General features: G+C 41.3%; 2 protein-coding genes across 3 annotated transcripts; both read right to left on the reverse strand.

Annotated features, from left to right (window-relative positions):
* Positions 1–14,586: 14,586 nt before the first annotated feature.
* On the reverse strand, positions 14,587–94,302 carry TRIM33 (tripartite motif containing 33). Of its 2 annotated transcripts, none has more exons than XM_066623615.1 (20): positions 93,810–94,302; positions 57,842–57,960; positions 57,566–57,713; positions 52,648–52,780; positions 49,889–50,005; positions 48,665–48,779; positions 44,406–44,552; positions 41,914–42,031; positions 35,826–36,070; positions 35,400–35,561; positions 34,602–34,802; positions 32,890–33,022; positions 30,229–30,292; positions 26,023–26,182; positions 23,564–23,910; positions 22,749–22,872; positions 20,774–20,848; positions 20,258–20,410; positions 17,743–17,793; positions 14,587–17,661 (listed from the first exon to the last, which is right to left on the reverse strand). In XM_066623615.1, the coding sequence occupies exons 1-20, from the start codon at positions 94,300–94,302 to the stop codon at positions 17,449–17,451; spliced, it is 3,318 nt and encodes a 1,105-aa protein (XP_066479712.1). In that variant the 3' UTR covers positions 14,587–17,448. The 2 variants fall into 2 exon arrangements, with proteins under 2 accessions (XP_066479712.1, XP_066479711.1); XM_066623614.1 differs by having other exon boundaries at positions 35,391–35,561.
* Positions 94,303–106,311: 12,009 nt separating this feature from the next.
* Positions 106,312–115,368, reverse strand: BCAS2 (BCAS2 pre-mRNA processing factor). Its single transcript, XM_066624991.1, has 7 exons — positions 115,252–115,368; positions 115,085–115,177; positions 114,123–114,193; positions 111,986–112,147; positions 109,798–109,848; positions 108,741–108,821; positions 106,312–107,694 (listed from the first exon to the last, which is right to left on the reverse strand). The coding sequence occupies exons 1-7, from the start codon at positions 115,342–115,344 to the stop codon at positions 107,568–107,570; spliced, it is 678 nt and encodes a 225-aa protein (XP_066481088.1). The 5' UTR covers positions 115,345–115,368; the 3' UTR covers positions 106,312–107,567.
* Positions 115,369–116,670: the final 1,302 nt, after the last annotated feature.

Below are 116,670 nucleotides of genomic sequence, written 5' to 3' on the forward strand. Positions count from 1 at the left end.
TTGTCCAACATGATATAATGCCATTCCACCAGAGAAGCCTCTCTTAAAATCTCCAGGATTGCTTAAGTAACTACCCGGAGTTTGATGCTGATTCCTGGAGACTCCAGGCCAGTTCTGGAGGGCCAGCAGCCCTGTTACAAACAGACACAGTTCCTTCAACACGTAGCCTAGAAGCTTCCTTAGATGAACAGGGATGGTAAGTGAACTTACTTAGTGGTAAGGTACTACCGACATGCACAGCAAATCAAAAAAGGACAGGGTTCTGCCCCAAGGAGCTAACAACCTGAAATTCAACAGTGCACAGTTGTTATGTATTGTGTGAGATCATTCTTTGCTATATGGAGACTGTTGTGGTGAAAAGTTAATTCACTCATTCATTGTGTAAGATCACTCTTTGCTATATATAGGGAGACTGTTGTGGCAAAGAAATGGTTAATTCACTTAAATGTCAGGATTTTGCCATGGGGGAAAATGCAGTTCATATGCTATCAGGATCCAGGCTGAATTGCTCTCAGCATCAGCACATCCAAATTCCACACAGCAGTTACCATCTACCACAAGTATATAGCGCATGGATCATTAGCACCAAATGACAACTCCCCTCCTCATTCATGCATGTGTCACTACTACATGAGACTGTGAGCCCAAGCCTAGGCATGTCTACCCAGAAGTAAGTCCAATTATAGTCAATGGGGCTTATTTCCAGGTAGGTAAGGACAGGATTGCAGCCTATGACCCTCAAATGTCAGAATAGTCTTGTGGCTGGGGAGCAGCAGGCTATCTACTTCCCCATGCCCCAGCAATGTCCTGCTATTGCAAGAATGCTGCACATCATTTTATATTCACTCCTTTGTAGGTCAGTGGTTCCTCTTTCCACCACACACCTTCACTATTAATAAAACAAGAAAACACACATTCTCTCCCTCTCCCCTCCACCCATTCCATGGGGATGAGATTTAGTGCTGTTGTCTCTTTTAAAGAGCATCTTGCCAAAGAAGTGTACTAAAGTTAGTGTCTCAATTTCCTTGATGGTACATAAAAGCCCTGAGAGCAGCCAAAAATCACAAGCCTCGTCGTTAAAATGCCAAGAACCTCATTTTTCCTTTCTTCCATTATTTTTAGATCTCGAGGGTTGCAGGCAAATTATTCAACAAAGTGCGCATCCCCAGCTGGTGTCATGCACAGATGGATTTTCCAGAGATTTCTCAGCAAAGAAGTTGAGATTTGCAGTGCCACTTCCACTTGGGTCTGTCCTGAAAATTCCGCATGGATGACCCACCTTGATGTTTTGCAAGCATACAGCTCAGTGGAAATTCTTTCTGAAACTCCCCTGCGAAAACAAGTATTACATCAGACAAAGCCTTCTAGAAAAGAAACAGAAAACCCTTAGAGTTTGTTTTTTTAAAATTGTGACTTTTTAAAAAGGAGTACGCTAGCAGTTCTTGAATATTTGAGCTTGCCAATACTGCAATTATCCTCCAACATGGCTGATTTGCAGTCAAAAGAAAGAGGATCAGTCATGAGTATGGGAAACATGAGTCCATCCATTGTTGGCAGCCTCCTCCTCCACAACATACCCACCATCCAAATATTAGTATAATTACAATCTTGCGTTTGCAGTTGGCTGTATTCTTACTCCCTCCTGACTATAATAAAACTCCGCCTCTGATCTGACCTGAATGTGGAGCAGATTTACATGCTTGCAGAGAGTTTCCACACCCAGAAAATTTACAGGGGCACTATGCATATGAAAATTCATTCATAGGAAAAATTCTGTTTCTTTGGAAACAGAAACCTGTGGCACATAAGACTTCAGTATTTGTGTTCATTTTATATGTTGCTTTTCCTCCACCAGTGAACTCAGTTTAGCTCTTCCAGAGGTTTGAGGAAAAAGAGCAAAGGACACATTTGGTCCTGACTGACTGAGGTAGCACTGCAAAAAGTTGAAGATTTGCCTGATCATCTATCCCTAAAGGAGCACAGCATTCCTATGAAGTGTTTTAAGGAGCAATATACATTTCATTTAGTACGTTATTGGCCCATGCAACCTTAGACTTTTGTATTCTGTATAGCACCATGGTGTGGGGAAATCACAGTCCTGTGATCAGGAAGCTTGTAAGGGATGGGGGGGGGGGTGAGATTTAATCCCTGATCCCCATCACAGACACAATCCAAATTGCTGCTCCTCACAGTTGCTTCTAGGAAAACAAAAATGAAGCATTAACGATGACAGGCTTAGCATAACATAGTTGGGGCTCAACATAGTTGGGCCTGAAAAGTAGACCCTTTCTGAGGGAAGCACACCACCTGTGGGCACAAAGCTCCAGTGAGAGAAGCCTGCAGCAGAGTGGGCCTGAAGTATTTCCTTTTTTCAGCATAGAGGTTTAATGTTGCAGCCATAAGAACATAAGAACAGCCCCACTGGATCAGGCCATAGGCCCATCTAGTCCAGCTTCCTGTATCTCACAGCGGCCCACCAAATGCCCCAGGGAGCACACCAGATAACAAGAGACCTCATTCTGGTGCCCTCCCTTGCATCTGGCATTCTGACATAGCCCATTTCTAAAATCAGGAGGTTGCACATACACATCATGGCTTGTACCCCGTAATGGATTTTTCCTCCAGAAATCTGTCCAATCCCCTTTTAAAGGCATCCAGGCCAGTCGCCATCACCACATCCTGTGGCAAGGAGTTCCATAGACCAATCACACTCTGAGTAAAGAAATATTTTTTTTTGTCTGTTCTAACTCTCCCAGCACTCAATTTTAGTGCTATGCTGGTCTGATAGTGAAAAGGATGGCTGCAGAGGCATTGGACATAATGGGAGTTCCTGGCCTTCTTGCTTCCTTTAACAACCTTTAATCCAAGACTCATTTACCCAGAAGAATCTTATATTCATTTATGTTTGGCCATGTCTGCAGAATGAACAAGCCAGCTGCTACAAGAGTAACCTCTCTACTGGAGGGTTCAATGGACAGCACCAAAGAAAATGTGGCTCAAACACACTGAGGACGATCTAAGGAACCAGCAATTAACCATCAACAAGGTGGGAAATATCACCCAAGAATTGCAGAGTGGAAGCGTGTCATGAATGACACACGGATCCTACAGCAGTACCTGTAGCAGTAATAATAATAATAATAATAATAATAATAATAATAATAATAATAATAATAAAAACTTTATTTTTATCCCGCCCTTCTCCCTAACGGGATCCAGGGCGGCTAACAACATATTTAAAAAAACAGATTTTAAAAACATTAATACAAGCAGATAAAAACATTTAAAAACACACTACAGAGGCCATAAAAACAGTAGTCAGATTAAAAGAGTAAAAGAGCAGATCACCGAGGAATCAAGCCTGTAAAACTAAAAGATGTATAAAAAAGTTAAGAAGGCCAGAAATCAGAAGGCTTGTTTAAACAACAGTGTTTTCAGGCCTCGCCGAAAACTCTCAAGAGAGGGAGCCATTCTCAAGTCAAGGGGAGGGGAGTTCCATAATGTTGGTGCCACTACCGAGAAGGCCCTATTTCTTGCAGCCGCCCCCCGGACCTCCTTGGGTGGCGGCACTTGCAAAAAGGCCTTCTCTGATGACCTGAGAGGACGAGCTGGATTGTACGGGAGTAGGCGGTCTCTAAGATATCCTGGCCCAGAGCAGTATAGGGCTTTAAAGGTCAAAACCAGCACCTTGAATTGGGCCCGGAAACGAATGGGCAGCCAATGGGAGAAGCGGGCTGACAGAGTCAAACCGCCTGGCTCCGGTGACCACACGGGCTGCCACATTCTGTACTAATTGTAGTTTCCGAACCGTCTTCAGGGGCAGCCCCACATAGAGCGCGTTACAGTAATCTAACCTCGATGTCACCGTGGCATGGATCACCGTGGCCAGGTCTGCACGATCCAAGTACGGTCGCAGCTGGCGCACCAGCCGAAGCTGAGCAAAGGCCCCCCTAGCCACAGCCGCCACCTGGGAATACAGGAGCAGCTGCGAGTCCAGGAGGACCCCCAAGCTGCGAACCTGCTCCTTCAGAGGGAGTGCAACCCCATTGGTTAAGAGGACATTGGTTAAGTACATTGGTTAAGAGGACAAGCTGCTCCCCAAGCACCAGCTAAGAACTAAAGAAGAAGCAGACCCAGAAGAATGTTCCGATGGTGTTACCTAGAACACACATTTTCAACCATTTTCTTGAAATTATAGACATCAATAAATTACAACATGCTCTCCGGACAATGTTTTCCTAAAAATCAGGTCAAGGTATCAAATCTCTGACTTGACCTTTGTTTGCAACAGGATGCAATTTCATGCTTGTTATGAACTTTCAGAAGGAGGAGTAATGATGGAAGTTTCACAACGGAATGTGCTGGGAACATTCATCTTCCCAGGGGGCAGGAGGTCTGGTCTAGAGGGCTGAGCCTCCGTTTGCCTGAAGATAACATCCACAGGTCGCCAGTTCGAGGCCACTGGCACAGTGCGACCTTGAAGCAGCTGACAAGCTGAGCCGAGTTATTCCATCTGCTCTGAGCGTGGGAGGATGGAGGCCAGAATGTGCGACCAGATCAGAACGAAACATCTGAATTGTTGTAGCTCTCGAAAGATAGAGCCTTATTTCAATTGTAAAAATCCCTATGGGGATTTAAATTAGCCTGCCTATGTAAACCACCTTGAATAAAGTCTGAGGAGAAATCTGAGGACCTAGAAAGGCGGTATATAAATACCTGTATTATTATTATTATTATTATTATTATTATTATTATTATTATTATTATTATTATTATCTTCTCTTGGTATCTGTATGACCTCTGTCTGTATTTGTATTTCAGCTATATTTCTTGAAAGTTTATTGTGTGCCAGGAAGGGGCATCTCAGTGACCACCTGGATTCCAGTCAACAATGAGTCACACATTAACACACCAAATCAAGGACCTCTGAAACTCTCGCCAGTGTTCTCATAAAAGGATTAAGGCATCATGAGATGCCTACCCCCCAAAGCTTCGTAGGCAGCATCCCAAATAAATGTTGGGTCATTTCAACCTATAACACTGGCACCCATGGAGTCCACAACTGGCCTGCGTGGGCTATTGGTGTCACCCCTTCTGCAGCTCCCTAGGTCTGCTTGAGATCTGCATGCCCTGAAAGGAAGAAGTGTCCAGGCCAAAGGGAGCCCATAACACTGGCTCCCACAGAGTCCAGCACTGGCCTTAGAGCTTCATTGTAGTATTGTATTTTGTGACTGTTTTGTAAGCTGCCTTAGACACTTGACTTGGAAAAGGGTGGTATAAATTCTTTAAATAAATATTGGTAAAAGGTTATTTTTATACATTGACATCCATCTCTTGGAATAAAACTGCATAATTTTGGTAAACTTTTTTTGAAAAGCAGTATATAAATACTTATGATGATGAGGAGGAAGCCCTCTCAGTTTCTTATGGGTTATTTTCTGATGAACGCTGATTTGTACCCTATCTGATGCCTTCTGAGCAGAGCAGTTTGTTGCACCTTTGCAGTTCTTTGCTGTCCTGCTGAAGCAGGCCTTTGGAACTGCAACAGAAGGCATCTATCTCCGGACCAGATCAGATGGAAAGCTCTTCAACCTCTCCAGACTGAGGGCAAAGTCCAAAGTCTAGCAGAAATGTCTTCGTGACTTCCTCTTTGCCGACAATGCAGCTGTCACTACCACTCTGCCAAAGATCTCCAGCAGCTCATGGATCGTTTTAGCAAGGCCTGCAAGATTTTGGACTGACGATCAGCCTAAAGAAAACACAGGTCATGGTTCAGGATGTGGACTCACCTCCCTGCATTACAATCTCTGCGCATGAACTGGAGGTTGTCCATGACTTTGCATTGACCTTGGCTCAACGATCTCCGACACTCTTTTTCTCGATACTGAGCTAAACAAACGCAACAGTAAAGCAGCTACCATGTTTTCCAGACTCACAAAGAGAGTCTGGTCCAACAAGAAGCTGACAGAACATACCAAGATCCAGGTCTACAGAGCTTGCGTCCTGAGTACACTTCTGTACTGCAGCGAGACATGGACTCTCCGCTCACAACAGGAGAGGAAACTGAACGCTTTCCACATGCGCTGTCTCCGGCGCATTCTCGGCATCACCTGGCAGGACAAAGTTCCACACAACACAGTCCTGGAACGTGCTGGAATCCCTAGCATGTATGCACTGCTGAAACAGAGACGCCTGCGTTGGCTCGGTCATGTCGTGAGAATGGATGATAGCCGGATCCCAAAGGATCTCCTCTATGGAGAACTCGTGCAAGGAAAGCGCCCTACAGGTAGACCACAGCTGTGATACAAGGACATCCGAAAGAGGGATCTGAAGGCCTTAGGGATGGACCTCAACAAGTGGGAAACTCTGGCCTCTGAGCGGCCCGCTTGGAGGCAGGCTGTGCAGCATGGCCTTTCCCAGTTTGAAGAGACACTTTGCCAACAGTCTGAGGCTAAGAGGCAAAGAAGGAAGGCCCATAGCCAGGGAGACAGACCAGGGACAGACTGCACTTGCTCCTGGTGTGGAAAGGATTGTCACTCCCGGATTGGCCTTTTCAGTCACACTAGACGCTGTTCCAGAACTACCTTTCAGAGCGCGATACCATAGTCTTTCGAGACTGAAGGTTGCCAATATTCTATATAATATATTCTGCAGTATCTTTCTTAAGGAAGAAACAGAACTGATCATCCTGTGTCCTCCTTGCGGGAACTATTTATTAAGTCCATATGTAAGCTCTCTCGGTAACAATGGAACCTGCTTAGTAGTGGACATGTATATTGGGCTCTAAGACCACTGAGACCTCCTTACCCAGTGCCAGTGTACTGCCCCAACCCCACAGATATCCAGTGGGAACAAATTACCCAGTGTTGTTATTGGTCTCCCAGAAGTTTTGTTCTTTCACTTCTTTGAAGTGCAGCCTCAGGAATTTGTTCACAGATGCACTACTGATGAAAGAGGGCTCTTAATGCATTACACTTTTTTGGCAATCAAAATCCTCTTTGCCCCTTAGGTTAAGGAAAACAGTTTGGGATTCATTTCTATCACAGCAACTCCCAAGCAAGGAAAGGGTAAAACAGCTCCTTCCCCAGCACTACTGTGAGCACACACACCCCACACCACCAATAGCTGCATTCCAGAAAAACACTGACACCAATCACAAGTCTACCACAAGATGTGCAGCTGGGTCCTTATTAACAGCAGACCACATTCCAGATCCTATACATGAACTTGCTGAAGAGATGACAGGTAGCAAGTTGGAGGAGCTCAAAAGGTAAAATATCTTCTAAATTTTACAGAGGTAAAAAAAGTGAGAAATGCTGGTTTTAAGTGACATGACAGAGCAGCAGTGTTTCCTATTTATATATAAAGGCAGGGAATAGCATGCAATATTTAACATCAGATAAATACAAAACACCTCCCCCCACCCCAAACATTCCACTACCATGGATGAGTGGGGAAGAAAACTGCAATATCAAAACGGTGGGCTACAAGCCAGTCGCCATAGGGTTCTTATATCTGATATATTGTCATCTGGTCTTGGAAACCTGTACAGACTCATTTCTCAATTTAAAAACACAAAACTGGAAATTTCATCCTAAACTGACTGTTGTTTCCTCTCAGGTAGACTCTGGATGTTATAGGGACAAGAATGTCTGGAGCACCCTCTGCTGGTATCTTGGAACAAGTTCACCTCTATCACACACTCCTGTTGAATTGCCAAGGAGAAAGTGCCAACCCTACAGGGACTCTGAAGGAAGTGAGCCTTAGTATTAGTAAACACTTCTCTCTTTGAACTAGAGAAGTGTCATATGAAGTGCCCTTAAGTTGCCAAACCTCACTTGCTCCAGATTGCACCTCTACAAAACACAGGATCTCTCTTATTTTGGAACAGAAGAGATGCTCCAGTGCAACCCAATGAGAAAAAAGAACACGACTTCTAAGACAAACTGTAGAATTGCCAAGAGTCCTTCCACTTCAGGTAAAATATTTTACTAAAAATACAATCGGTTGAATTCAATGAGACTTACCTCCAGGTGTGTGTTCGATTTCAGCCTGAGGGCTTCTTAATTGACTGGAAAATGAGGCTTTGAGATCAAACCACAAGTCACCAGAGTTCAACCGTTTTAAAAAATAGGATTATCTGAACTGATTGGAATTTCACTTATAATAATGAACTTTTTCCCCCCCCCATTTCCAGGTCACAAGGTTAGTTCCAGGGTATTCCAAGCCCTCAGACAGCTTGGTTTGGGGCTTTTTCTGGGCAAAATGTGGGTGAGCTCTGTCTCCCTCCAGTTTACATCAGATAATACAAGAACACACCCCCCCCCCCCATGTTCCACTGCCCTAGGTGAGTGGGGAATTTAAGATGCAGTCACTCCCACTTGTGGTGGATTCAAAGAAGACAAGGAAAAATTGGAAGTGTAATCTGAGCTAAACATTTGTCAGGATGGGCTAAAGTAAGCAAGCCATAAAAATGGGAGTGGGGAAGAATGGAAGTGGGCAGGGACGACCTTAGGAGCTGCAGGGCTTAGTCAAAAACATTTTTTGTGGGACCCCAGGTTAACAGACAAAGTCTGTAGAATCTTAGAGATATAAATAAAATTTACTATATACTTTATATCTCTATGATAGAATGGAAAGCAATCAAAATGTGCTCTTTAAAAGTGCATGTGAGTTAATGGACCAAATGGATCTAAGCACATATTAATATAAAATTGCGTACAAGTAAGCCTACAAGAAAAAGTGTATAGATTACCTTTGAAAAGTAAATAGTTACAAAACAACTTGTTTTAGTGATTGTGAAATGATTTAGTAAGAACATTTTTTTGTGTACAAAAAAAATCAAAATGTAGATTACCCTAGCGCAGGGCCCAGCTGGGAACAATTGGACCCATTGGCTTAAAGTCAGCCCTGGAGGTAGGAAACAGTCCTTTAATGCTGATGCATCTAGTTCTATCATTGGCTGCAATTCTGCTCATGAGCAAAATGTGAAACAGTTTCTACACTGGCAGTCAAAAAGCAGGTTATTGTCTGAATGCAGAAGTTGAAGATTTAGAACCACTTCTATTTAAAAAATAATAAAAAACCTAATAAATTAGGACAATAGATCCCCAGCTTTCCAGGACACTAAGTGGAAACAACACATCCGGGTGGTGAAAGCTCACAAGCCTAGTCACAAAAGGTAACCAGCTGAACACCACAGCAGGGGAAGGAGCAGATGGGCTGGCAGTAGCAAGAGCAGATGGGCTGGCAAGGCTAAGTTTGCCGTTCATTTGCAAAAAGAAAGCATTGCACTTGCTGCTCAAGTGGCTCACAGCACCAACCATTTGGCCCAGAGCCTACACTTCAGTGGCAAGTAATTCAGCATGGAGGTCATGTTGCAACAATGGATTTTCCATAGCTCTCTATGGATAAGTCACTGCAATATTTCTCCAATAGTTGCACTCTTCACAGATGATACTTGAAAACCCATTTACTGGGAACATGCCAACAGGACAGTCAAGGTTCCAAACGGAAGGATTTCCTGTAGAGATTGAGGCCATGTAGCACTACAGCAAAGAGAACGACTTCGGAAATCAAACTTTTTGCATGTCATTCAGCAACACTGTTCCATTTCTCACAGGCTTCCAGTCTTCTAATCCATCTGGCTTTGCTGAACATTTTATGTAGTCAGGAACTGCCTATTCAGTTCCTGCCTATTCAGGCTCTGTGCTGCCCCAGAAGGCTTCCATGCCAACCCACCTGGCTTCCATCAGATGCAAATAGGAAATGTGGATAGAGAGCAGTTATGCTATGGAACACTAACATTAGGTTCAGAATAGAGAGGACAACTTTGATTTAGAATAGTCCAAAATAAGTGTTCTTGTTTAACTATATTTGTGTGGTGCTTCTTTGATCTCATTCTAGTACACAAAGTTCTGCAGTTCATAAAAGCTTATGCTGAAACAAATTTGTTAAGTCTTTTAAAGTACCACAGAATTCTGTTGCTTTTGTTGCCTCAGGCTTACATGGCCACTACTCAGGGAATTTTCAGCACAGGTTGAAAGTGGTGCCTAAGTATTTCTCTTTTGCACAGAATCTTCAAGATACTTCACACTATCTATTTTTATTTATTTTTCACATTTTTATACTAACCTTCCTTCACGGAGCTCAGAGTGGTGAACATTGTTCCTTCTTTTCTTTTCTCCTCACAACAACCCTGTGAGGCAGGTTAGGCTGAGAGACAGTGAGTGATCCCAGGTCACCCAGGAAATTTAATGGCTGAGTGGAGATTTGAACCTGGACCTTCCAGGTCCAAGTTCACCACCAGAACCACTTCACCATCTTAGCTCCGTATTAGATCCATCCATACTGCAATTTTGAAAAGTTTGGATAAGTATTAAATCACCTGCATTCAATATCTATACCAAACATGGTTCAAAATACTCCTACTTGTGCTAGCGACACCTGCACCAGTAAAAACTGGGAGATTTGCATAAGACAAATCAATCTTGTCAATCAACCATGTGTCACTTCAACCATCAATGGTAAGTTAAATAGGCAATGTCTGCAGTTTAAAGCATTGAGATGGTCAACTGAAAGTGTTTTAAAGACTACATGTTGTATCCCAAGCACTGCATGCAGAAGAAAAACAGCATATTGTGCTTGCGTGCAACTGCACACAGATTTAGGGCCCAATCCTATCCAACTTTTCAGTGCTGATGTAGCCACAATGCAGCCCCAAGGTAAGGGAATAAATGCTCTATTACGTTGAGGCTGCCTCTGTGACGGCCCCGCCCCCCAGAAAATGCAGCACACATCCCATTGGAATGGCTACAATGACATTGGGATGTTGGATAGGATTGGACCATAAGAGATATTGAGCAACAGTAAACATTACATTCTCATCACTGACAAGTTGTGCAACCTGTTTTAATAGCAAAGCCTAACTTTGGATTTCTGTATGCATCAACTTTGTGCAATCAGTTTCATGCATGCAAGCCCCCTTACACAAGTGGAAGGATAACAGATACAACCCTATGTTCTGGGGAATCTCAGAAGCTTATCAGGGATTCTTAATGAGAAAGATCAGAAATAGCAAGCCAATTTGGTTTGACTTGGCAGTTGCTTATATCCAGGGAATTGACAGCATAGTTCCTTTTGCACAAGGCTTTTGCCATTGCAGGCCCTTTGCTCCTGCCAAAAAGTTTCTCCAAAAGGACCCTTGGACCTTTATATAATATGCAAGAGGCTATGGCTAGAGAGGAAAGTTGATGGAAACTCTCCCTCCCTCTCCCCCAGGAAAATAAAAGATACTTCCACAAGTCAGTTTGTCTCAACATACAACTGAGAGGACTGTTGTATATACAGGCCCAACCTTCTATACACTGATTTTTTATACACAGATTTGACTCAATACTAATGGCCCCTGCAAATGAGAAGGAATGTGCTGATCCCTGGAGAAGGGGAAAAATGCATCCCTTTAAAATCACAATTCAAAAAACTACTTTTCTTACTGTTTTTTTTACTGTAGCTGCCTTGGGTGCCCTTCGGGGAGAAAGGCAGATTACAAATCAAATAAATAAATATAATAAATGTTGTAGAGAGACAGTCATGCAAGCAATCATTCCATTCTTCAACTGAGCCAGGCAAACATTTGGGCTGGAAAGGTGGTCCTTTACATTTCTAATTGCTGACTGCCTCTCTACAACAGTAAGAAAAGCTGATTTTAAACCACAATAGTAAAGGGACACATTTTTTTAATTTTTTTAAACTGCTTTTATTTAACATATTTTATGGTATCAGCAGGGAGTCCCAGAATCAAACCCCTGAGGATGTTGAGGCATGACCTTATTCTATTAGGACTAACAGAGGGGCAAGAAACCTGGAAGTGGGTCTTTAAATCTATTTTTCCACTGCTTTTTTATCCACTAGGGGTTCTGGAAGAGAACCCCAGTGGATAATGAGGGACAACCTTATGTTGTAAGTCTAGGATGTACTATTTGTTCATTGGGGTGGGGGAATGATGATGTCTGAAACCTGACCAGAGCCACACATAGACTAAGTGTGAATCCTGAAAGAATCCTTTGCAATCTACTGAGGCTCTATGGCAAAATAAATTATGTAAAAAGTTTCAAAACCAATGTTTCACATTACTAGGTCTCAGAAATTCAGAAAGGTTTTGAATCTGTTAGAATCAGTTCAAATTCATGCTGCTGAACTAGAAATTGTTTATTCTTAAAAGATTTAGAATATCCCCACCCTCCAGTTCATTACTGATATGAAATATAAAAATCATCAAGTGATATTCCAACAGTCATGCATCTTTCTAGGAAACCTGTTTACAAAAATAAAAAAAATACTCAATTTGAAAGAGTCTTCCTTTTCTAATTTAATAGAAATAACCAAAACAAAGTGGTTTCCAAACAATGCTTTTTAAAACTGTTCTAGTACAACTGCTACACCACATTCCAGAGCATTTAACAGGAAATATTTACAGGTTGCTAAATGTATTAAATAATCATGTAAAGGGGAAAAAATGCCTTTATTACACACCAGCCGAAAAGCACAGGAACTGAACAATTAGAAACGTTAACGTTAAAAAAATTAAATATTATTCAGAGAATACAATACCACAGAAACAGCACTTTTTTGAAGAATCAGTAAAGTTAACTATGTGCAAAAAGTACCAGCTTTAATAACCAGGAAAAAAAATTAAGAATGCTGGGAATTGAACCCTCTGACCTGTATGTTGACATATAAAATTAAAACAGGCTTTCAATTGCACAAATCTTTATAGACCTGTTATATACATATTTAATGGCATTATGAACTGAAGCAATGCCTACATCAGCAGGCCTTTTGACATACATGCATCACCTTCCATTGTGAAATTTATGCTCACGCTAAGGGGGAAATGCTGAAACAAAAATGACATCTATAAAATTCTCTGCATTTCTTTGTACAGAGTCAGGAACCATGTTAAGAAAGCAGTAGCTCCTTGGCTTCAAAAAGCCCTCGAACAGAAAGAGGCAAATTGTATTTTGTTGCTGTATAAATTAAGAACCAAATCAATGGCAATTTTTCAAAACTATTTTGATTCCTATGTTTTCAAAAGAAGAGGAATAAAGAAGGCAAACACAAACAGCTATGATGGATAGAGTCACTGCATGGGCAACTTTGAAAAAGAAAAGTAATGGCCATATCTGATGTCAAAATCTTTATGCATTTGTCTGAAATACATCTATGTAAATTGTGGCATATAAAGTTTTTTTAAAAGTACCTCCATTATTTACTCAAATACCTACTTTTTAAAAAAATATGTTAACTTTGCTCAGTTTTGAAAATAAAATGCCACATTATAACTGCACACTTTATTATTTTATTTAAAAGCTAGACTTGGGTGATACACATACAAACTTTCCTATAAAACCACTACCCAAAGGAAAAGATTCCTGCCATGCTAAGGGGCAACAAGACAAAGCAGTTTTATTGCTTTTTCCAGGAAAAAAAAGGAAAAAGGAGAAAAAAAGCCTACATCTAGTACATTACACACGCAACTTCAACATACTGTTGCCAGTATCTGCACTCAAAATAGGACTGGCTGATCAACTAAGTTATACAACTGAATGGCAAACTGAGGTGGTCTGTTAAAAAAAAAATGCGTTGGTTGCAGTGGCTTGCAGGAATGTTTATAAAACATTCCACTTATCTATCCAGTGCTGAGTATGCTGACAGTCAATGCCACACCAAATAGTATTAATGGAAATATTTTCACATGAAAAAAAGAAGGCTATCTACATTTAACAGCATCTCTACTTCAAACACTAGAGGAAATCATTCTTTTTTTGGATAGTAAATCAGTCTTAATAATATGTGGTAGGACACTTAATTCCAGGGCACAGTTAAGTAAGACCTGAACATACTTAGCTGGTTAAACTAACACTAATCACTAGTAATTACATGGCAGGGTACCTGCTGAGGTAATTGAAGTCCACAGTCAGCACGCTGTACACTTGTCGTCCTTCCTGTTTCAAAGCAAACTGCCTTTTTCTTCTTTGGATTAACTTAAAGTTTCAGAACATATACAACCAAGAAAAGAGATTTGAATCTTTTTTTTTTTTAACAAGAACATTTAAAATCAGAGCTTAGGAGTCAAATTAAGTGACAAGAGTATCTCGGGACTACATTACACATTAGTTTCAATGTAATTATTCAGCACAAGTAAATCCATATCATATGCAAGGGAAACTCCATTACCCGCTATAGTCTTGATTTCTAGTACAAGGTGTGTTTGCAAGCCCAATATAGTGCAATTATTGCACAAACATCCAGGAAGTGCCAAATGAAGGCTGCTTGTGGCTCTATGTTAATACACAAAATGTGTGAAGCTGCCATAGAGCAAGTTATAGAAGGTGGCAAAAAAAGTCACTTTGGCCGAACATCATTCCTCAACTCTGGGAAAGTGTTTAAAAATCTAAAGAGAGCAAAAAAGCATACTCATCTAATTAATACACCTTCAGGGATGAGCCTGGCAAATGTGCAGAATTTTCCAATTATCTACTATATTTCAAGTACCAAATAGAAAGAGCAGCAGAAAAAATTAACTTGTTTGAGAAGGCTATTTATTGTTTTGTACAAAATAAAAATGTCCTTACAATCTGAGAACACTACAAGGCTGTATAACAAACCATGGCCACATCGGATTGTAGCTTGCGGAGGGGAGTCCTGTAGATTTTGTGGTTTAGTAAAATTCCTCAGAAGAAGAAATCTTCTACTTTTATATGTTGCAAGGAAAGTTGGAATTACCCTAACAGAACCGAGAGGATAACTTAAAACTAATGTTGACAAGGTTGCAGCATTTGGGCAATATGGAAAATCAGCTTGTAAATATTGTTAAGTTACAGAACACAGAATTTCTAGATGAAAAGAAAATTAGAAAATACTCACAAATTTGAGTATCATAAAACTTAATTTTGTGTAACACTAGAAAATATGATATACAATCATGTCATCAACTCTTACCCAATAAAGTTATAACACATTTTGTCCTACCCTTCTCTACAGACACTCGGTGGTTTAAAAAAAAAAATTGCAAGTATGCACATAAAAAAATTTGTAGGGCCAAGTGACAAAGTCAATACATTAAAACAGGGAAAGTTTAGTTTCATGCATACCCTCCCTTCTCAAGTACTGAAATGGAAGTAACATTCAAACTGGAGTGTACCAGATTTATTGGTTCAAGAGTTTGCCTTTGACTCCATTACCCAATTCCTAGATTCAAGGTGATGGTTTTAAGAATCAGGCAATCCCACCAACAAAACATGACACATCCCAACTTGAATGTTGCCTTATATGAACAGAAAGGGTGGTAAGGACAAACATTACTTGCTTCCATTGTCACTATGAAGATTGTCAGAGAAAGAAATATCTAATCAGGTCAATAAAATAGGGCAACCTTCCACTATATTCAAACAGAGCCAATTTAGAATTAGTTTCATTTGATTAGAGCCATTAGATATTTGATTTTCTCTGTAAACCGCTTTGTGAACTTTTTGTTGAAAAGCGGTATATAAATACTGTTGTTGTTGTTGTTGTTGTTCATTTGCTACACAAAAACCTTTTGAGGACACTTCGTAAATCCCAGAATTCTGCCAGATCCTTCTGCTTCAAATGCGATATTAAAAATGAATTGAGCCATAAACGTTAACAACTTTTCACATCACATAAATAATTACATACGATCTGCACCTTATGTTTGTCTGCATAAGAGAAACAGACTGACTTTTGTTTTAAAATTCTCTAGAGCATAATAAAGTCTATACATTGTGCCATAAAAGCTATTCATCTAGTGTATAATCAATTACATTGTCTTCATATGCTGTAAGTTATTGGCCATGATGAATTATGCTCAATGTGAAGATAAAAAGTTTAATTTGCCACCCAAAATCCAATCTCACAGCCAAATTTACATTTTGGTCACTTCAGTGTGATCTGCACGTTTCAAACTGACATTACAAAAAATATTCTGTACAAGGGCTTGAAATTATATTCCCTGGTGCTGTTCAATTCCCTTGTGCTGTTGAGGCCAAGCATGAGGAACTTTACCTATTCAAAGCTGAATTACAATGAAGGATACTTCTGCCCTCAATGCTGTCACTAAGGCAGAATCTTAGAGTTTACTTTCATGCACATTAGCTCAGTGGGGGCTGGCCTGTACCCAGCAGTCACCTGTCTTATACTCTGGTCCATGCAAGAGTTCTTTTTTAAGGATGGACAAATAGCTCAGTCACAACAGGCTCTTTTTTCCTTAAACATGTCATTTAAGCTGCTTCTGAAGAAACTTTTGAGTAGCTCTAACAAAATAATGTAGAGCCTCAAACTATGAACACAGTATTAGAAATAGACAACATATTACAAATCTGTTCTTGATTAGGAACATTAGTAAGAATACGTATTAGCTTAAAAACAGTCCAGCAAATGTTGCTGTCTGGAAGGATGTACAGTATCACTATTTACAAATAAGACAGAGTGATTACAGAAAATTTTACACATTTGGTAGTTGACAAAGTTATTGTTTGCTGATAGTGGTCTATCAGAAACTGGTAGTAGGGAAGACTGGATAGTCACCAGTTACTAACTTCATAGTCTAATTCTGAAAGTACTAAAAATTGTATAACCAGTATTGCAAACAACATCCTGCCTCTCAAGGGGGGAAAAAAAAGAATACATTGCAAGAGAAAATTCACTTAAGTGTTCTGTGTACAGGACTGCCACTTCACACCATCAATCCTACCCAAAAGTATTAATTGCAACCAGGCTTAATGCAGTATGTATGAAGAAGTCGCACTGCTGCATTCTCCAATTCAAAATGGTTTAATGATCAAGTTATGACACTTCTATACAAGGTCAGTAAAGAAAGCAGAACCTAGTTATTTGACCCAACACAGAATAAGGTACTCCCAATACCGCTTAAATGATACAGTGACTAAGAGCAATCCAATTCACACCGAGGGTTGCATGAAGAAGATCTTGAGAAGGTTTCTTATAGTTTTGAGACTGCAGCCCAGCAGGAAAGCAACACATGACTGCCTTGGTCCAGTCCTGCAGAAATGGCTACTAAGTTGTGATAAGAGTTCACTTTTTGTACAAATGTCATCACATAGAACCTGCTTTCTTCATCAACATTCATCCAACACCCTTGCATCTGAGAAACAAAGGAATATTCTCAAGAAAAAGGAAGATGGAGATCCAAACACTAACAAAAAAAACCCCTCCAGAACAGAAACTGAAAGCTTTCCCCCCCTTTTTCGACAAGAATGTTTCTGTACAAATGTATTTGCAATCTAATACTGTCTGAACACTATCAGCTTCATCAAGATGGCCAGTGAAGGCATGATAATATTCCAGGAACACTTAAATATGTTTTTTCTTCCTTTTTTACAAGAGTTTAGGTCCGTTTTTTTCAGGTTACTTTATATGCACTGGTCTCTCATCCGATTTTAGACGTTTTCTACGTGGCTGTATAAAATCTTCATCGGAGTCATCTGTTATTTCAGCATCATCCTCTTCTTGCTCAAATTCAGGTAAAGGTTGGAAGGTCCTGTCTGGGTAGATCTCTGTAAGTTTATCTTCAAAGTACAATGCAACTGCCTTCCCTGCCTGTGCTACTTCTGAATCAGCCTGCAAAGTAAAAAGATAGTAATAGTCACTCATTGGTAATGCACATCCCTTCAGCAAGTGTGCATGGTCTGAAACGCTTACCTTCAAATTAATCTCTTGTGTTTCTGCATAAACTTGAACAACTTTCATCATCTAAAAAGGATACCAGAGTCAAAAAAAAAGGAAATTATAATCCCTTCTAAAATTACGAGCTTGCACAGGATTGGATGACTAAAGTCAGCAATACCAATTTACTTCTAAAGTTCAGTGATGTAGAGGTGAATCTATAAGGCCATGTTACGGAATTTGCAGTATGCAAACCATAAGCAAATATAAAATTGTTGCAGAAGTGGATCCCAAACACAGAATCCCAATAGCCTCAAAGCCAACTTAGAGCCCAATCCTATGCATGTCTACTCAGAAGTCAGTCCTATTATAGTCAATGGGGTTTACTCCCAGATAAGTGTGAATAGGACTGCAACCTTATTCAGACCATTGAAGTGAGCACAAGTTGTCACAGGTGCTTGGAAATGACTTATATATCAGTGATACCATGTACATTTCTATTAAAGGAAGAATTAACCTGCTGCTGTTGTTGGGTCTTCTTCCAGTTGAATAGCCTCAATGTAACATGTTATTCAAGTATACAGAAAATGGATCTGATTATGACACAAATTGTTTCCAGATACAATAAGAGTCAGGTTTGCTGCAATTCCTACCCTTGCCACAGCTGCATCCATCCATTTGTAACAGTAGAAGGGGCCTTCCTTACACTGTGAATGTTTTATGTATTCCTTAAAATCAATATGTTTTTAAAAATAATGTTTTAAAAACACTTCATCTGTTAAGCTCAGTTACAAAGATCATTCCAACTGTTTTCATAAAGTCTTTTCAAAGTCCCACACTTTCATTAAAATGTGATGACTCAGACCTTTTGACTGTAAACTTTTATATCTTAATAGGAAGAAAAGATTTACTATGTAGCTATTAACATGCAACTATTCAAAAAATCTCTGAAGTGTGGTATTTGAATGCACCTTAAGAAACATTAAATGTTACAATGAAAGGCACTATCAAAATTTGTCTCCTCCCCTTCACAGCCACCAACAGGACAAGACATTAGATCAGTTTATTTGGTTTTTCAACATATATTTCTATTAGTCTTAGACACTATTTTACATTTAAGAAGACTTGGGACCATGTATGTCCATGTCCTTTTCTATCTTAAGAAAAGTTAAGGTCATAAGTTGGATGTTCCACTGGGTGTTCACATCCATATTTTTGTAAGATGCAAGTATGACAGTGGGGATTTAAAGCACATAGAATATTTTAGAGGTGTTAACAGACTCACGCTGACCATTCATGTAATAATACCTTTTGGTACAGAACTTGCTGGATAGTCACAATCACAGATGCTTAGGTTTATCTTAAAAGTTCTCTGTTATCTGAACATGAAAAATAATGGCTTTCAAGCCTTGTAACAAGGAAACTCATTTGGAGCTAAAAACTCAGCACAGCTTCCTTGTAGAGTGAAGAGTTAAGTGTTGTCAAGTTATTTAGCTACCATATTGTTTAAGGTACCTAGGAGAGGTTAGTAGCTCTGCTGGATCAGACTGACAGTCCTCCAGCATTCTGTTTCTAACAGTGGTCTATCAGATGCCCCTAGAAAGCCACAAGCATGCCATGCAAGCAGTAGCCTTCACCCATTGTACATCCCCAGAATCTGATATACTGCCTCAAGCATAGAGGTTTCATTTAGTATCATGGCAATAGTGAATGATTTAGATCTGCCCTCCACAAATGTATAACCCTTTCAAAAAGTTGATTTAAGATTGATTTGCTCTGCATTAATACTTTAGAACAGTTTGTAGATCATAAAATGAAATAAGAAGGCTGTGGGTTAAAGTGGATGAAAAATGTACTTAAAATTAGAATTAACATGATAAGGATTGTTAATTAATGGCTTCCGATATATTTTTTACACTGCTTTTAATGGTTACTTTCATGCACCATGGCATTGATCTCAGGAAGGAACTTGCCTAGGCCAGTTTTATCATTTGTGGCTTCTCTGATCAGGCAACAACATGCCTATATGAAGAAGTTTATTCCACAAAATTCCAAGTAAGCTTCATTTCCCAAATACTATATCAATTGAAGACAATGTCCAAAAATATAACCTTTCCCAGGCAGCCACAGTCTGGGTTAATCCAAAGTCCCTAACATGACATGTTTAACTGAAGGCAAAGAAGCATAATTATTAGATTTGTCACTGCTGCCTGTAGACAATATATGAATGTGGACCAGAACCTACACATGTACATTTTTACACAGGTTAAATACTATTCACGTGATCTGTTCACCAAAAAAAGGCTGGACTAGGCCCTAGTCACACTAAAGGTTCTATACTCAGTGGGGGAGAATAAATAAATTCGAGGTTGAGTTCGGTGTCCCAACATGAATGAGTACAGCATACACATTGGAATTTTCTATAAACAGACCAAGTCTATGTCTATCACACACACAACACTTAGGAACCACTGTGACTAGTTATTTGTGTAGAGCAGAAAAAATCTCTAATATTGACCAAAATAATTCTGCAGGTTGGAAGTTAACATACTTCATTAAACCTTTCACAGTTCTTGAAGATTAGCCGAACATCTGCCACAAAATCCTCAGGTGTCTGGTAGTGCTGGGAATGTTTCTTCTGTAGTTTCTTCTTTACTGTAGATAGATCCATTGGTTTCTTTATTATTTTATAGTAGTTTGGTATCTGAGAATAAAGGTACACTGGGATCATTCAAGAGCAGAATGAAAGAGCATATTCATCCAAGTCTCATCTAAGCTATTTTTCAAGAAGTCAAAACACATTTTATCTTCAGAATTCAAGATAAAACAAAGAAGGCAATATTTTCTGCTTAACAAACTGTAAACTCTCCAGTTCAGTCAGCTATCTTTAGTCAAAGTATTCTCTGAGCAGATGAACTACTCAGAAGTCTGCCCAGAAAAATAATATTCACGTTGGTTTTAGGCCAAGCCATTACAGCAACCATTGCTGGCAACTCACTCACTCCAAATTCAGGCCCACTGAATAAGTTTTATCACCTCCAAGGTGATATGAATCAAAATCACTCACCGAGGCTGGGACTGGCTCCTGGAATTCAATGCTCAGTTCATGACAATACAGGTAAAGCAGGAGGCGCTCACATTTCTTGCAGAGAAAAAAAAAATCCAGTGAATTTTTCATTAGATGCCATTTCTTAGAATACAGTTACGGGCCACTACCATAACATACACTTTGGCTCTCAACTGACAGGTTGCATGCTGCAAGTATGGGGCCAGACTGGACTATACATTACTCTCTCTTCAGCCCAAGGTGTGTAAAGGACTGCAAGCATGGCTACAGTTCCTGCCCACCACTGTGGTACTTGCACTGAAATATAATGCACATATATCGTCCACAAACAGACCAACAGTGCAGCCAGTTCTCAGATTTTCTTTCCCCAAGAAGTCAAACATTTCTGGCCTACTCTCTGACCCCACATGGATACAAGAGGCCAAAGCACTGAGTTGACAGGTGTGTTTATACTACTCTGTATCAGAGTTCAGATTAGAGGAACAGCAAGCAGTTTTATCCAGCCCTTCCACAAAATAAAATATGATTCTCAAAGTTTAGCTCAGACTGATATACATAAATCTTTTACTCTGCAGTACTCCCACCAGCTTCAGCAAGACAATTTACAAATTGTTGTTGCTAATGGTTCAGAGAACTATGCAACTAATTTCTTGTGCCTAACTTGTGCTTCTTGAAAAGCAACCCTACATACCATAAGGCAAACGTTTGGAAATAAAATGGAGTTTTAACAGTAGTTTCTGGGACAGCATGGTTATTCAAAAATAAAAAAATTTAAAAACCTCCAGTGGGCTACAGTAAGACTGGGAGCGAATTTGGATGCCAGACTTGGATAGTTACTTCTAGCAAGTAGCACTGCTCAGTGTAGGATGCTGCTTCTCCTCTATGAAGGGAAATGCTTGACCTATACACAAGGATTCCCTCTTATTCATTTAAATTTATATCCTGGTCTTTCTCATGGGCTTGAAGCAACTTATAGTATTTCTTTTCTAAATATCAATAGTCCTGTCCCCAAGTGGCTTATAATCTTAGAATAAGCAACAATATAGGGAAATAAGGGAGACCAAGTGAACTGGAAATGACACTGTAAACATAAAATCTATTTAAAAAGAAGAGTGCAGTACAAAATGTGGTAGTGTCTCTTGAGTTCTACCCTAGGACATAAGTAGATGCTTCCAAGTCCTGGAATGCTCCTCTACATCCTCCATCTCCAGTAACACCAACTGCCAATGGCAACTGTTGAAAATGGTGCTGCAGAGCAGACTGGGTGGGAACCAGAGCTCAGTCATCAAAATATGAATATAAACCAAGCCATAAGCATTTGGTGGCTGATGTCCAAGACCAGTTCAAAAGCAAACTCGCCCACACTCCCCAAGGCGCAATGTCATACTTTCAGACTTTACAAGTAATCAGGATGTCTTGGAATATGTGTATCAAATTTCAGTGGCCTCATGGGGTAAGTATTCTAACAATTCTATCATCCCTGTTAATAGTTCAGTTAGGCTCAAGCATCTCATAACTGCATACATGAATTGTATATTAAATATTTTACAGATAATTTAAGAGAATTTCCAAATGTCTCATATACCATGGACCCCATTAAAGCCATAAAAATTAAGATCAACAGCCATTAAAAAATAGTTCAATCTCCAAGAATAATTTTCTTTCCAGGCTCTTGCTGGTACGATTGATTTATACACTTGCTACAGCCACTGGATGCAGGATTAGCTGCAGGTGGGTGGAGCAGAGAAGGAACAGTAGATACAAAAAAGGAAGAGCCTTTTGTTTTAAACAGAGTGCTTCTTAATATCAAATTTTGCGGGCTCAGCATCCATGGATGCTCAAATCTGTGGATGCTGACGCTGTAGATGAGGATCCGCTGTATACTGTTATCCATCTAAAAGGTTAAATTTACAACACTGAGCAAACAGAAGAACACAATATGTTTAATTGTATACATACATTACAGAAAACATACCCTTTGGTCCACGGGACTCAAACCTTGTGCAGTTTTCCCCTTCTTACTATGCTGCAAATTGTCACAATCATATTCTACTTCAGGTTTGCTAAGGTCACGGCAAAATGTACATATCCACTCTCCACTGAAAGAAAATAAGACACTTAATCCAGAAACAGTACAGATTTTGCAAGTTTTCCAATTTTTTGAAACATTTTTTCCCCGCCCTAATAAGTTGTCATGGAATAGGGATGAAACACTAACTCTCAGAGTTGGAGTTCACAGAAGTGGGCATGGGAATTTAAGCCCATAGGGACTACAGGGCTGGCTACGTAAAAAATGAATGTGTTGTAGAATAAGAACTGGAACAAGATTCTTCCATGGTGGTTCTGAATGACTATAAGCGCTAGAAAATCTTTTAACACTAAAATTATTTCACATATATGGTTTTGTTGTTTACCATGACATAATTCCATAATTGTACCCAATTCAGCCTCCTGAAAACTGTAGTTTTATTCCCTAGACCAGCGGTTCCCAATCTGTGTTCTGACACCCTGTATCTTATGTCAGAAGGATCAAATCTGACAAGAAGCACATCAGAGAGAACAAAATATTTTAGCTTCTTCCTGTACATTACATAATTTGATACCAGGATCCTGTTCAGCTATCCCACAGAAAGATGCAATTGCTGGCCATCAAGAGAACAAGCAATAACTGTTATACTACTAGTTCAATGCAATTGTCTGTGGGCTGATAAGTTGATTGATGCGGATACATCCTCTCATTGTGGATCCCACCCCCTCCCCCTAGTGTAAAACACTGCTACATTTTTATACCTTGGAAAGCTGAGGAGGGTGGGTACGTGACATGTGAGGTGGAAAACTTTTGGGCACTTTTCACAACATAACAGGTCTCCTCCATTTTGGCACACAGCACACCAGTCTTCATTGGGATCCTCATCCTTGTTGTTGCCTTCTCCTCCAGTCCTAGCTGACCGGTGCATAAGGCTACGCACTGGTGATTTGCCATTTACAAGACCATGTCCAGACTGTTTACAGCTATCACTTAAATCTGCTGGTTCAGTTTTAACATGGTTTTCAATGTTTCCCAGTGCTTCCAACTCGCTTTCCAGATGCAGGTTTGTGGAAAGAGGTGGTGTCAAGCTGCTCTCAGGACTGCTGAGCTGTAATAAAAGTTACAAGATGAATATTTATGTACAAGAAAACAGAACACGTAGCAATCAATAAAAGGGGCAGGTCCACAGAACCTAATCAGTATTTTTTAAAAAACCCAAAATCTAAAATTAATAAAATTCCCCACATGCTTCCATTTAAAAAAGTAGTAAATGTGACCTGTTCATTGCCCCTACCCCCAGTGTTTTGAGGAGAAACTGGTTCTACTCCCATGACAGCTTCCAAGGGGGCAGTTCTTTGGAGAGGAAGCCAGGCTTTTGTTAAGTGTAGCCTATTCCAAAGCAAGAGGGATGTAGATGGAGAGAGGTTTATTCTGCACAGCCATTGAGAAAGTGCCCAACATGGACAGTAAATATGCTGCAAACACAAGTATTACACAAAACATACAAAATAATTCAAAATAATTAACCCCTGCTAATTGGGTAAGAGGCACTTTTTCAAGTGAGTGCTCCTTTTTTTAGCAGGGGGAGAGTAACTGGCCCACCTTACCCCAGCACTGTCTGTTCTAGTGGCTGTCTGCTGGTATTCATTTGCATCTTTTTAGATTGTGAGCCCTTTTGGGACAGGGAGCCATTTAGTTATTTGATTTTTCTCTGTAAACCACTTTGTGAACTTTTAGTTGAAAAGCGGCATATAAATACTGTTGTTAATAATAATAATAATAATAATTCAAAGCGTACAATAATTCAAAAGCGTACATTTGCTTCATTTTGTATTCTACCCTGTTGCCCCTCCTCAAAGTACTCTTTGTAACTTCCTCTAAAACTAAGGCACAAGAGTCCTGGTTTTGACAACAGAAGCAATAATAATAATAATAATAATAATAATAATAATAATAATAATAATAATAATAATACAGGTATTTATATACCACCTTTCTTGGTCTTTATTCAAGACTTTATTCAAGGCGATTTACATAGGCAGGCTATTTAAATCCCCGTAGGGATTTTTACAACTGAAAGAAGGTTCTATCTTTCAAGAACCACAACATTCAGATGTTTCTTTCTGATCTGGTTTCACATTCTGGCCTCCAACCTCCCACACTCAGAGCAGATGGAATAACTCGGTTCAGCTTGTCAGCTGCTTCAAGGTCGCACGGTGCCGGTGGCCTCGAACTGGCGACTTTGTGGATTTTATCTTCAGGCAAATGGAGGCTCTACCCTCTAGACCAAGTACAGGTCCAATTCTGCTTCCGGCAGCCACACAGCCTGTCCCACAATGGCTTTTGCAGATGAACCCTGGAATTTTGTTCTTTTTGCTTCTGTTCACCTTAGCTGGCACCCACTTCTCATCCTCTCCCAACTCCTCTGATTCAGAGGACAGGTCTTCTGCAGTCTTCTTGCATGCAAACATGGCAGTTTGGCTGTGGGATATTGGTGGAATGTATTTAAAAGGGGACTGGGGATATGTGCAAGTTCTGCCAAACATTTTGGATCTTCTGACCACTGGCAGCTTGTAGGTTCCTCAATTGCTTTATGCTAACTTTAAGCTCTTCATGGAGCGCTTCATTTTTCTCCATGACCTCCTTCATTTTTATCAACTCCTCATTCTGAAACCTGAGTTGCTACCCCCATTCTGAAAGGGAAGCCAGCAGTTTCTTCTCTGTCTCGTCTTTCTGCTGCAACTGCCTGCACCACTGGAGAACCTCAGCCTGATGCTGATGCTCCAAACTTTACTTTGCAGGTTGTCTTTCTTGTTCCACCTCCATCTCAGCACAACCAGCTTCCCCACCCTCCTCCTCAGAGATGACCAGCTGGGATGATCCATCTCTTTGCTGCTGCTTTGCCACTCTGCACGCGCTTGGCTGCTGCCTCTGTTGCTCATCCATGCGCCAGTTAAGAGCAACTCCCCCTTCCATTCCTCATTCTGATTCCATACCATTTCTCTCCCTTCTTCTTCCACCCAACTTTCCTTCAGAACACTACTGGTTTGTTTTTTTAATTATGACACAGTCAAATTGCCTCTTCATTCCCTAGTCCTTTGCTCCCTACATCTTTAGCCCCCCTCCCAGTGACCCTGATTTTTTCTAGGGCAAAGAACTCAACAAGATTAGGGGAGGGGATTTGCTTTGCAGCCAACATACAAGGCCACAAAAGTCTTACCATGCAGGCACTCCTCCTGCCATCCTCTGTTTTTTCTTGCTTCACTGGTCCTGAAAAACTGCACACCTCTTCTTCTGTGCCAGGCTCCTGCTTAACTTTCACATGGTCAGGCTTGAAACTAATATTGTTCTTCTCAACAGTTCTTCCCGATGAGCCACAGCTGGAAGTCATACAAGTTAAATACACGTTTTAACTTCAGCTCAACATATTTTGATATTAGAATGTGAAAACTCAAACTGTACACCTTACTCCTAGAGTGAATTTACAACTCCAGAGGCATATTCCTTGTAAAAACATGTTAGTGGCGCTGCAACTGCACTCTTAGGATGTTATTATCAGCACACTGTTAGATGCATTGCTGCATCTAGATCTCTAATCAGTACCTAATCAGCACTCTCAGCTAATCATTTCTGAATTTTTGAAGGATAAAATTCATGTTTTCAGAGGTCTAAATTTCTAACAACTGAAGGCAAAAGCATGTGTCTGGCAGAAAAAGGGGCAGAACAAAGTCCTTTGCAAGCAAGTTTGCTTTATATATTCCTATAAGTTCAAAGCTGACCAGATTCACAGCTGGGAAGGCTATTGCTAAGAAACAGCATGAAAAGTATCAGATTTGGTTTTTCAGAATTAACAATATTTTGCACTAAAATTACTTGTACAATATTCTCCACTCGTATCACAACTTTGCAATTTTGTAACATATAGTTACTCCAATGTTCTTCTTTACAACAGCAGGACAGCATTCCACTATCATAAAAGACCCAGTAATGGCGCATAGCGACTGGTGCTATGCGATATGGTGTTGGTAAGCTGGCATGGGGGAATGCTTCACAGGTGAGGATTGGTGAGCAAGCCAAAGGAAGTGGATCTTGGCAGCAAACGCTCACACTAGACACCACCCACCCCACCTCCTTATTCTCCTCAAACTTATAGCACCTACAGAGCTGGCACAGGCCCAAGGAAACTCATAGGCCATCTGGGACCCACCTGGAGGTAAGAGAACAAACATCAGCTTACCTCAAGGAGGCTGCCTGACTACACCCCACCACAGGATGCAGTGCACATCTCGATGGCACTGCTGCATCAACACCAAAGTTGGAACATTAGTGGTGCACCCTGAGGTGACCAGGTTGAAACAAATGGGTTGTGAATTTATATCTTTAACACACCATTCTAGAAGAGTGTCCAATTTTGACACATAGCAAAATGCACCTACACTAAGAACATAAGAAAATTAGTAGCAAACTTCAGTAGAAATGACTTTCACAGTATTTTCCGTTGTGCCCTGACTGGGAATTATTGAACTATACAGCACTATTAGACAAAGCCTTATAACAGCTTCTCCCTGTCTGAGTCACAGTGCAATCTAATGAGTTTGCAATATCAATTTGCCAGTATAAATACCAATCATGATTCTTTATCTCTCCATCCCCTCTTTCTCACTATACTAAATACCTAATGGTTTGGAAAGTCTTGGTACACTGCTATTATATAATTAATAATAATAATAATAATAATAATAATAATATACAGTATTTATATACCGCCTTTCTTGGTCTTTATTCAAGACTTTATTCAAGGCGGTTTACACAGGCAGGCTTATTAAATCCACGCAGGGATTTTTACAAATTGAAAGAAGGTTCTCTCTTTCAAGAACCACCACATTCAAGCTGTTACACTCCGATCTGGTTTAACATTCTGGCCTCCATCCTCCCACGCTCCGAGCAGATGGAACAGCTCAGCTGCAGCTTGCCAGCTGCTTCAAGGTCGCACGGTGCCGGTGGCCTCGAACTGGCGACCTTGTGGATGTTAATCTTCAGGCAAATGGAGGCTCTACCCATTTGTTAATAAAATTAACTACTTCACTCCCAGATACATTTCAATTTGTTTTATAAATGTAGATTCATCACTGCTACCCTTGATAGGTTTCTTTGGTAGCAGTGTACAAGATGGTAGACATTTTCCAACTCACTCTTTTGGCTACCCAATCTCTATCCCCTCAATTTCTCAAAGATGAACCAAAGTCAAGGAAGTGATTGTGACCTCTCAGTGCTCCATACCAAATTTCAGGACACAAATGGAGTTGATTTTTAATAAACAATGTAAATTTTCAGTTTAAATTTAAATTTTATTTTAAGATTAAATTTTATGACTAATAGAAAGTTCTTGACTTATGATAGTATAGTATACTGCTGTTTTTACAGCCTATACATTCATACAACACGTATAAAAATGCAAACAGATCAAAGCATGGTGCCTCACTCTTACAGAATTGGAGGGTCTGACAACAAATGAATCAATCTTGCTACTGAAAAGGGTCTCATTTTGCCCTTCTTCAAAGCTACAGAATGGAAGACCACTGATACACAGTTAATGAATTTCTGCCTGATGTAGTACTGCTGCAGCAAGTGCTCAGATATTCACTGTGGAAACAAGTCATCTGTCTAGGATACACAAATGACTGGGCAGGAATTCAACATGTAAACCTTAGCTTCCAATGACTAGTCACACAAATTCCATTTAAATGTAACTTGGCTTACAATTGAAGATACTATTTAATATTCAGGAATTACATGAGGGCTAGTACTTTTGTAAGGAGTAATTATTCAGTGCATTTCCTTTTTCAAAAAAATATGGAAATTCTAAAATAAAAATTCATTTAATCAAAAACAGACAAATTAAAACTATGTTTTATTTATTGTTATTTTAAGACTATTAGTCATCCTGGGTAGCTTTGTTTGGATGAAATAGATAAAGAACATAAGGTGGTAAGACCAGCCCTGCCAGATCAAACCAAAGATTCCTCTAGCTCAGCACTCGGCTTCCCAGTGACCAGCCAGATGGTTCTCAGAAGTTCATAAGCGGGGTATGAAAGCATTTGACTTCCCCTGCTTGCTGACCCCTGGCAACTGGTACGATGGAAGCCTTCTGAAGGCTTCATTTAATTATTGCCAATCTTAGCAGAACAAGCACACTATTCCAATGATGCACAAACAACACTGTTGGTTAACTTTTGGTACAACATGCTCCAAGATGGGTCTCTAGAGCCTTGCATGAGACCAACTATCAGAATTAAATACAATTGGTTCTCTGAATCTGTGGGGGATCAGTTCCTGGACCTTCTGATGTACCAAAATCTGTGGACGGGACTCCCAGGACCTTTGGATGCAACCAGAAGTGCTATGAGGTGTGGGGAGGCCACACAGATACCGAGGACCAACTATATTTAATTTTGACAGTCCGTGTAACGCAAACAAAATACACTCTCTCAATAGTCGGTCAGAATTGGGAGAACAAGGAGTGGAGAGATTGCATACAGCCTCCCCACACAACACAGAAGACCTCTCAGATGCAACCTCTGCTTGCATCCAGGAGATCTTCTAAGGCCACCCATCCTGGGCTTACAATCTGCAGTGAATCAAAACCACAGACTGCAAAGCCATGAATGATGAGGACCAACTGTATTCAGAATTTCTAGGGATTTCAACTTTTAAAGTTCACAAAATATTTCACAAAATAATTCAGTAGCAAAATAATGAAAAGTTGGTTCCCAGTCATAAAAAAAACTCCCAATCTGAGAAAAGGACGCAAGGTTAGCAAACAGCTATAGTAAAAGATGTTATGCTGGGATTAACAGGGACATTTTCTCTCCCCCAGATGCCTACAAGAAAACCTCTCCCACAGCACTAATTCTGGCTTCAGTGCTGCCTTCAACTTTTAGAGCAGAGGACTGTAACAGACCAAAGAAAAGTATAGTTGCATAGAGTCTAATGCATAAGTGAGCCCAATAAGAGACTGCAGAAAGCCCTTACACTGCTTACATAGTACATAGATTAAAGTATATTCCTTGATTAGTTTCATGCATTTTGATGGATGAATAAGTTTGTAAGGGAACAATATTTTAAACTTATTTTGAACATGTGTGAGATGAGGAGTAAATGCACCCACATCTCCCCACCACCCCGGCATGCTAACTTATGCACAATCACATGAGAACATCCAAACTTTGCTTAAGTGCACCACAACTGCTAACTGCTATGCAGGGATGGGGAGATGTGTGCACCTTGCTCCTTATCGCATGTTCAAGTAACTGATCGGGTGAGAATCACCCAAACTGACTTTTTTTAACTGGAGTGTCTCCTAGAATGTGCACTCTGGTCAATTCAACAAGGCCTCAGCAGTTGGTTCTGAATGCATGCAACTCACCTGCCTCTACTGCCTGTGCTGGAAGTACTGGGTGGCCTCACAGGGGTGTGAGAATTCGATAAACCTAAGGATGGACGAATAAGTGTTTACACCAACAGCATCACAGGCAAACAACTGCACATCTACAGCTATACAGATATCTTATTTCCATATTTATCATATGGTTAAGAATATTTATATATTGCTTTCCAACAAAAAGTAGTTTGCCAAGCAGTTATATTAGAATAGGAAATACCACTGGTTCTAGTCCAATTCACATCTTCTTATAGCAATTAAAAGCCAAGTACCAAGCTCTGGGCAGCAGAAATTTTTCATAAAGTTCAATCATGCTAGGAGTCACTGCAACCATGGATTATTAACTAAGAGCCCAATCCTGAGCTCAGCGCTCCGGCTTCCCACCAGAGCGCACTGCTGCAAACGTGCCATAAGGCATGTCTGCGAAGCTTACCACTGGGTCAGCACCCGTGCTAGCCCAGCGCTGGCTGGCACTGGGCTAGCGCCCACTCTCCGCTGCTCAGCGGTCTCATGGACCACCGAACTGCAGTACTGAAAGCAGGGGGGAGGGGGCGGGGGGAGGCATTCCACGATGGGGGGAGGCATGGGGAGGGCAGAGAGAGGCCTGGCGGAAGGTGTGACAGGGAGGCGGGTGGGGAGAGAGGGCAGGCGGGAGGCGAGCCGGGGAGTGAGTGGGGAGGCAGGAGGTGGGTCCGGTGGAACTCAGCTCCACCTGATTCTGTCCCTTTGTGTAGGGCTCTGCGCCCTACATGAACGCCTTTACTTTATCGCTGACCTTTTGGTTGGCAGTAAAGTGAGTAGCCCCATTGTGGGGCTGCTTCCCTTACCCAGGGGAAGGGGGTGAAAGTCCCCTTCTCTTGAGGCACCGCCTGCGGCAGGCTGAGGCACAGAGGATGCGGCGGCAACCATTCTCGGCACCGCTGCAACTGCGCGCCCTGGGCAGCTCAGGATTGACCGCAAGTCAGTGGACTGACATACATGGACTTTTAACACATAACACATTTAAAAGGAACCTACATTAATTTGCTGATTATGAAAATAATTCGATAAACAGTTGGAGATGTGCAGCAAGTGGTTTTATAGATAACTAGTAATATCTTCTGAAGGGACTACAAAATACTAGATAGTAGCATTTAATGTTATTTTAGCAATTTCACTGTCTAAATCATTGGTTCCCAACCCATGGTCCAGGGACCACAGGCGGTTCGTGAGACCCCTGAAAGGTGGTCCGCGAGGTCTCAGGGAAAGCAATTGCTTTTGATCACTTTCACCATCTCTCTGAATGAACAGTCTCCAGTGGACCACCAGAGAGGGCGGAGAACGGACCGCCTGTAGCTGGCAGCAAAAGTAGCAAACCACAAATCTTTACAAATAATAAATAATAAATCTCCAATAAATCTTTTGTAATTACATGCAGCCCATGTTATCTGCAGGTTCAGCACCTGTGTATTTGTTCATCTGCGGGTCCCCGAACCTATGGTGCAGGTCAACCTGGAGCCTCTGGAGGTGAGGGGAGCTGTTCTGCTCTTGCCTCTGGAGGTTCTTCTGAAGCACACAGAAGCCGTGGACATCCACCTGCGGCCTCTGAGGGCTTCAGAAGAGCCTCTGAACTGACCAGAGCTCAGCTCCAGTCGGGTTCAGGAGGGGGCCAAAAACCGCATGTTTGTATTTCCTGTGATTTTCCTTATCTGTGGGGGTTCCAGGAATGGAACCCCCATTGATAATTAGGGCTGCCTATATTATAAATTTAAATGTATTTTTTGAGTGTGGGGTTGCACGTGGTCCACGACAATTCCCGTTTTTTTCCTAAAGAAAAATGGTCCGCAGTCTCCTAAAGGCTGGGAACCACTGGTCTAAAAGTATAGGGAAAGACCCACAAACTTTCAATTAATTCCCCTTCTTGTTCTCCACTGTATTTTGCACTTCCTCCCCAAACTCCACAACAATGACATCAATAGTCAAGTTATTGATGCATGTTTTATCATTTATTATCTCAGTTGAATTTTGCAGTAAGCTTCAAGCCATTTTGACAAAAAATATTGCACAGTTGCAGGATTTTAAGAGGACAGAATAAGAGTTGTTGAACAGGCACCAAAAGAGAAAGTTCCATACCAGCCACAACAACTGTACCCTTTCTTAGCTACCATAGGCTTAGAGACATTCATCATGTGATAACAGGTACTGATATGTACCTAAAACCAGGATGCTGCTTGCCTCAAGAGCCATAATAATGTTGTTTTCACACTAAACACTGCTGGCTTCCTCTTTCCAACTTCGGCTAGGCAGGAGTCTCATCATAGCACAGACTGATTGACTCTCTATGGAGCCCTGGGCTACAACACTGTACTTTTCTACTTTATAGGTTATTACATGAAGGAGGATGTGTATTTATGCACAAAAAAAATTTACTCATTAAATTGAGCAATCAATGACCATATAACAAGCACACACAGAAAGGCTCACCAACATTTTGGTAGTTTAGAGATACCTGGATGAAATTTAAAATGAAGACAAAAAAACCTGACAAAGTATCCTGAAAATGTCCTTTTCCTTAAAGTCTCAAAGTACATGAAAGTTCAGTAATACAGAGTTGCTGGTTTTTTTAATGGAAATTTTTACAGTATTTACTACCTCTTCCCAGCTTACCTGATGAGCCTGGAGATAGGGCTGAGGGTCCAGGGGAGGGATTCATGCTGCTTATTGGTTGAGGGGGTAGATGGCTGCCTGCGATATATCTACTTAGTAAGTTATCTAAATTACTGGAACCAGCATCTTCAAGCTGAAATAAAGGTAGACAGTCATAAAAAGATTGTGCCAAGTCGATACGCAGTCTGCTAGAAGCGACATCCACTAAAATTGAGTGTTGGGCGGGTTAGGACAGACAAAAGAAAATATTTCTTTACTCAGCGCGTGGTCAGTCTGTGGAACTCCTTGCCACAGGATGTGGTGCTGGCGTCTAGCCTAGACGCCTTTAAAAGGGGATTGGACGAGTTTCTGGAGGAAAAATCCATTATGGGGTACAAGCCATGATGTGTATGCGCAACCTCCTGATTTTAGGAATGGGTTAAGTCAGAATGCCAGATGTAGGGGAGAGCACCAGGACGAGGTCTCTTGTTATCTGGTGTGCTCCCTGGGGCATTTGGTGGGCCGCTGTGAGATACAGGAAGCTGGACTAGATGGGCCTATGGCCTGATCCAGTGGGGCTGTTCTTATGTTCTTATGACATCCTAAGATTCATCTCTTTTTTCATTGTCAGATAAAGAGTCAAAAGGACAGAATCATATGGGGAAAACAAACAGCTGAATATTCAATTTCTCCATACTTAAATTTGATATATTCCTGCCTGTGTATATATCCTAGTATAGTGACCTAGTATAGTGCACAGCTATGAATAGACATAAAATTTTAGCACAGAATACTGTAGCTCTTGCAAAATTTTAAGAGTCAGATTTCTTCATTGTAAATACTGAGATAAATTTCAGAGAGAAGACTATATTCAGCACAACTTCCAGTCATTGTCTATAGTCCTTATTGTTCTTCATCCACTTGATTATACTGATCTACGTTCCATCTGTATCTGTCTTCCAAAGTACAGAAAATAGAAAGGAACCATTTACTTCCAATTAGTGGAAACCTCAGTGGCCTGAAGTTTGCCACAAAAAGAATGAAAGATATCTGCCAATTTCCCATGCTGATCAGGGTTGTGGACAAGAGAGGTTTAGACTACCTAATCAGGATTTAACCAAGCAAAATCATTTTTTGAAATATCACCTTACAGTTGCCCCTATTTTCAAAAGTGTCAAAAAAAACCACGAAGTTGAAAAAAGTTGTCAAGCATTTTACTCTTGGAAGAAAATTCACACACAGGTTAGAAAACTGGAACACTAATAATGTTCTATAAAACTGTTAATGACGAAGTGAATAAAAACCAGATTCTCAATCAGAATACTGAAACTAAATAGTGTAAAATGGAGCAAAACTTTTATATATGAAATATTTAGTGCAAGTAAAAGATTTTTCTCTTTTTCAAGAAGACAGTATAGATTTTACTTAATTTTGTCACTTTAATTTGACTTCCTCCACTGAGTATTATAAATGAGGTGCTCTCATTTTAAATATCACTATCATAAACAAGCTAGTTAAGCTAACATATAGGGATTTACTGTTTGAGTTTCACTCTGTGAGAAAAACTGAATCCAGGTCTTTCTAGCCAAAATCCGTTTAACCACTATTTTTTTGAGGATTTGCTTTCTACTTAAAACCAATACATGCCTTTTCAATGCATTTTTAAAGTGTTATCACAACCTAAGATCTAGAAAAATGAATATAGTGGGCAGCTTTTACCTCAGTTTACTAACCTGTATAGGAGGGATATCTGGCAAGGAAGGTAGATTCTCTGGATTTGTTACCGAAGGAATAAGTTCTATTGCTGCTACAGATGGGCTTGTTGGACCACGGTTAGCATTGGCCATTGTGGCTGTTGTTGGACTTGTTGGATTGATAGTATTATTGTGCACTGAAACTACTGGGAAGGGACCTGCATGGCCTGGGTTTGAATGCTGTCAGGAGAGAGGACATGGGAGGGAGGGAAAAAAAAGTAGAACTGATCATTATGATAGGTGACCAAGGATAAACCTACAGAACAGTAGACTTCCAAAGTTTGTTCCTTTCACAGAACACTCTCTCTTTTGGGATTTCCCATAGCTGCTAATCCTATACACTTTTAGCACTCAACACACACATTTTGCACTTTATTTGCTATGTGGTTGGAAGAAGTCAATAGGCCCAAAGTAATTCTCACAATAAATAAAACTTTCCTGTTTTCACTCTAACTGCTTTAGAGTGGCAAAATGTCTTACAATCCTTAATCACAACACAAAATAAATTATTCTCACATCAGCATGACAGACAATTGGTCAGTCATCCTGCAAATTAGTTAAAAAACCCAAAGTTTATCATTTCAAGAGTATTTCATTAGATGTTCCATGAGCTGGAAAACTCTAGATAGATCCATATATTGTTGTTTCTTGCAGAGCCAATAACATGGATGTAGATATAAGCATTAATCTTTTCAAAAGTGTCATATACTGATATAAAGAGAGACAAGTGTGTGTCTAAATGAGAAGTGGGAAACAAAATGTGCACACAGCATATACTTGTCTTTGTAAGTGTGGCTGCATCATGGAGTACTGTGGCCCGTTGTGGCGTGGTATCCCTGGGAGACGAGCAGCATTCTGAGCCATTCGCATCTGGTGAGCTTGGAAAGCACCGCAATTCATACCCCTCTGCATGGTCTGCATACTTATCAACCTTGGAGGCTACAAAACATTATGTATTTTAAAACTCTTGTTCTTAAGATGGGGGGAAAAGAGAAAAAAACCCGGAGTATCCCCTTCCCAAGCAAAGTGCCACTAGTTCCCTTTAACATGATAGTACAATAGCGATTTTGAGTTTTATTTAAAATAAAGGTAGGATATCTTGCATTTCAAGGTAATATTGTTCAGCACTATTCAGCTTCTATGTCAAAGGTCCATCTTAATCTCTATGATGAGTTAAAAACTTAAGTCCATCTGAAAACTTGCCTGTTGCTGTAGCATTTGGGGGCCTGCCTGGCGAGGGATCTGCCCTGCAGGCTGCCCCATCCTCATCTGCTGTAACTGCTGGTGTTTTTGTGCGTACACCTGCTGTTGCATATGCTGGAGTCGAAGTTGTGCAAGATTAATTTGCCCTGGAGGTTTGCTGATGTGGTTTGTTCCCGGGGGAACTTGTCCTACTACTACATTTGGAGTGTAACCTTGGGTTGGTTTATTTTCAATAACAAGATTACCTAAATAACAGGAGAAAGTGTTAGTTAACTACAAAGTCTTCCTTTTAGTTCCCTGGATTCACAAAATTCTAAAGGCATGAAATCCTGAAGGCAAACAGTTTATAACAAAAACACTTTTAATCAACATTTTAAGCAATTTATTTAAAAAAGCTTATTGGCTTTAAACAAAAGATATTGATTCTGATATACCCAAATGTCTCATCTAAATTCATCTCATAAAATGAATATTACCAAAAACAGTAATTTAGGAATTAACTATTAATAAAAATGTAATTTTCTTCTTAGTGTAATTTAACTTCATAGTGTAATTTTAGTATGAATATTAAGACTCGTTTCTTCTATCTCTTGTGTACAATACATGAATTATTTCAAAAGTTTATAAAGGAGAGCCCAATTTAACACTGAAGAATATTTTCCATCTCTCAAACATATTTATAACCATTGTCTTTGGTAATTTTCCAGTATCTGACATTTCCTTCTTTCCTTCCTTACAAGTTTATACCCCGCTTTATCTCCCTCCTGGACATTCAAAGCGGCACTCTTGTATTCTCTTGCAAGAATATACAATTCTTACAATCATTTAACACAATCATATTAACACACATTCTGTTTTTGCTAATATCCTTTGATATACAAAGAGTACAGACACTGAAAACGTAAGGAATAAAAGTAAACATTATGATCATTTAAAGTAACCCTTATTATTTCTATTACCCATTTCAGTATTACTTTGTCTCTGTATAATCAATAAAAAATGAATGAAGTCACCTTTGTCCCTATCAGAGCATCTGTTTTCCTTTAAAAAAAGATTATCTAACCAAACTGTGGGTCAGGACCCACTCGATGGGTCATGAGCCAATTTCAGGTGTGTCCCCATTCATTTCAATATTTTATTTCTGATGCTACCATGGTATGTGACTGCATTTGGGGAAATGTTACAGACTTGTTACTTTTAACAAGTTACTATGTATGTTCATGACATCACTTCCAGTGGGTCCTGACAGAATCTCATTCTAAAAAGTGGGTCCTGGTGCTAAATATGTGAGAACCACTGATTTAAGGGTGATACACCATTATGTCATTATTTCAAAACTGTTTTTATATGACTGACTACATAGCGTTTCAAAGGCACAGGATGAGTTTCGTTATTCGTGAGGGGTCCATTCCCAGTACTGACGTGAATGGCAAAAATCACATTAAAGCAAATCCATTTAAAAAACAATGTCCCTTTGCTAGGCAGTTTAATAACAGCCTTGCCGACTTTTGTGATGTAAGACAGAGTCATTAGGCAGACAATCCATCCATCAGTCTCTCTCCAGGGGCTTAGAAAGGCTTCACTCTGAGGTAGTGAAACCTCCCTTCACCCAGAGCTCAGCACTGAGAAAGAAAGCAAAGTGATTATCTTTCTTTCATATGCTCAGGGGGAGGGGAGGAGTTGCCTGCCTTGGAGTGAAGCTGTTCTAAGTGCCAGGAGAGAAAGAATGACTGATGGATTGTCAGTCAACAGCCCTCTCCTGCACTAATGAGGCTATTGTTAAATAACTTTTTTCCTTTAATTTAAAGGGCCCTTGCCATTGTGCTGCGATAAAACCACAGGTGAAAAATCCATGGATAATTAGGTTATACCTGTATTCCCAAATTTATGACATCTCTTCCCTTAGACATACTTTCCATTCTAGCACTAATGAAAGCCAAGAGTAAATTCTACCCAGTGCCACAACATAGTTCAAAAATGGATAACAAACGTCTACACATTCTTGCACTTTTTCTTAAGAAATTGCCCTGGATCATTTTCTAAAAACAGTGCTGAGTTATTTCCAAGTGCTACCATGCAATTTGTTTTTTCTGTATCTAGAAATTTCATTAGAGCAAGGATTGGAGTAATTTTACCTACTGGGCACTAGATTCAAAATACTATATGAGACACTACTAAGTATGCAAGAGTGTCTTCATGGCCTTATTTGAAATTCAGGGGACCTTTCTAGCTTTCCAGGTCAAATAGCATTGATTAATGCTGGGGAAGGAACAAGTAGAGGGAGTCCTAGTGCACACATGGAAGCACTTCCACATGCCTTGGAGCTCTTTGGATTTTGAACGGTCTTTGATTTGGATTTGTAGAAATTCAGAACCAGAAATTTCTACTCTAAAAGAATTGCACTTCTACCACCAAAGGCAAACATCTTAAAATTTAAAGAAAGCTGCCTGTATATATTTCTCATGCTGGGTTTGTGCACAAACACCAGTTGGGTTACACAATATGTTATTACAAACACAGTTTTCAATTAAACAATTGTTAATGGGTCCAGAAATAAGTTTTACATACAGATGTCACAGCATCTAGTGCTGGTACCTTTTTCCCCCAGATAATTTCTGGTACTTCAAGACTACGTGTGAATTCTGTCTTCCTCCAAAGCTTGTGGAATAGTTAATTATCCAAAGCTGATGAATGTGCATCTGCCCTCTCCATTTTGAAACAAGAGGAATACTTTTCCTTGTACCCAGTTTATAAGCAGTTTATAATAGTTTCCCATTTGTCTTGTCCTTCAGACAGCCTTCTAAATATTATCAGCATTTAGTCACAATTTCTTGAAGCTATTACTGCAGATCTGAGTACAGTGGTACCTCGCATAATGAATGCCCCGCACAGCGAAAAACTCGCAGAACGAAAGTGTTTTGCGAAGTTTGGTAACTCGCACAACGAATTTTTATGACCCGTGCTTCGCAAGACGAATTTTTTGTTTGTTTGTTTTGGTTTGACTTAAGGGGCGGATCTTCATGTCAGTTTATGATCCCGTTCACCCTAGTAAGGGCCGGATCTTCATGTCAGTTTATGATCCCGTTCACCCTAGTAAGGGGCAGATCTTCATGTCAGTTTATGATCCCGTTCACCCTAGTAAGGGGCGGATCTTCATGTCAGTTTATGATCCCGTCCACCCTAGTAAGAGGAGGATCTTTATGTAAGTAAGTCCCATTGTGCTTGCTCCCAGGAAAGTTTGCACAGGATTACAGCCTTCAAACTCCCCACTCAGCATCCCCCCCATCGCTCATTCACCCTCTCACTGCCCCATTTCCTTCACGTTTCCCCCCATGATCACGGCAAAAGCAAGCAATTGAGTGCAGCTGCTCTGTCCTCCCCAGCTTAGAGCAAAATCCTGTGCATGTCTCCTCAGAAGTAAGTCCCATTGTGCTTACTCCCAGGAAAGTGTGCACAGGATTACAGCCTTCAAGCTCCCCACTCAGCATCCCCCCCCCCGTTTTTGAAATCCTCTGTACAGTATGTATGCCTTTAAAGAGCACTTAATAAACACTTTGTAAACCAAATTTGACTTTGTTCTGACTTTTCTTGCCCATAGGAACGCATTAATTAAATTTCAATGCATTCCTATGGGAAAACATGCTTCGCAAAACGAAAAACTTGCATAACGAAAGGACTCGTGGAATGGATTAATTTCATTATGCGAGGCACCACTGTACTGATATAAACTGTCTAGTTTGACTTTTTCATACAAACCAAGCTTTTGGTTTTCTTGCATCACATGATCTAGACCAGTGTCCAAAGTTTTTGGCAAGAGGGTCACATCATCTCTCTGACACTGTGTCAGGGGCCGAGGAAAAAAAGAATTAATTTACTTTTCAAATTTGAATAAACTTACATAAATGAATATATTTAAGATGAAGGTATATATGAATTAATGAAGGTCTTACAATAGCTCAAGGCCTATAAAAGGTACAAAGCAAGGCTGGCCTTTCCTTTGCTGCCGCTACTGCATCACAGACGTGAAACAGCAAGCAGTGGAGGGAGCCCTCATCCCACAGGTCACATGAGAGGTCAAACAGTTGCCCTCACACTGAAAGTAGTTGTGTCGGGCCAAGTGCGGGCTCCAGCAAGTCTCCGGAGGACCAGAGGCTCATTGGAGACTGGGGGCTCCCTGAGGGCCGCATTGGGAGTCCTCAAGGTCTGCAAGTGGCCCCAGGGTCGGAGTTTGGGCATCCCTGATCTAGACTACGGTAATTTTAAGATATGGGTTGAGTCTCCTTAGGGTTCCCAGAACTCACATGGATGGCAAAAATCACATTAAAGCAAATTCATTTTTAAAAAAATAACCCTTTGCTAGGCAATTTAAAAACATCCTTGCTGACCTTTGTGCTGCAAGACAGAATAATTAGGCAGACAATCCATGAATCATTCTCTTTCCAGCCACTTAGAACAGCTTCACTCCAAGCTAGTGACCTCTCCCTTCACCAAAGTGATTACAGGTCCAGCCTATTTACACACTGATTTTTTATACAAGGATTTGACTCAACACGAATGGCCCCTGCAAATGAGAAGGAATGTGCTGATCCCTGGAGTAGGGGGAAACGCACTCCCTTTAAATCAGTTTAAGAAACTGAACAGTCCTTTAACAATAGCCTCCTTAATGAGAGAGAGGGGGCAGCTGGCTGACAATCCATCAATCCTTCTCTCTCCTATGGACCCCTCCCTTCCCCCTGAAAGAAAGGTGATCATTTTACACTGGTGAAGGGAGGGGCTGAGTGAAGCTTTCTAAGCTCTTAACATGAAATTCAGTATTTAGATAGATGGAATACCCTCTTACCTAAGTTGACTACATTCTTTGCCCGGTCTTCTTAATGACTCTTAGAGTCAAAAGGGTTTCAAAATTGCTTTGCTATAGTGCAATTTTTTGCCATCCATGTGAGTGCTTGGAACAGATCCCATGCGAATAATTAGTCTCAACCTGTATTTTTCTTTCAGGTACTCAGGGGAAAGTGGGGGGGGGGTGTCACTTGCCCTGGAGTGAAGCTTTTCTAAGTGCCTGGAGAGAGAATGATTCATGGATTGTCAGCTGGCTGCCCTCTTGCATTAATGAGACTATTGTTAGAATTTTTTCCTTTAATTTAAAGGATCATTCTCATCAAGTTGAGATAAAACTGCAGGTAAAAAAATCCATGGATAATTAGGTTATAACCTGTATAGTCTCTCACAAAGGTGTAGGCAATTTGTTTCGTGAGAATATGTATTCAAAAAGGACCAGCTTCAGCCCCTTGTGCCCTCAGAAACATTGCCCTAGATCAGGGATGTCACATGGCCCAAGGAAGCTCTTTATCCAGCCCATGACATAATTGGGCTCTCCCAGAGCTGCCCTTTCCACTTCTGCAGAGGCTGTGGAAGAAGAAGGGAGAAGTGGCTCTAAGAAGGCAAGGAATGCTATGGGAGAAGGGATAGACCAAGAGTGGTGATAGAGGGAGATATTGCTGAGGTGTTGGGAAAGCCCAATTATTATGCAGCATCACTTCATACCCTTTCAGCAGCATCACTTCTGCTGAAGCTTCACTTTGCAGAGCACCTCCCTGCTGCTGAGCTGTGAAGTGATGCCTCAGCAGAAATGGTGCTGCTAAATGAGCAGCCTGAATGGTAATTGGACTGTATCTTGAAAATATTATCAAGATTTGCATATTGTTTCTTCTGTCATTTACAGCTAATGAATTCCTAATTGAGATCCAAGTGCTTATTTCCGGCCATCATCTGCTTAATGACATCACTTCTGGCTCACAGCAAGCGCCATAAATGCTAGATACGAAACGAGTTTAACACCCCTGCTCTAGGTGTTTTCTTAACTTTCAGTCAGGTTTTAAAAGGATTTCAGGTGCTGACACGAGAGGCGGGACAACAGCAATTCCCCCCTCCTATACAAAGGGAGGTAACTTCATGTTTCTATTTAAACCACTTGATCAAATTTAGTGGCAGTCTACAGAAAATACTTTCTTCCATTTCCTGCCACTTATTCTATAAAGAACTTTTCAACATGAAATTCAGTATTTAGATAGATGGAATACCCTCTTACCTAAGTTGACTACGTTCTTTGCCCAGAATGTGGGATCACAATGGAAGCGTATTGCTCCATTAGCAGCTGGAACAGGATCACATCGTGCTTTTAAAATATGTCGCAGCTGGAATGTGATCTGTGAGAAGACAGACACTCTCAGATTAAGCGTGACATTGTGCAAAAAATCAACAAGAAGTTGATGGAGTAAATGAAAACTATCTGTCACTGACTGGTTTTGGACTAAGCCACTAACTTTCATCCTAATTTAAGTCACGACGACACTTAGAATTTCATGGGGAATAGTGAAATACAAATATGAATTCACAACAGAATTAAGGCACAGATTATTAGAGGAAATTTCTTCTAAAATATGAGAAATGGCTTCTAGAACAAAAAAACACAGAACTCCATAAGTTTATTGAAAACAAGCTTAACAATTAACTTGTGAGTTTTATATGAACAGTGAATATGCAAAATGCATCAGTACCAGTTTCAGTTATTAAAAATGCAAATCTCCCAAGCCTCTTGAGAGTTTCCAAATAGTGTGAATGTGAAACTCTGGAATGTTCTTGGAGAATTTCATTTTGACTAGTCAGAATGAGAATCTCCAAAATATTCTGAGCTTTCCGTTCTGACTGATTAGAACACAAATTTCTAAAGATGCTTGTGAGTTTCTGTCTTTTACTAGCTGGAATGTATAGAGACAGATTCTGGATTTTAGCAGTAATATATATACACCAACTGTACCTAACGTTCAAATGTCTATACTCAAAACACAATTAGAATTAACTATTCCATATCAACAGAAAGCAAACCATGTCATTGAAAAATTAGAATCTCTATGCTCATGTCAAATTTTAATTTGCTTAAATGATTGGGAAATAATTCAAGGCTCAAAATTACTGAAGTGAGGAAAAGGCACTCCGAGCAAGGTAGCTTATTCATTGCTTGTCATCCTGAATGACAACCCATATCAAATGAACCATATACATCATGATACATGAGCTATATCAAAATGCAAACATCCAACATGTGAAAATTCTCTACAAACAATCCTTTTATGTGTGAAGAGGCAGTGATTCCTTTGCATACCAGACAGCCATTTAACAAGAAACCTGTTTATTTTGAGAATGCTTAAAATATGAGATCCTTTCTTCAGGGGTGGCTCAAGGTCTTTGGGCTCTTGAGATAAGAACCAAGTCCTGCTGTTAGCACCTCCTTCCTATTCCGCATCCCTTGCAAAGCCTGCAACAGTTGAAGTGAAGCCCTAGAGCAGTGGTTCCCAACCTGGGGGTCACAAGCTGATTCTCAGATCACAAGGGGGGTTGCAGAAACCCCATTTAATACTGTAGATGCATTTGCACAATATTTAAAAAGTTGCATTTTTGCAACATTTTCAGGGAACCTCCAAACTGAGAAATATGCTTTTGAAAAAAATTCAGAATTTGTGTGTGGCAGATTTTCCAAAACCTAGTTTTGAAATTAGAATTTATCACTGTCCTAATATTAACTAGAATTTGACAGCACATGTTTGACTTGTGCTTTAACTAGCAAAACACCTACCCATATTACAATTTATATGGCTATTTTTCTCCTACAGTCAAAAGAAGTCATGACATACTGAATGTTCTCCCTTATTAAATAAAGCACATTTAATGTTGTTTCATACAACCAAAGTTTCAGTTTTGATTTCACTCGCAAACTACCATATGAAAGAACTTTTGTTTTGATTTTATGCCGATCAACTTGAATTTGGATTAAGTGTTGTATTCAGTTTATGCCCTACCTTTCTTTAAAGCCAAGAAACCTTAAAAAGCATATATAAATATATAAAGAAACAAAGGATAACCCACTTAAAATGATTAACTACAACTTTGAAAATTCTCACTCTGAATGGCAGTATTATCCATTCACGATACCAATTTTATTAAAGATGCACTTTTAGAAATGGAAATTTTCAGCAAGAAAAATATAGCAGTAGACAAATTTTTGCAGTGCAAAGTTGTTTACTTCTTAAACCTGGTAATGAGCAAGGTGAGCATCAACAAGACCCTATGTTTCAGTGAGTGGCATGTGATAAATTGTAAATAAACCCACTATCATAAACAAATCCATGAACTGTATAAAGAGGCCAACAGCATTCACATCTCCTAGCCAAGGAGATGTGCATCTCCTGATGCACAATCAAAAACAACCAGGACTAACGTCAACACCTTTACAGGTATGATCACAGTCCAAATCCCATAGCCACTGCTAGAAAGACTCAAAATAACATTACAACATTTACTGTACAAAAATACGTGTGTTATATCCTGATTTTGGCAATGTATCAGGACTATCTGATTTGTAAAAACAAAATTTCAAATTCTATAGTAACTTTATAGTAACAAGTTAAGAACAACAATTGCGTTAAATAAATGCGATTCCCATGGTACAGAATTTGCAAACTAAGAGTAACACAGCTGCATTTATTAAATCCATGCTGCATTAAAATTTGAAGCTTTTCTTACCAGTCGTTTGCTATAAAGCAAAGCAGTGCTGCTACCACTTGCAATGGCCCAATTAGTAAAGTTCATCACATGTTTCACCTGTCGAGATAGACCACTGATGTCATTCTGCTGTTGTATTAACTTCATTTGTCTCTCCTTTGTCACAGTCTGAATAGAAATAGGGCACAAATAATGAAGTAAAAAAAATCCAGAAAAAGAATAAGATATCTACTTATATGTAGGTATTTTGATAGAATCAGACACATTAGAAATGTAGTCTTAACACCACAGACTTTTATTGTAGAATAACCTCAAGTGAACCACACTTTTTACCTTTATGGAAAGAGAAGACATCTGAAATAGTAATTTGATGTATGGAGACTATTATAACTGGGAGACTATTATAACTAGTGCACAAAACTAGTGTTAGGGGTAATTGTAACTATATGACTAAGGTTTGTAATTGTAATCAAATGAAAAGTTGATGATTAGTTATAGTTTTCTCATCTTCCTTTCATGATGTAAGTCAGTATACATAAGGTTCCTAAGTGGTTTCCCATTCAGACACTGACCACAACCAGACTAGCTTAGTTTCAGCAGGAGCACTGGCATTCAAACCATACAATTCTTAATGTTCTTCCTCAGCACTACAATTCAACTAAAAGAGGATCCAAGAGTTACTTATGTCAGTTCAATGGCTTGCAGGCACTAGATTTTTCCTATGAAGGGCAAATACCTCTACCATCATGCCACCTCACAATCTGGTTCTGAAGTTCTCTTGGATTCATTTGCGATGTGGCATGGAAAACTGCTTGAAAAAAAGCCAACAACAAGCTCTAAGCCCTCTAGATACACAGTTCTGGTCTCTTTGATCCCTACCAAAAGGCCAACAGCAATTTATGGAAGACTAATCTCAGCTCTTAAAGTCAACAAGACTTTGTTCAAGATGAGCAAGTCTTGAACAAAGTCTTGTTGACTTTAAGAGCTGAGATTAGTCTTCCATGAATTGCTGTTGGCCTTTTGGTAGGGATCAAAGAGACCAGAACTGTGTATCTAGAGGGCTTAGAGCTTGTTGTTGGCTTTTTTTCAAGCAGTTTTCCATGCCACATCGCAAATGAATCATAAGAACATAAAAACAGCCCCACTGGATCAGGCCATAGGCCCATCTAGTCCAGCTTCCTGTATCTCCAAGATCCAAGATACTGGATACAAAGATACTTGAACAAAGAAAGACACCAATTTTTAAATATCCAATAGCCACAGTAGATTATGTTCTGTTGCTTAGAAATTTGAGATTTGCTCCTCATGTGCCCCACTTTGAATTGTTAAACATTTTCTAAATACAATTATTTATTTCATAACACCCCTATTTTGTTTAAGTTGATATACATTTTTCCATCTAAGAAATGCTCAAAGTAGTTCAAAACAAAAATCAAGAAAAAGTGTTGCAACTGCTTCATAATACATGCTGTTACTGACTGCATGCTACAGTACTTCACAGAAGTGCTTATCTGAGACAAGTCACAAAGGTAGCCCTTTTTCCCATTTCCAACACAGGTTTGTATCCTAACAATGGCAGGTCATCTTCTCCAACACAGACAGCCCACGAAGCCCGAATCACCAGCCCAGAAAGACAGAGGGGAAAGGGAAAGCAGCCCGCATGAACACTACTTAGTATACAGCCCAGAATCTGGAGATAATCCTTCAAGATAATCCCCAACAATGAACAATATGGAAATCTCGATTTCATGAAGTTATCATTTAGTCAACCTACCTAATAGCACAGGTTATACCATGGAATATAAATTATTTCCTCAGTAGCATTCATTAGAGTCTGCTACACTTAAGACACTGGAATTTTTCAAACTCTATAGAAGGAACAATTTTAAGATAAAGCTCAAAATTCCATGGGGGGAGGGAAGTAGAAAAAATATTCTACTACATTTTGATAGAAATATCCATTGCTAAAAATGAATTGTTACATTAAATTAATTAGTAACAATGACTTATCAGTCAAACTGTGCAAAGTTTTTTTTTCCTTAAGTAACTATTTCTGGAAAGTGTCTCTGTGTAAATAAATTAGAAAGCACAATTCTCTAAGCATGTTGAAATTCAGGTGGGGCCCTTAAACAGCAGTCCAGCACCAGTGGATTTGATTCAGCCTGGGTGCCAGACCCATGCTGGAGACCTTACCTGAGCACCCAGATAAGAATGAAATTGCCTTCTGGTTGCATCCAAGAGGATTTCTGAGACCCAGGGAGGCCACACACAGCTTCTCTGAGCCTCAGAATATCTCCAGGCATGACTGTAAAACACTTCCACTCACGTCCAGAGGTCCTCCAATGGACCCCCATCTGCAAATTCCATTACCTGCAAGGGCCCAGGAATGATCCCCCTGACATAGATACCAAGGTCCAACTGCATGTGTGTTAACATTCAGCCCCTTTATTTACATTTTAAAGAACAATCTAAGGCAAAGGTTCCCAAACTTTCTAAGTCCATGACAGGCCTACAGTTTCATCACTACGTTTCCTTTAGAAGTTTAAAATAATCTGTAGTATTCTGTGAGTTTGCTACAGCACCCCAGGGCATCACAGTCTACACTTGCGAAACACAGATCTAAGGGAAGGACAAGCCACTGAGTTAATGTGTCTTAAAATATTTTCAATTATATAAAGTATATCTTTGATTTGCTTGATATAATATTTATATCACATTAAATGTGTTTGACTGAATTCATTTCCCCCTAATTAAAAGTGTCAGTTTAACTACCATTGGCTTTCAGAAAAACAGGAGCAAAAACACTGTAATTATTTAGCTTTTTATTAAATTCAAGTCAAACATATATTCGAAAGCAGGTCCCTATCTATTTAGGGCACTGGAAAGTTTTCCAGTTTCAGATTTATTCAGAAAAAAGCATTGCACATGACCGGGAACTCAGTAGCAATACTGGGACTTTTTCTTCCAGGTGGGCGTGCCTAGCCACTTGCCTATTAAACCTTTCTAAAACTGGTGAATATGATCTTGTTTCAATATTCTTTGAATGCAGACTTTTTCTTCCCATGTTGTAGATCCCTCTCTAGTCAATGGCTTTTGCACTACTTAAATCTTATTTAGTGATGATTTTTAATTTTGTATCTGTATTGTTTTATGCTGTCTGTTTAGTTTGGAAGATGTCAGTTAGAAAAGCAGCCTATAATTTTAGTGTAAAACAAAACTCAGAAAGAAGCATTACATTTGTGTCATGGAAGACCAAAAGTGATGTACATTTTTAATCACTTTAAAGCCCACCATAGACTAATTAATTTGCACCGGCAAGAACTTTTTCAAGTCTAGTTGCCATCTATGCACTTAGCATTCCAGAATATGCTTAAATTAAGCCAAGTATGGAAAATAATGTGGCTTTTCTTTCATGAGGAAAACTTTGTTAATGGACTTAACAATATGTGAAGCAGACAATCTGCCTTTAATAATATTAGAGCAGCAGTTTTCAATCACTGTGCCATGGCACATTGGTGTGCCATGAATGGTCTGCAGGTGTGCCACAGGAGGGTCATATATTAGTAGTGCCATTGAGGACTGTCAGTCCCCGGCCAACAGTGCAGTGTACCTTGTCAAATGTCAAAAAATGGATGATGTGCCTTAACAATTTTAGTGCCTTCCCAGTGTGCCATGAGATGAAAAAGGTTCAAAACTGCTGCATTAGAGACTCTGAACAAAAACATCTGTGAGATATTTCAAATGAAACATTTACATTCAACAGAGACTAAATAAGGAAACCTGCATGCTTGGGTGTATAATAAAATGGTTTCTGAGGCATGTGCTTCCTCTAACCATGAATATTTCAATCCATATGAACAAATTCTGGGTAGGAACAAGCACGGTCAGACCTGCCTGAAGGTCCATCCCAACTGATTCCTGAAGGACATCCATTGCAGCCCCTACTATCTAGAGCCTCTCCAGTAGGCCCCGCAATCATGCCAGGCAATAGTGGGGAGCAGTAGAACATCATTCCCCTTCAGTGTGAGGCATCATTGTGTTTTCTAAATGTCCCATCCCCAAAACAAAATGGCAGTACATCCGCCTAGCTGCTCCGATTAATGGCTAGGGGACAATGGCTAGGGGACAATAACAGTACTAAGGGTTCCCACAGACCAGGCACCACCACTAATACCGAATAGGGGGAGCAATGATTGGGCCACATGGATGGGTTACAAAGCAATTCAGCCATATACATGCAAAGATCACAATGCCAAACACTTTGATGCATTTAACTGTACCTCAAGCTGCTGTAAGAGAGATTTCCCCTTTTTATTGATTTCATTAATGAGTGTAAAAATTGCCACTTTAATTTCCTGTTCCACTCGTTTGTTAGTGTCGTTTACTTCTTTTATCCTGAAAGAAAGAAATATTAAAATGTTATTGCTTAACATCTCTAAAATGATTCTCCTCCCACTCAAATAAAAATGCACATTAGACAATGAAGCTCGTCTTCAATTCAGAGCACTTGTTGCACTCATTCTTGAAAGAAAATCTTTACAACTTCCTTTTAAGATACAGTCCAACAACTTGAAGGTCTTAAAACTGATTTTCCATTTCTTGTGTGTTTATATTTCACATATTATGACATGTTTATCCTACTGCCTTAAATTTAGACTCTAAACTAAAAATCATTTATTTAATAAAAATACCCTTTTGTTTTAACTATGCAATTTGCTGCTAACCTATTTGCTTGCAACAAGCAATAACTATTCTTTGTATGCCCCTGACTATTCTGCAACTGCTGCCATAGCAATCTACTATGCTCCTTCAGGCAAACGTACACAGTGCACTGCTATGGGGAATACATTCATGGCACTCCCTTAGGCTTTCATCTCTAGTAGTCAGGGAAGTTGTTCAAGAATTGCACTTGCTTGGGAGATGGAAGCCTCTCCCTGTCAAAGGTGCGAGGTGCATGTACATTGGTGCCTGTTGCTTCAAAAGACCTTCAGATAGTGCCAGCCAATGAAATCACAGCCACAACATTTTGTTGTTACAGCACTGGAGAGGGGTGGAGATGGAGAGAAGACTGAGGAGTGAAACAGGTCATGTGTAAAAGGCTTCTAAAAGTGGAAGAAATCTGGAAGCCTCCCCCTTCCAACTCTAGAACATTTAAAATAGTGAAACTATTAAAACCTGCCAACCTGATTAAGAGAAACACTACAGCAGCAGAAGGCTGCAAGAACACATACAAACAAATAGTATCTAGTCCACAACTTGGATGCACAAGCTACTACATGTTTATCTATATGTATCTATATCTTGGAGTTCCCCAGAAAAATATCCTTTGACAGAATGTAGCCCCTGCATGTGGACCTGTCTGCTGGACCACAGTTGAGTGGCTACCATTATCACCAGCATTCTGCTTGCAAGGATACTATCAGACACTGGAATTGTAGTAATTCTGTAGACTAGCCCACTTATATTAAAATAAGCATTATTGTAGAAAATTGACCACCACCTACCTATTTTGCACTTGAGTAGCTGCAAAGTTAACATAATTCTTCTTTTCAAGGAGTTTGGCTAACAGATTCTCAATAGCACCCTTCTGATTCTGAAATGCTTCTTCCAAAAACTGATACCTTTCCAAAGCAGAAGACATTGCACAATTAACTGAAGCAGCAGCAGCACTGCAGTAAGAGGATGCACTATATTCACAATTACACAAAATCACCAGAGACAAATTTTAAAGACTGATTTTTGATAACTAACTGCTGGCAGTAGTTTCATAGTTCCACAGTCAGAGCCTCAACCTATTTTATTTATAAAGGGCATAACTAAAATTATGCACACATCCCTCTACCTCAGTTTGACTTAGGAAGCTCAACTACAATCTGGGTTCCTCTGATAAACACAATCAGAACAGTCTGAGACACAAGAAATATATTTAATCCTCAAAGAGACAGAAACCTACATGTCTACAGGATTGCAAGAGACTAGGCAATTCAGGAAATGTGTAAAGAAATGATCTGCATTCCTTGCAAACATTTTGACAAACACACTAGTGTCAAACTCCCTGGCAAAAAATAGTTGGTTGGCTTATGAGAATAGATTGTGTACAAAATTACTACATTTGCTGCAGATGCCAGTAGACATTTTCTAAACATACAGCTGAGAATAATGGATAACTTGAGATGTGTTATACTGTTTCTTTTATCACCAAAGTCCACAGTTTACAAGTACATAGGGCATTTGTCCAGATGACAATCTCCGTGAGATACATATCTAGACTACTCCTGCCGTCGGTTACAAAAAAGTATGGGTTTACTGCCTTTATTTCACTAAACCAGTGTCAGCAAATGAACCGAAGCACCCAATTCAGACAGATCACTTGGTACATTATCATTTGAACTTTAAACATTTCTGAATTTATTGGTTTTAGAAAAACCAATTCGTAACTGGCAGATCTGACACACAAGAGCTTCACTCTCAAGAAGCAATGAAACTATCCCTCAAGAACTAGAATATCAAAATACCTGGAAGATCTAAATATCTAAGGAAAACGACCTTAGAAGTATGCCCGAAAGGTACCAAGGTAATGATTTGAATACAAACATTTTCCTGTATGAACAAATGATACTTTCACTCACTGAGGAGTCACTGATTTCCTCATCTTAGCACACTCTGGAATGTGCCTTCCACTCTCAAAGCAGGAGTTTTGTATTTAAGCCTAAATCTACAACTGGAAAGTGACAAGAGCCTTCCATAAAGCTGCACTGATGCTATTGAAGCATACATTTCTTCAAAGCCCCCATCATAGATAATACGAGTCTTTTCGCGCAACTACAGCCTAAACACTAACCAGAAGAAGCAGTTCTGCAATGGTTTCCTAAGGTAGACAATGTGCACATTTTCATTTTTATGACTTAACTGAAATGTTTACACCTTAGAATCTTTGTACAACTCACTAACTTTCTAAAGTATCTCCACTTCTATCTCTGCATAGTCACATTCAAAATCTTCAAGTGCTAACAGATTCTCCCCTGCAGAAGAATATCTATTTTCTTAACATCACTGTAAAACCAAAAGCAACACTTAAATTTTTTATATCACTGTTATCTCTAGTGGCAACTTCATATTTGAAGATTTTCCTACATGCAATCAGCATCTGAGTAGGAAAAAAGCACATTCATCATGGTTACACCATCACGTGCAACACATATTTTGCTCATGTACACACAGCTGGAAGTCATGGTAAAAAATGATATCCATGTAGGAAAATTATCATTTTGAAGATAATTTCATTCATTATCATTTTGAAGAGATTTTGAAATACAGCTACTTAGAACAGAGACTTTCACATATAGATATGTATGCATTTCCTGCATGGAAGTCAGAGTAAGATGTTCCTGCCATTCAGCAACATTTTGTTAGCCAAAAGTAACCTAAACCAAGTGTTAAATACCACAAAATCATAACAATTCATCTAAAAACATTACTACTGTACCTCAAAACTACTTAGGAACTGAACTCATGTAACATAGAAGACTAATCCTTAAGTGCAAGCAGTAATACTACCAACCACAATAAAGATTAACAACTAATTGCATCTATCAGTTCATGAGCTTCAGCCTGTTCCAGCAATTTGCTTAATCCACTCAAGAATCATTCCATATAAACTCTGCCGACATACGACCATTCTGATTTACCACCACCTTTATTTTATTTATCAGAGCTGACCAATAAGTCACCGCTGCAAAATAAACTACTAAAAGCACTCCTCGCTTTTACAGTGACAACATTCAATCAATTAAAAACTTCTCCTAAAATGAGATTCCAATTACTTGGGTGTTTTTTAAAATGCTAATTTCTAAAGTACTTTAAAAAGCTGAAGATAGCAATTTAACATCTTAGAAGCAGCACCCTTTTTCTTTCACACTGGAGGAAATGAGTCTAAGATGGTACTTGCTGCATATGTTATCTAAAATTTAAATTGCATTTTTTCTTCAGAAGTAATGTTTGTTCATAGACTAACGCAAGCATGTTTTTGTAATTAAAATTTATATGATTAATATTTCTTTAAAATTAGTAACAGTTCTATTATTTTCACTTGATCACTAGAATCAGGACAGGAACTGAAAGTCAAAGCATCCCCACACACAAAGTCTATCTGAGTGCCACAGAAACAAAACAAAAGCTTTAAAAACACAAGTACTTTAGATTTTTTAAACCTATCTATTGTAAGAAAAGGCAGCATAGGAATTTAAGACATGAATCTCTATACCTATGTTCTTTGTGTTCCAGTAACTGGCAGTCTCTGCACGTCAGTCTGTCGCAGGTTTCACAGAAAAGTTTTAACTGCTCTTGTTTGTGGACAGGACAGAAAACATGACGTTGACCAGATGCTCCAACAGCCTCTGTGTTAAAAAGACAGACACGTTTTGTATTTGCAGAGGCACAGACAGCTGGTTAAGCACAGCATAGGTTCCTCACTCCACCACTCCCAGACCTGTTGCTCTGTTGCTCTAAGTGGTAAAATGCTGCCTTCCACTTCCCAATCGCTGTAATATATGTATCCATTTCAGTTATTCACCCTCATGTCTGCACACCGGTGCAGACACATGGACATTGCTTTTGCTGAAAATGTCTACCAATATGCATCTGATTTCCCTTTTTCACCTGGGGCCTTGACCAAGGGGGCAACACATTAGCCACAGCCAGCCAAGTTGCCGGCTTTGGTAAATGGTAAAGGGCATCTTCATTTTGTGAACAGTGACGAACTGGGATTCTACAACAAGAAGAGAAATGATGGTGAGGATCAGTTTCAGCCATTGCCCCTGCTGCTCAATTTGGCTAGTCAATCCTTCCTGCTGGTAACCTGAACCCTGCACTACTGGAAGAAGTAGCAGCAGCAGCAGCTACTAAAGAGGCCCACTTGCTCCACTGAACTGGACTTTGACTTTCATTGCTCTGACAAGGTAAACTTCCTTGTTTGGAGCCCCTTCATGCTCTCTGTGGTTTCCAGTCTAGACACCCATGTTATTCTGAGCCTTCTAGTGACTGCCTGTAAGCATTGTGGTACCCACTCTCTCAATTTCATTCCCATTCTTGGTTCCCCACTTCCCTTTCCCTGTTTGTCATACCCTCATGAGGCAGTTACCCTCCACCATCTATTAATCCCCAAACACTGAAGCCTCCCCCCAGCACTGTGGAAAATAATATATTAAGAAATATCACAAGGTCCCTCATCCCAACACTGTCTCTCACTTCTTCTGTAACCAGCAACAAGTTCACTGGACTAATCCACTCAGTGATGCAACAGTTTTTTGTTTCCCCCCCCCCCCCAGAATTGTTGTCTCACTTCTATCACCCAGTGACAGCAGATGTACTAACTACATGCCAACAACAGCTCCTACCTCCCCCCCCCCCAAGTATTCAATATTCAACTACCCACCTGATATTTCTGGTTGGATTTTTCTCTTCTCACAGTCAATATTTCTAACCAATATTTCCAATCAAGAAATATCTTTCTTCCCAATTTGCCTCTCCTCATTTACTCTCTGTATCCCTGTTGCTCAGTCACAAGTTTTGGTTTCATCTTCAGATTCCTCTTTCCTATGCTCCCTATATGCAGTCTTCCACCAAGTCATGTCATCACACCACGTACAATGCTGAAAAAATCCAACCTATTCCCCCAGCAAAACTCTACTTCATTCCAGGGTTATCCTTGGTCTTGACTACTACATCACCTCTTGATGTCACACTACAGCCCTCTCAGCTTTATGCAGAATTCTGCCACTCAAATCATCACTCAGACAGCATAATGCCCCCTTCTTAAATCCCAACACTGGCTGCCTATCTGCTCCAAGATCCAGCACAAATCTTTACTTTCTAATCTTTCCATGGCATCATTTCCACCCTGCTGCCATTTTTACACATTCATATTCAGATACATTCATGTCTACAACCTCCATTCCTTCTCTTTAAAAAGGAAAAAAAAACCTGCATATACGTATCACTGCATTACAAAGTCCCCAAAGATATATTAACATATTAAACGCCCACCATGTTGCCTAATATACCAAGCATCTTGCCCTTTCAACAAGTTATCTCAGTGTTTCTCAAACTGTGGGCCGGGACCCACTAGGTGGGTCACAAGCCAATTTCAGGTGGGTCCCCATTCATTTCAATATTTTATTTTTAATATATTAGACTTGGTGCTACCATGGTATGTGACTGCAGTGGGAAAATATTACAGACCTGTACTTTTAACAAACTACTATGTATATTCTTTTAACAATGATAGTCAATGGAACTTACTCTTGGGTAAGTGTGAGTAGGATTGCAGTCTAGGATTGCTAAAAATTTTCCTGCTTGATGATGTCACTTCCGGTCATGACATCACTTCCAGTGGGTCCTGACAGATTCTCATTCTAAAAAGTGGGTCCCAGTGCTAAATGTGTGAGAACCACTGAGTTATCGAAACAGCCCACATTTATCTTGTTGTACTAAAACTCAAATGCAACTTCTCATCTTATTTATCCTTGCTTCCACTTCCCACTCCTTCCTCTGCTGCTTCCCTATGCTCACTTTATTTATATATACTCTTTCAAATCATGACCCCATCAGGATAAGGAACCATCTCATTCCTCTCTTTTATAAATCACTTTGAAAATTCTGTTTAAAAGTACTATATAAATAAAAATTATTATTCATTATTTGATTGGAAAGTTTTTTTCCATTATTATTCACTATATTTGATTGGAAAGTGAACCCATTGCAAAATGAGGGTCCACTGTATTGTAATATAGCTACTTTAATAAGCTCTTACAAGTGTTCCATGAGGTGGTCTAGGACTGCAATGTTAATAAACTAGTTAGGATTTATTTACCAACCCACACACAGACCGTGTCAGAGGTTACCCATCTAGCAAACAGACTGTCAGAGGTTATCTGTCTTCATAGATCTGATATTGATATTATATTAAGAAAATGTGGAAAATGTGGCTGGAAAGTTCCAGAGCTACCTGTATTGGAAGAGTGGTGGTTAAAGTTATTGGATTTAGCAGAAATGGACAAACTTACAATTTTACTTAAAAACAAGTCAGTAAAATCTTTTATGGACAATTTTATGGAAAACAATTCGTAGACTTTCTACGAACTGAGAAGAAAATGGGCCAAATAATCAATGGATTTGATGAGTAGATAGGGGAGTTAACTTTTATGTTTTTCTTTTTGTCTGGAAAATGTACTCTATAATAAGTGTAGACTGTTTAAGACTTGAATTAATTTTTTGTATGATTCTGTAGTAGAACAAAGAAATGTAGTTCGAGATCTCTGAACTTGCCACATAACTTGCAATGTTTTTACTTTTTAATTTTGTGTGTGTGTTTTTAACAAAAAGCATAAAAAATAAAATGTGGGTAGAATGTGACTTTTCTTAATAGCCTATTGCCCATTGGGAAATAGCCTATTTCCCCTGGGGGCCGGGGGATAAGAATAGGCCCTCAGTTTGGCTGTACTTGTCGTAAGAGGAGACTAAACAGCCACCAGGTAGATGGAACTCCTTAGCCTGGGAAGAGAGCTCATCTGAGAGAAGGAAAACTCTGATCCCAAACCTCCACTGCCTTGTGGCTACATCCAGTTATGGAAAAGGCTTCAGGAGTCAACCTCCAGAACCTCAAATCGGGAGCCGGAGTCCCCAAGGCAGTTCATGGCTGAACACAGTCACGTTCTGGCAACTCCTGCAACGCCGCTGGAACCAACCATATTGGCTTCTGCCTTTCCATTGGACTATTTCAGCGACGTGGAGAGGGGGGATTCGCTGCATGGGTAACAGTCTATCCTCCATATCTACTTTACCCTAGGCTTTGCACACTGGAGAGGACACTCTGTTCCAGAACCACCATTCAGAGCGCAATACCATAGTCTTCTGAGACTGAAGGATGCCAACACAGCTATTGCCCACTATAAAATGCTTTTTATTAGCAGGTTTGGTGTGAGAGCATGCTCCAAATGCATTGGTTTAGTTTTTTGAGATCCCTTTTGTTTGGGGGCAAAATCAACCATTATGAACAATTGTACTTGATAAGTAGATTAAAATCCAACTGCCTGGCTGTTGGAGATATTACTTACATGTGGGTAGAAATTCAGATTATTAAGATATAACGCTGTAAGCAATTAGACTATTTGACTTTGCCCATGCTACACTAGAGGTTTTTCTTTTTCTTTTTTTTTTCTTTTTTTGTATTTCATAATGTTATTTGTTTTTATTTTCATTTTATTGTGTGTCTTTCTTTTCTTTCTTTTATTATAATAAATAGAGGAATGAAACAGGGGAGGGGTGCTGGGGTTCCCACCATATAGTAACACTATGAAAGCTTTGCCCTCTGTGTGCAGAGATGGCTATGGTTACTCAATAGTGAAAGAAATGCATTCTGTTTGTACTCAGAAGGTATATGCCATTATTCCTTCAAATTCTGTTCTGGGACATTAAAAACAGATTCTGACATGGCAAAAAATAAAAATAAAATTCAACTGCCTGTTGTGTCATCTCTAGCAACATTAAGAGTTGGTCCAATGACCAGCAATACAAGACAACAGAATTTAGAATCCTGTGCTAGCAGCTCTGCTCAATGCACTAATAGTAACTGCCACTGGTGCTAATGCAAAGTTCCTGCCTGACACTAGTTTCATGAAAAGACTCACAACTCGCAATACTAGGTATCCTTACATTCACCAAGAGTTTTGCTTAGTAGATAGTGGGACAGAACTGTACAACAAGCTGTTCTACAACAGCTATGACAAGGTATGGGGCTCAACTATGAAGGACTTCAAGGTTGTGCTGTGCTATCCAAATAAAATGAACTGAATAAAATCTGCTATTACAAACAGTAATCCTTAAAATGAAGCACTCAATGTTATTTGCTTTCAATGAAGTAACGAACCGACGGCATGCAGTTCATCTGCCTCCTCTCATTTGCCAGGCTGTGAATCCTTGTTTGTTAAACCATAATTTGATTCAGACGACACATGGAACTGTAGTTTAACTAAGATTTACAAATCCACACTGTTTGTTAAACTGTTTGAACCAGGATTTAGTGGCACGAACTTTCAATAAGCAAAGTCTGTAGCACGCATATTCAGTCATACTTCTACTCCACAAAACAGGTATTAGTCCTAAAGTCAGAAATAAAATTTCACCTGAAGAGACATCTTCTTTCTTTCTTATCATATGATCTTTTGTGAATTTTACTCGTTGATGAGCTTCTATGCATGTTTTGCACAGCCATTCTCCACATTCTACACAGAAACCAACAGCACTAGAATTATCTTCACAGCTGGTACACACCTAAAAGTAAGAAAAAGATATGGAATTGCTGAAGCATTGACATAAATGACAATTGTGGGATTACTAAAGTATGTGTTCAAAACATAATTTGAACCACACTGAAAAGAGAAAAGACTGGGAAGTAATACCTGTTCAGATTTCTCATCAGAGCTGCTGGGTGCTTCAGATGTGTCTTTCACGAAGTAGTTATCTACTAAATCTATTTGCCTGCATTCCTGACGACAGATTGGACACCTGATCACACCAACTGCAATCAAAAAGAAAATACTACTTAAACATTCTCTGGACTGTCATAACTTGGTTTTTGAAAAAACTATCAGTCTTAAACATTTTTAAGAACTTTATTCTAACCATTTTAGAATGTGTAATAAAGAACAATGGCAAGAGCACTTTCAAATACAGCAGGACAGAATGCACTTTTGTCCACTGGGTAAAAATCAAGGACAGAAAAAAGTTCAAATTCCTATGAAGGACGTATTTTTTAAATTATGTAACTGGGCATCTATGTTTTTGTCTAGGCTTACAACCAACATTCCTCAATATTGCAGAACACTGAACGTTGATAAAAATACTAAGGCTTTCACGACTGGTATTCGTGACATTGAAATGAACAGTGTTTGGGCTAATAGACCGTGGTCAAATAAAGTTGTAGTCACCTAACATTTTGCTTACTACTTTGGTAGGCATTTTCAAAGAATGAAGCTATAGCAAGTAGCTCTTCAAACTACCCAGTATAACTGATGTGACTTGAAGATTAGAACAGTTACATCAGTTATACTGGGCAGTTTGAAGAGCTAAAGTAGTAGATAAAATGTTAGGTGGCAATAGTTTTATTCAACCATGGCCTATCAGCTTGAACATTGTTCATTTCAATGTCACTGTGAACTTTGTTTTATAAAATATAAGAACAGCCCTGCTGGATCAGGCCATAGGCCCATCTAGTCCAGCTTCCTGCATCTTACAGTGGCCCACCAAATGCCCCAGGGAGCGCACAAGACAGCAAGAGACCTGCATCCTCGTGCCCTCCCTTGCATCTGGCATTCTGACGTAACCCATTTCTAAAATCAGGAGGTTGCACATACACATCATGGCTTATAACCTGTGATGAATTTTTCCTCCATAAATTTGTCCAATCCCCTTTTAAAAGTGTCTAGGCCAGATGCCATCACCACATTCTGTGGCAAGGAGTTCCACAGACCAACTACTTGCTGAGTAAAGAAATATTTTCTTTTGTTTGTCCTAACTCTCCCAACACTCAATTTTTACCAGCTCTCTGGGGTACTGAATATCATAGAATATTACAACCACATAGTACTTAGTGAAACATCTTTTAGGTTGTTTTTACACCTTACGCCATAATATGTCATTATGCCTACAGAAGTAAGTAGCACATTAAGTATCAACCCAGGTGTGGCTCCTGAAGAAATGCCTTAATAATCCAGAGCACCCTGACATTGCAATATAAATATGGAATAGTAAGCTTTGAGCATTTGCTGTGTATTTCATGTATGTATATTAATATTCATATATACACATTAATACTGCTGTACGTAAGCATTAGTTTAAGCATCTTTCATTGCTCTATTTTCAACAAGTTCTGAGAATACTAGTACATCCTTCTTAAAGTATTCAATAATTAAAAAGCAGGGTGTCAAAACAAACCCAAGCACTGAGTCAGAGAAGTTTTTTTCAAACCAGAACTGAACTGATAAAAAAATCTTATGCCTTAAACCTGAACTAGAGTAGAGTCCCTGAAGACGTGACGCACAAAATAAATGGGTGAACATTCAGTCACTCAACTTTCAATTATATGATTAATGTTTTATTTTCCATTTTCCACCTCAAAAAATTTCGCATTCTAATTAAGATCTCACAAAAAATACACCACTGTATTCATTTTTCAGACTTGCACTGCTAGTAAAAGCATTTGATTTTATTCTGTATGAAGCATATTTAAACTGGTTTAAAAGCATAAACAAATTACCAAACTATGTTTTTAAAGTCTGAAATTTAACAGGCGTTAAAATAAATACTAAACCCAAATGATAATAGAATCAATGTAATTGTTCAATTTCCTAATCAAAAGTCATACCTTTTAAAATAGGCAACCATACAAGGAGAGTTTGTACCTGTTAAGTATAAAAGCATTTTTGACAAAGCCTAGTTAGCTTTATTGGCTTAAATCAGGGCTTTTCAAACTGGGGCATTGCGACGCCCCAGCCTGCAGGCCCTGGCCCCTGCCCCCTTAAGGGGTGGGGGCAGCCTGGAGGCAGGGAGGAGGCAGCAGCGCAATCCCCAGAATCACTCCACTCAGGGGCGCTGCAGCTTCCCCGGGGGGTGCAGGGAGCCCGGTGCGACCTGCAGTAGGGCTCCCCGCAGCAGTGAAAGTAGATGCGGAGTGATCGCTCCAACCTCTAGGTTGGAACCACTGTACTAGAGCCCTATCAGCAACCAGATCTGCTGGAGAATTACTCTGAGGAGTAACCTGGTGATGGCACACCAAGTTCTGTTTTCCTAACATGAGATGCTACTTCCTCCCTGCTCTCGTTTTGCTCTGGGGGATGAACCAGGGGAAGCAGAAAAATTTAAGGTTAATGCACAAATGCCTGCAAATTACAGGGCAATTCATCTCTCATCATACTACAGTTACAAAACTGTATTATTCCGTCAATACAAAGTACCATATTTGAGATAGTATCAGGGGACAGAAAATCTAACTGATATTTCATCTGACATGACCATGTCACCCATCCACAAAACCATATATCAAAGTCATTGTGTAATAAAACATTCAGAGAATACAGATATCAGGAAACTAAACCACCTTTTTAAGAATACCAACCATACTGTCACTGATACTGGTCCTTTGCCTGGTCTATGCAAGAACAGTAAGAACTTCCATAAGAAAAGCCTATATGGTCCAAAAACACACAGGAGGATGTGGAATCTGACACTTCTTTCTGAAATCAAGGTGGCATTGTTGCAGGAAGGAGTTTATTAATCAACTTTGCTGGAACTTAGAGCATGAAACAGATGTTTTGAACTACGCCACAGGCAAAAAAGCAGATTGTGTGCTACTCTATAATCTTCAGGACATGGCCTTCTCCAATTTCAAAATTAGAGCTGTTTTTGAGATGCTAAGCTGGCTTCCACGACTTCAAATTACTAATGCAGAAGTGCGTTCATTTAAATTTTACAAACAGTACTACTCTCATAATTAACCCCTGTGGAAGTTTATATGGAGATGATAAAGGAAACAAGAGATGATTAACTCAAAAAAACATCATGTGTAATAAATCCTTAGGCTCCGGTTAGTTGCTACAAATATACATTCAACAATAAAACACAGAAATTGGTAAGAATTGTTCTCACAGAAAGGCTCTGTTATGAATGTGCTTTTAAATGGAATATGGATATTTACACTGGTAACAAAAGATAGTATAGGAACAGCTTAAAAACGTTTAGCAATCAATTTTAATTGGACCAAATTGTTGGTGCCTAACATGAATGATTTTTAAAAACCCCAACATAAAAAAATCTCAGCAAGCAAAAAGCAAAGGCAGTGAGTTTTCAAGTACACAATATTAATGTTGATGCAAGGGTTTTTTTTCATCAGATTTTGAAGCATGAAAAAAAGCTCCTGGTACCAAGTCTAGAAAAGGAGCAACAAGCAGCAGACAGCACAGTATTGGATTTTCCCAGCTAAGGAAATGATGTGCTTCAGTCACACTGTCAAGAGTGGCAGGCAAATAGAGCAGGGGGGTTGGACACATTTTCCTAAAGACATACACAGGAGGCTGAACTAATTATTTGCTATATTACAATTATGAAAGACAGTACATCCTTTGGATCATGGAGAAGGCTGTGATGAACTTTGATTTCATTAGCAGCTAAACAAGTTTGTACTTAATTTCTTCTGACAATACACTTTCTGAATATACTTTTTGCTGAGAAGAAGTAAACAGATGAACCCCTAAAACATAACAAATACCGTATTTTTCGCTCCATAAGACACACTTTCCCCCCCCAAAAGTGGGGGGGAAAGTGTGTGCGTCTTATGGAGCGAATACTGCAAAAAAAAAACAAAAAAAAACTCTGCCCCCGAACCCGCCCCCTGCCCGCTCTGCTCTGCTCGCCTTCCCAGGAAAGTGTGGGTGGGGTGGCAGTCTTGCTGAGCAAGCCCCTAGAGCAGGGGTGCTCATTATGTCGATTGAGAGCTACCAGTCGATCTCCAGGCGAAATGAGTCAATCGCAGGCTTCTCTCCTGTCCAAGCATCCCTAGGAGTGAGCCCCTGGCAGGCTTGTGACCCCAGGGAGGGAGCCTAGGGAGTGAGCCCAGGGAGTGAGCACCTGACGGTTCTGTGTGGTTCTGTGTGCAAGGGGTTTTTCACTGGTCTTGCTGTGATGTCTATACAGAGATCTTCCCTCCCCCACACCTTTCCCCTGCTTTTGCACTGGTATGTATGGAGATCTGCGCCCCCCCCCACTTCCATCTGTTGGTTCTGTGTGCAAGGGGTTTTGCACTGGTCTTGCTGTGATGTCTATACAGATATCTTCCCTCCCCCACACCTTTCCCCTGCTTTTGCACTGCTATGTATGGAGATCTCCCCCCCCCCAACTTCCATCTGTTGGTTCTGTGTGCAAGGGGTTTTGCACTGGTCTTGCTGTGATGTCTATACAGAGATCTTCCCTTCCCCACACCTTTCCCCTGTTTTTGCACTGGTTTGTATAGAGACCTGCTCCCCCCCCTTGTATTGGAATCCAGTAAGATCTGGTGAGGAGGTAGATGTGGTGTCAGCAGTGGCCCCTTTAAGGGTAAGGCCTAGGCATCCAGCAGAGTGTGCTGCACAGCTGCAGCCACTGGAAGGCAATAGGGCCCTCAGGGATATAAGGCGTACCAAAGGCAGAAAGGGTTTGTGGGTTTTGAAGGAGTGCAGGTTGGAGGTAGGAGAGGAGACTGACTGGGTTTATTGAATTTGGAATCTGACTGTGGATTGCGACTGGACTTGGATACCCTGATGGATTTGACTGACCTACCTGGAACCTGACCTTGGACTGTAATTTGGCTTATTGGCTCTGGACTCTGATTTGGTAACTCTGATTGATGGGACTGATTTACTTGGCATCTGTGGACTGGAACTGGACTCACTTTTGCTTGCTGCACTGGTGAGTTGCACAAGGGGGGCTGATCAGCCTTAAGCGGGCATGAGGCCCAGTGGCTTGGAATTTGGCAGAACATCATTGTAGCAGAAAGATAATGTGATCCCCTATTTGTGTGCACCTGCTTTTGTGAGCTTCATAAATTCTGACTCTAGCGATGATGAGTTCTTGGGGTTTCCAGAAAACTAGAGTACTCAAACCTTTAAGTCTCTCCATTTGTTAATGACAGTGATAATGGTTCTTAATGCCACTGTTGACTGCTGTTCACTTTACATGGTTCAAATGTTATTCTGTTATAGTTTAATATTTTATTACACTATTTGGTTCAGAATATTTTTTTCCTTGTTTTCCTCCTCTAAAAACTAGGTGTGTCTTATGGTCAGGTGCGTCTTATGGAGCAAAAAATACGGTAGTTATGTTCTTTCTAATAGCGTATATGGTTAGTTAGGGTTTAACACAAGAGTTTTACACAAAAATTCAGTAAGTCAGGCAATAATTAATAGTAATAATTTAAGTGCCATCTTTCTGAAAAAAAGGTTCCCACAACAGTTTTTCTAAGCCATGATTGAGAAAGAACCTGCTGAGAAAGCTGCAAGGCCCCACAAATTCAATTGCTAGGACTCTTTACCACCCTGGCAATCAAGTGACCATCATGAAAATCCAATCCGTTTCCCAGCATTCGCAGCCCTCTAAGTAGCAGCTTGTCTAACCCTTGATGCACATAGCTTAATCTGCCCTGTCAGTTTCATTAACCACCAAAACTTGAGTCATGACCCACCGGTTGGTCCCAGACCCACAGTGTGAGAACTACTGTTCCAAGCTGTTAGGAAGGTAGCAGACATGTTTGAATATTTTTGATTAAAAATATTTCCTGCCTCAATTGTATGCATTATTGCTCACAATAATGAAAAACCACCACTGAATTTTAAAAAAAAAGCAAGCAGTGAATCACCCAGTGAACAGAATTAAAACTCATCTGAGTTTCAGCTCCCAAATTCCCTCTTGAAAAGATGAGTCTTGAAACTCCTAAAAGTCATCTGAGGAGAGCTTTGGCAGATGATCTGCAAAAGGTCATTCCACAAGAAAAAAAACACCTTGTTCTTTCCTGAAGTAGTCTTGACTGTACACAATGATAGTATTTAAAGAAGGGCACCTGCTGCAGATCGTAATCGGGAGAGCATACACATTGAGAGGTCCTGCCATTTTAAAGCTTTCCACAGCCATTTTAAAGCTATCCATGCTATTAGTGGGCACCATTCTGCAGGTCTCCACTGGCATTCTGAATGCAGCAGAGGCCTTCAAAATGGCATGGGTAGCTTTAAAATGTTGGCTGCAAATAGAGCACAGACCTTCAAAACAGTGCTAGTGAACTGCTCCAGGGATGCCACAGACAGCTTCAGGATGGCCACAGAGACCTTCACAATGCTACAGACAGTCAAGAACAGATCGCAAATACAGCAAGCTAATTCGCACTCCTCTTCCCCATGGATAGGCAGCCTGCAAGAATGGAGTGCATGAGTAATGAGAAATGATTGTACTGAGGTGTTTCAAGGGTTGCTAGTGATAAGACTAGACATTTCACATGCCTACTAACAGTTTCTATAAGAAAACCAAGATTTATACAGACATAGATATATCAAACGCTATGCTCTATTTGTTTTGGTTTCATTAGAATAAGATGAATGATGGTGTGGTTAGCCAATGAAAAGTGCAGATGCTTAAACAGGACAATTTATTCCAGGGGTGTCACACTCATTTCATACAACATGCCAAAGATAACAACCATGGTGCCTGCTGAGGGCAGGAAGTGACATTATTAAGCAGGAAGTGAAGTCATTAAGCAGGTGATGAGCAAAAATAAGCACTTTATTTTCATCTAGGAACTCATTATCTGCAAATGACAGAAGAGAAAATATGTGAATCTTGATCATACTTTAAAGATATGTGAGAGCCTAATTTTCGTGGGACACCCCCTCAGCAGTGGTGCTTCTGCTGAGCAGTGTTCCCTCTAATTTTTTTCCCTGCCATATGGAGCAGTTAACGAGCAGAGTAGTATATAACTGCTGTCATCTGAAAAATGGCAATGGCCAGTCTGACTTAATTATAATTACCATGCCACCCACATCCTCCAAACCTCCCTCCACCACTTACCCTCTAACGATGCCTCCCTCCATCACCACATCCTGGTCCAGGCTCCTGACTTACTTAGAAACACCTCTTCTACCAGAGATCTGCACATTGTGCCTGACTCTAGCTGTAATGAGAGAGATTAGACAACAAAGAGACAAATTGTTGGCAACTTCTTTCAGCTCCTGTGTGCTGCCAAGGAGTTGCTTTTTAGCTCAATTGTCAGAAGCCCAATCATCATGTGGGCCGGATAAGGTATTTCTGCAGGTTTGATCAGGCCCACAGGCCTTATGTTTGACCAGGCATGATCAAACCACCCCAGTCTATTCTTTAAGGAAGTTGACCACTTACTGCATTAAGTATTATGGATTATCTTTATTTTTTTATTTTATAATATAAAAAATAAAATATATAAAATATAAAAAGTAAAAAATATATAAACATTTTAAAAAACGTATTATGGATTATTTTTCTTGCTTTAATCCAGTACAAAATTTTAGGAATAGGAGTAATTGGAATCTTGTAGCAAGTCTTTGTGAAATGGATATTAGAAGAATATTGGAATTGGTAGACTGACATACTATATTTCTCTCCTAGTCTTCTTTCTGCTGGTGTAGTATTTACATACACAGGCACTAAGATGTCTTAGCATATTTGGCATCAAGGACAGTCAGGCACGCCTGCGCAGTTGAGCACACTCAACCAACCTTGGAAATATGTTGGGTCATTGAACTCTGTGCCTGTGAGCAGCAGAATGCTAGGAAGAAGAATCTTATCTAGGAATGTGTTTGCGGTGAAGCTAGAACTAGCTAGTAGACAGCCGGTATGAAAAGTAGCATCCTTGTGGAAATTTCCCAACTACGTAATCTTAAATCATGTGTTTTGAGACTTAATAAAGGGCTGGGTCAGGAGCTGGGAGAGAGCACTTGACTTCTCCCTTGATTTCATTCTTGCTCCTGCTTCCAGCACTTTCAACCTCTCTGAAACCTGTGTGTTTAATTCTTGCCATGGCTTTTCTGCCACACCAACGCAGCATCTCAGGCTGCTCCTCATGTAGCACCAAAATGCTACATCTGGCGCCTGGAACAGGGACCTCTAATCCTGGGACAGGGACTTCTGGTCCTAGGACAGAGAGACTCTGCAACAATCAGGTGCAGTAGACAGGCTGTCTTGTTTTTTTTATTCAAACAGCTTGTCCGCTGTCTACCTCCCACCTATTGCTTTGACTTTCTATTGCTCGAGCTTCACTCTGACAGCCTTGTGTGTTTTCCAAGCAGCCTTGCATTGCGACCTTTGGATTTTTGTTGTCTTTCTGACTTCTCACTGCATTTGCAGTTACAAGCATCTGACTTTGAGGTCTATTTGCTTCTCAGCAACTTTGTGGCTATGCTAGGTGCCCAGACGTGGGCCAGCCAAGTATGGCAGACAAATTGTTTTGCTTTCTGCTATATTTAAAAACCTGTTATAGGCTGCTCCCATTCATTGCTTCATCTGAACCTGGGAACAACAGGGACCCTCTGCTACTTCTAGCCCTGGTACAGGAACCTTTGCTTTTTCTTATTTCTAGCAGCCTGACTTTCTTTGTTGTTCCCCATTCGCAGCTACATCTAGCACAGCAAATGGGGACCCTTTCTTGCTCTGGCTTCTGCGCCACATCAAGCAGTCCTTGACTTCCGGGGTCTCGGGCTGCTTCCCAGGTAGCATTATTGCTACATCTAGCGCAGCAGGCAGAGACTTTCTGCAATGAGCGAGTATAGTAGAGCCAGGTGGCCTTGATCACGCGGCCTGTCCTCTGCCTCCGAACTCATTGCCTTGACTTGCTCCAGTTCTAACTTTCAAACCCTCAGAGTGCTTCTGCCTTAGCACTCTCCCTCAGGCAACAAGGTACAGTCTTGTGTGTCTCCCATCAAGCACCAAGGCCCCAAAAAGCCTTGGGTGCTCCCCAGAGCAGCATCCTGTGCTGCTACATCAGGCGCCCAGCCCGTGGGGCCAAGAAAATCGCTTATCAACGCCCAGCAAGGGTTAAAGAGCTCATTCATCTTTCGAGATCCCAATGGTAAGCATAAGTACTTAGGTAAGTATTAAAATAGTACAAGCCTTTGGCTACACACTTTTTATAAAGCTGAGCACCTTGTTTTCTTCTAAGAGGTCACAGGTTTAATTTACCATCCAAACTTTCACTCTGCAGGCAGAGTGGTTACAGCAGTTAGAGGAAATAAACAGGAATACATCTGTCCTCTTATCAGAAACTGTGCTTTTTAGCCCAAGCAACAGAGCAAGAGATTAAAAGCACTCATCTGTGTTCCTCCAGGTGCTCTTTAAAAAACCCTTTTTGTTAGTTTGTATTGTTCCCCCCTCTGTACCAATTTAGTAAGAAAAGAACTCCACAGTAAGCAAGCATAGGTAACATACAGCAGAACCAAACTAGACCTCCACAAGAACAACAAAAACAATGCCCTCTGTATTCTGAGAGAAGCACCTTTAAACATGGTGCTTTGCAAACAGAACAAAAGAAACTCTTAAGTTATCCATAATCTTCCTTGGGTATTCATCCTGTCAGAATAAAAACTATAATTTGCCATGTGGCACAACTCCACAGGCAATGTCCTGCCACTTACCTAGATACCAGGTAGCCCAGTTTAGGTAAAGCAACAGCCTCTGTCTAAAGAAAAATTGGAAGCATTGCACCCATTAATTGAAGAACAATTATAAGTCAAACATATTGTTATGAAAAGAATATGTCCATAGTCCATAGAATATATCAATATTTGTCATAAGAAAAGACATGGAGACTCTTGTATGATCTCCATGTAGTAAACAAACGAATTCAACCCATGGGACCACGTTAATTTGGCCTTCCAAATCTAAATTTAAATGTTATGATAAATAACCCCATCTTGTGTTAATAATAGGTAAATCAAACCTTGCAGCCATTTAATTATGGAGCAAGCCATTAATTTTAAATCAACTAGCACAGACAAATATTTTCAAGAATTATAAGCCTGTCCTAATAATATAGGCAAGTCTTTAAAAAATAAACTTTTTTTCATTCTGTGCCACAAAAAGGACAAATTGTACTTAAAAACATAAGAACAGCCCCACTGGATCAGGCCATAGGCCCATCTAGTCCAGCTTCCTGTATCTCACAGCGGCCCACCAAATGCCCCAGGGAGCACACCAGATAACAAGAAACCTCATCCTAGTGCCCTCCCTTGCATCTGGCATTCTGGCATAACTCATTTTTAAAATCAGGAGGTTGCACATATACATCATGGTTTGTACCCCATAATGGATTTTTTCCCCAGAAACTTGTCCAATCCCCTTTTAAAGGTGTCTAGGCTAGACGCCAACACCACATCCTGTGGCAAAGAGTTCCACAGACCAACCACGCGCTGAGTAAAGAAATATTTTCTTTTGTTTGTCCTAACCTGCCCAACACTCAATTTTAGTGGATGTTCCCTGATTCCGGTATTATGTGAGAGTGTAAAGAGCATCTCCCTATCCACTCTGTCCATCCCCTGCATAATTTTGTATGTCTCAATCATGTCCCCCTCAGGCGTCTCTTTTTTAGACTGAAGAGGCCCAAACGCCGTAGCCTTTCCTCATAAGGAAGGTGCCCCAGCCCCGTAATCATCTTAGTTGCTCTCTTTTGCACCTTTTCCATTTCCACTATGTTTTTTTTTGAGATGCGGCGACCAGAACTAGACACAATATTCCAGGTGTGGCCAATTCACAAAGTATAGTAAATAAGCAGCCACCCTGCCAAAAAAGTCAAATGTAGTATATCAATGCTCCTAATTTTGCCAGGACAGACATTATTTTAATAGTTCAAACAGCAAGACCAACCTCCCACCATAAACAGCTTTTTTATATGCTGTTAGGTGAAGAAGCATTTAATACAGCAAAACCACAAACTTATTATCTTAACTATCAAACATACGTTGTATTTAAAATGTGATGCCACATTTTTGGCAATCAGAAGCTCCTAAAGCGCATAGTTTTAACTACTGCACAAAATGCAGTATGGCTCCATAAGCATCAACCACCTTAAAGGAAGGACCAAAAGAATTATTAGCAAGTTTTTTTCTAAAATAAGTCTAACAGCCCAACTTTGTGTTAGCCTCCTCTTTTTTGTGTACTAACTCATCAGAACAAAAAACCATGATTTGCCCTGTGGTACAATGCCACAGGCAAGTCCTTAAAAAACAATCAATTCCCCTTTATTCTGTGCCTTTTAGAGGTACAGATTGTATTTAAAGTTTTTGGCATCACTAGTATATGCCAAAGACTTGTAAAACATAGTGGGAAGCCCTTAAGGCTAACCCCTAAATTTTAATTCCTACACCAAATGCAAGATAGCCCTGTAGGTTCCAGTCATTTTAGGAGTCGAAGAGAGCTGCAACAATAGCAACAGCACTGACCTTTTAGTTTTGTCCAGTGCCCTTAAGAATACAGTTCCATTTCCTAATTAAAGATGAAAAAAAGCATCCTAATTAGTCATTAGTAGAAAAATTTTATAAAAAACACCAACAACCAATGATGAGCTATAAAACGTGTAAGCAAACCATAGCCATCTTTTTCAGTGTTTTTTATTCCACACCCTTTAAGACAGCAACCACCAGCCATTTTAAGTTTGGTAAGTTTCCATAAAAAATTTCCCAAACTTTTTTCCCCATAAGTTGAAGCTACTATGATAGATTTTAAACTTCATAGTATCTCTCATTCCATATTTTTTAAAACTGTAGTTATTAACCATTTTACCCATTAATAGCAGTCATTATAGCATTTAAAGTTAAGTTATTAAGTGTTATGTTTTTAAATATTAAAAGCAAACCGAAATTCACCAGCAGTTTGTTTAGTTTAGTAGTAAACCACAGTGTTCCCAAACATAAGAAATTGTAAATAACCATGAAAGTCTTGTGCTTACAATCACAGAAGAGAAGAAAAAAAATGCTCTGACAGTTTAAATTTTTCAGTTTGCAAATCTCTTCAGAATACCATCTAAAGAAAACCATATCAGATCCCCCAGATCTGGTATAGAAAGATACCAGTCAATTTAGTTTTTTTTATAGTTTAATGTATATGTATAAATGATTAGCAAATAGTAATATTTTAAGTTAATTGTGGTGGTTTAATTGCATCAGAAAGTTTAAAGTTTAAGATTTCACAAAGAAGGCAAAAGCATGTTAGTTTTAGCAACAGTTATGTTGCCTGTTGAAAGCCAAAAGTAAAGTACAATACCACTGTTAAAGTATGTAAATAAGAGGGATAATATATGTATAAAATTAAACAATAGTTTCTAGTGAGAAATATGTATTTTAAAGATAGCACCCCACATTTTAAGAAAAATTTGTTTTATGTTTTTTCCCCACTAATACATACAAAGTGTATCTTTCAATTTTTTTAAAAGAATTAAAATGAGGGATATGACAATGATGTGTTTGTTTGTTTGTTTGTTTAAGATTAATATATATTTTAGAGATATTTCATAGGCCTAGAGCCTCCCTGTTTTATTAAATGAAATATATGTGACAATGTAATTGTTTGTTTGTTTGTTTAATATTAGAAATGATTGTTAGGCCCAGACCCCCATTAAGAATTTAGGGTAGGCTGTGTTTAATTTTTTAGAAACGCTTGATGTCGGCACAAAATCAGCCAGGAGAACCAAGGCCTGAAAAGAAAAGAATCCAATTTCCAGCTACAAAAACAAAACTCAAAACCAAACAACCCAGTAACAAGGCCTCAAGCCTTGATTACCTCCCATAACAGAAAAAGACAAAAAGGAAGCCTAACCAAAGACCTGTCCCACTTTTAGCATCATGAAAGATTTAAAAAACATTGACATTTAAAAGTTCAAAAGCAATTGCTTGTTTTGATGGCAAAAAGAACCAAAAAACTCTTCCAGACATATAACCCATGTGTTTTGCAAAAACATTTTTCCTGCATAACCAAATGGACAAAAACACCTTAGCACGGTCCCATTTTACAGCAGCAACTGCCAAAACAAACTTTGTATACCCATGAAAACCAGTTCAATGATGTGTTATTATTTTCTGAAAAGTTTTGATATGTAAATGTGAAACCTTCAATTGTATTTTAGCCAATTTAAGTAATGAAGCAAAATGTTGTGTTATGATGATTTCTTTTTAATCAATTGATTAAGTTTTAATGTTTTTTGTTGTTGTGTCAAGTCATGCAATTTGTAATCCCATAGCGCAATTTAGAAAGAAAAAAAGGGTGAGATGTAGTATTTACATACACAGGCACTAAGATGTCTTAGCATATTTGGCATCAAGGACAGTCAGGCACGCCTGCGCAGTTGAGCACACTCAACCAACCTTGGAAATATGTTGGGTCATTGAACTCTGTGCCTGTGAGCAGCAGAATGCTAGGAAGAAGAATCTTATCTAGGAATGTGTTTGCGGTGAAGCTAGAACTAGCTAGTAGACAGCCGGTATGAAAAGTAGCATCCTTGTGGAAATTTCCTAACTACGTAATCTTATATCATGTGTTTTGAGACTTAATACTGAGGAGCTGGGAGAGAGCACTTGACTTCTCCCTTGATTTCATTCTTGCTCCTGCTTCCAGCACTTTCAACTTCTCTGAAACCTGTTTCTGTCTAATTCTTGCCATGGCTTTTCTGCCACACCAACGCAGCATCTCAGGCTGCTCCTCATGTAGCACCAAAATGCTACATGCTGGTACTCCTTCCCCTCCCCCACCATTTGATGGTGGAGGTACCAGCAGAAAGGAAGACAAATAAAGAATATAGTGTATCAGTCTACCAATCAACTCATATACTCATTTTGAAAAAATTATGCTGTGCTTCATGAAGTCAAAACTGCTTGCTTCAATCCACTGATCAACCACGTTGGCTGTCACGCTGAGAGCAATTGCATCAGGCCAGCATGGGCTCCAGCAAGTGTCCGGAGGGCCAGAGTCTCATTGGAGACTGAGGGATCCCTGAGGGCTGGACTGGGAGTCCTCAAGGGCCACAGGGCCGGGGTCTGGGCACCCCTGCTCTTTACCAACACCCGATTCAGATGTGGGAAAAAATGTCTGTGTTAAACAGACATATGTGTTAATACTTATAAGGAACTTCAAACATTATATGTATTTGGATGCACCTTGAGATACAGGATGTGCACTGAAATCATAGAATGTTTTTGTTGGAAAGGACCTTGGAGAACAGCAATCATCTGCTCAGTATCCTTGCTATAGACCTTCTTCAGCATCCTTGATAAGAGGCTTTCCAGCCTCTGCTTGAGGGAAAGAGAGCCAACAACTGCACAAGCCGGAGTATTTCAAAGCTGGACAGCTCTTACAGTTAGAAAATTCTTCATGTTTAGCCTAAATCTAATCTTACAGTTAGGAAATTCTTCATGTTTAGCCTAAATCTACTTCCTTGTAATTTCAGCCCTTGATTCTAGTCCTGCCCTCAGGGGCTGCACTGGGTAAAATGTGACAGATCTGTACTTTTATCAGGCTACTATGCATATACTTTTAACAATGATAGTCAATGGGGCTTACACCCAGGTAACTGTGGATACAATTGCAGCCTTTGGGATGGTTGGGGAATTTTTTTAAAGACACATCAGCAACTGTTTGGGAAGGTTAAGTCATTTCTGACCAACACTGCATATATGCACAGGGATCAAATGTTTTCACGTGTTAAGAGGGTTCTTTATTGTAAATAAATTTTTAAACCTATACTTGTAAACTTTTAATTTAAAAACTTGATTTGATTTTGTTGTATGGGGTGTTAAATTATGCTGCTTGATTGTGTCATTTCCAGCCATGACATCACTTCCAAGTTAATGACATCACTTTCGGTGGGTCCCAACAGATTGTCATTAGAAAAGGTGGGTCCCAGAGATAAAATGTTTGAGAACCACTGCATTAAGAGACATAACCAGAGAGTTCAGTAGGGTCCAAATGAGAATCTGAACAGAACACTACAGAACGAAACAGGCAACATAATAAGGAAAACAATAACGCTATGGGGATGTTTATCTAAGTATGTGTCTGCATTATGAATTTGTTTGAAGTATTTATATTCTGCTTTCCTTGTCCTGAATGCACTGGTCCCCAGCTTGTGGTCTAGCGATCAAAGTTGGTCCGCGAGGTCCTTAGAGAAGGATTTCCTTTGATTACTCACAGCATGCTCCCCCACAGACCACCAGAGGGTAGAGAGTAAACTGCCTGCAGCCAGCAACAAAAGCAGCAACCCAAAAATTTTCGCTATAAATAATAAATCTCTAATAAAACTTCTCTAATTATTACAAATTTAATTGTATTTTTTGCGTGAAGCGGTGGTGGTAGCATGCAGGGCCCATGAGAGGGGGTCCAGGGGGCAATTTGTACCTGGACATGGGGTCATAAAAGGGTCCAGGAGCCAAAGGAGGGCCTCCAGAAATTTCCTGGGATCTTAAATTTTCCAATCTCACCAGGACTTGCAGCCCACATGGCATCCTCTACTTGCTGTTGCTACCCTCTTCCTGCCCTGTTTCACCCTCCACCCCTGTCACCATCCCCACTCTGTTTCACCCCTTCCACTCCCCTTTAGGGAAGGGGCCCAAATGAAACATTGTACACCCTGATAAAATTCCTCTTGGAGACCCTGGTTGCATGCAGTCCACCCCAACTCCAGTTTTTGTCTCAGTAGCCCACCAACTCCTAAAGGTTGGGAACCACTGCCCTAACAGGTAACCCAAAACAGCTCACAATAAAGTTAATACATATTTACATTGTATTATTGTAATTATTTTTACAATATAATTTAAAAAGACATCTACATTAAACGACTTCTAAAAGTGAGAGTAAAAGCCACCAACAGCCAAACAAATCTGCAGCCAGCCAGCAACTAATCAAGACCAGGTAACTACAAAATCTAATATTTGCATATAAGAATAGAATAAATTAATCTTATCAGGTACCAATTATGACATACAATGAAGACTGTCAAACTATTTTGCAGAGTTGCAACATACTAGAAATACAGGATCAAGTACTGTATTATCAAAATACTAGTGTGCTGCATAGAACATTATGTTTGCTTCCAAAACAGTTGATTTAGTGTACATACTATCCTTACATATTCCTTCCTTATTAGTTATACTGTAAGTGGAAAGCTGCTTCTGTAAAACAGCTCTCTCTCGGTGGATTGAGGCAAAGACTGTTTATTTCAAATACTGAGTCCTGGTCATTTCACTCTGGATAACTATATGGAATACTATTCATATAAGGAGAAAAAAAAATCATTTTTTTCTCCATTTACTGATCAATTTGTCTTAGTCATACCAAGCAAAATCAATGCCAGATACTACCTGGGCATATTGAAGATATTGCCAATGATATATTTTGAGAAGCACAATCAGGTATTAGAAAAGGCAAGTGAGACAATTCATAGTATTAGAAATATTAAACCTACAATAAAGTAAGCCACAGATGCTCTGCATCCCTTCACCTATAAGAGGCTATTTTTAGTTCTGTAGATTTAACATTCATCTTTTGATTTTATTTTCTTCTAACACCTCTGAAGAGGATAAGAGAAATTATAAGTGTTCATTAATGACAGCATAACACAATAGCAAGTGTTCAAATCCCTAGATTTGTATATCAAATCGTATGTTTGATAGCAGGGGTATCAAACACACGACCCAAAGAAGTTCTTTACCTGGCCTGCATGATACTTGGTGTTGCTATTCCTAGCCAAGGATAAGAGATCTATCTTCTGGCAACTCACCAAGAAGTTGGACCCACTAGCTTCACTTCTGATAATGCGTCGCACCAATCACCTCCCACTGCTGGAAATGGGATTACACTCTAGCCAGGGGAAGGTGGCATTGCCTCACTGACTGGCTCCCTCCAGGGAGATCCTCAGAGACACTGATGCACTCGAACAGGTTCAAAGGAGGGCAGCTAAGATGGTGAGAAGGTCTGGAAAACAAGTCCTATGAGGAATGGTTGACAGGAGCTTGGTATGTTTAGCCAAAAGAAGAGAAGGCTAAGGAGAGATAAAATTATGTTGTTACTGGGATTCAGCAGTTTGACTTTATTGAATTGCCACTGCAGTGGCTACGCTGGCTATTGCTTCATTTACAGCCTCAATTCAAGGTGCTGGTTTTAGCAAGGTGATGTTAACCATCACCTCTCACTTTCAGGGAGAGTTTGAGCTGTAGTGTGTGCAGGGGTGGGGAGAAGGCAGTGATGAGATGCACTAGAACACACCAGTTTGGAGAGGTGCAGGAGCTTGTTGCCACTTACCATAGCCTGCAGCAGCCTCCCAGGGGTGTGGGGAGCCCCTGCACCAGCATCTGCAGGGCTCCCCACACTGCAGAGACCCTCAAAATTGCATTCGTGACTTCTAGTTTTGTGTTCGTGAAACTGGAAGTGGTTGTGATCACGATTTTGACAGTCTCCCCATGTTGGAGAGCCCTGTGGAGGCTGGCACAGGGGCTCCCCATACCCCCGGGAGGATGCTACAAGCTATGGTAAGTGGAAGCAAGCCCTGGCGCCCCTCCAAAGGGGCATAATCTAGCGCATCGCATCACTGCCTTCCCCCTCACCCCTTAAGGGGGCAGAGGCCAGGGCTCTCTGGCCCAGGGCGTCGCAATACCCTAGCTTCAGAACCACTCGTTAAGCCCATCTTCTTCCATATATTCCAGCCCACTTCCCGAGATCTTCCAAGAGGGCCCTCCTATGCATGCCACCCTCATGGAAACTAGGAGGCAACAAGAAGTGGGGACTTCTCTATAGTGGCACTGCAGTTATGGAACCTCTTGCTGGTGACTTAAGATCTGCCTTCCCCTAATAGTGTTCTATTGAGAGTAAAACACTTTTCTGATTGGGTTTTTTTTTTTTTGTAGTTGGGGGAGTACACTGGAACTCATATTTTATTGCAGTGTGCTGCCTTTTTATTGCCATCTTTATTGCTACTTTTCTTGCATTTGGCTTGCACTACCTTTTATTGCACACTGTCAGTGCTTTTATGATGCATTTCATGCTGCTGCTTTTATGCACAGGATTTTGTTGTTTTTATTCTTGGTTTTATGTGCGCTAGGGCTTCCTTTTATGCCATGGGCTGTTTTAATTTTGCTATTTTCTGAATGTATAATTTTAACAATGTTTTATACTTGCATTCATTTTTTGACATGTTGCTAGTTGCCTTGTGTGTGGGAAAGGCAGCATATAAATAAATAAAGATAGCTGTCTCCAACTATCTGAAGAGCTGTCATAGAGTTGTTTCCTGTGATCCTGGAGGGCAGGACTAGGCTCAATGGGTTGAAAGTACAGGGGAGTAGATTTAGGCTAGATAGGAGGAATAATTTCTTGAAAAGTGAGAAGTGACCAGCACTGGAACAGTGTGCCTTAAACAGCTATGTAATCTCCCTTTCTAGGGGTTCTCGAGGAGAGGATGGATGGCCACCTGCCTGGTATGCCGCAGTTGCCTGAACTGAACAGGGAGTTGGACTAGATGACCTCCAAGGTCACAAAACTTTGATATTGCTATCTCTTTTTCATTTACACAGGCCATCTATACATCAATATGGAAATCCTAAAATAGCACTGTGGGAAGAGTAAGTAAAAATATAGGAAAAAATGACAACTTCTCATTTGTTCTGGAAACAGCAGAACTATGCTCAAGGAAGCATACAAGATCCTAGTTGCATTTAGGGAGCTAGCAACCAACAATATGGGAACAAGAATTGTTCAGAACTGGCCAACAATCCACAGAAATTGCAAAATGTTCTTTAAAACCAAGGTTCCACAACATTGCCTTAGAGCAGTGGTTCCCAACCTTTAGGAACTCAGGGACCACTAAGGCAAAATTTGGAGATGGCGGGAACCACATGCAACCCCCCCACCCTCGCACACAAAAAATACAATTAAATTTGTAATACATAAGATTATTTAATAATTAATGTGATGGTTGTGATGGTTGTGCATTTGCTACACTAGCTGTGAAAGTCTTGGGTTTACATGGAATACATTTTTTTGGCAACCTTCAGTCTCGAAAGACTATGGTATCACGCTCTGAATGGTGGTTCTGGAACAGCATCTAGTGTGGCTGAAAAGGCCAATTCGGGAGTGACAATACCTTCCACACTGGGAGCAAGTGCAGTCTGTCCCTGGTCTGTCTCCCTGGCTATGGGCCTTCCTTCTTTGTCTCTTTGCCTCAGTCTGTTGGCCAAGTGTCTCTTCAAACTGGGAAAGGCCATGCTGCACAGCCTGCCTCCAAGCAGGCCGCTCAGAGGCCAGAGTTTCCCACTTGTTGAGGTCCACTCCTAAGGCCTTCAGATCCCTCTTGCAGATGTCCTTGTATCGCAGCTGTGGTCTACCTGTAGGGCGCTTTCCTTGCACGAGTTCTCCATAGAGGAGATCCTTTGGGATCTGGCCATCATCCATTCTCACGACATGACTGAGCCAACGCAGGCGTCTCTGTTTCAGCAGTGCATACATGCTAGGAATTCCAACACGTTCCAGGACTGTGTTGTTTGAAACTTTGTCCTGCCAGGTGATGCCGAGAATGCGTCGGAGGCAACGCATGTGGAAAGCGTTCCGTTTCCTCTCCTGTTGTGAGCAAAGAGTCCATGACTCACTGCAGTACAGAAGTGTACTCAGGGCACAAGCTCTGTAGACCTGGATCATGGTATGTTCCGTCAGCTTCTTGTTGGACCAGACTCTTTTTGTGAGTCTGGAAACATGGAACACAAAATAATTCCCCCCCCCAACTCAGAGGTTTTCATACCCACCCAATTCAATCCAGTCTCTTTTTCCCCACACCAGACCACATTACGCACAGCCCTTGCCTCTTTTAAGTGTGCAAAAACACCTCAAAAAGGGAGAGGGTAAGTACAAGGGGATTATAGACAAGTCATGCAAGGTAGTTAAATGAGCCAACAAAAAGCACACACATCCCTCCACAGTTCCTTTTGTTACACAGCCCTGGCCCTGCTCCCCCCACTTGTGAGTCCAGAGTCCTTAGGAATGTGTTCAACACAATTTAGGCAGGTCGGTCCTGAAGAAGAAGCACCAGCTCAGAGCGACATCTCAGAATGGCTGCTGCATGTCTCAGGAAGAAAAGTCCTTTTGGTGTGCACTGCAAGGTCTTTGGGGGGGGGAGCCTCTCTTCACTTCCTGTTCTAATTTCTGTCATGCTCTAGCTGTGGACTACTTTGGTTGGAGCTAAGAGAGTGTGAGCAAGCCTATAGGTAGGCTGCAGCCACACAAAACAACAGCTGCCTACTCTGCCATTAGTCTGTGCAACTGCTTGCCCCAAGATGTGATGATGGTGTCTAGGCTAGATGCCTCTAAAAGGGGACTGGAGAAATTTCTGGAGAAGTCCATCACAGCCACAGTGAGACTAACAGACCCATTCTAGGCATGCCTACGCAGAAGTAAGTCCCATTATATTTAATGGGGCTTACTCCAAGGTAAGCATGCATAGGATTGCAATCTGAGGAGATAGGGGAACTGGCCAAGTATGGGGTGGGGGAGGGCTCCCCATGGACAAAGTTGCTGCTGCTCTCTGAGGAGCAAAAGTCAGGGGTTACACCTGCTGTACTTGGCTATGGTGGTGACTGTTCTGCAACTTCTGGAATTGCTTCTCCCCAGGTGGGCAGCTTGCAGTAAGACAGCAGAGATGCTGCCTGTTTCTTTGAGTTCTTTGCATCTGTCTTCACGGCAGAAGACCTCGGGCAGATACCGCTGCCCGAACGGCCCCTCCTAACCGAGGAGTTAAGTCAGATAGAGGTTAAAAGAGAAGATGTTTCAGACCTCATTGATAAATTAAAGATCAATAAGTCACCGGGCCCTGATGGCATCCACCCAAGGGTTATTAAGGAATTGAAGAATGAAGTTGCAGATCTCTTGACTAAGGTATGCAACTTGTCCCTCAAAACGGCCACGGTACCAGAAGATTGGAGGATAGCAAATGTCACGCCTATTTTTAAAAAGGGAAAGAGGGGGGACCCGGGAAACTATAGGCCGGTCAGCCTAACATCTATACCGGGTAAGATGGTGGAATGCCTCATCAAAGATAGGATCTCAAAACACATAGACGAACAGGCCTTGCTGAGGGAGAGTCAGCATGGCTTCTGTAAGGGTAAGTCTTGCCTCACAAACCTTATAGAATTCTTTGAAAAGGTCAACAGGCATGTGGATGCGGGAGAACCCGTGGACATTATATATCTGGACTTTCAGAAGGCGTTTGACACGGTCCCTCACCAAAGGCTACTGAAAAAACTCCACAGTCAGGGAATTAGAGGACAGGTCCTCTCCTGGATTGAGAACTGGTTGGAGGCCAGGAAGCAGAGAGTGGGTGTCAATGGGCAATTTTCACAATGGAGAGAGGTGAAAAGCGGTGTGCCCCAAGGATCTGTCCTGGGACCGGTGCTTTTCAACCTCTTCATAAATGACCTGGAGACAGGGTTGAGCAGTGAAGTGGCTAAGTTTGCAGATGACACCAAACTTTTCCGAGTGGTAAAGACCAGAAGTGATTGTGAGGAGCTCCAGAAGGATCTCTCCAGACTGGCAGAATGGGCAGCAAAATGGCAGATGCGCTTCAATGTCAGTAAGTGTAAAGTCATGCACATTGGGGCAAAAAATCAAAACTTTAGATATAGGCTGATGGGTTCTGAGCTGTCTGTGACAGATCAGGAGAGAGATCTTGGGGTGGTGGTGGACAGGTCGATGAAAGTGTCGACCCAATGTGCGGCGGCAGTGAAGAAGGCCAATTCTATGCTTGGGATCATTAGGAAGGGTATTGAGAACAAAACGGTTAGTATTATAATGCCGTTGTACAAATCGATGGTAAGGCCACACCTGGAGTATTGTGTCCAGTTCTGGTCGCCGCATCTCAAAAAAGACATAGTGGAAATGGAAAAGGTGCAAAAGAGAGCGACTAAGATGATTACGGGGCTGGGGCACCTTCCTTATGAGGAAAGGCTACGGCGTTTGGGCCTCTTCAGCCTAGAAAAGAGACGCTTGAGGGGGGACATGATTGAGACATACAAAATTATGCAGGGGATGGACAGAGTGGATAGGGAGATGCTCTTTACACTCTCACATAATACCAGAACCAGGGGACATCCACTAAAATTGAGTGTTGGGCGGGTTAGGACAGACAAAAGAAAATATTTCTTTACTCAGCGCGTGGTCGGTCTGTGGAACTCCTTGCCACAGGATGTGGTGCTGGCGTCTAGCCTAGACGCCTTTAAAAGGGGATTGGACGAGTTTCTGGAGGAAAAATCCATTATGGGGTACAAGCCATGATGTGTATGCGCAACCTCCTGATTTTAGAAATGGGTTAAGTCAGAATGCCAGATGTAGGGGAGAGCACCAGGATGAGGTCTCTTGTTATCTGGTGTGCTCCCTGGGGCATTTGGTGGGCCGCTGTGAGATACAGGAAGCTGGACTAGATGGGCCTATGGCCTGATCCAGTGGGGCTGTTCTTATGTTCTTATGTTCTTATGTTTCCCTCTCCAAAAGGGGTGCAACAACCAGGTTGCCTGGATCCCTTGCTCCACCCCTGGGCATTAGAAGAGCACATCCAAGGGGACCAATCCTGCCAACTGGGGAGGGGGTACCAGGGCTGGAGGTTGAGCATATTGTTTCTCCCCTCTCCTGCTGCCACACTGCCTCCAACTCCCTTCCTCTGTGTTCCCTGGCCAGCTGGAGTCCGGACTCCCAGGGAAATCACATCCAGAGAAACCCACTCCTAGGGAAACCCCCCCCCCACAGCCAGCCAGCTCCTCCTCCTCCTCCTCCTCCTCTCCCTTCTCAGGCCACTCTCCTCCTCCTCCCCCCCTCTGGCCCCCCTCCTCCTCTCCCTCTGGTCCCTCCTCCTCCTCAGTCCCCCCCACCCGCCCAACGGCAAAAGGGACTTCCCAGGCCGGCTGGAGTCCTGATCTGACTCCTGAAAAACCAGGCTGCCAGGGCTCACCTGAAGACACAGGGTCAAGGAATGGAGGCAGTAGGCTGGAGGCAATGGGCGGCAGGGCACCTCTCCTCTGCATGCAGCTGAACCACAAGGCTGCACAAACGCGCCTGTGCTTCACTCTTTCACTTGTCTGGGCACTGACAGACAAGGAGGGAAGGGAGGTGGAGGGGGGAAGCAGGAGAAAGTCTATGCTCTGATTGGCTTTGAGCTGCTCTGATTGGCTGCTGGCGCTGCAGAGGCTTTTTTCCTGCCTGGAAGGGCATTTTTTTCTTTTTTCACCAGAGACGTTGTGGACCACCAGTGGTCCATGGCCCATGGGTTGGGAACCCTAGCCTTAGAGCAGGGGTGTCCAAACGTTTTGGCAGGAGGGCCACATCATGTCTCTGACACTGTGTCAGGGGCGGGGATTTACATTTCAAATTTGAATAAATTTACATAAATGAATATTAGAGACGGAACTTGTATGAATGAACTAATTTTAATGAGCTTATTTATAATACACATGAGATCCAGAAGAGGGGGAGTTGTTAAAATAATTCCTGACACATATAACACACCTCTTCCTAGGGAAAAGTACAGAACAAACTTAAGAAGAGTAAGCATGGGCTCCTTTCCCCGCCATGCAGGAGCATGTTTTTACTCTCTCTCTCTCCCTCCCCCCCCCCCCATCCTGGCAACAAGCAGCAGCAAAAGAACACAATCAGTCAGGGATCTGGTGGGCACCTGCCCCCTCGGGACAGGAGTTTGTTTCTCCTCATTCACAGAGAAGGGAGCTGCCTGTCTCCCTCTCTCAGTCCCCCCCTCCCCCAGCCTGCACCGAGCACCAAACAAACTTAGAACCAGGCAGAGAGCTGTGTATATTTCCTCCTTCACAAACGGACCCCCATCTTCCTCCCTCTCTGCCAGCAACCCCAACAAGCAAAAGCAGTAGGTTTCCTCCCCATTCAAATATCCCATGAGTTCTTCCCTGCAGTGCCCGCCTTCAAAATGGAGCACTCACAGCCCAATCAACCCACACTTTCCTGGGAGTAAGACCCACTGACTCTATGGGACTTACTGCTGAGTAGACATGCTCTCCAGCTGCATTCAAGCATCCCTGGGACTTCTCCCCTGCAGTGCCAGCCCCCCCCCCATCCCAAGCACACTCCCAGCCCAATCAGATCCACACTTTCCTGGGAGTAAACCCCACTGAGAGTCTGATGGGATTTACTGCCGAGTAGACATGCTCTCCAGCGGCATTCAAACATCCCGCGATTTCTCCCATGCAGCGCCCACCCCCAGCACACGCAAGCAGCACAAATAGCTTTTGACCTTGCTTTTGACCTTGCAACAAATGGAAAGGGAGAAAATCTACCTCAACCCTTCCCCTCTCAAGTTCTCCATGGAGAAAGGAAGCAATGGTTTCTTTCCCTTCCAGTTGAGATTTTGCATGAAATGGCAGCAGCAAATATTGCTTTAACATACTGCAAAAGCTCAACTTGGGGGCAGGCACTATCTTCTGTTGTCCATGAAAGCAGATATTTTCCTTCCTATTAGGTTTTTACAGATGAGGTAATGAGTATCACCTGTATATTATCTCCTGCAAAAACCAAATGAAAGAAGAAATTTCATTCATTCCTCAATTGAGAACAGAAAAAGTGAGGACTGTTTTCCTCCTATCCATTAGGTTGTTGCATAAGCAGTGAGGTGTTGGCCTGATGCTTTGTGCAACAGGTCAACCTACAGGAGAAAAACTGACTCTCCATTTTTTCCCCATTTTCCATACACGAAAAGAAAAGCAGTACTTTATCTCTCCTGCAAGTTAAGGTTTTGCAAAGAGTACCAGTGGTGCCTCACTGCTGCCTCTTCTATAAAACCAACTGAAGCAAACAATTCTACTCTCCTTTCCACCAAGGAAAGAAAGAGAGAAGAGTTGCTCTCCTTCTAGATGAGTTTTTGCAGGAGGTAGCAGTGACACACTGTTGGTGCCAATTGCAAAAGTCACTCACCAGAGAAACAAATGACCCATTTCCTCCATGGAGCATGGAAAAGGGAGATAAAACTTACATATGTGACTTTTGGAAAGATCCACAGCAGATATGGTATCTAACAAAATCCAAACAATTTTCTCAAAACGGTTTACACTACACATCTTACATGTCTCTCAAGTTCTGCAGCTCATTATCTTTCACTCAAGATTTGTAAAAAAGTATGAGATTTCACATTTATTACTTTAAAACTTCATTTCTGTTAAATGATACAATGTTACTGAAAAACAAGCACATGACCAAAGCTGAATATTTTTAAGTGGCATGAATAGAGAAGATGCCTGAAATATTAATCTTATCATGAAATGCCTGAAATATTAATCTTATCATCAAATGCCACACTGTTTTACTTGCTCAAGACACATTTTCAATGATGTTGCAATGCATCAAATTTTACTTGAATGTAAAATTTTAATAAAGTTATAAACTTAAAAGATGCTAACAAGTCTTCACTTGTGGATTTGGTTAAGCTGCAGAGTTCATTGCTAATGCCTAACCTTGTGCAGCCTGACCATATTGCTATTTTTGGCACACAGTTGTGTTAGGGTTCCCTTTCAAACAATTTTTTTAAAAAAACAACAATACAGGAACAAATGCATATTGCATTGTGTATGAATGTAGTGATCCTACTCACCGAGGAACATATACCATCCTTATTAATGGAAGTTTGTGCAAACTATGGAGAATAATGAAATAAATTACTGTTTACATTCAGAATTTGTGCATAAGAGTTCTGAAAGATGGGCCTGGGAGATAAATTGATAAAACAGAGGAGAGAGGGACAAAGAGAAAAATTGTTTTAAGAACTACAGTCTATCTTTCTGTTAAACACATTATAAATTGAAAAGATGGTCATACTTACCATCACCAGAAAAGATATTTGCATTTGTATCCAACTTTGCTCTCCCTTTATTGAATATTTATTTATAGAATTTATACCCTGCCATTCTAACCCACTAAGGGCACACAAGGCAGCTTAAAGATAAAACAATACTAAAATATTGATGTATACAATAAAAACAATTAAAATAATTACTTTTAATAGTAACAATATATAACATAACAATACTAACTGAATAGTTTTCCATCCTGCCTAATGAAGCATTCTAGGTACTCAAAAGACTGCAAGTTTCTTCAAACAGGGGAACAGGCAATATCATCCCACCTAACATACCACTTCTAACTGAGTGCACAACTTTTTCAGGAAAGATAGTAAAAAACAATGCGGCAAGTGAACATATTAGTAACTGATGTTGAACTTCATAATGGTAAACTACCACCAAGGCTCTCTAAATGAAACTGGCACAGATACAAAGTCAAAGATACAGATTATTGCAAGTACTGTACAACTAATTTCATGTTTCTTTATTCTTAATACTTCAGACAAATTTAGTCAGGCCTGTATGTTACCAACTTGTACTAGATCATACAAGTATAAATTGCCCACAACCAACCAGGACAGATCAGGTCTCAACTCTGCAATTTAATCTTCACCCTGGATTTTTGTTTTTTTTTAAAGAAAAACAATCCCATGTCCACAGCCAATTCAGCAATACATGATCTTTAAGTGCCCACACATTAACAACCAAGTTGTGTTGGGTTTCATAAGGTTACTGACGCTCAGCACTGAAAATAAGTTCTAGGGAAGAGCCTATCAACTGGAACCAAACCCTTTTGTAGGGGGAATCTTGAACTGCAAGTTCAGCTATGAATAATTATATGTATAAAATTTAAGATAGAGCTCATTCCTATATACAGGAATACAAACTTTAACTGGCTTTCCAGCTCTCTTGTTTCACTCCCTCTGGAAGGAATAATATATTGGATTATATAATCATCTGTGAGAGGGCAGAACACACTACCATACATATATCCCATGACAATAATAATGTATATAGTTTATATAATTTTATATTCATATAGTTATATATAATTTATATAATTTAGCACATCTATGCACATGGCAACTTACAAAGTTACACACAAAAGGCAACCAGTCTCTGGTCCCAACTACTTTAAAATATAGGACAGACAATTGGGGAAAACAGAGAAAGAAGAAAAAACAGGAAGGGATGAATGCGGACAACTGCAGGTACACACAGTGAGGTTAAGATTAAAAATTAATATTAAATATATCTGAGTTGAATTTTAATTGCCTGAAGTAGTTTACAATCATCCTGGCTGAAAAGCAAGGCATAAATATCACAAATTATCTGAGGTAGCCTCAAGTTTTCTGGCATGCATAGGGGAGGGAGGAGGAGACCTTGTACCCTGTGTCATAATGCACCTGAGACAGTGTGACCAGACATCCTCTTTTTCCTGGACATGTCCTCTTTTTTAGCATTGTGTTCTGGAGAAGCACTTAAATGTTCTCCTTTTCCCTGTGAGCAAGCCCCTGCAGGCAGCGCACAGCTTTCCTGTAATTAATACACTATATTTAATAAATTATATGTAATAGTTTTAAAGTTAATATAGTGTTTAATTTAACCACATGGAATCAATATACAAGTGTTTTTAGCTTCTATTTTGAAATGTCTTAAATTTCTCTTGGCTATCCTACATTTTGGGGTGCCTTGTCCTCTTTTGCCCTTATGACATCTGGTCATCCATCCTGACTTGAGATGCAGATGATACCGTTTCAAAATGGAAGACAATGTGAAAGCTCTGCCTCTTCCCCAGGTTTAAGGATGGGTCACAACCTCATCCAGGATGCCTCCAAGGCGTACTGTGAAGTCCAAGATAAGAAAAAGGAAAGTCCATCTGAAGTAAAATGGAAGGAGTAGTCAACAGAATGACTAAATTTGTAAACCCTTGCCTGTGCATACTTAGTTGGAAATAGATATCACTAAATTCAGTAAAACTTATTCCCAAATAAACATAGTCTGGTTGCAATCCTATGCACAATTCTATGCTCCATTCAGAATCATGCATAAAGTTGGTTGCACAGCTCAGTTTGAGCAAAAGAGGGAGAGGATTTGTTTTTTCTTTAGCCTGTTGGAACTTCTTTTAAGTTTATTCTTACTTCCTTAATCTTCTAAACCTAGAGGAAGAATTTTCATACCCATTACTTTTAAGGGTGTGTGATTAAGAAATTTTCCCCAAAATGTTTTTTAAATCCATGCATGATCATATGGTACTATGATCTATTATGATCATAATATAATAGTATTACAAGCTAGCTAGCAAAAGCTTTTACTTTGGTGATTTATGGATTTATTTACAAGGCAGGATTAAGTATATAAAGAACCTCCTCCAACACTACTGCTTTAATAGACTAGTGCTGCAGTTTTCAAACTTTCCAGGAGTTTGAAACCCACAGTAAATTCTTGCAAGGGAGGGGAGGGAGGCGGCAGGGGGAAGGCAGCGACGCAATCCCCAGGATCATGCCGCTCAGGGAGCCCTGTGCGAGCACCTGCAGGGCTCCCCAGGTCAGGGAAAATGAAAGTGGAGTGATCGCGCTCTGCCGCCGCAAAACCGGAAGCGGAGCACAATCGCTCCACTTTCACTTTCCCTGACCTGGGGAGCCCTGCAGGTGCACCCCAGCCCCTGCAGCTCTGTGAGAAATGAAAGTGGAGCGATCACACTCCGCTTCCGGTTTAGCAGAGGCAGGGCGCAATCACCCCACTTTCACTTTAGAAGCCTCGGGGAGCCCTGCAGACAGTCACACAGGGCTCCCCGCACCCCTGGGAGGCTGCAGGAGGCTGTGGTAAGTGCAGTCAAGCCCCTGCAGCCCCCTGAGTGGCACAATCCTGGGGATCGCACCGCTGCCTGCTCCCTGTCTCCTGGCTGCCCCCGCCCCTTAAGGGGAAAGAGGCAAGACCCCACAGGCTGGGGCGTCGCGATGCCCCAGTTTGAAAACCTCTGGACTAGTGGTAGTCAGTAACTGCAAAAAGGCAACTTAACATTTCACAATGAAAGGCATAGGCATTTAATGGCACACTAACAATGGATTATTGGGGAAACACTCAGTTTGAGAAACTGGCAGTACCAGGTGGGTCCATAAGCATTTCCCCTTATCATAAATAATTACTGTAAAAAAAAAGTTGTGTCCTACTATCCTCCACAAAGGATCCACAGCAGCTTACAATGACCAGCTTAAAACAGTTTTTGAGGCAGTGGTGAAAGTACCATTGGTAGTACTCCAAAATATGACAAGTAGCACTTGGTCATAGATTGTGCAGCACTGCTCTGCCCAGCAGGATACCATCAGAGGTGGAGTGGAGATAGCTGGGGCAGCAGTACCTTATCAGTTTGATGCAGAAGTCTGGACCCTGAAAGAGGACAGGTTGGGTAAGGGAAGTTACGGAAAAATAAGGAACAAGTGGTTTTTACAGAAAAGCAAAAGGTGGAAGCCTCAACTTCAGCTACACTAAAACAATGCAAACTATACAAACAAACTATACTAAAACAGAAAAATATTAAGACTGCAGCCAGAATCTTGCTGTACAAGGTCAGGACAAATAGAACATGTATTAGCTCCAAAATATGGTGGTGAGCCCTGAACACAGATTCATCTAAGGAACAGAAAGAACCTTTGTTATCTTCCTTGTATTAATATCTAGATAGCAAGCTCTTTGAAGCAAGACCTGTCATTTTACTCTATATGAAGCATGCCATGCACACTGATGACGCTATAGAAACAATGGCCACCTAAGAAGAAAAGGTGGTGTACACAAACTTTCAAACATTGTTAGCTTAGTCTTAATTATGTTTTAAATCAGACTGCTATACATCAAACAGCACTGCAATTTGCCACATGCCTGTAATAAGCACTAACTGCCCTAAGTCAAGACGAAAATGCAGAAATGTTTTCTTTTCCTGCCACTATCAGCCATTTGTGTAATTTTTAAAAGAGACTATAGCACTGTGCTTTTCCCAGCTGACCACACACAGACAACTAGTTGTTGACTGCACTCCTTCCTACATGGGGGAGGGGGATGCAAATGCTAGCAAAATCCCCTTCCTGCATTTCCCAGGTCAGACAGAGAAAAAAGGGGCTCTTCAAATATTCTTTGTCCTCCCATCTCATGTGAAAACAGCACTCACCCATAGAGTTAAGTGAAAGAAATTCAACAGATCTCAGCAGGGCAGACCATTCCATCTAAAGTACTCACATGCAAAGTGATAGTGGGACTTTTCAAAAACACATCAAAAACTGAGACAAATGTTTGTGTAGTTTTCATAAACAAGAATTAACTTTGTTATTAAGAATAATAGTTTACTTTCCTAAATTGTTACTTTTACAACACTGAGAGGTAACCCAACCCATAGACAAACACCATTTGTGAAACATGTGGTATACATAATAGGATGCGTTAATCAGGTATAGATATTACATGCAATATGTCATCCACATACAAGACTACAGGATTACACGTACTGCAAAAAGAAATTAGACAATACAGACTTAACTTACCACACAAAGTTTGAAATGTCATCCTTAGAAAAGTAGAATCAGTTTCCGAGGCTCAACGAAGGCTGTGCCACAATAACATAACATCACATTGTCACACTGCACCATGTAATACTCAAAAGTGAAGAGTCACAATTACAGAGCTGAGCGCCTTTCTGGAGAATGGTTCATCACCACTGCTTAACAAGACAGCAACATACTGAGATACCGGCGACCAGCTCCAGGGGAGTCTCCCAACATTCTGCAAGCAGCTCTCCTGTTCCAATTCTTTCACACACAGTGTTGTGTTTAGCACACTGTCAAACTTGATGACAGTAATGACCAATCTTAAGGTCTGAATGAAATGTTTAGTATTCCTACAAACAGTTGTTAAAATGCTGCTAAATCAGCCTCAGAGTTAACTAATGACAACACTGAACCACAGGCTTTTAAGAATTAGATAGTAATTCTGCAAAATGAATTGGCCTAAGACTGTAATAACTACCTTATATAGAACTTCTGCTGACAAGACCATAGATGTTCAGCTTACTTTACTCTCCTGTGAACCAAAAAACCATGGACCAGCTTTACTACTTCCTCATCAGCTTTAACTACCAGCACTTCCAGAAACAGATTTACTTCAACTAAAATGATGGTAGAGGCAAGCTAAACAACCTATTCATAAACAAACTGCACCTGTAACAAGTCTCTTGATGCTCTAAATAAGGGGTCTCCAAACCCCAGCCCGGGGGCCAGATGCGGCCCACGGCAAGCCTCTATCTGGCCCACGGCCAGCCTCTGACACCTTGAGAGCCTCTGGCCCAGTTGTCCAAACACAACCAGAGTTGTGCTTGTGGGGTGGGGGAATGGGGGTCCATTTAAGTGTGCTTTATTTCTTGGGCTGTGTTTGTGCTTGGAGAGGCCCTGGACATTTGAGCCCATTCATTTATTCATTCATCTAAGTTTCATCTCTAATATATTTGAACTTCATATTTAATTTTTTTTACGGTGCTCGACATTGTGCCAGATATTTTATGCGGCCCTCCGGCCAAAATGTTTAGAGACCCCCGCTCTAAATCAGCGGGTTTCTCTTAACACAGTCTAGAATAAGACTCTAGCTTTGTATCAAATTACTGTGACTAAAGCAAATTCAAAGTTATACTGAGATTCATGTCCACCTTAGAATTAATCACAATCACGTTCATTGTAATGAGGGAATTTGTGAGCCAAATCTCAAATAAACAAAAACTGTATTCTCCCTAATTTCTACATAATGAAGAGAAAACACAACTCCTACCTCATCTGGCAGGGATTCCCTTCTGGAGACTAGAGCTGTAAAACAGTGTTGCTCAAACTGTGGGTCAGGACCCAATAGGTGGGTCGCAAGTCAATTTCAGGTGGGTCCCCATTCATTTCAATATTTTATTTTTAATCTATTAGACTTGATGCTACCATGGTATGTGACTACATTTCGGGAAATATTACGGACCTGTACTTTGAACAAGCTACTATGTATATTCTTTTAACAATGATAGTCAATGGGACTTACTCTTGGGTAAATGTGGGTAGCATTGCAGACTAGGATTGCGAAAAATTTTCCTGCTTGATGATGTCACTTCCGGTCATGACATCACTTCCCGTGGGTCCTGACAGATTCTCATTCTAAGTGGGTCCCAGTGCTAAATGCGTGAGACCCACTGCTATAAAACATTAAAGAATTATTGAGCAGAAGGTTTTACAAGAAGGTTCCCACAGAATAATCTTTATCAGAGTTTTCAACATAGATGTGGAAGGTAGCCTCTCCCCCCCCCCCATCAACCACAGGTCTATCAACACCATTATTTCCACTTAAGTTCCACTTCAAGTTAAGTCAGTTGTAAGAGTTATGGACATCAAGTGTAACAACTTCAAGTGGCAATATTAGGGTTGTCACTTTTTTTCCTGACAGAAAAAACATTGTATCAAGTTCAGGGAACCACAGATTAAGGCAGATACTGACAAAGTGGAGTGGGTCCTGAAGGGGGCGACAAGAATGGTGAGGTGGAAGGCTACATTGTACGAGGACACACTGAAGGCACTGGGCATGTTTGGTTGGGAGAAGACAAGGTCAAGGGATGACATATTTTTCAACTATTTTGTGAACAGTTGCTTTATAGATTTTTGTATATAGATGCATTTTAATAATGCTAGCTATCTCGAGTGCCATTTACCAAAAGGCAGGGCAAACATTTTTTAAATAATAAAAAAATGTGAAGGGCTCCAGCTCCACTAGGTATCGTCAACATGCTGTAAAGCACGATTATGGCGGGAGGAGGGAGTGCTAGCCCTGAACCAGTTAGAGCTGGAACCAGCACTAGATGCCCAGAGGTGAGTGCAACTGCCAGGTGGCAGTGAGGGCTTTGGGGGCAGAGGAGGAACCGGCCCAGGAGGGAAGGTGGGGGTCTCCTCCACCAGTTCCTATCCTTCATGTCAGGTTGAAAAGCCCTGCACGGAAGTTCTCAAGTCTGCACCAGCAAAACAGCCAGTGAAGACTTCAGAAGCTCCACTGCAGGGCCTGGGATTTCTTCAGGGGAAGAGGAAGAACGTCGTCTTCTCCCAAGGAGACCTAAGGCAGCTTCACTGCGCCTGTGGGATACAGCAATAGCTATTTTGGCCCACTATTCCTCTGGGTGCCAGGCACCAAAGGATTGGACTGCCCTGCTCTGTTGTTCCAGCAGGTAGGACCAGGGCAAATGGGTTTAACATGACAAATTTCAATTAAATGTCAGGCAGAACTTTCTGGTGGTATGAACATATCGACAGTGGAACAGTGTGCCTTGGAAGGTGGTAGACTCTCCATTGTTGCAGGTCTTTGAGAATAAGCTAACTAGTCATCTATCGGGGAAGCTATAGTTGTGGGTAGCCTGGTTTGGCAGAGAGATGATCTTGTAAGTCCCTTCCAATTCTATGAGGTTCTAAACAAGTAGAAAATGGGCAGATATGAAAAAACCGCATCTTTTCTCATTGCTAGGTCTTCATGACAGGACACACAACAAGTACTGAATTTATTTATATATGCATACACTGCATCTGCTGAAAATATGGATCCTTTGCTAGAAAGAAAAATGGGGTGTAACTTTTCCACCTCCAAAACAGCTCTACAGCTCTTTAGTGACTTGCTAAAGGCTAGTCCTGCCTTGGTGTTTATCCAACTATAAATCTATGTGCTTCAACCTTATACCTCAGAACATCATCCATTTGAAATCAAGCTGAGGCAAAACAGCTAGTAGGTCTCAACATTTCTGATCCCATCTAGATCATGCCATGTGGTAACCACATTTCTAGAAATCTCAAGTTTTCCATTTCTATAAAGTTTCAACCCCACACAATTACAGAAAAACAAAATAAGCGTATTTCAAAAATGCAAATAATGCATTCTATTAGCTGGTATAGCATATTGGCTAAAGACTGAGTTATGATTCAGAAAAGTCCCCAGTTAAAATGTTGCTTCTGCTATGAAGGAAAAGGGTATCGCCTTGCAAGCCACTTTCTCTCACCTCTAGTTATATCTGCTACATGGAGAAAACATTACTGACCTACCCTTGTAGGGCTGTTGTAAGGATAACAGGATTGGTTATTCAAAGCACTTCACAAACACTGTAAGCACAGTAGAAATGCTAGATATTATAGTTTTTGTTTCCATATGTCTCATAAGCGACTGTTACTTTTGAATTATTCAAGATAATCACAAAAATCCTGGATCACCTCAAGTGACTAGATGATAATTTTCTATTTGTTAAGTTCATTATACAATATGAAGTTTCCCTAAAAATACATAAGACATAATGACTAACTGCAATGACCATGCATATACAAAAGCAGCCAAAAAACTCCCACACAGGTAATCATCACAGGTGATCTACATACTGTTTCCATGAGTATCCCTATGCTTTTTATAGAAAAATCTTTATATGTAGTAGTTCCTAACTAAAACAGCAAAACAGAATGAAATGTCTGCTGTTTTATGCACATCCACTTTATTAAAGACTACATGACTTTCCACAACATCCAGCAAACCTGTACTTCAAAAGTTGCAAGAACAAATTACTGAACTAAGTTTATGTATTATGTATCTGAAAGGCTCTGGAGTCAATAAAACATTAAAGGCCCAGCCCATTTTCCGCACACCTTAAAAACCTACCATTTTCAGTTTCTTCCATGTTATTAATTCTTGGGCTGGTGATGAATGGCCCTATTTTCATTCCTCAGGTTCACAGTGTGTTTGGCTTGTCCCAAAGTGGGTCTACTGAAAATAATGGAGCAGGTGCAGTGGAGGGGAAAGCCAGCAGTACAGCAATTCAGAACTACTGCCAAAGCCAGCATCACCAAAGAACAGATTGCATTAAATAAAAATGCACTGTCACCTGCATGCTCATTAGAAATAATAGATACATCTAGAAGCGTTCGTACTCATTACCACCTGTCATGAGTTGAATAAGTTATTCAATGTACTTGCTTGCAAAACAATCTTTAGCAACCAATGTTTCTACGTTTAAAAAAAGCCAGCAAGGCTACAGATTTTCATTTCTCAAGGGTTTGTTGAATTCCCAATACAGCTAATTGGGACAGTGTTGATAACCAGCTGGGTGGTCCCCTAACCTTCCCACTTTCTCCTGTACAATTCCCACCCACGTAATCTCTTGATAATCTCTTCCATACAGCCCATCTAATATATGCTTTTACTACAACAAGCAGCCTAGATACATAGTTCTCTTCCAGTGTCCCAAGGCTACAGTCTCTTGGCCGCACACCTCCCAGTATACTAGATACTACACAGAAAAATGCCCAAGGTAAGGGATACAATACACCATATCCAGCTCTGATGCACCACATCCAGATGTCTATTTCGCTTGACACCAGCCTTGTGGCAACTCACCCACAGGATTCCTTTCCTGAAGCCTTCGCTCCAGTTCATAAGAAAATAAAAAGAGTCCCACTGGCTCAGGCCCAGGGCCCATCCAGTCCAGCCTCCTGTATCCCACAGTGGCTCACTAGATGCTTCAGAGAGCACACCAGACAACAGGAGACCAGCATCCTGGTGCCTTCCCACACACCTGGCATTCAGAGACAGGTTACCTCTTACACCCAGAGGATGCATACAGTCGTCATGGCTTGTAACCTGTGATGGACTTTCCCTTCAGAAACCATTCCAGCCCTCTTTTAAAGGCATCCAGGCCAGATGCCATCTCCACATCCTGTGGCAAGGGGTTCCACAGGTTAACTGCATGCTGGACAAAGAAGCATTTTCGGAGTCCCTCCAACCAGGATCTGGGCCGCCGCAGCCGTGGCTGTTCAGGAACGTGCAACATGGCAACGCTCCGACCCCGGCTGCAGAACAGCAGCCCCTCCGGAGGCGCCCACCCCCAGAGCAGAGCAGAGTAGAGCGACGAGCCCCCTCCACCACTCACCCTGCTGGATGTCCCCGTTGGCGCCGCCGGGCACGGGCACGTTGAGCTGGCGCTCGGGCTCCGGCAGGCAGCGGCGGCAGAAGGAGTGCAGACAGGGCAGCAGCTTCGGCTCGGCCTCGCGGCTCTGCAGGCTCTGCGCGCACACCGCGCAGGTGTCCAGCAGCGAAAGCGGGCCCGGCGCGGCGCTGGAGAGGGCGGGCGGCGCGGGGCTGGGGCCTAGAGGCGCCGGGGCCGAGGCGGAGGCCGGGCCGGCGCCCCCCGCGGCCGGCGCCGCGGCCTCCGCCTCCCCCGGGCCCTTGTCCGCGGCCGCGGCCACGACCACCGCGGCGGGGCTCGCGCTCTCCTCGGGCGGGGCGGCGGGGGCCGGCGGGGACGGGGACGCCGCGGCGAAGGTGGCGGCGGCGGCGGGCTCCGGGCCGCCCCCGGCCGGCCCGGCCTCCGCGGCTCCCTCCCCGCCGCTGCCACCACCTCCTCCTCCTTTGTTTTCCGCCATATTTCCTCCTTTGAACCCGACTCCCCGCTTCCCTCACGCACAGCACCGCGCATGCGCCCGCACGCACGGCATCAGTTTGCGCGCGCGCCGCCGACACACATCTAGTGCGAGGAGCGCGGAGGGACAGGGAGGGGGCGGGGCTGAGTGTGCGTGTTCTTCAAGAGAGGGGGAGGGGAGCGCGAATAGTGGTGGACCAACCGTCGAATGGCAAACTGAATCCCTTCGCCTGAAGGCGCGCGCACGGCCGCTGGGGTGCGCGCACGCACTCAAGGGGGTGCAGAGAACAGCTGCGCATGCGCAGAAGGGACTCTTTCAGCGTGGAAGCCTCGAGAGCCCTGGTGGGGGCTGATTGGAGGGGCACTGGGGTTGTGCAGGAGCCTGTGTGAGGCAGCACCACTGGGGGGAGAGGAGCAAGGGATGTGCGGTGGGTGTGGGGGTAGGTGAGGCAGAGCCTCCCCACTGGAGTCCTTTAAACAGCACTGCCACTATGTGAGGCACCCACTAAGCAACCCACAAAGCAAAGCAAGGTGGCAGGTGAGGTCAGAGCCTCCCCACTGGGGTCCTTTGAAAAGCGCCGCTTTTCTTAGTTCCCTTGATAGGGAATTCCATAGTTGTGGTACCACTACAGAGAAAGCTTGCTTTCGCACTACCACCCCTCTTGGGATAAAGTCTTGGGCACCTCGCACGGTGGTGGCGCTTTTCAAAGGACTTTGGTGGGGAGGCTCTGACCTCACCTGCCTCCCCACCCATCACAGGTCCTTGTTATAGGAACATTGGGGCATGGCTGTAGGTAGGGAGCAAGCCATATGGTGAAAATTTCTTTTTTTGTGGTCCTCTTCTTCAGGAAAACAAAGGGTGGCCCTAGAGGGTGAGAAAGTCGCCTGAGCTCTGTGAATCTGAGGCTTTAATTCCAAACATTCTTAGCCCATTCTCTTGAAAGAGAGCGCCCACAGATGTCCTAAGAGGTCAGGCCCAAATGTGTGGGAGCTGGCAGTCCCTCAGGCAACCTGGACCCAAACTGTGAAGGGCTTTAAAGGTCAATACCAGCATCTTGAATTGGGCCTGGAAACAAATGGACAACCAGTGTTGTTGCTGCATTAGTGGTCCAAATTATACAATTTTAGTTCTAAAAGCCAAACTGAAAAGCAAAGCTATATACTAGTAGAACAGATAATCTGGCTCCAAGAAGTCTAAAGGAACCAATTGTGGGTCTGCAGGTATTGCAGATCAGTACATCTTCACATTTTGACAAACACCCTTGTACAAAAAGTTTGATCTCCCAGCTATTTCCACTTTATGCAAACTGACAGACCCATCTACCCACAATTGGGGTGGGGAGAGGGTGTCAAAGCTCAGGAGGGGATGATTGCAGCACCGGCAGAACTGTCAATAGCCTATCCCCCCTTCCTAGACTCAGTCTGCCTTCCCGGATCCACTCAGCCTTGGGCCAGCAACATTGGTGGCACAGGTCCAAGTAGACCCACTTTGGCAATGAAAGCTTATGTCCAGGCAAAGGAACAGTTCCCTTACCTGGAACATACCTCCAGGACGTTGTCTGTCCCCCACCAAGGATGCAACACACACTTCACACACACACACACACACACACACTAAAATGTCGAGGCTTCATCCAGCCATACCTAAGCATGTTTCAATGCTACTGAATTTAGTGGCATTGAAATCAAGAGAGCCTTTAAACATCATTCACAGTGTCATCTTTTGCATGTTTATTCAGAAATGAGTCCAACTAATTCAGTGAGATTTACTCTTAGCTAAGTGTGTTTAAGATTCAACTTAAATGTGGCTGGATCAGACCCCAAATTAGTGCATACTGGGATGAATGCCACCGCAGTTGTAATTAGCTGGACTCTACTAAGAACAATTCTAGTTACTATATTGTAAATCATTGATTCATTATGATAAGGTTGTACAAAGAGGCAAAAAAAAAAAACCCCCACAGATAAATCCTGCTTTGATTTCATTTATTAAGAACCAGCATGCAGGACACAGGAGGCAATAGCTATTCTTTGCTTGATGTTACAGATTTCAGCCAAAGTACTGCATACACATTTGCTATAACTACACAAACTGGTAATATTCTAAAGACAGCGTTGGAGTCAGTGATGCTATGTTGAAGGAACAGGGTGCAACTGGCCATAAACTGTTGCTTGTGAAAAGGGTGGAGTGTTGCTGTAGGTTGCCCTTTAAACACCTGAAATGGATGACAACACTGTCTAAAGTTGTCCTAATTTTGCACTTGCCCTAATGAGGAGAATAAAAAGAAATACGAATTGTGACAAAAGAAATGCAAAAGGGCAATATAGGAAGCTAAGAAAAACTATGAGGGGTAGATGAGCAGCAACATTAAAGGAAATAATAAATTTTTTTTCAAATATGTTAGATTTGAGAAGCAGTTGGTCCACTGGACTGGGGCAGGGAGATAAATGGAGACCAGGAGAATTGAAAATGGGGCTGAAATGAGCAACCCAAGTTTTTAATGAGATGAGGCACCTCCCTTATGAGGAAAGACTCTTCAGGGGCTCTTCGGTTTGGGGGGGGGAAGCATCTGAAGGGAGACATGATTGAGACATATAAAATTATGCATTGGGATGTATAGAAGAAAATTATTTTTATCTCTTCCCAGAGGACATACACTCAAATTGAATGATGGGAAAGTAAGAACAGACAAAAGGCAATATTACTTTTAACCAGTCTGTAATTACTCTGTGGAACTCCTTGTCCCGGGATGCATTGATGGCGCCTGGCCTAAATGCATTTAAAAGGGAATTGGACAGAGTTATGGAGGTAAAGTCCTTCACAGGTTACAAGCATTGTTCCCTGTCAGCTGGTCATAGAAGACCTGTGCAGTTGAAAGAAGGAGCCACACAGCTATCTTTCCTTTGTTCTTTATCTCCCTCCCTCCAGCTTCTATGACTTCCCTTTGTTCTTATTTCCCTGGATGCAGTGGAACCTGATGGCAGGAAGCCAGGGATGTGTGCAGATCACCAACGTAAGTGATGCTTAGAAGCTAGGTGTAAGGGCAGATCACTGGGAGAAGTGATACTTTTACTGAGCTTCTATCTTCCCCTTCCTCTGTTAACACTGTATCACCCACCGTAGGGAGGGAAACTAGGAGTGCCTGCTGAGCAGATAGACCACAGCAGTGTTTCTCAAACTGTGGGTCAGGACCCACTAGGTGGGTTGCGAGCCAATTTTAGGTGGGTCCCTATTCACTTCAATATTTTATTTTTAATATATTAGACTTGGTGCTACCATGGCACTTGAAATGCTAGGCTAAAACCTGGTGAGTACCAGTTGAACCTTTCTACAAAGGGCATTCAAAAAATGGGGCATCATTCCAGAGAGAGGCAAAAAAAGAATGCTTAGGTTTCTGAAATGCAGATCAGATGTGGGTTGCAAATCTGAACAGATCTGGAGAGCATATTTAAGCATCTGAGTTGTTAGTACTACCCCTACTCATGGGAAGATATGGTCTTAAATGTCACCCTGATGCATTATGACTGTCAATCTTGATATCTGTAGAAGCAACATAAGTTTCCTCAACAGGAGAAACAAGATCCAAGGCCAATTTAAAAAACTAGCAAAGTTGGTGTCCTCCCGCATGCCTTGGATGATGTAAAGAAACTGACTCCATACTTTTGCCCTGCAAGTGAGTGAGGGCCCAATCCTATCCAACTTTCCAGCACCAATGCAACCATGCCAACAGGGGGTGCACTGCATCCTGCAGTGGGAATGCAGTCATGGAGGTCTCCTTAATGTAAGGGAGCATTTGTTGCAATGTAAGGGTTGCATTGTGGCTGCATTGGTTCTGGAACTTTGGATAGGATTGGGCCCTAAATTAGCATATTTTTTCCCCCTATAACAGGAGTGAGATAGACTTTCAGTACTTGACTCCAAAGAAACAATTTCCACAGTACATTGTAGAAAGTGGCAGCAGGACTCAAGCTACATATATTTTTCAATTCTGGTTTGGTCCACCTCAGGAACAGTGCCAATCTACAGTGAAAAATCATTTTAAAATCTGGTGATGAAAACCAGTACTTTCCAGGTGATGGAGAATGCTGTAGCACTCATGGCATAAGAGTGCTTGATGCAGCTGAAGATGCCCTCAGTAAGACAGTTGAACCCAAAGTCACTAGCCGTATTCTTATGTATTCTTCTTGGTCATGGATGAAGTAGCTTTCAACATAGGTGAGAAGTCTGGATTGTGAACTCTGTTCCAATTCCATATGAGGTGTTGTGACCAAGAATAGTTGTCCCTTTGCTGAAAATCTGGAGTGGAGTCCATCAGTGAAAACTTGCAGGGAGATTTACAGATAGCTGTCAATGAAGCTGGGCACATGTTCCAGCATCTTGTAGGGCTGAGTACATATTTCTACACAGCAGATTCAGATAACTCTGGTATGCCTTGTAAAAACCAGCAATTGCTTAATTCCTTGTGCTTCCTAAGTTTCTCAAGGTCAAGTGGACACAGCGTTGCATACTAGTGCATTCAGTTCTGGCATTCTCTGGTCCCCTCTATGGTAAGCTTGTCTATGCTTTTTGGTTAACGTACTTACAGTCTTCCGTAGGTAACAGAAGCAGCTACAAGAAGATGGCATCACCATCCTTGATACAGAGAAGCTAACAATATTAGTAAAATCAAAGCTATTAGTGTAGAAAGGACTGCATTCGCTTGGTGAGTGGGTGAAGTCTTTCACAGTTGATACTGTTACACAACCAGGTGAAACAATTATGCTGAAAGGAATTTAGCTGGCAACAAAGTGCATGACCAGATGCCAGGAACACCACCAAGATCACTATGTAAGAAGTGAGATGTTGGCATTGCCTATAATGAAGTAGTTCGTTCTCTTGTTGAGTTCCGGAATCACTGCTTTGAAGTTGATGCAGATCTAGCGCTGATTATAAAGCCTTCTGCCATTTTTCAACCTTCAGTAAAACTGGAAGCAATTCATAAGTACAGTCATCTCAGATCTCTCACTACAATATTTCAACCTGAAAAAATTAGTGATGTCCAAAAGGTGACATTGTCTCATGTTGTGAAGGGGAAGGAGGTCTGGTTGAGTTGAAGGCAGCCTGAAGAATGTCAAGTAGGAGCAGTCCTGGTTGAAAATTGGATGGGAGACTTGGGGGAGGGGGAAGCTGACAAGCTATGCTACAAGAATGTGGAGGAGTATGGAGAGTCAGCTTTCAAGAAAGAAATAATCATTAACAATTTGGCAGACATGAAGCTGCTCCTGCTGGAAGCAGATATAATGATCACATCAGGAAGTGAAGGGTTCTGAGTGTTTGCAGAACAATTATTGTAAAACTTGAAATCAAGATGAGTTTAGTATAGCCTGCCTATGTGAACTGCCTTGAATCTCTAAGGGCACAGTCCTAATCCCTTATGTCAGTGCTTTCCAGCACTGGCATAGCGGAGCCAATGGGACACGTGCTACATCCTGCAGTTGGGTGTCACTCACAGAGGCCTCCTCAAAGTAAGGGAATGTTTTTTCCCTTACCTTGGTGCTGCATTGCACTAACGTCAGTCCTGGAAAGCACTGCTGTAAGGGGTTAGGATTGCGCCCTAAGACTCTCATAATGTATTGTGACAGTCAGTGTAAGAAAGGCAGTATACAAATGCTGTTATTATTATTACTATTATTAAAGTATTATAAAATACTATTATTATTCAGAGCTTTACTGAAGGTTGAAAAGTGGCAAAAGTCTTCATAATGAGGCCAGGGAAGGCCAATTGAGTGGGCTACAGGTCCCCCTGCACTCCAGAACAGTTCTTGGATGTGACAGGCAGTTGCAGACATGAACCAGAACAAGAACGAACACACACCTTGGTGTCTTGCACTCTTTTTTATAAGGAATTTATTGTTTTCATACTTGGTTTGTAGTTTCTGTGTGCAAACATTCTATTTGTAATTCACTTTGATTAGTTACTTGCAGGCATTGAACTCTCTGTAAAATCTTGTGAAAATGACTACGTTTTTAGATTCTGAAATATCCCACTTAGAAGAACTGGTACGGAATCCTTCAGCGGCTGACAACAGTGCATTGTCTACCTTTCTGTTCTGCATCTTCATATTTTTTTTTTTTAGGAGAAACAAGGGGGATTTGACCTACTTGAGCAAAGTATTCTTCTCAAAAGGGTTGAAATGACCATGATAACCCATCCTTTCATATGAAAAGCAGAAGGCAGTTTTGATTTACAAGCTTGCCAAGGAGCAATATGATGTATTGAGCAGGGGCATGTTATTTGTTCTTACTGCCAGGCATGACTTGATAGGCTATGATTACTAAATACATTTACAGATGCAAGTCTGTGAGGTTATTTTAAAAAGTGCACTGAGTTAGCACATCAACTACTCACTGAAGGCCAGGCACCATGTTTGTTCTTTCAGGACCAGCAGATGTATCTATACAGGATTTTTATACCTGGATGAAGCTGGAAGGAATCATCAAACACCTGGGCCAATTTAGGTGGACAATAAAACGTCTGCACCCAATAACTGTCTTAATCACAAAAATGTTGTAATTAAATGCACTGATAAAGGTGGGGCTAATAATTGAAAAATGCAGTTGATCACATAAGAGAAGCAGTGACACAATTAATCCATTTCTGCCCAGCCCATAGGTGTACACTTTTTATCCCTGTAGCATATATGCAACGTTGGACAGAAATGGCTTAACCACACAATCCCATGAGGATTGCTTGTATCCTAGACCTTTTAAGGATCTGTACATTATTTTTCAATGTACAGCACTGTTATCATGTGGTTTGAGCCATCTGTGCCTGCTCTATAAATGAAAATACCATGTGGAGAGGCCCAGTCTTAACTGGGACTATAGTGAGGATGAAGGGGACTTTTCACCCCATCATGGTCCCCAGACAGAAACTCCTTTGGCCCATTTTTGATTGAGAAGTGGGATATGAACAATGTATGTAAGCATTTAGCTGTATAGTTAATTTCTAGAAGTACAATGAAATTATAGATTTCTGGATTGTGCAGTAGAATCTGCATTATATAATGACTTAAGAAAGAAGTGAGATCCATAAATGAGAGATCATTTATGTCTGCATTACAGAAGGCTGAAAACAGAGTCTATTAGTTATAAGCAAAAGGTCTAATTAGCATTAGATAGGTTTGCAACTTTACCTCTGATCATAATTGTCTCTTTAAGATTTTCTTTTGATGTCTTCAAGAGAGTCCATGTTGCCAGGAGAAAACTATTGTGACCTTTAAATGCCAAGTAAGTTTAGGCTAATTGGCTGACATGCCATACCTTATCTGGGATGCAAACAGTTCTGTAACAAAGCGCCCTGTTGGGATTCATACTTCCCAGAGGGTAGTTTACATGTGGAGATATTCCTCTGAGGCAGATCTTACAATGCAAAATATTTTCTAATTGCAGTGATGGGGTGTTAAATCAGTTCTCAGACTTTACAATCTGCAATTGCAATCTGCAATTTTTATAATTGATGTTGTATGAGGCCCCTGTAATAAACTATAGATAAAACAAAAAGTAAAAGATATCTAAGAAACATTTTTTTAAAAAAGGAATGGAGGGGATCTCTAGTGAAACACTACTGTACGTTCAAATAAACCCTGTGCAAACTAACAAAATGTGTGGATATTTAGTGTATGGAGGGGATTGTGACTGTTGTCCAGACCCACCCTTAACCTCTAGATCAGTGGTTCCCAGCCTGTGGTCCGGGGACCACAGGTGGTCCATGAGACCCTGAGAAGTAGTCCCCGCGGTCTCAGGGAAAAAAGTGATCACCTTTGATCACTTCCTGTGTCTCGCCAAGTGAGTGCTCCCTCATGGACCACTGAAGTGTCAGCTGTGGCTGTAGGTAGTCCGTTCTGTGCCCTCTCTGGTGGATCAATGCTTGCTGAAGTGCCAGCTGCAGGAGAATCCATTTTCCACCCTTTCTGGTAGTTTGTGGAGGAGCACTTGGTAAGATGCTTACCCATGAACCACCAGAAAGGGCGAAGAATGGACTCACTCGCTCACCTAAACATGCACCTTTCACATTTGGGATGAAATTCCATTAAAAGCAACCTCACATTTTTGAAACATCCAATATGTTCTTCAATAAATTGCAGCAGTTATTTCTTTTAACCAGTCCATCAAATGAAGGCCTGTGAATGTCTCTTTAGCCAGACTGTACAGGTATACCTTCTTTGAAAGATAATAGATTACAAAATCCATCCTCAGGGTTCTCTAAAGATTCTCATCCTCACCATTCTACCCTAGCCCTAAAATGCAGCACATTCAAATTAGCACTTGGAACATAGCCCAAGCTAGCCTTCTAATCATGCAACCTGAATTATATCCTAGGGGGCAACTTATTATTTTTTACAATGAATGCAATTCCTAGAGGATTTATAATCATGTGATACTCACACAAAACAATAGAAAGTGAGATTACATAGCTGTGACCAGTATGATTCTAGACAGACTCTGTTCACAAATAAGGTATGCATACAGAACAAGGAGTAAGGTTTCTCTGGCATTAAAAAAAAAAAAAAAAAACTGTGATCTCACATAAGTACCACCAGCATATGCAGCAGAATAAGGATAAATTATTCCATGGGTTCTGGCAAGGCTTCAAACCATCCCTGAAAAAAAATGTGAGGTTACTGAAAGAGAAGAGCAAAGTTTGTGTGTGACTTAGCTTTGTCTTCAATAATATTCATGCCAGATTTTCTGCCACATACCCTTCTGAGAAGTACCAGACTTTCCTGCTAAGTTTGAATCTTGCTCAGCTTTTTGTTGGCACATTCGGGAATTGATATCCCAGAATACAGTAGTCATAGTGAGAAACCAAGCAAGCCTCCCCTGCAAGCCAGAGCCATAAGAAAGAGTCTAGTGGTGTTTAAGTAGTTAGACATCCTGTAGCAATATTATACTTACATGAGATTATCTGCAAATTACAAAATAGTGGACAGGAAGGAAGGCAAATAAAAGGAGCACTAGGGTAGGAAGAGGTGATACACAAGAATCTGAAGTAAGAGTAGAAACCAGGCTTTTTCTTTGCTAGGACCCCAAGGCCCAACCACCAGACCAGATCCAGGAATCCTTTTATGGTTACTTCCATTGTTAAACAGAAATGTTTGCCCATCTACTGAACTCATCCTACCAGTAAATTCAAGTCTACCTTCACCTGCACTTGAGGCAGTATGCTAAGGGCACAATGCTAACCAGGTCTACTCAGAAGTAAGTCCTATTTTGTTCAATGGGGCTTACTCTCAGGAAAGTGTGGTTAGGATTGCACTTTGTGCAATCTTTGCCATCTAGTTGGTGGGCAGACTTGCAATACTAGCCTTGGCTCTCTGCAGTCTGGGTCCAATATTCCTAAGAGCCAGTACTATAATTTTATTCCACTGAATGAAAAGCTAGTATCTGTTGTTGTTTGAATGGTGATGCTATCAAAACTTTATGTGGTGCTCCAGTGTGGCTGCCACAGCCCACCTTGTGTGGGTGGGGAAGAAACAAAACCTTTAGCCTATGCACCTGACCTTCCAGGCTACTCTTGGGTATCTTATGGACAGTAGCAAGCTGCTTGAAAAAGGAGAAGATACTGCCATCCAGAAGGGGGAAAAACTGTAATAGAGAGAGAGAGTTCAATTACAGTGGTTCCTTTGACTCCAAAGATGGCTATCCTGGCTAGCCCTGTGCCTTTGCGCCAAGACTTGCCCTGAACATTCCATCAGGAAGACAGACACAATAGCGTATATTTCAGGGTGAAACAAGCAAGCAACTTGTAAAAAAAATAAGACTTTAGTAAGAGAAAACAAAAAGATTGATACAAAAACAAAAAGATTGACATCATAATACACACACCCATTGCTTATTTATCTGGCAGATTTAAACACTACAGCAATCTAATAGCGCAGTGAGTACATTGCCAAGTTGTGGTCCAAGAAAATTCAAGTGCCGGGTATGCTGGTTAAAAGTTGATATGCTATAGGTTGATATGCTTTTTGAATATGGCACTTTTTTTTAAAGGAAGAACATAGCAAATAGTATTTTCTAGGCACAGACTAATGTTGTATAGGGGCTACATTGAACTGGAATGTATTTCTAGTCTTAGAAGGTGTAGCACATGCACAGACATCTGCATAGTATCCTGTTTATTTAAAAAGTGTGGTTGGAGCTTGAGACAGTGGGAGCATTAGTCTTAAGAGGGCTAAATCCAGATCTCCTGTTGACGCAAGCAGTGCAGATGGAGAATTAAAATTCCTCAAGCCCTTAAGAAAGCTCTGGAAAAGGAACTGTGAAAAGATGGCTTGTCACTGATTAGGTGTTAAGCTGCTAATGGGGCTAAGTGGATTTTAATGGATAAATAGATAGGTCACCACCTTTTAGGTGTAACAGATCAGCAAGATCCTGAGAACAAGGGCAAGCAAGCCGACCATGATAAGCACTTCAACTCATCTCCCTTTATACCCACTTCTCATTTTCTCTGATCTCCAGGATTTATAGCTTTCTCTCCCACTCCCATGCCTACTGTAATGAGGCCCCTGATGCTTGGAATATTTTCCACTTGGTACTTTGTGTTCCATTCTCAAGGTCCACTCCATTAAGAGAGCCTTTCCCAAACCTGCTCAATCATATATCAAGTGCTTTCAGACTAGCATTTCACTCAATACTCAAAGTCAACAATTTCTTTGCCTAGGACAATGTTGGGACCAAATAAGCATGGCAGCTATGGAGACTCACCCAGTAGAAGATGACTAGCATGTGTTTGAGTACCCCAAGTTAGTGGAATCTGGAACTTGGAGGCAAAGGTCACTATAAGTCAGCCCAGAAGCGTTGCTTAGATGCCATAACGTAGATACCACTGTCCCTCAGAAATAGATGGCTATTCTTCAAACTAAGATCAAATGCAGTGACAGAGAAGCCAAAAGGATGCAATTACATAACTTGCACTTTCCTTACAAGATGGCACAATCGATATACTTCCAGCTCTTTACATACATATAAAAATCTTACCTCAGTGCCAGAGTCGAGGCGTAGCTAGATTGTTTGACACCAGGGGCCCATAAATTTTTGACATCTCCAGATGACAAAATTATTTAATTTTTATCATTATTTAATTAATACAACATATTAGTATTTTCATATTTTTATACCACCCTTCCTCTAAGGAGCTCAGGGTGGTGTGCATGGTTCCTCCCCTTCTTTGTCTTCACAACGATTGTGTGGTAGGTGAGGCTGAGAGATAGTAATAGTCATGAATGAATAATAATGGCCAGAAAATGAATGCAGAGAATATTTCCCCACAAGCAATGGATGAATGTCAATGCCCTCCTCTGCTATCGCTCCCATGCACATAGTACTCAGTAACATACTGCCCTACATCTGGAGGTTCAATGCAGCCAACATGGTTAATAACCACTGATAGACTATAGTCCAGATTGTGCCTGGCCAGGAACCCAGTTCTACCCACCTGGAAAATGAGGCTCCAGAGGGTAGTCTCAGAATGGGAGCACAGGTCAATTTTGATTTCAAGTCCAGGCAGAAGGCCAGGTCTACCCATCTGGAAGATGTGGCTCCAAGTGGCAGTATTGGAATGGGAGCCCCAGTCTACCTGGCAGGAAGGTCTGGGCTTCAAGTTCAGGTGGGAGCTCAGGTCTTCCCACCTGGAAGATGTGGCTCCAGATGGCAGTCCAGTGGGCAGACTCAGAATGGAGTCCAGGTCTACCTGGCAGGTAGATCTGGGCTTCAAGTCCGTGCGGGAGCCAAGTCTACCCACCTGGAAGATGTGGCTCCAGAGGACTGTCTTGGAATGAGAGCCCAGGTCTACCCATCTTGTTGACTTGGGCTCTGGAGAAGGTAATGCTCATGGCCCCCCCAAACACAAACACTGGATCAGCTCCTGTGTCACCCTCCCCAGGGTGTCTCCTTACTAACACCTTATTGGTTCTATGCTGTATCATAATAACTTCTCATTGGCTCTTCAAATAATCAGTTTCATTGGCTCGTTTTGAGTTAAGAAAATTACTTTTTATTACATAAGACACTTGTATTTTTGTTTTTTGGCTATAACTTTTTATAGAATGGAGATACTACACTCCAGTTTTTTCACTGCATTCTGCTGTAAATTATGTATCCAACAGCATATAGTATGATGGTATTATTCCTAACAACCATGATTTTGGTCACTAGTAGTGTCACCCCCCCAAAGGTGGAATATTTGGGATAACCCAAAGGGGTAATCCCCGCCACACCCCACTAGCTATGCCACTGACTCAGACAATTGGTCCTTCTCTATATGGTCCACACTGACCATCATCAGCTCTCCAAGGTTTCAGGCAAGGGTCTTTCCTGGAGTCTGAACCTGGGTTTTTCCTGCATGCAAATCATGCGTTGTACTTTTGAGCTCTGGCTCCTTGCGGATATCCCCATGCTCCTGAAAATGCATGCATGTACACAGCTGTATTTATTCCAGAATAAAGTATGAATCACTATGTACTATTGGAATATAGAGTACTGCCTCAAGAAGATCAACAACAAAGTTGCTGTACTCCCTCCTCTCAGCAATTCCATAGATTGACAAATACATTAACAGTCACGTGCACCATTTCTTCCAGGACTGATTCCACTCACCAGGGGTTTGCTATCAACTTTCTATCATGTCAGGAAGTCAAGAAAACTCTTGCTGTATTTCACAACTAATCTGGACTGCATAAACCAAAGAGAAACATGCTCACTCTGCAAATGGTTTCTTGACTGCTCTAACAGTTATCTGGGACCAGAGGATTTGCTGTCTTCATGTTTGAGTATACTACACAAATTATGATTAAGTTTGGCCCCAACCAAGACTGTTAAAACACACATTATTGCATTGCCTCCTCTCAATCTCACAAGGGCTTGAACAGACATGAAAGCTTGCATTCCCTTAACGACAGCAGTAAAAACTTTTCCAGAACTGTGTTTGGTTTTAAACCAGAAGCTAGATGAAATTTTACAATGTTTATTTTTAGATTTTTTTTTAAAAACCCAAACAATTAAATACAAACCACCCCCTCCCCTAAAAACCCACTTCATTCATGCCAGAAAACAGGAAAACTTAGCATAATTTAACATCTTTCAGAGAACTGTACTCCGTGTAGACAGTTTCTTGTTCTAAAGCCCAAAGAACAACACACACAGAAGATGGTTTTTCCATATCACTAGACACACAGACTCTATAGCCATGCACAGACTTCAGGTAGTTTTCCATGTTTTGCAGTCAAGTCTCAGAAGTCCTGTTGTATGTTTTCTTTATTCGCCTCTCCATGCTGCTGCTTAATTTGAGAAATTTCATTTTCCAGCTGCACAATAGTTCGTTCAATCTCATAGTTTTTACTGACCAGGGACACCCAGCTAGAAAGAAAATAAACAATGTAGCTTAAATTACTGTTTAAGGTTTCTTAGAGCTAGGGTACCAACAAGGGAACCATCAACCACTGTACAGAGCTGTACAGAACAGAAGGATTCATCTGGTGCTACACAATCCCACAAAAGGTCAATAAGGGCCAGGCCTCAACGGATGGGTATAAGAGGCATAGCACTGGCCTTGCAAAAGCTGTGGCAGAGCAGGGGAAGTAGACATATATGGCTTTGATTAAAGTCATGGGAAGTAGATAGTAGGGAAGTACAATATGGCAGAAGTCTAGCTGGAGTTACATGAACAATATACAGTTGAGGACAGAAGAGAGATGTAGATGAGAAAAGAGAGAATTTGAAGGCCTCATGATATGGATGCCAAACCAGCTAAGATAAAAACTATGGAGCAGAATATTAACACTGAGAGTCTTAATCTTAATATTCTTATCCCGGAAACTCATTTATTCTTGTTTTCACCTCTCTGCATTTGCCTTTACTCCTTTGTATGTTTCTTCAGTATTTTTTAAATAAATTAGAGGCTGACAAATTAATCTTGAATCAAGATGCATTACTTGATTACAAAGGACAGGTCAGATACCTAGGACACCATTTCCTCTAATAATTTAAAAGTGTCCAGGCAACCTCGTGTATGTATCACAGACCTACACTTCCACCTGCAGATCCACATGGGTTACAGCACAAAAGTTTTCCCTTCTGGTTTTTTCCAGCTTCTATATGTAGTCAGCTCATACTATGGGAATCTGCCAGGTCAACATTAATGTACAGAAACCTAACATGAGAGCTACAAAAAAATCTTCTCCAGGTACTTAAGAGCTTAAGAAAGAATGACATTATATGGTTTTCTGCAAAAGCAGCTATCAAGAGATCACATGCCATGTTGCATTATTCAGAGATACCTTTGCAATAAGACGTGCAAGAGTCACTACAGTGGCTTAACTTCTATTTTCATTAATAGAGAAGTCTACAAAATACACAGTAAAAGAATAGAGTATATTAAGAAAACGAATGTTTTAGATACTCACGTAGATTCCATCTCCCGAAGTTTAGCACCAGCTGTGAGTTGCATGTTCTTCCGCTGCCAGTTAAGATCCTGAATGTGTTTCCTAGAAGAAGAGGGTGACATTGAATCACTGAATCATTTACTCTGCTGCCTCAAGATCATAATGGAATAGAAAGAAACTTATACAACCACATGCTTAGCCCCAAAACAGATGGCCAACAACCATTTTGTCAGCCATCCAAGCAGTTTTAGTTACAGAAGATTCTACAACTGAAGTCTCACAGATAGCACAACAAAAGTCACAAGTCAGTTTACCACAGTGTGGTAAACTCCATCTTGCCTGGATTAAGTTTCAACATGTCTGTCCACATCCATGACATCACTGACCCCAGATACTGGTTCAGTTTTAGTAATTATGTCAGATGATATATTTGTTAGCTACGTATACAGTTTTATGCAGATTTTATTGTTATTTATAAGCTGCAATGATAATTCCGTTGGTGCAAATAGTTGGCTTTGAAATTTAATTAACAAAACTCAGCAGCGATTGATCAAATGGAAAATACTAACATAATTCTGAGAAATAAAGATGAGAGGGCAGAGCAAATGACAGGAAGGTAAGAAACACAACTCACAAGGACAATATTGCCAACTGAAGTTGAAGAGTGGTTTCCTATTTTGGTTTGCAAGCCTCTGTAATGTTCAAGCTTCTCTATTGTTCAAGCTTATCTTCTTCTGTAATGTTCAAGCTTCTCTATTGTTCCATGAAGGTTAGAAATATCTCCTCTAACATGAGATTTAAGGACTTAAGTGAACAAATGGTGCTTATTTTGTCTACGTAGCCATGTATAAGGAGAACCTTCATGGTGTCTGTCCCAGTTAAAATGGGATAGGAGCAACCATTTCTATGTCAGTGGTGAGAACGTTCTCAAGGTTTCCCTGGATGTGTATATCCAGTAAACGGGTGAAACAAGTAATGTATATACACACACGAATGTGTAAACATGTCACATGATGTGGATAAAGCCAAAGCCATTAATATTCCTTTAAATTTGAAAAAAAGCAAAAGCAGAACTTACCTCAGGCTCTGTAGTTCCTTTTGTGCCTGTTCAATCATATGAACTAGATGCCTTGCAATAAAGAAAAACAGAGAAAGGTTTAATTTTCCTGGGCAAACACACATGACTTTTATTGGCCAAACAAAGTGAGGCCTTTGGTTTAACTCAACGATTTGCTATTTCATTTGCAAGTTAGTAATGCAACAATTGTGTTGCATTTTGAGATATCAATGTTCAACAGACTTGAACAACGATGATAGCAAAACACAGTCACCATCACCACCTCCTGGCGTCTTTTTAAGATGAACTGCGAAGCAAGGTATGTACATATGATATAATCTTTCAATTTAAGTTCAAAAATCTGTTTGCTCCCATACCTATTTTCAAATGGGGGAAGAAGAGGTACAAAATATATTGTAAAATTTGTATAAATTGCACATTTATATTACACAAATTTTTTTAGATTGTGAGCCCTCTGGGGACAGAGAACCACTTATTTTTCTATGTGGACTACTTTGTGAACAATTTTGGTTGAAAAGCAGTATATATTCTTAATATTGTTAACATGATGTTGAGACATTACAATGAAAGCTGGTCTGCAACATGAAGTATAAGCTTCATAACCAAACCTGAACTTGATCTTTAGAATGAATTTTCCAGAGAGCCAAAAACAGAGAGGCTCATTGCAAATACTGTGCTTCATTCGTTTCAGCTGTTAAGCTAGAGTGCCTGATATTTATACTTTAGAGCAGTGGTTCTCACACTGCTCTAGCACCAGGACCCACTTTTTAGATTGAGAATCTGTCAGGACCCACCAGAAGTGACGTCATGATCATCAAGCAAGAAATTTTTTAACAATCCTAGGCTGCAATCCTACCCACACTTACAAATAAGTCCCATTTACAATCATTGTTAAAAGATTATACATAGTAGCTTGTTAAAAGGTCCCCAAATGCAGTCACATACCATGGTAACATCAAGTTTAATATATTAAAAATAAAATATTGAAATGAATGGGGACCCACCTGAAATGGGCTCTCGACCCACAGTTTGAGAAACACTGCAGAGCAAACCTTTGAAAGCCAAATTTCTCTCTCATTCTCAGTATCATTGGCAATTCAGATCAGAAACCAAACTCAGTGAATAGCTATACACACAGATTTCTACAATCTTTATAACAAATTCCCATTTTAAAGGGTAAATCTGGAAAGTTTTAAGAGTGCAAGTGATAGTAAAATCCATTATTGGAAACACCTAGCACACTAATGGAACTAAGTATTACATAATTTAATCACTCCACTGGGCTTAATTTATAATTGAAGGTAGTCTTGAATTAACTTGTAACAACTAGATTCTTGTAAAAAAAATGTCAAAACCACATGAGGGTTGTACTCCAACAAGTGCTTGCTCACTTCTGGGGAAAAAAAAATTGCTGAAAGCCATGCTAAGAACAGCTTCCATGACCTGACTTTGGCTCACCAAATCTATTTTGCAACCCTCAGGAACAGTTTTTCAGCAAGTTGACTTGCCGCTTGCACTTATTTCCCTGCACAAACACTACTTTGAATACAACTTATTTTCTCTCAGTTTTAAAAAAGGCAAATCATGACAACTCAACCTGTGACTAAAATAAATAGCACTTTTATAGTTTTTTGCCCATAAACTTGTTTCATGATCTTTCATATTCTTACAAACTATCTTCATCTTTTCTACTTAAATTTCTTAAGGGTTAAATGTATGAATGCTACATACAGAGAAACACTACATCCTGCAGATCAGCAGCAAAAATCCCATGCCTCATTCTACATCATTCAGATACAAAGTCTTCAGTGTTAAATCTCACTCTCACCCCCAGTTTTCATAACTAGACTGTTAGCTCAGGTGACCTCAATGAAAGAAACCAGAATGTAAATTTCAGATGCAGGATGTTATTCTCTGTATTATTTCAGCATGCAGGAGCTTAAAGGATTGGCAGGTCCAAGTCTCAGTAGCAGGTATGTGCCAATACAGAGTAGAAAGCACTCCCTTGTGTAACAAATGTGTAATACCTCAATTATTTGTCTTTAATTTATCAGCATCATATTAGTAGCATTTCATTATTCTAAAGACATAAGAGATCTGAAAACAAAATATATAGTAAATCCTTCAACTAGCCTTTTAGCTAGTTCAATTAATCTGGGATTAGCTGGAGATAGAGCAAACTACTTACTCATTATATACTTTCCAAGCATTGCAACCATACTGAGACATCAACTCCAAATTTTCAATTCGAACAGCTTGATGCTCCAGCTGAGCCATTGAGTTATTAACACATTCCTGCCATGCTGTGATGTCATTCTTCTGTCCAGAAGAGGGAGCAGGCAGCTCATACCTATAAAGCAGGCAAGAGAGAAAAAAAGCCACTGCCCCTTCAGCAAGCTATAGATCAGAGTGACCAGCCTGGTGACCATCTGCAGCCCTCAAGGACCCCCAATCTGGCCCACAGGATCCCCAGTCTCCAATGAGCCTCTGGCTCATTGTAGATTGTTGAAGCCTGTGCTGTCCTGCAACTGCCAGTCGTGACCGCCAGACGTGAGCTGTGGGCCAAGTTAGAGCAAGGCCTTTTATAGTCTCCTTGTGTTTTCTGCTTTTCCCTGGGGATTATTTTACCCCCTCCCCCAACACTGCCTCTGAACTCATGCCTCCATGTGTTTCTGGCTTGGTCTGAATGTTTCACTATGCAAAAGGTGTGTGGCAAACAGTTCATAGTTCTCATGTGGCTCTACATGACACTATTATAGTTCTCATGTGTATTGTAAACAAACTCAGTAAAATTCGTTCATAAAAGTTCCATCTCTAATGCATTTATTTATGTAATTTATTTATTATTTATTCAAATTTGAAATATAAATTCTTTTTTCCCCTGGCCCCAGACACAGTGATAGAGAGATGATGTGGACCTCCTGTCAAAATGTTTTCTACCTCGCTATAGAAGATTGCAAATATAATAAGGTCACTGCACTGAGCACTTTTGCGAAAGATATGAATACATCAATTTTGGATGCAGTCCTAAACAACTTTCTAGCACTGACGTAAGGGCAATGCAACTCTGAGGTAAGGGGACAAACATTGCCTTACCTTGAAAAGGCCTCCATGACTGCCCCCAGCGCTGGAAAGTTGGTTAGGATTGCGCCCTTTGTCAGATAACCTGATCAGAGTTAAACGCTAATTAAAATAATATTGCTTCAGTTGATTACAATGTCAGACATGTGTAGTTCCAAATGCAGAAGTATCACTCTGTCTTTTCACCGCATGATACAACTCAAATGTTGAACTGTGATTATAAGGAGACCTGCTAGTTTCTTGAAGGCACAAGCCACTACCTATCATTTTATTAGAGTAAATAATACTTCACCAAGCGGTGAAGACCAGAAGTGATTGTGAGGAGCTCCAGAAGGAGCTCTCCAAACTGGCAGAATGGGCAGCAAAACGGCAGATGCCTTTCAATGTAAGTAAGTGTAAAGTCATACACATTGGGGCAAAAAATCAAAACAACATACAGGCTAATGGGTTCTGAGCTGCCTGTGACAGATCAGGAGAGAGATCTTGGGGTGGTGGTGAACAGCTTGATGAAAGTGTTGACCCAATGTGCAGCGGCAGTAAAGAAGGCCAATTCTATGCTTGAGATCATTAGAAAAGGTATTGAGAACAAAACAGCTAATATTATAATGCCATTGTACAAATCGATGGTAAGGCCACACCTGGAGTGTTGTGTCCAGTTCTGGTTGCCACATCTCAAAAAGGACATAGTGGAAATGGAAAAGGTGCAAAAGAGAGTAACTAAGATGATTGCTGGGCTGGGGCACCTTCCTTATGAAGAAAGGCTACAGCGTTTGGGCCTCTTCAGTCTTAGGGTTAGGACAGACAAAAGAAAATATTTCTTTACTCAGTGTGTGGTCGTTCTGTGGAACTCTTGCCACAGGATGTGGTGCCGGCATCTGGCCTGGATGCCTTTAAAAGGGGATTGGACAAGTTTCTGGGCGAAAAATCCATCATGGATTACAAGCCATGATGTGTATGTGCAATGTCCTGATTTTAGAAATGGGCTATGTCAGAATGCCAGATGCAAGGGAGGGCACCAGGATGCAGGTCTCTTGTTATCTGGTGTGCTCCCTGGGGCATTTGGTGGGCCGCTGTGAGATACAGGAAGCTGGACTAGATGGGCCTATGGCCTGATCCAGTGGGGCTGTTCTTATGATCTTAGGCTGCCATCATCAGGCAAGATCTGGAACATCACTCATTACTGCTTGTCAGGAAGCGTTAGTCTAAATAGCACACACTTTAGATAATGATGTTACCAGTCTTACCTTTTCATGCTCAGCAGTTCTATTGGCTGCCGGGCTGCAAGGCGTTCAAACTCATTTCTCATTATTTCAGTCTATGGATCAAAGTTAAGACTAATCAGACACAGCAAGGAAGGCAACAAGTAGCTGAAAGATGCCCAATTACCCCAGCGTTTAACAAGGCTCAAAAGAACATTGTGCAAGAAGGGGATGAAGCAGCAGATGGATCTTCATGCTCAGCCAGGAAAGCAGGGAGTTGAGAGACGCAGAGGCTGAAGGCACATCTTTCAGTGTGGCACATCCTTCACCCACCACTCACAACAGCCATCTCTGCAGGCCTTGTGAGTGGGCCACCCCTTGCTCTCTCCAAGAGAGTTCTGACTGCCTACACACTAGGTGCAGCTGAGATCAGGGATGTGCAGTGGGTGGAGAGGCAGGCGAGGCTGAGCCTCCCCACGGAAGTCCTTCAAAAATCGCCGCTGCCATGTGAGACACCCAAGCACCCACAACCCACCTGCATGGGTCGTGGGTGCCTCACAGTGTTGACGCTTTTTGAAAAGACTCCAGTGGGGAGGCTCTGCCTCCCTATCCACCACATGTCCCCACGCATGGGTTGTGGGTGGCTCAACCCATGACTCCACGTGTGGGTTGTGAGTGCTCAGGTGCCCCACACGGCAGTAGTGCTTTCCACTCTAGTGGGGAGGCTCTGCCTCACCTGCCTCCCCACCCACCGCACATCCCTGCTGAGCATACTCAGACACCACCAAAGGGTGTTCTGCTGCACCTTAAGGGCAAAATGTGCCTGCTGTGGCATAAGGTCGCATCAGACAGACACGAAGCAGCATCCTTGGCAGACTCAGAGCCGAATCCTATGCATGTCTACTCAGAAGTAAGTCCCACTCTAGCCAATGGGGCTACTCCCAGGTAAGCGTGGCCAGGACACGGTGCAGCCTCGGTGCAGCCCCGGGGCGGGGCGGGCACCTCACCTCGAAAGCGCTGTAGTCCGGCGCGGGCAGGTAGCTCAGGTAGTTCTTGGTGGGTCGGTAGCGCCGCGTCTCCTCCTCCACCAGCGCGGCGGCCTGAGAGAAACGAGACGGTCAGCCCTTTCGGAGGGACCCCGCAGCTCCAGCCCGCCCTCCGCCGCGCCACTCACCGCCTCCCGCACGCCCGGCGCCTCATAGCCCTGGTCGAAGTAGGGCAGCGCGTCCACGGCCACCTCCCCCGCCACCAGGCCCGGCCCGGACATGTTCGCGACCACGGCTCCCCTCGCCCCGCCTCTCGCCCGCACTGCGCCTGCGCCATCGCTCCAACAACCCTGAGCTGGCTGCTCCTGCGCATGCTCAGACCGCCTCCCGCCTTTTGGCTGCACAGGGAAGAAAAAGCCAGAGTGTCACTTCTCATGAGCTGAACAGAGCACTTCCGCGTTCTCATGAAACTCCCTGGCTGGGCTTTATCCATGGGTGGAACTCAGAGCTGTCCAAGAAATCAGTGGGGAAGGGGGGAGGGGAGCAGTTTAGGGTCCCTGCTGGTACTCACTCGGGTCTTGGTCGAGAAATGTGCCTTCTTTCATTACATTTAGGGTCTCATAGAAAATCATAGCCATGCTGAGCCAGAGGATGCTGTCCTATCCACACTTACCTGGGAGTAAGCCCACTGACTCCAATGGGACTTACATCTGAGTAGACATGCATAGGATTGGTATCTAAGGCTGCAATCCTATGCACACTTACCTGGAAGTAAGCCCATTGACTCTAATGGGACTTACTTCTGGGTAGACATGCCTTGGCTTGAGCTCTTAGAAACCCAGCCTGCTCCTGTCACTGCAGAAAAGGGTTTGTAAGTGAAAGCCTCTGCAGGCTTATGGGGGAAGCTGAATGTGATGATACAGCACATGCAGGCAGACAGACAGTGCCATTGTCAGGTCATTTACTCAGTTTCAGTCTGCCATCCTGTCCTCTCTTACTTGGAACTAAGCTCCCTTGCCTATTATGGAGCTTACATCTGAGTAGACATGCATAGGATATGGCACTTAATGACATTTCCATGCCACTGGAACAAATTTGGTGCCAATTTTATCTGTTATGTTCCAGGGATACAGACCACTCCATCCAGTGCAACACCTTACAGGGGGTGGTCTTTTCTGTTAAGGTTATCAGGTTATTGTAGTAAATTATGAGAGGATTGGTGTAGGTTCCCAGTCTTGTCCCAATGTGAGCAGGTTGCAAGAACACATCAAATACAGCAGAGTACTTTCAGCAGTTGTATTGAGCAAGGGATATCACATTCAGAGTAGTCATTCAACAGTCCAAGAGTCAGCACGGAGAACAGTCAGTTCCAGCATAACAAGTCCAAATCAGTTCCAATAATACACAGTCAAAGGTTCAGTCCATAAGTCAGTAATATCATATACCGTATCCAGCCTCCTCAGTCACAGGCAGCAGTCTAACAGTTACTCCATCAACTCCCCTACTGCTGCACTCGAGGCTCCAGCAGACTAAGCTAATGTAGTCGGCTCAGCCAATCAGTATTGGCTTGGTCACACCCAGGGTGTGCCTGTCCCAGGTGCTAGCTG

The sequence above is a fragment of the Tiliqua scincoides genome, chromosome 4, assembly GCF_035046505.1.
Source record: "Tiliqua scincoides isolate rTilSci1 chromosome 4, rTilSci1.hap2, whole genome shotgun sequence".
Lineage (NCBI taxonomy): Eukaryota > Metazoa > Chordata > Lepidosauria > Squamata > Scincidae > Tiliqua > Tiliqua scincoides.

Excerpts from the sequence above, each read along its gene's own strand:
- TRIM33 (XM_066623614.1), bottom strand. The coding sequence starts at position 94,302 with ATGGCGGAAAACAAAGGAGGAGGAGGTGGTGGCAGCGGCGGGGAGGGA. Across the intron at positions 50,006-52,647 it reads CTGGAACACAAAGAACATAG|GTATCAGTTTTTGGAAGAAG; the intron begins GTATAGAGATTC and ends TGCTTTGGAAAG. Across the intron at positions 33,023-34,601 it reads CAGATATCCCTCCTATACAG|CTTGAAGATGCTGGTTCCAG; the intron begins GTTAGTAAACTG and ends CCTTTATTTCAG.
- BCAS2 (XM_066624991.1), bottom strand. The coding sequence starts at position 115,344 with ATGTCCGGGCCGGGCCTGGTGGCGGGGGAGGTGGCCGTGGACGCGCTG. Across the intron at positions 115,178-115,251 it reads CGCCGGGCGTGCGGGAGGCG|GCCGCCGCGCTGGTGGAGGA; the intron begins GTGAGTGGCGCG and ends CGTTTCTCTCAG. Across the intron at positions 108,822-109,797 it reads AAGGAACTACAGAGCCTGAG|GAAACACATTCAGGATCTTA; the intron begins GTAAGTTCTGCT and ends CTCTTCTTCTAG.